This window comes from Mytilus trossulus, chromosome 8 (assembly GCF_036588685.1).
Source record: "Mytilus trossulus isolate FHL-02 chromosome 8, PNRI_Mtr1.1.1.hap1, whole genome shotgun sequence".
Classification (NCBI taxonomy): domain Eukaryota; kingdom Metazoa; phylum Mollusca; class Bivalvia; order Mytilida; family Mytilidae; genus Mytilus; species Mytilus trossulus.
In genome coordinates, this window is record NC_086380.1 from 51807917 (window position 1) to 51925887 (window position 117971).

At 32.7% G+C, this 117971-nt stretch overlaps 3 protein-coding genes across 7 annotated transcripts; all 3 read left to right on the plus strand.

The window, feature by feature from the left end:
• Positions 1 to 7833: 7833 nt before the first annotated feature.
• Positions 7834 to 20730, plus strand: LOC134681115 (arginine/serine-rich coiled-coil protein 2-like). Of its 2 annotated transcripts, none has more exons than XM_063540545.1 (8): positions 7834 to 7967; positions 11799 to 11952; positions 12512 to 12570; positions 15378 to 15698; positions 16206 to 16632; positions 17118 to 17245; positions 17873 to 17998; positions 19159 to 20730. In XM_063540545.1, exons 1-8 carry the CDS (start codon positions 7884 to 7886, stop codon positions 19435 to 19437), a joined length of 1578 nt encoding a protein of 525 aa, XP_063396615.1. In that variant the 5' UTR covers positions 7834 to 7883; the 3' UTR covers positions 19438 to 20730. The 2 variants fall into 2 exon arrangements, with proteins under 2 accessions (XP_063396615.1, XP_063396616.1); XM_063540546.1 differs by having other exon boundaries at positions 11799 to 11943.
• A 4767-nt stretch (positions 20731 to 25497) lies between these two features.
• LOC134681116 (dynein light chain Tctex-type protein 2B-like) lies at positions 25498 to 33862 on the plus strand. Of its 4 annotated transcripts, none has more exons than XM_063540550.1 (3): positions 25498 to 25561; positions 31322 to 31428; positions 32328 to 33862. In XM_063540550.1, the coding sequence occupies exons 2-3, from the start codon at positions 31324 to 31326 to the stop codon at positions 32883 to 32885; spliced, it is 663 nt and encodes a 220-aa protein (XP_063396620.1). In that variant the 5' UTR covers positions 25498 to 25561; positions 31322 to 31323; the 3' UTR covers positions 32886 to 33862. The 4 variants fall into 4 exon arrangements, with proteins under 4 accessions (XP_063396620.1, XP_063396619.1, XP_063396618.1 ...); XM_063540549.1 differs by lacking the exon at positions 25498 to 25561 and adding an exon at positions 25680 to 25753; XM_063540548.1 differs by lacking the exon at positions 25498 to 25561 and adding an exon at positions 25718 to 25944.
• Positions 33863 to 54949: 21087 nt separating this feature from the next.
• Positions 54950 to 116778, plus strand: LOC134727748 (uncharacterized). The gene is made up of 15 exons (XM_063592135.1): positions 54950 to 54977; positions 58282 to 58331; positions 63483 to 63615; positions 64645 to 64705; positions 65284 to 65387; positions 67264 to 67296; positions 69097 to 69354; positions 71921 to 72178; positions 72714 to 72944; positions 75656 to 76309; positions 80387 to 80529; positions 82977 to 83207; positions 83886 to 84158; positions 97833 to 97965; positions 114234 to 116778. The coding sequence occupies exons 1-15, from the start codon at positions 54950 to 54952 to the stop codon at positions 116441 to 116443; spliced, it is 4800 nt and encodes a 1599-aa protein (XP_063448205.1). The 3' UTR covers positions 116444 to 116778.
• The last annotated feature ends 1193 nt before the right edge of the window (positions 116779 to 117971 follow it).

A 117971-nucleotide genomic window follows, 5' to 3' on the forward strand; every position in this document is an offset into this window, starting at 1 on the left:
TTGACCGTGACAATGGGGTAAATCTCTAATTTGGCATTGGAATAAGAAAGATCACATCATAGGGAACATGTATACCAAGTTTCAAGTTGATTGGACTTCAACTTCATCAAAACCTACCTCGACCAAAATGTTTAACCTGAAGCGGGACGAACGGACAAACGGTAGAACGATATCGAACTAACAGACGGACGAACGGACGCACAGACCAGAAAACATAATGATCATTAATGGGCATAAAACGGGTAAAAAGTTGACTGAGATTCCCCCTTGTATATAAATGATGAAGTCAAATTTTCAACTTTGAACTAAAATTCACAAACTTGTATAAAAAGCCCGTCAAAATCGAAAACACGATTTTGAAAGACAATTGACAAATTATATGATATAGAAAAAAATAAATCCATTATTTTAAAAGGGCAAAAACTTGTCCGGAAGCATCTCTTGTATATAAATGAAGAAGTCAAAATTTTAACTTTGAACTTAAATTTTAAAAAAAATACAAAGCCCGGGCAAAATCTTGAAAATGATTATGAACAAGAATGTGTCCATTGTACACGGATGCCCCACTCGCACAATCATTTTCTGTGTTCAGTGGACCGTGAAAATTGGGGTCAGAACTTTAATTTGGAATTAAAATTAGAAATATCATGTCATAGGGAACATGTGTACTAAGTTTCAAGTTGATGTAACTTTAACTTCATCAAAAACTACCTTGACCAAAACTTTAACCTGAACTTTGCACTATCATGTTCTATATTCAGTGGACCATGTAATTGGGGTCAAAACTATAATTTGGCATTAAAATTAGAAAGATCATATCATGGGGAACATGTGTACTACTAGTAAGTTTCAAATTGATTGGACTTCAACTTCATCAAAAACTACCTCGACCAAAAACTTTAACCTGAAGCGGGACGAACGGACGCACAGACGGTGCGACGAACGAACGAACGGAGGCACAGACCAGAAAACATAATGCCCCTCTACTATCGTAGGTGGGGCATAAAAACAATTCAATGATAAATAATATGATATAAAGAAAAATATATAAATCATTACATCTAAATTGAAAAATCTTGCCCGGAATTAACTTTGAATCTTTTAAAAATCAGATCTGAGAGTTCTCGCAGTTACTGACAGCTTGTTCAAAGCCCATAAAAACTAATAAACAAATCATAAATCTAAGACTAAATCATCAGACAATCAGAACATATCCAACATCCAATGGGTTTTGTCACACAAATACGTCATGAACAGTCAGTGAAAAACATGTCCTTGTGCAATGCCAAGACTCTAGGTACCGACCGATTGTACTATTAGGGACGACATCAAAAGATCGATGTAGGATAAAAAACTTAAATCAAATAGTTTTTTTTTGGGGGGGGGGGGGGGGTAAACTTCTGCAAGTTTTGTATATCTAAAATCGATTTTTACATTTATCGATCCCTATTGGTCATTTTTTTCCCTCCCAAATTAAGTTAAAGGGGGGGGGGGGGTGTGCCAGTGACAAAACCATGTGAATTAAGGTTTTTATCCTACATTGAACTTTTGATGTCGTCCCCAAGGTCCATGAACCTGCATTTTATGTATATAAATTCACTGCTAGTTTTCTTTTAATAGACAACTTTCGAGTTCGATGCATTTCCGAGTGGTTGGAAAACTATAACGCTATATTCATGATATTGCACGAATTGTTCGGCAAATTGAATTCTCATAATTGTCTTTCATCACTGCTGTCGTTAGGGAATTGTGATTAAGTACCTACAGAACAAATATCAGTTCTAGTTTATCCTGCACAATGACGATCACTTAGACGCTTGATGAACGTTAAAGTGCAGCGATACAGAGTGAGACTATCCCCTCTACCTAGGTTTTTTTCAGTATAAGGATATCGATAGTAAACTGCACATTGCCAGAAAACAAAGAAATAGTGATGGCAACTTTAAATACGTAAATATAGTAATGCAAATAGACAGGAAATAATAATAAAAAAAAAAACAACATTGATTTACAAAATTTTAATCTGCTAACCGAGTCCCTGTGTACTGTAACACCAAAGCGCCGTGATTGGTTAAAACGTCCAAAACAATTGAAATTCAACCAATGACGTGACGTTATTTTCATTTTGGGGTACGAACAATAAAATTACCCATAGTCCTTTAGGTTCTGAAACGGCCAATTGTCTGTCATACTTTTAAAATTGTTTACGTTTACTGTTTTATCATAATTTATGCTGTTGGGTTTCTCGCCTAAATTATTTAACATTTGGTCATGTCGGGGCCTTTTATAGCGATTATATTGTACTATACGGTACGTCTTGTGTTCATTGACGAAGGTCGTGCAGTGATCTATAGTTGTTCACATCCGCGTACTTTGGTCTCAACTAAGTTTTCGGACCGTGATTTAATACATAAAAACTCTAAAGAATGCTCATAGGACAAGTCAAATGATGACTTATTTTATACTCATTACGCCAATTTTACTACGTCTTTTCTTAATACCATAAATTTAAGCTTTGTTGAGAGATGATACCTTTATTCGCATTAATATATTTTGCGAAAAATGTATGCATTGATTAATAAAAAGTCATCTGACTGAAATTTGAAAACGAGAAAAGGGAGAGATGGAACAGTGTCATCCCCGTCCGATGTCGTTATCTCTTTCTGAATTGATATTTCCGAAAAGCACCGCCCTTTATTGTCTGATGCCTTACAACTACCGATAAGTATCAGTTAACTAGCTAGTATTTTCATATGGACACGAATAGGGTTTTTAAAGTGAAGTTTTAAATAATTGAAAATCTATGCAGGATGTTATGTTCATCTTACTTAAATTAATGACGCCTAGTTTCAATTTTGAAAGGGCATCTTGTCAGTGGTGGATACTTATTTTTTGTTAAGAAGGGGGTATATTTTATATCGATATGTTTTGGCATAATTCTTCTCTCACATCATTATTCTTATGTCGCATATTTTATTTCAAGATCTCTATATATTAGCAACATTAATATTGTTGGGAGACTTCGTAACAAGTAACCTTCAAATATTGTTTTTGCTCAGTTCTTATGCCTGACACATTTTGTCACCGATGTATACGTATATATTTGTGGAAAATATATGAGGTATAGTTTATGAGCTGAGCTTGCAATTTAATCTATAAAAGAATACCAATTATAAAAATTATTGATTTTTTACTTTAAAAATATAATTTTGTCGAAAATATTTATTTTTATTAAAAGAAAATCAATTAGAAGAGGCAATATTTATGTTTGTCAAATATCAAGGGAAGTAACTGCGTAGTATAACAGAGTTTAAATGTTTTCATTAGGTAACCAGCTCCATTGGCACAAATCACTGCAATCGGAACTACTCGGCCTTTCTGGTTGCACGAAGAAATAAGTTATTGTACTGCATAGCGAGATGATTATCGTGGTTTATAAAGCATACATTTATACGATGTAAATTTATAAAAGAATCACTGACGCGGAAATTACTAATTACTACCGAGAAATGTGCATGAAACGGGAAATTCGATTTGAGAAAAATCGCTAATTTTAAGATGACCGTAAATCATTATCAAAATATTTTCAAAATTGTCAGTTCAATAGATCGGTTCGAGGTCTCACTTTAGTGTATGACTTCTATGTCTCTTTGGCTCTCGTCTTTTTTTGATTGGTGTGGATCTAATGGCCATCTTTAAAACATACCAGATGAGTTTTGGCCGAGAGTTTTGGGATAGCCTCCAAATATGCTATAGTAGCTTTTCGGATGACCGCCTTAGTTTAATCTTAATATCACCAAATTTGTATCTTTATTCGAGACATATCTGTCACCTCTTCTTGAAGATTATAAAAACTGGGGTTGTTCCGTTTCTGCAACATTTCAATACTGGGATATGTTTCTGCAAGCTATGGAAATCATGCTAAAAAATATTCGAGCGGTAAGAGATGGCTTGTGTTCACTTCATTAAAGTTCAGCTCGTTCAATGCTTCCTTTTCTTTTTGTGACCAACATGAACAACTACTCTCGATGGCTACCAGTATATATACTTGATCATGTTGATATACTTGATCATGTTGATATACTTGATCTCCCTCCCGAAATTGAAAATAGTTTTCGTGTTGGTCTGTTTATTTATTTATACGTAAAAAAAACTGGTACTTTTAATGGGGTGTGGAGTGACATGGCAACAGAAAATAACAACAGTAATAAACGACAGCAAGTGAAATGGAGGCATTGTTGGTATAAAAAGAAAAAAGTCTGCACTCATCAGGTGGAATCCAACAAGGCATATTGTAGGACATTTCACCGCAGAGATGAAAGCAAGACCCGGACTAATTCATGAAAATGATGGCACACACGACGAAATTATAAATCTTGTCAAAATGATTTAAATAAATTGCGTGTCAGACTGGCGACCAGCAAAGACTCTGCTCTTGTTCGCCTTCCACCAAGTGAAGCGTCTTTCAAGCAACATATCTTGATAGCGTGCATTCAGGCAAAAGTATGGATGACCTCACACGAAGCATAACCCCACAAAGGTTCTCCGTATGACTTTGGTTGACAAAAAGGCAGCAACGGTCCAATGTCAATTCTATTTACTGGTATGATGTCATCCGACTTTCCACAAGATTTGGTCTGTTCCTGAAAAGGTAAACCAATCTGTAGTAGATCTTGTGTCTGCTTTGAGCAAAACCTTGTCTGGACTGAGTTATGCCCTTGCCAAGGAAGTGATCCTTGTAAGAACATGTTGACAAATGAACCAAGTCTGGACGATGAGAATGATGAGATATACAAATTAAAATACAGCTCTGATATCCCGACACACCAATATTTCTACACCTTAATAGCCCAACACCTTAATAATCAGACATTCCATTGGTCTAACACCCAATGAGTCCCTCTCCTCAATAGTCCGAACTCTCTGTCATTTAACGGAATACTTTTAAATAGTATATAGTTTAACATAAGAAATCCAAAATTAGGATGACCTTGTTCTCGTTTGAACCGGCGATGCAAGTTATGAAAATAAGTTGGTATATTAGTGCCAAAGTAGCCGAACGTCAAGTGTTGTTTTAATAATCAATTCGATATTTCAAGATACACGGCGGCCGACTACAGCAAAATCGAACACAGTTTGACCTTAATGAGTGATCGTATTCTTGTGATGTTTAATATCAAAATAATCTTTTTTGTTGCAGATTTTATAAAATGTGAGTTAGTACTCTTATCATATCTGATTAAGTGATTTAAATTAGAGAGCCGTGGTGTAGTAGTTAGTGCATCGGACTACTAACACAAAGGTTCCTGGTTCGATTCCCGTTTGGGATGAAAATTTCAGGAACTCAATTTTCGGCTCTCCCTTGACACCATTTGCGAGTATGGTCTTGAGGAAACGATGATAGTCCGTCGGACGGGGACGATAAATGGCTGACCCTTGTTAAGAGAGAGCCATAGCAAGAGCCATATCTCTTGCACGTTAAAGACACCCTTGTAGATTTCGAAAAAGAGTAGGCTAATGCCGCTTCAAGGCAGCACTCGCACCCGCAAAGTGGAAAGGGATTAATATAAGTTGCAAAACTTGTTTCCCAATCCACTATAAATAAATATATATGCCCGTGTTTGTTGTGATGTTTTGATTTTAACGAACGTAATCCATGAACTCGTAAATAGGTTTTCGTTTCCACATTTATTAAAATCTTTACTAATAGGCGAGTGATATGAGAGCCAAATATACATTTTTGATGCATCTACCTAACACACGGCTAAATTATTATATATATCAATGGAAAGCTAAAAATGTGTACTTTCCAAATATCCCCGTCGTCAAAAGAAATAATGGTGCATTTTTTTTTTTAAATCGGGTTCAAAGGTCGTGGGTGCAATTTCAATTCTTTGGATACTTGCAGTAGAAAAATCGAGTTAAAACAACTGGTCTGCAAAAACGAAACAATACAATAAGAATACAGTCTTAATGCTGGGAAACGATTTCTATCATAGTATTAATTAACTTTGGTCGATTTTAACGGTAACGTATATATACATGTATATGTAACGTAACGTTTTCTCTTGGAGTTCTAAAAAAATCAACTATTAATTGCACAAATTTATTACCGGTAGTCGCCCTTGCATTATTTAAATCTTATAAGATCTCCATATCAACTGATTGCACGTATTTACAAACATATTTACTGCAAATTTGATATTATAAATAATCCGAGACAAAATATTTAAAGCAAGTGAGAAATATTACTATGCCGGACGTATTTTCATTTTCAATTTTTCATAGAAAAGTCCTAAGATGAACTGTATATTACAATGAATAGCAAACGAGTTGTGGAATATTAACACTGGTAAGATGGTACCAAAGGTACATCACAATCTTATTAAACTGCAGAGGTCCAGCCCTGAACAGCTGGTGCAAGAATGTACACAATATTAAAGCTTGATATAGGTCTGAATTTGGATTGTAATAAATATTTAACATATTATAAGTTTCTAATTAAATGTAGTCAATTGACTTGAAATTAGTTAAATGAATTGACGAACAGACCGTGACGGACGGACGAATAAACGAACAACAATATACCATAATACGTCCCGTGTAAAACCGTTTTAATATGTAAATCTATAGCAAAAGACAGTTATTATCGTTTACATAAGATTTATTTAAACTAATCATAAGGTCCTTGGTGTAAACTTATGCCCTTTTGAGCCATTTCGGCCATGAACCATAACGAGGTCAATACGTTATACATGGACCATGACGAGGTCAATACGTTATATATAGACCTGTTCAGATTATATTGACCGACAACTCTAACAGGTCCATATATTGACTGAGTGAAAAGTCCTAAATTTCTATATTACATATTATAATATTAATAATGTATTAGAACACTGAATTCCGTTCATTTTGTTTTTTCTGTGTAACTTTTAATTGCAAGATTTTGCAAGATTTTTATTGACGGTGTTTGAGAGCAGCCTTGAAGCTCCAAACTGTATCTGCGCATACAATAGTGAATACGGACTTCCAGTTGGTTCCAATGTAGTATGCTCTTTTGAAAGAAAGAGTCACTATATGGATCGGTGTTGTAAGGAATACTTTAAAGTGCCATCGTTTTGTTCTTCATTGAATTTGTCACTATATTGGCACTTACAAAATTTTCAAATGTTTTAGGCATGATTTTCCTCTAATGTTTACTTTTAACAAGGAAATCGTCGGGATGAATAGCTAGGACCAACCCCTCAACCACTTTGTATAGAAATATCAGCCGTTGACTTTTCTTCTCGATTGTAGGTTGTATAGTTATAACTCGCGTTTTATTCCGTTCCAATTGATTTATATCATGTAGTGTATATATATGGGTCCCATATATATGATGGCCCCACTACGGTCTCTGATATTCAGGCCATAGTTATAACAGAGACATATTATATGTCTCTGGTTATAATGATATGATATATATATATCCCGCGGTCCGAGTTTTTTGCAATCTTTTGGGCAGTAGCGTAGATTTCTTCTTAGAAAACCGAGCGTCGAATTGGCTTTCTTGGCTATATTTGAGATGTGCATAGTCCATTTTTGATAGGTCTCAGTCTGATATTTGTAAGCCTTGCCTATGTATGACTTTTGTTCGACTTGTTGTAGTCCGTTGTAGTGTGGGTTCGTCACGTCTACGGGCTGTACATGTTCTGACTTAAGACTTTTGCTCTAGATTAATCATTTAATGTTAATAATGTTTGATTACTTAAACATGATTAAAATTTTAGTCAACACAAAGGTGCGAACGGACCCGGGTCGCGGACGCAATTTTTGGCGAACGGACACGGATTCTGGTTTTAGGCAATCCAAAATTATCATCCGGGGACTTGAACGACAAAATGGAAATGTTGGCAAGTTATGACGAAGATTCTTCAGAACCTATGCACAGTTTGTCTGAAAATAACAATGGTGACGACGAACAGGTTCGAAATATTTCAACTTTCAAACTATTTTTTACAATAAAACACAGTTATCTTCAGTATTGAAAAACCGGAAATTAAATGTAGGCAAATTCCCCCATCTGACCTTTCTTCCTCAAGTTCGTGTTTCACTTTCATTTTCTATTCAATTAATTTGGAAGAATTTTTTTTTCCATTATCAATTTTAATTTGCTGTTGAAAGACTTAAATATCCTCGTTTAGTGTGAATGTCATGCCATCAGCTCTAGGTCTGAAAGTGAAAAAAATCATGTGTCTGTGCCTGTGACGGGTACAAGTCAAATCGGCACCTGGTCAGATCGGCACCCATAGAAAAATTTTAAAGTCAAATCGGCATCTGGTTAAAAAGGCATCTAGTCAAATATGCACCTATTTAAGGTCAATTCGGCATCCAATAATATATGGTACTGGAACTATTTACTAAGTTAATAGTAATTTAAGTATACTAGCATTTAATAATCCCAGATATGGACCATAATTTGCTATTGGGCTCCGTTTCCTATAACTATAGAAAAGTGATAAAATGTGAATTACTGTAAGAAAAGTTGCAACTACATCTAAAGATGCCATTATTTTTATCAACATACAAGTGTATGCTACTCTTCCCTAGAAATAAAATTAAAATATACGAATTTCAAAGATTCTACAACCGTATTTTTGTGTCGTTTCTCGCGTTATTTTTTGCTTCCGAAGAGCATAACGCTGACTGATTTATAGATAATCGTCAACGGGAAATTCGTAATTTTTGCTTTCAAATAACAAAGAACATCGACCAATAAGAATAGTGAGAAGAAAATGCCGAGAACTATTAAGTATTTATGTAGCAGATGTAAGAACAGTGGCGTGATTTTTGTGTCCGATTTCGTAATCAATTTTTAGATGATGTAATCTGCTTTGTTGTAATAGAATTCTTAAAAACAATATGCAAATATGAACTCTCGCGAGATGTTCAAACAGGTAAATCCGAGATGATTTACATTCTTGTTTTGATCTTCGTAATAATTAAGTAAGAAAATTACGTTATCGTTATGCGTTACATTTCACACAAAACAGCAGTCCAGTTATTTATTAAAATTGTTTTTGTCCTTAAGTTCTAATCATTTCCGGTCATACGTGAAACATGTGAATAACATGTGATAACGCCATTACGGCCGGATGTACGAAATACTAGGTCTAAACATTGTTTTTGTTTCCAACGGGATGTTAGCAAACATAATCTGTAGACTTGTTTCGTCTTTTTTAAAAGAGGAAAATACAATTGTCAAAGAGATTGCGCCGATGGTCTGTTATTTTTCCTATATGCATAATGTTACATACGATCCTGTGTGAAAATAAATGCCCAATGACTTGACAAAATCAATTTCATATTTGACAGACGTAAGAACACACTTCGTTTCCCGATAATGACGTGAAGAGTCCTTGGAAAAATCAATTGAAATTACGTCTCTTATCATTGTGCCAATGCTCTTTGGATTGATTTAACTTCAGCAGTAAATATTACTGGATATTTTAGGTGAATAAATATAATTTAATAAAAAATACATGTTAATATACCGTTACACTTGAAATGTACAAAGTTGGAATCTTTGTCACAGTTTTTAATTAATATTTTTTATTCATGTTCTGCAAACACTTATCAGAAACGCAATAAACTTGTCAAAGGAGAAGTAAACTTTTACCATGCATGACTTGAAAGGAAGTACTTTATTGATTTTAGCCCACTAAAGTAGGTTAAAATGTGGAAACCATGTAGATGGTGTACAGGTCACAAATATCACATTGTGCCTATTTTAAAGATTTTAATTCCAAGTTAAAAGTTTTTTTCTTTACTGGATTTAAAGAATGTTAAATTGCCAATGATTTGGAATAAATTGTATATAACTGGAATATCAAAACCAAATATAAATACATTTTTTTGGCTTAAACATCAAGATACAACGATTATGGTATCCTGTATCAATGAAGAAAATATGGAAAATTCTGAATAAATTGTACTAATTGTTTTCAAAACAAGCACATATTTAGGAGTTTTATAATACTGTTACATTTAAGATGGATTTTAAGAAAAAGTATACTGTTCAGATTATTTTAAGCAGATTTTGCAATAAAATAAAACTAAAAAAATGCTTTTGGTTTCTTATGGTTTCCTGTCCGGTTTAAAAAAAACTTTAATATATCATTGAAAATAGATTTTAAATATTAACATGAACAAGTAACACTAGTAATGGTGTTTATTTATGCCTTTTGAATTATATTGTGCAAAATAAAGAAAATAAAGATTGGTTTCCTGTTTGGTTTCATGTCACGTAAACGGTGAATCAAAATGTATTAATTTTTTCTCGAAAAACTCAATTGTTCCATTCATACTATTCTAACACCAACACAACCCACAAAATAAAAGTTAAAATTTTAGAACTTATAAAAAAGGATACAAAAAGAAACCAAAGGCTGAATACCAAATTATGGTCCATATATATAAATAGTGATCAATATATGCATATATAAATATCTGTGGTTTTAATTTTACTTTTGGGCTCATTTTCTTTATTCTATATTTTGTCATTTGCAAATCATTAAGAATTGATAATAATCATTGTAACAAATTGCTTGTAATTATACTGCTCTTTTAGGGCGTCCTTGATTGACAATAAATATATGTTTTGTATATATTGTATTGTATTGTATTGTATAAATAATTCTAAAAATGTATAAATTTGATCATGATCTATTTTGAGGGTTGCATTACATGTTAAAAAGCGTCAAGCAGAAGAAATACAAAAGTTAATCATTGAAAGTTTTTTCAACATTATCATGTGACTGATGTTTTGATGAATTTTCTTTTCAATTAATTAATAACTTTAATCGAGTACATACTCATAGTGAATAACTTTTTTTAACTCAACAGTATACTATACAGGTAGAGTTTATATTGATGTTTTATTCTTCAGGGACTCTTTCGAAATGATTCACACAGGCGTTGGTTCACCATACAGAGTTTAAGTTGTAATGTTGTACAAATTATAAATTGTACAGAGTTTTTGTGCATGTTATATGGAGAAAGTGTTTTATGAACTGCTGAACACAATGTAACATGTACACCAGCTTTTGTTTCACATATTTCTGTCATATTTTCACAACTATATGATATAATCTGATAGTGAGAATTAATACAAAAACATAATTAGACCACAATTTTTTTTTTATGGATATATATTGTTTATATTATTATAGTATCAGGAGAAAATTAAAAGTAGAATTTAAACCATTCAAGTATCCTCATTTCATTTTAATTGTGAGGACAAGGAGAATAGCACGAAATGTAAGGTTATAGTATATGAATTTGAATTTAAAACATTGAACTAGAACATTTTTAAAGATAAACTTGTATAACTTGGCGTAAGAAAATGTGTCAAAAAACTTATAACTTGTACAAAAACTTATAAGGATGAGGATACTTGAATGGTTCTCTGTTTTAGGCTGGTCCCCAGAAATCATTTTCTCAAACATACTGTACTCATCTTTTACATCTGGTACACAACATATATATTTAACATTTAACATGGGTGCCGAATTGACTACATCAAGTGCCAAATTCACCAGGTGCCAATTCGACTAGAAATCGCCTGTGACTGTGGGAAGCAGTCTAGACAAATCGCCTCACTTTTTCACAAACTAGCATGATCTAACATTCCTATTATTAATAATCAATATGGTAAGATAGTTACTTTTCAACAGGAATATTTCTCTTTCCAGATTTTTTTTTTTAAATACTTTGAAAGAAAAATCTTATTTTCTTTATTAATCTTCCATTTTTAGAACTCAAATTTGGAAGATGAGTACAGTATGTTTGAGAAAATGATTTCTGGGGACCAGCCTAAAACAGAGAACCAGTCAGCAACCATGGTAACAGAGACAGATCATGTGACCAATGAATCCGGCAGCAAAAACAAGGAAGATACAGGTCAGAAAGGTGAATTGTTTTACTTATTTATGCAATGGATTCCTTGGTTACAATGCTTCATTCCATGGATTCCTTGGTTACAATGCTTTATTCCGTGTAAAGAAATCATATTGTACATAATACAGGTAAAGAATTAAATACATAGCTTTTCATCCTAATGCAGTTATAACAGGATTGCTTCCCTTTATTAGAAGATACTAAGTCATGCTTAGAAGAATTCATTGGCATTCTCATATCTTCAAGATGTGATATGAGAATTTTGAGTGCCAATGAGACAACTCTCAGTCCCAATTTGTAAAAAAAAAATAAGAAAAAGTAAGCGGTTAAGCTAGGGAAGTACTTATCTCAAATGATAACAGTACTGCTTTGTAACACAGAGATCTTAGGTTTGTGTCCGTAAAACAGGAGATTTCATATACAGAATCAGGACCTTTTGGTTACACTTATACAGAATCAGGACCTTTTGGTTACACTTATACAGAATCAGGACCTTTTGGTTACACAGTAAAGCCATGCTAGAACATACGTAGAAAATTCCTGTATTATATTTTTGTTTGTCCTTTTGTAGGCACTGGTAGATGTTCATTAGCAGAAAGTGTGAAAAAAATCATGGAACAAAATTCTGAGGTAATATATATGAATGGTAATGATTTAAATTTATAAGTTGGGCGGGTCCTTTGTCAGCTGAAGCACTCCGTTATCAAGTGTAGGAGTGACCGGATCATTCTTCACAAACTATTACCTTTTACATACATGTATGACATCAATTGAGTTAAAACTTTATCCAGTCACATTAGTCAATAACCAAATTCAGAATTTAAGGTCATGAAGGTCACTTCTACATGTATTAAATATTAGTTTAAACTTATTGTGAAAACTTGACCTCACTACAGAAACTCTTGTTATTTTGAAAACACAAAGTTTGTAAGAGTGAGAAAGCTTTGACAATGAAATTAAACTGACTATCATTATTAACAAGGAAATAAGAATTTATGCAAGGGTATATTTACTGAGGCAGATTGAGCGGTAAACATTGACCAGAGTCAAAATGGTGTAGATTGTGAATTGAGTAAAATCTTGTTTTGAATGTAACAGATTTCTTGCTGACTTGTAATGGCTTCCACAGCCTTACAGATATACTAGATTGTTTAGAAAGTGTATACTGTGTTCTTACAATTATTAATGGGAAAGTCTGCACCATGTTTTCCAGTTGTAAGTAAGACGGTTGTAGATAATTGAAAGCCAAGCTAAAGCAAATTAGTGATACAGATGTCTTTGTTTAAAAAAAAAACAGGCATCATACATGTTATGAAACAAGATTTTACAGATGTATAAGTTATAATATTATAAGAAATTTGTAAGTTTGAAAATCAAATTTCTTCATTTATTTGTAACTGTAAAAGCAGCACTTGAAGCTCGACGAGTTCTAAAAAAGTTCTTGATTTTTAGACATGGTAGCTAGATGAAGAAATTCTGAAAGTTGAATACATCTAGCATATCTAGGGAAAACCTTTAAACATTGTTTCAATGAAAACGGTTTGAATTTTTGTAGTCAAAGCCAGGCTAAAAAGGATTTAACAAACAACATGTAAAGTACAATGACCTGTTGATGGCCTGAATTTTACACTAGAACAAATTAACAAAGTTGTATCCTACACTGATAAATAAAAAAAATATTTCAATTTGTAAAGTTCAATTTTAAGAAGTCCAATGTTTTTAGGCAGTGAATTTTTACCAAATGTAATTTCTAATAGTCATATTTAATGTACTGGAATGATTTTTTGTTGTTGTTGCCTGGAACAATGTGCTGCTTTAACAGATACATGTACATCAGGTTTAAAAGGGTGTCAAGATATATATATAGTGCTTAGCTGACAAACATACATTGTTCCCATAAACATATTGTCCCTGTCTTCATGTTTTCTTCATTAATCTGACCTGATACTTGCCTATACATTAGGTTTAACCAGTTCTGCCATCAAGTTTGAGTGAAGTTATCAGGCGACGTTATGTTGCCTGCAGTGTCGGATCAACGTAAGTACCCAGACAAACAGGTAAAGTTGCCCGGTATGGATTCTAGTGAAGAAACTGAAAAATACAAGCCAGCCATCACATGTTCACAGCGTACCAGTTATACCAGTTTTTCTTCAAATATCGGGCATTTTTCAGTCTAATATTGTTTGGTCTAAAAACAAAATTGACCAAATATATGTACATGTATCACATTTTATTCAGAATCAATGCATTTGTTTGAATTTTTATAAAGTTAGTGATGCCTTTTTTCATCAATAACTTAAATTTTAACGAAGAAGCAGAGTTATGACACTTTGTAAACCATATCTGTAATTTCATGCTGATAAGAAGTACACACACTCTTAACTATTTGCTAAATGTACATGTATTTCCCCAAAATCCTACTTTAAATCTTGGAAAAGATTTGGTAAAACCACTTACCTATTTCAAAATCAAACCCAGCTAGCTAAATTAAAAATCAACTGTTCTATGATAAATGTAAAATTTTGTTTAGCTTGTTGAAAAAAGAAAGTCACAACAGGCAAGTCTCAAATCTTATTGGTGGATTTACAAAATTGTATTTACAAACATTGCTACTTGATGTACAGAAAATGAAAACACTACATCAAAACTAACAGGGGGAAAATAAGTCAGGTGAGAGATACAGGCTCCTAGAAGAATTTTTTCTCATGATTATTATGGTGCATGGGATATATGAGAAAGATTTATTATTCAAAATATTAAATTAAAATATTTGCTGCAAATGATACATCTAAAAAATGATTTTTGGCAAGAATGATACATTTAAAAAGTACTATTTGGCACAAATGATACCTCTTAAAATAACAATTTGTGCTATAGGACTGCAGCCAATTTAATTTTGATTTTTACCTTGAACTATAATTTAGTGTGGCAATAACCTCTGTTAAAGTTCTTTTCGTGTGAATCTTTAGCTTTTCATAAAGTAAGGTACTTGGTACAAAGTACTTGCCATGCTAACTACATGTTATACCTTACAGCACATCTGATGAATAACCCCCTACACATGGGAAAACTTGTGAAAATCATTTGTATATGAATATTATCAGTGTTTAAATTTCGTTACTTCTAAGGGGATCTGTTTTCAATAAGTTTTATTTTCAAAATTGGCCTGTCCCTGGTTTTGATCCTCCATATTAAATGTATCTATGAGTATATTTTCCTGAGTTCATCTCAATTTCCAAATGGGAATGATAACATTACACAATGCTAAATACTACAGATCATTGTTGACTTTATATGGTCTATACTTCACGAATTTGGCCTATCTTACTTTAAAGAATATTGTTGTATGTTTTAAAACGAAATGAAATTATACTGCTGATAATGGTTGTTTACTGTGAATAGTTCGAAGACAAAAGCAAAATGTTTATTATTGACAGGTTGGTGAGGTGAATGAAGATCAAAGGTCAAAGTCAGGGTCATCTGATTCTGGGTCATCCAGGGAAAGTTCAAAATCCAGGTCACCATCATCTTCACCTGAGCGGAAATCAAAAGAAAGGAAAATATCAACAAACTCAACAGAAAATGAACCAGAGAAACCATCTGGAAAAGAGACAAGGGAAAGTCCTTCAAAAAGGAAAAGATCTCATTCAAGGTCGCCATCACATAAACACAGATCAAGATCCCCATCTCATAAACACAGGTCAGACCACCATCATAAGTCCAGCAGACGGCGATCTAAAAGTAGAGATAAAAGAAAGGTTTGTCTCCCTCAATGCACAAAAGTAGAGTGTTTCTATTTTGACTATAAAAAAAGAAATTATTCCTTGTATTCCTTTTGTATATATATATCATGTTAAATGGTACAAAGTTTTCAACCAAATATCTTTAGATTAGGAAAATAAACAAATTTCTCTTCAATCCAGAGTCACGAAAATATCACAACCATTTTACAGATGAAATCTAACAATTCTGAGAAATAAAACAGTTAGACTGCTACAATGACCTTAGTTTGAGATTTTACTGATTACATGTAGGTTCACACAAAATTTAGAGGTTAGAGAGATTTAAAATGGTTGTTCTGGAGGGAGTAAAAAGTTCTCTCTTGAAGCATTTTACTCCAATTTTTGCCATTGAGAATACAAGGCCTTGTGCATATAGGCAATTCTTTTTTCAATAACAGCTCTTTCTTAATAACAGCAATGTTTTCAATAACTTGTAAGATGTATTGCACCTGTTAGTCTTTATATTAGAATTAAATTTTGTAGGAGAAACGACCTTCAAGATCACATAGGCACAAAAGAAGCAGATCAAGAGACCATAAACACAGAAAGAGTCATTCTTCACACGACAAAAAAAGGAGTGGCAGTAAAGACCGTCACAGAAAACATAAGAAAAGTCGTAGTCGAAGTCGTGATAGACACTCAAGAAAAAACAAAAGTCCACACAGAAGGCATCATAGAAGTCCCGACCGCCATAGAAGTCCTGATCGCCATAGAAGTCCTGATCGACATAGAAGTCCTGATCGACATAGAAGTCCTGCACATCGTAGGAGTAGGAGCCCAGATAGGAAAGCCAGGAGAAGTCCTACAACTTGTAATAAACCTTTCACCTTCAAGGATCAAATGAGACAACAACTTCTCAAGGCCAGTAAAATATTACAGAACAATGAAGGCATTGATGGAAAAGAACTTGGTTAGTACACAACAATAAGATTACTGTGGATTCATTAATATTTGTTGGATACCATTTTTTGTGGATTTCGTCAGTACATCGAAACCACGAATTCAAATTTTCTAAAGGAATGTACGCAGACTTTGCCAAAACCATGAAATTAAATATCAATGAATATGAAAATTTTCCTCAAACCATGAAAATTGGTATCCACGAAAATAAATGAGTCTACAGTACTGGAAAAGGTATTGTTCTGAGTGTTCATTCAAAGCAATAGTCCAAGGGATATAATGGGAAAGTAACAATATGGTACATATTTATTAATGACAGAAAAATCACTTCATGCTCAGGAATAACACAGTATTTGTAATTTTGTCATTATCTCAAAAACTACTGAATAGAAAGATTCAATCATGTAGAATTAGAACAAACGAAACAAATCGCATTTAAGTTACTGGTAAATGACAATTGCCATGTATACATTGTCTTTTAATATTATTTTTCAGAGTTACCTAAAGAAAAACCAAGCAACCTTCCATTAAATTCCAAAGACGTTTTCTCACAAATATCAGCTGGTTCAGGGATTACACCACAGATGGCACTGCTTCAAACCATGGCAACCATGCACCAGAAGGTAAGATATGAGAGTTTTCTACACTGGAATTGCTGTTGGTCACAAGGGCAACTGAAAACGAGAAAACAAATGTTTAAAGGGTCTGCACTTATTTCAATTGATAGAGAAAGCAGAAATGATACATTTGTTATCTCCCTTCGATCATCCAAACATGCCAGCTATTTAAAAAAAGAAAAAACTCAACAAATATTTGCTGCATCCTCTTAAGCCAGTATTCTTTCAAGAGGTTTATTGAATAACCTTGCCATTTAAATCAAAGTTTTTTCAGTCTCTTTAATGATTTTTCATATATATGTATTTAAATCTTTAATGATTTATTTATATTTATGTAAACACATTTTTGCGCCTGTCCCATGTCAGGAGCCTCTGGCTTTGTTAGTCTTGTATTATTTTTAGTTTTAGTTTCTTGTGTACAATTTGGTTTTTAGTATGGCGTTCATTATTACTGTACTAGTATATATATTTGTTTAGGGGCCAGCTGAAGGAGGCCTCAGTGTGCGCGTGTTTCTCAGTGCATTGGTGACCTGTTGGTGACCTTCTACTGTTGTCTGTTCTATGATCGAGTTGTCTTTGACACACTCCCCATATCCATTCTCAATTTTATTTCTGAATTGATATTTTTTATAGGCACAAGAAATGACTGGCATAGCTGTTCCCAAATATTACAACCCAGCTGCAGTTAATCCATTAAAATATGCAGAACAAGTACAAAAACGAAAACTTCTCTGGTCAAAAGCTAAAGACCACAAGGAGGTAAGTCTATATCAGGTATAAACATATTATTGTCTAAAGCTAAAGACCACAAGGAGGTAAGTCTTTATCAGGTATAAACATATTATTGTCTAAAGCTAAAGACCACAAGGAGGTAAGTCTTTATCAGGTATAAACATATTATTGTCTAAAGCTAAAGACCACAAGGAGGTAAGTCTTTATCAGGTATAAACATATTATTGTCAAAAGCTAAAGACCACAAGGAGGTAAGTCTTTATCAGGTATAAACATATTATTGTCTAAAGCTAAAGACCACAAGGAGGTAAGTCTATATCAGGTATAAACATATTATTGTCTAAAGCTAAAGACCACAAGGAGGTAAGTCTATATCAGGTATAAACATATTATTGTCTAAAGCTAAAGACCACAAGGAGGTAAGTCTTTATCAGGTATAAACATATTATTGTCTAAAGCTAAAGACCACAAGGAGGTAAGTCTTTATCAGGTATAAACATATTATTGTCAAAAGCTAAAGACCACAAGGAGGTAAGTCTTTATCAGGTATAAACATATTATTGTCTAAAGCTAAACCCCCACTAGGAGGTAGGATGAAGTGTTTTCATAAAAACTTTTCCAAAGATCACAAGAAAATTAGTCTGAAATATAAGATTGTAATTTAAGTGTATATTATAAGAAGGAAAATACCAACTTCCAAGTTTATTATTGTAAAAGATAAACATGATAAAGCAGTAAATTTTGTAAGATCAAATTAAGCAATATGTGGTGTGTTCAAATTCATCGGCTGCTAAGAATTGGTTTAAATCAAAACAGATTGGGAGAACATATTGTTCAAATTTAATGACTGACAATTCAATCAACTATATATTTTCAATGATCTGTAGAAAAATGTATATGCATTTCATGTAAATTCATCAGGCATTTACTTATTTTGTGATGTCGCAATACAAATGTTGAAGAAAACTGAGAGCAAATGAAGAACACCTTGATTACATGGGAAGTATAAATCAACTAAAAAGTTCACACATTTTTCTGCCGGAAAATTGAACATATATTCAAAAGATAATAATAAGGCATCCATACACAGTTACTCTTATCACCATCTCATTGCACACAAATTATGAACACTAATCATCTAATCTTTCCTCTAGTGATTTCGATCAATTTTGATTCATATATTTCAGGACAAGGAAAAAGAATGGAAGACCTCAGCAGCTTTGGCATCTAATTCTGATGACAAAACGAAAGCTAAATTCTGTAAACTAATGGGAATGAAAGGTGGAGAGGAAGAAGATGGGGAAGACAACTCTGAGAATGTGGAGGAGAAAAAGAAACAACACGATGAACTCTTCTCAAGATTAGATAAAGACTATGAGTTCGCTCGAATGACGACTCACACACAGAGGGGAGTTGGCCTCGGGTTCTCATCACAACAACAACAATATCCTGTGCAGCATCCATGAGCATCCTTCTCATGTATACATTAGTGTGTTTGTCAATCAGATTCTGGGACACAGTTTGTAATACGATAATCCATACATAATCTGTGAAAAGATAATTATCATCCCTTACACAATTTGTTATGTGATATTCAGTGTTATCCATTCATAATCTGTGTTATGTTAATTATCTTTCCAAAACTGTGTGTTATATCCAATGTGATGAGTATGAATATTCTAATAAGAACGAGCATACTTCCTTTGATGACAACTTGTAGAATTTATAATGTTCTAAATGTATGTCCAGTATTCTAATTAGAATGGGCATAGAACCTCAAGATCATGTATATTATACAATGTATTTATTGAAAGTAGAGTGATTTACTGACAAAGTCAGTGCAAGTACAGATTAAATGATGCATGTTCTGTGTGTTTTCTTTACATTGGAATGTTTGTAAAACTTTTCTAGAATCAACTAAAAATCTGCTTTACTTTACATGAATTTATTTTTGAATAGTTCTTTTTTTCTAAATTTTGTAAATAAAAATAAACTTATCCTTTGGTAAAGGGGGATTCTGTCTAAACTAGTCCCTGATTATTTAAAGTGAGACCTTGTCTTCACTAGTCCCTTACTTCACAGGGCCCTGTCAAAACTATTCCCTGAAGAAATGGGACCATAATCTAAATATATCCCTTAGCAAATTGGGACCGTCTACACATATTCAATGGGTAAACTGAGTATCTCAACAATCCCTGAGCTAAATGGGGCCCTATCTTCACTCATGATTGACCTTCTCTAAACAATTCCTGTGCAAGACAGGAACCTAGCTGGAGTCTTGTCCAAATTAGTTCTGAATAAATCTAAACTGAACCCTGAATAATCTGGGAACCAGCTGTCTTAACGAATGCTTAAACAACTGATTGCTGAATAATCTGAGGACCTTTCTAAATGGAACCCTGATAAACTTAGGACCATGTCTCACATCTGCTCTTCTAGAACATTTAAAACTATAAGTGATCCTTCAAAGTTATTTAGAAGAGACAGTCAGGGGAGGTAAATCAGGTTTCAAGATTGCTGAACAAGGGAGGTGATAAAGTCACTGAAAGAATCACTTTAACATCATGACTTTAATAGAAGAAAGGATGCATATTGATTAATGAATTGTACATGCAGTAAGTTGTATGAGAGAGATAGAGAGATGTACAGATGTTGTTTGGTTGTATGTTATTGAATGAGCGAGAGTAATGGTTAATGAATTTTGTAATGTATGAATGAATTGTTTATACTAATAAAGAAAATTGAATTGAATAAATGTATTACATATTTTTTTATTCTTCATTAATATGGTCATTACTGAGTAAAATAGGAACCTTTTTGAAGTGGTCTTTTCAATTTCTACAGGTAAAAGGTAAAACATATCTGTTCTTTGAAATAATCTGGAGGTGTAGATACTTGCCTGACATGAATCACTTCATATAGACCTCATTTTAATGCTTCACTGATCTAAGTTTTGATGCTGTAAGGAGGTTAGTCCTGATACTTAGGATTAGATCAACTTAATTGTGATGTAAGTAAGTAAGTAAATTTTATTTAGAGTTGGCATATATATAGTATACATAATAACAGACAAAACATGAGCTCTGGTGAGCTCTTTACCGATGTATATATTGTGTACAATTGTTCAACTTGTGTGTTGTTTGAAGAAGTCTCCTTGACATATTCATTAATATATTCATATAACAGAATGGTACTAACTCTGCAAAGTGCACATCTTTATGAGTAAGAGCATAGACTGATTGGCTCAGGGTCAATGTAGGGTGACATGGTCTTCTTTGTGGACTGTCTATTGCATTGTAAAACATGACAAAAACTTATTGAAATTACCACACAACAGATAGATAGAAACTAAATACTAAACAACTAAAATGATGAGCAATACAAGATCTACAAGAATTCCTGTAGAATCTTTTTGCTGGTGAGTTAAAGACTAAATTTATGACCCTTCTGTCACTGGGAGTGGTATTAATTGTTACTCCTGTCTGTCTTCACAAACATCCTGAAATTGGTTTCCATTTTTATACAACCACAAAATAAATATGGGATCGTACAATGGTATGATGGTGTCGTCTGCATTGTCATCCGAAGACCCATTCCGGACATTAACTTTAGTTTAAGGGAATGGATCTCTATGAATTTTTCAGAAGGTTCAATACCACAAAAGGAAGGTTGGGGATGATGATCCCAGCTGTAGAGGAATTAAAGACCCAAAACAAGCATTTTTCTAGTGTCGGGATAATAACTTGAATAAGTATTTTGATTGCTCTGAAAAATTACCACAATATTTAATACCACTGGTAGAAGGTTGGGGTTATGATGCCAACAGTTAAGGAATTAAGGGCCAAAAAGGGGCCCAAAACAAGCATTGTTGTATTTTCCGGACAATAACTTGTGCATGAGTGTAAGGATATCTCTGACATTGTAACACAAGGTTCCATATCACAAAGGGAAGTCTGGGATTTGGCTTGGGAGTAATTGTGTAATTCATTTGTAAGATCTTTGACCACATTGTTGTGTGTGTCAGAAACCTATATTATGTTAAAAATTTAATCACAATCCAAATTCAGACAGTATCAAACTTGAATATTGTGTCCAAATTTGCTCCAACTGTTCAGGGTTTGACCTCTGTGGTCGTATCAGGCTGTGCTCAGCGAAGCAATATAGTTTGCATCCACCAAATTGTTTGAAACTTATACACAATGCTTTTTACCACAATGCATATATCCAGTTTGAACCTGGGTTGCGAATCTTTATATTCTTTTAAAGCATGTAATGATTGTAATGTGATCATTTCTGTCTGACCGGGTTCATCTTGCCATGGCCTAATTTTTATGGTTCATTGATCAATGTTAAGTTTTCCAGCTGGTTAACTTTTTCCTGTGCAAAAGGTCAATTATGTTTAACGCATATTTAGTGTATGGAACGACTGTCAAGTGTTTGGTTTATCTGACCTTGACCTCATTTTCTATGAACATTTTAAATGTATGTGATAGTTTTAGAAAAGCATTCTTGTAGGATTATTTTCCTTAAGGGATAAAAAAAAATGCAGCTTTTAACTATATATGAAATGTTAGATTGGATATTCCAAAATATTTATAAAAAAAATAAGAAACTTTGTTAGAACTTCCAACCATCAAGAGCACACACGACGATTTTTAACTGTGAACTTCAGTACAGTTTTAAATGGGTAATATAAAAAAGAAGATGTGGTATGATTGCCATTGAGACAACTATCCACAAAAGACCAAAATGACACAAACATTAACAACTATAGGTCACCGTACGGCCTTCAACAATGAACACATCATGATGTTTTGTTACTAAAACAGTTTGGACTAACTGATCATTGTTTTTTTTACGTCCAGTGACAAATATCACATGCATTTTGTGACTTAAATGTCATTCATAAATTCTGTGTACTAATTCTCCGACCTTGGATCTCACGACATCCTGCTCTACTGTTTTAAAATGAAGTTCAATTTTAATATCGCGCTGTACCTTTTCATATTTTTACAATCGGAGGGAAATTAATTCATAATCAATGTTTGACAAACATTATTGGATTATGTTTGTGATGGAAGTAGCAGTCTACAGTGGCAGATCAAGGATTGAAAGGGATTGAAAACTTCCTTTTTTGACGATCAATGCTTTTGAATGGAGACATATTGTAGAAACTTCCCCTTTGGAAAATGACTGGATCCGCCCCTGCAGTCATCCCTGTGCAGAGTACGCTGGGAAAGGGAGGACTAGTCCTGAAAGCATGATACACCAAATAACTAAATGCATTGTTAGTATTGTTTTATTTTAATTTTAGTTTCTTGTGTACAATTTGGAAATAAGTATGGTGTTCATTATCACTGAACTTGTATATATTTGTTGAGGGGCCAGCTGAAGGACGCCTCCGGGTGCGGGAATTTTTCGCTACATTGAAGACCTGTCGGTGACCTTCTGTTGTTGTTTTTCTATGGTTGGGTTGTTGTCTCTTTGACACATTCCCCATATCCATTCTCAATGTTATGTACATATTGCTGATGTGGTTCATAAGTGTTTCTCGTTTCTCGTTTTATTTTTATATATATGAGCCCGTAATTTTTATCTGTTAGAATGGTTTTACTCTAGTCAAATAACGAAATGTAAATATAGGTATATTTATAGACACTGTAGTACTGATTTGTTTGTGTGTTTTTTTTTCTATAAATTATTACTGCACTTTGACACCATAGAACATCTTTTTGTTCAAGTGTCAAAAATTCGCTTTGCTTCTATTCTTTCCATGATAAAGTAAACCATGCTTAGATTTAATTAATGTCATTTAATAATCTTTATTTACACAAGAATATTTACTTTTAAATTGAAAAGCCTTATAAGTTGACATTTTAATTGTCGAGTTTTGCAATCTTATGCAATTTAAGTTAAAATTCTTTACAATTCTTCCATTTCATAGGATATTCAATAAAGAACAAATTACTTAAATCGGTTAATGAAAATATCTATATATATATATATATATATATATTTATTCACAAGGATACCTGTAGAGTACTTTGTATATAAATGCACTTTTAAATATTAATTGTTAGAGACATCGTTTTTCTCTCTAACTGTTTTAACCGTACTTGATGTAACTAGATCATTTACTAAAGAGTAAGTGGTTATGGTTGGGGGGAAGAGATAGGAGTATCCAGGGGTGGATCCAGCCATTTAAAAAGGGGGGGGGTCCCAACCTAGGACAATAAAGGGGGAGGGTTCCAACTATATGTCCCCATTCAAATGCATTGAGCGGCCCAAAAAAAAGGGGGAGGGTTCCACCCCCCCCAAACCCCCCCCCCCCCCCCATGAATCCGCCACTGGTAAGCAGAGTATCGCAAAACTTCTGTAAGTAAAATCAAAGAAAATGAAACTTTTCCTCTCGTCTAATAATCTTAGAGAGATAGTCTATTTTGTTTTATATAAATATGGGGACACAAAACTGCATCCTTTGCCCCCTTGCTCATGCACCAGTATAAATGCACATAAAAGTTATGGAGAGTATATACAACATACTATAATCATAGATTTTATTAGACGGGATATACGACATAAACAATGTTATATGAATATACTTTACTTTATAGAACATATTGAGACTATTGCGCATGTATTGAAATTTTGTGTGTTGAGAGTGACTTATAAGGCAAACCTTGAAACCTTTTGTCCGAGGTCTCATGTCATAAGAGGCATTTTTCTCCTCCCCCCATCTGAATTATAGGATTATATAAGCCATATTTTCTATGATGTTTGTAACTTTATGACAAGATTATACTAAACTTGCCTGTAATAATAATAGAAAAGTCTTATGTACCTTGGCCTATAATGGTTTACTTTTATAAATTGTGACTTGGATGGATGGAGAGTTGTCTCATTGGCACTCATACCACATCTTCTTTTACCTTATATATATTTTTTATAACGAATGATTAGCATTAATTGCTGACCAAAAAAATGGAATTCTGTTAATGCCTAAGGTGCGGCATTTTGGAATGTTTGTCTCTAATAAAGTAAAGACTGTGCTGTTGACGTATGTGATTCTGTGAGTCCGTGAAATGCCTTTTACTAAAGCTTGGACTATGATGTCAGTCCGATACATTAAACCATACTGCTTACCCCAAATGGCCAATAACGAAGCTATATAAACTTTTAATAATTTTGACTTCAAAGTTATATATATATTTTCAAAAGAAATACTATTGGAAAATGAAATTTTTATTCTTAGCTACGTGTTAAGTCAGGTGGAATCCATTCTTGTTTTTCACTGGCATTAATTTATTGTTCAAGCTTTAAAGCTTAGTCGTAGAAGAGTTCTTTGGTAACTGCTGTGTTAAGTTTCTGTAACACTAGATAACGCTGTGATCTGAATATGGAATCAATAGAAAGGAGATATATTTGTTAAAATCATAAAAGATGTCAGAAGAAAGCGAAGTGTGAAAGGTTTACGTACGAATGTACGTTATAATTCGATATTTTTGAAAGACTAATTTGAAAAGATATAATTGTTATTCATCTGAATAGGTTCATTCCATCAAAACTAACATGAAAAGGACAACTATATAAGTAAGACTACATTAAATTTATTGATAAACCTACATTTATCTTACTTATCATACAAAATTAATTCGACCAAGTGAAAAAGGGAGAAAATTTTATCAGAAATTTATTCATTTTGGTTGAACGGTTGATTGGGTAGAATTTAAACTTTGACGGAACCTCACGTCGATATTTGATAATGTGATACATTTTAAAGTGGTAATTTAATGCTAGGTATTGCTAAGTAAAAGGGGTATAAAACTGTACTAATATTGCATTTTAAGTGTTTGACGGAAATTTACTACTTAATTGTATGGAGCAGTTTATTTTCGTTATATAGTTGTAAATTTGAGGTTAATTTTAAAAAGATTCAGATCGGAGTTTGTTAACTAAAGAAATTAAACGTTCAGGTAAGATCTTATATACATTTACTTTACTTTTTATTTGATTTTGTACAAATTAATCGTATTTGAATATAGAAGTCGTCAACATGTTGCTTACGATTTGCAATTTGAATTCTTCAAATAAGCGCTTATTTTGTTCATTTTGGAAAAACAACATGTACAATACAATTCAACGAATACAGAAAAAACACAGTGCAAACGATACGGTAGTAGATAAATGTGTGTTTTTGTTTGTTTTCCGGGATGTATAAATACCATGCCACGTCCGGTCTAACTGGTTGTTTTTTTTGCGGATGTTTTTCGGCTTTATATCGGTCTGATGAGTGATGTTCTTTTCAACTGATTTTTGTAGTTTGTTTTTATGTTGCATTGTTACATCACTTACCCAGGTTTATGTAGTTCTTGCTCCTTCAAACATGTTTAAGGCCACCACATTATCTATGCTCATCAGCGCCTGTCCCAAACGAGGAGCCTGTTATTCAGGGTTTGTCTTTGGTCCATGTTTAACATTTTTGTTTTTGTAAATTTTATAAATATTCCGTTAGTACTCTCAATTGAATGGTTTCATATTTTTCATGTCAAGGCTTTAGTAAGTGATATGTTTGTCATGTATACGATAGATTTGGATTGTTTTATGATATTTGTCAGCCCTAACATCTTATCATTCAGATGTCATATAAAAAAGATAATGTGGTATGATTGCCAATTAGACAACTCTCCACAAGAGACCAAAATGACAGAAATTAACAACTATACTAGGTCACCGTACGGCCTTCAACAATGAGCAAAAACCACACAACTACATTACTTACACACAAACACGCGCGCACACACACACAAACGAATGGGACTCTTGTCTTATTTTGCAGTCGCTGTGAAGTCGTTTCATTTTAAATATTAGTCTTTCAATCACTCAACTATTCAAAATCAAAGGACCTTACTACCTTTAGATAAACGAAAATGAACACCCGTCGCATGCTCAGAATAAATTATGCCAAACTGAAAAAATAATAATCTGGAGATAATAATTGAAGAAATTTGGTTGATTACAACAATTTTGCGTCGAACAAGCGATTGCCTATATCATGGCTAGACCATGTGTCATAGAATAATATCACTTTTAGTTCTCTAGGTCGAGTGCGAACGAGATGTCTCTACAATACGGCGAAAAGCTAATTTGCAGATATTGTACAGGTTTATGTCAAAACTATGCGTTTAATATTAAACGCTTTAGAATTCGTTTAAGCTGTAACTAATTTTGGTTTTTAAAAGTCCTCGAGTTATTGACAAGTTTTTCATTTATGAATCGAAAACCTTCAACCTTTTCCTGGTATAAGAATTTAAGTACAGATGATAGAAATAGATTGTTATTTGAAACTGTTATTCAAAACTAAATAGCAGGCTGAAATTAAACGAGTACTTTTAACCAAAAATATGGTTGTTTTTAATCAAAGTAATGGGTACTGTCCCGATCAAATTATAACACGAATTACCGGGGTGATACAGGTTAATTTCCCAGGCAAACATCAATATGCTACGATCGCTGAATTTTTCAGGTTTGGACTATCATTTTATAAAACAGGTGATCAATTTCCTATTTGAAAATTGAATATTTCAAAATAAATCTATAACAGAAAATGAAATACAACACAAAATGTTCTGGGATTAAACCAATTTTACGGTCGCAAAAACTTTTGCCTGTAGACGCCCATATGTCATAGAAAATATCACTTTAGAGTACTCTGGTACGAGGTCAAGTGATAATTAAGTCTCTATCATACGACGAACTGCAAATGTGCAGGTATTGTCAACAATGGACAAATACAGTTTTACAGGCTACTGTCAAATTCATACGTAATTAAATGCTTTAGAATTCGTTTTAACTGTAACTAATTTTGGTTTTAAAAGTCTTCGAGTTATTGACAAGTTTTACATTTATGGATCGAAAACATTCAACCTTTTCCTGGTATAAGACATTAAGTAAAGATGATAGAAATAGATTTTTATTTAAAACTGTAATTTGATATCAGTAAATATCAGCCAGAAATTATACGAATACGTACTTTCAACGATAAAGATGGTTGTTTTTAATCAAAGTAATGGCGTACTGTTCCGATATCTGACGGATAAAGACTGAGGATAAAGAATTGAAGTACGAATGGCCAGGTGATGCTACATAGGTTTATATTTTATTCTAAAGCAAACACCAGAAATTCTGTTCGGACTAATATTGAATAGAATATTTTACAGGTCTTAACTAACATAATTAGCAACTCCTCCGCTTAGTGTTGTTTGACGTTATATTATAAACAGATTTCACCACTTCTAACTCGTGTATTATGATATTTCTCCACTCTCGATAGTTAAATTTTAACTATTTAAAAAGCTAGGCAAAGCCTCGCGCTTTTAAAAATGTTAAAACTTAACTATATCGAGTGGAGAAATATCGTAACACACTTGTTGCAGTTGTGGAATCTATATTTCTTTTCCGTAGCGTTTACAATCAAATACGTTGTAAAAGACAAGTTTTAAACTGTGAAGAATGGGTAACAACAGTAATCAGGAAAGATACTTGTTATTTGCTCGAAGTTTAGTAATACTCGTCACACTGTAACGGGGCAAAGGAGTTTTGAATATTTTGTTGACTTGATAACATTTTTCAGATGCGGATACAGACTGGTCAGCCCCTAGTTACATTTTTAGCATGCCCGTTTACAAGTACTAACTTCCAAACGTTAGCTAACCATCATGGTTAGCTAAAATTTGGATTTATACTTGTAAAAAGCCTATACATGTATCATTCAATTATGTAGCGACCGGCCCTGTTCCCCTAAATCCGCTTCTATTTTTCATTCATAAAGAGTGTTTATAAAAGTGATAAAAACATAAGATTTAAAAATCGAAGTAGATATACCAAATCAATATTTAAACTTCCATTCCTTCACAGGAAATCACTGTTTGGTCTTATTTCAAATTTCAAACTCATTAAAAAGATGGCAAAAATTTCAACAGTGTAATATTATCATATTTTGTCGTGCTGCAATGAATTGAATTTAAATATTTAACATAATTTGTAATGGGGTGAGATTATTTACCGATCAATCACGGTGTAGGTAGGAAAGTACTGGTGTATGTAAACTCTTCAGAATGAAATTTAATAACTTTAATCGTTGTTTTATTTAAAATCATTTCGTGGTGATGGTTTAAACTTTACTCTGATTAGAAAACATGTTGAAACTGAGATTAAGATATTTAATAACTTATCTTATCATTATGTTGCTCACGAAAGTGTTAACTGTAGTTCAATAGACGTTTTGTGTAATCAAATATCATTTTATTTTGTAAACACTTATGAAAAATTGAAATATTATTCATATAAGTCGAGAGACATGTTATATATTTGTAACACATGAATTTATATTCCGTTTAAAGTATTCTCAAAGTTCTGAAAATTGATCGGATTTATATCTGATATTACATGTAAATATTTCTATACAAACACTTACCATTGATACAACTAGATCTGGAGTCAAACAACAACGATAAATTTAAGAATGGTCCCAAAATTATATTTCTACCCTACAAAAAGAAATTAAATGTAAATCTATCAGTCATTGTTTGATTCCATATATATATGTTGGGTTGATGTTTAGACGAGTTGTATATATATATATGTCGAAATCTAGATCTGGTGTACTAAAGAAATATTGACACCGAATGTTTGTGGCAATACATCGTAGCCACAAGTTAACATTTTTTTTTTCTTTCTGTGACGTATTAAATTTATATTCAGATCCAGTTTGTTATATCTTGTGATCAATTTTATTTGGCAATCGTCAATGGCAGTCAGCAGGGTTAAAGAACATCAGTTGTTCGACCTGTTAGTCAAATGCGTTTTGTTAAAATATACTTTTTCACTTTTTTGGACTTTTGGAAAATGTTGTTTGTGCTGTTTTTAGACCCTTCTACAACGAATTTGTTTGACATGCACAAGTATAAAAATTGCGGTTTTTATCCAACGCAATCATAGGTTTGAACGTAGTTTTCAATTTAGACTCGTTTATATATATATATATATATATATATATATATGTGGTCTAGCGGGACGGCGATTTGGTGTCACGATATATATAACTCGTCTAAACATCAACCCAATAATGTTAGATCTGTAATTTTGCTTTCGCAATTTTTTGTTCTTCCCTCGCCGGGATTCGAACCCATGCTACTGAGATATCGTGACACCAAATCGCCTGCACTGTAGCCATCCTGCTAGACCACACGACCACCTGGTATTCATAAAAATGAAGCCTTCGGTGACCGAGTGTTACATTTCCACGTCAATTTTAATCTAGCGTCGTACTACAGTACATGATATATAAGGCATGGAGATGTTATATTATAGGGTTATTGCATGAATATTGGGGAATATTGTCCCGAGTAGAATTTTATATTGCACGAGCTTGCGAGTGCAATATATGTTCTACGAGGGACAATATTTCCCAATATTCATGCAATAACCCTTTCATAGTATAGCAATATAATATTTGAAAGTAAAAATTGGTTTAAAATAAGATTTAAACGTTGATGACGTCATGAATTTGGAAGATTTATTGCACTAGTGCAATATTAGAATTTATTGCACGCTAACTTTTGGTTACGTTCTGTGGGAAATATTATATTGCTATACAATAAAAGTATTTATTCTCCTAATATGATCTTTTTTTTTTTACATATGACTAGTAATATTGTGTGACCTGCAACTTACAACCCGCAACATAATAGATAAAAAATGTTTCTTGTTCTCTGTGTCTTTTTAATAATTAGCATTGTTGGTTTATTGTCGAATTGAGGTATACCGCATATCTCTTTTATTTACAACATGTCACAGTTTTAATCTACCCTATTTGATAGACTTTGAATAAAGCATAAACAGTAAAAGAAATCTGTTTCGTCATATTTTAGTTTGTTTTCAAGAACACCTAATTCCGATTTTGTTGTTGTTTTTTTATTAATATTTTAGGGTTTATTTCTTCTATAAATTTGAAATTTAACAAGATCCAACTACCATTATTATACAGAGAACATGTCTCATGCACTGACTGTTATTTCCAAAGGTGAACGCATAACAATGTTGGTGGTATATCTGTGTTGCCTCAATTTTACCCAAAAGTTTCTAGTACGCGCATTTACCGCAAGGAACTTTTTTTTGTTAATTTGTTTACTCGCTACTTCTCGTACTGACACTGATCTGCAAAGACATACACATTGATAGGCTTTGTTCATTTTCGGGTTGTTATAATCCCATAGTAAAATGCTAAATATACGATATTATACAATATGTAAAACCTAAAATTTATTATCCATACTTGTATTTGAATTGTAGGTATGGCGAATGAGAAGTTAACGATGCAAGCTTTGATTGAACACGATCGAGTACAACCGAAATTAAAAGCGACAGGAACATCAAACTCTTCTACAGTCATTAAAGAGGTAACGACGGGGAAAAGATAAACAATGGGTGTAGATAATATGTTAAATTTATTACTGTTAACTCTTTATATTACTTGAACTGCAAATAAATTTAGTGTATTGAAATGTCTTTGTATGTGATGTTTAGACGGTTTACTATTGGGGTATGTATATCTTATTTGTTACCGTTACTTGACTTTCGACTGACGTTATAGATTTGAATTTGCTCTCAAGACAAGCTAGACAATACAAGACGAGACAAGAATATAATTTATTGGTTAAAATTTTAACATTAACTTGTATCTGAATCTATGTTTTTTACAGATTGAAACATATTTTTTTGCGCGTAAAATATATTCTGTCTTATGTTTCGTTTTTGCCATGCTGACTGAAATTTGATTATCTCTTTTTTTTTTCCCTTTTTTATAACAAATTACACAGAGATTTGATTTCTTGCAGGAACTTTACCATGTATTTTAGATTTCATATTTTAGCTTTTCCTAATATTGCAATCGACAATTTCTTGTTTAAAAACACAACTAAAGTTAATGTAAGATCGAAAATATGGTAGGAACACATTTAATATGCAAACATATGTTGAAATACGGAATATTATTCAATAAAAAACATAAAACACCAAAAAACACCAAAAAACGTAAGAAAGAAAAAAAATCATTGAATGATACAGTCACTTTAGTTTCTCCATTTACTCTGAAACTGTAACACAAATTACATGAAACTAGGATTTTTATAATATTTTTCTCCAGTCACATGGACGATCATTTTATTTTGGGGGGTGGGGGTGGGGGGGGGGGGAGAGGGTATAAATTTTAAAGTTTAGCCTGGTATTTGTACTTTTTAAGAGCTTATGATACCGTAATATATATTCAACAAGCATATTTTTTTTCTTTTTCTAAAAGAATGCCTCAATCAAAAGTGGCGATGCTGTTCCAAAGAGAAGAAGAAACCCATCATCAAGTGATACAAAATCTCAGAAATCAGTGTCCATGGCACCGCCAAAAACGGGTATAAATTTCTTTCGAATAGTGGCAGCAACCAAAGCATGGCAAAGACTAGCAAAACAGAGAGCAGCCAAAAGGTCTCCGAAACTAACACCGAAGTGCGAAAATACGTACAGACTAGAACCGGCGGAAGGCCAACATTTCTCTCCGCAGAAAGTAGAACTCGTCATGAAAAACGTTATTGAAAACCACCCCGGACTAGATCAATATAACCATATCCGTAGTAAACTCTTAGTACGAGATTTATCCGAGAAGATAAACGAGAAAGTGAAAGAACTAGATTTCCCGAGGTATAAGCTTGTGTGTAATGTTATTATCATGGAGAAAAAAGATCAGGGAGTAAATATCGCTAGCAGGTGTATATGGAACCAACAAACAGACAATTTCGCATCTTACACGTATAAGAATGGTGCAGCGATAGTTGTGGCCTATGTTCATGGTGTATATCTGGAATAAATGGAAGGATAACTGTAACCATGTTCTGTTTATGATGTTCGCTTCTGTTTCGTAAAAAACGTGCTTTTTGGAAGAAAAAAACAACAGTTTTTGATTGATTGGATATATATTGAAAAACGGAACTAATAAAGCAGTCCTTGTTTTCGATATATTAGCCATTTAAAATTTTGCGGGTAACAATTGTCCTTGGATTTGATACAAACCCATTGGCATCTTTTTTCATTCAAAAACTATGAAAAAAACAAGGATTTTATAAATGTTGGCGGCGTTGGCGAATTTGGCAAACAGTTATGATTTCAATAATTTAAAATGTTGGCGAAGTTGTCGAACAGGTAATGATTTCGACAATTTAAAATGTTGGCGACGAAGCCAAACATTACGAAGTTTTACACAATCCTGTACCTGAATAGAATATCTAGAGAAAAATCAAAAACATGGGGAGCAAAAATTCTCAAACCGTATAATTACACATAGATAATACAAAATGATTTGATATTTTTATGCATTTGGACGAATATGGTATGGTAGTGTATATTGTTTGCGGCTCTTTCTGTCTGATGTCTTTGTTCACATCAACTTTAGTCCTGTTGGTTGAAAAAGTTTAAAACACTTTTCTTGGTTTAAAAGGGATGGTGATATGAGGGATTCCGTGCTATACCAGTTTCAGTGGAAAAAGAAGAAGAAACACGAATTGGAGAAACAACTGTTGCATTTTTTTATTACAGTATGTTTATCCTTCATCATAAACTGACGTTTTTAGTGTGTTCTTTTCGATAATTCCTATTTGAAAAAAGTAATGCAGCAGACTTGGTTTGATAATTTTTCTAGATCGTACCGCGTATAGATATGGATCAAAAATGCACTACATCTGTTATTTTGAGTTTGAGTTTAATTTGTTATTTCTTTTTCTCCTTTAATTCCTTTAAAAAAATTCTTCGAATTCCTGCATTATTAATATTATAACACAAAGTTGTCAAAATGCCTTGATTTCATACCCAACTATATCAGTCCTATTCAGGACCGATAACTCTGTCAGTAGATACTATCGGGTATACAATATTGTTAAAACCAGACGAATCGTATTATACGTCTCTGTTGGAATGTATACAACAACTCTTTTTTTTAAACAATTTAAACTTTATATCGATTCAATGCCTGGATTTAGCTTTAAATATTGAATTAAAAAATAAAAAACAATAAAATCATATTCAATGGTCGAAATTCATTTAAATTAAAATTTTAATCGGAATATATCTTTGAAATAATTATAGAAACATATAAATATTTGAATGCCTTTTAAGCAAAAAATATTTTTAAAGATTTTTTTTTATAATATTCATATTTTCTTAAATTTATTATGAAACATACTTCTTCTGATTTGACACGGGAAGGAGAAGATATTTATTTGTACATTTATGAAAACTTTTGTATATCACAAAATTTAAACTCTGGTAATACATGTATACACACTGACAGGATGTGAAATGTCACCAGGTGGTTGCTTTTGGTTTGCACGTCTACCTGTATATTATGATGTAACATTATAACCCAAGTTAGATTTCACCTGTTCGGTCAAGGAATGAAATTTTAAAGGTATAGAATATTTTCCCTTTATAATTGGACATTTTTTTCTCTTAGCATGTTAGGATGAAAACATTTTTTTTTTGTTCTAAAAGGAATGTATAAATTTATTTCTAAAGAAAGATAAAATATACAGAAAACTTGAAAAACACATTTTAAAAAAGAAGAGATTTTTTTTTATTATAGATACAGTAAACTATGTTCTGGTAACAGTATACCTGGATGAATATCTGTCAAAATAAATGTTCCCGTGTCACACTTAAAATATTTCTTTTTTATAAAGAAATTTTGAAATCAATGATATCGAAATATTACATATAAAGAAAATAACAGAAACACCAGAAATTCTTTATGAAAAATTAGATATAATCTAGGAAAGTCTTACTATAGAAATCATTGAATTGATGCAACATTTCCATATGATACATCAGCCGCCATTTTGAAAAATCTCGGAAAATTCCCTTTTTTAAATCGATGTTTGACCGAATTTGCCCTGAAATTAAACTGTTTAAAGTAGTCTTCATCGCCAGCTATATGTTTGAATATACTTACTCGATTTGCAAAGTTAGTTTTTTATTTACAGAATTCTTTCAATTATTGTAAAAGCGGACATGGGTATCGGTAATTTAGCATTGAGTCAACGGAGAAATGACGAGAAAAAGTGCATGTTTTACGATTCCGATTTGACCGAATTAAATAAAAAATTAAACTGTTAGGACCAACATTGTTTAATAGAAATATGTCTGAAAATCAAGGATTGATTTGCAAAAGTAAGAAAACGGGTAAGGTTTAAGAGAAAATTAAACTTTATTGAAGCATATATGCATTTTATATGAGAAAATATAATACAAAATGGCGACTATTATACGTCACAAAAGTCACGTGATGTCCAACTTAGTTGGATATGTTTAAAATTAAACAGCTATTTGTTTTAAAATAACTGGTTTTTATTATAAATCAGTCTTGATATATTTTAGAGTAAACATTTATAGAAGTATTTGTTTAAAAGGAAGTAGAACCTACATGTCTGTGATTATAATGTATGTATTAATGTAATTATGTCTACTCTGTTGCACTAAGTTGTCCTTGAAGGACAAATATATACATGATATAATCTATGTTTTCAATAAACAATAAACGATAATGTCCTTCACTAGGTGTTGGCGGTCTATTACCTATGGCACTGTAACCACAGTATATGTTTGTTAATGCCTCTCTGTTTACATGCTGCGTATCACGGCGCAGGGTAGCAATTGGATAATTGATGATTCATGTTTACATTAAATATCTTGAACTTTCAGAACGAGATCAAATATAAACACTACTAGTACAAAATGTACTAGGTTCTGCAAGTTGATTCAACTATGATGAGATTCGACTGCCTCTGGATAACGAAATTATATCGTACAGAAAATAAACTCAGCATAGATACCAGAATTGAAACTTAGTATTTGGGCCAAAATCGCGTTTCGCCTTCTTAAGACTCATATATGACGCCCGCATCAAGACAGGTTAAAAAAAGCCAATTAAAATACGAAGTTGAAGAGCATTGAGGATAAAAAAAAAATCATATATATTCCTGAGGTAGAAAAGCCTTAGTATTTCAAAAACTGGTTCTTTGCAACCATTTTTGTAAGTTATGGATATACCTTCTCATTCAGACACACCAAGAACTGCTGACAGACTTAACTCTTAGCATTACTTAAATTGTTAGACAAGTGAGGAATTATCATATTTTAAGCCCAAGTCAACCCTTTGGTTGTTTTTCCCCTGCAATTTTAGCATAACTAACAATAAAAATTGACCCATAATATGCGAATGATCCAGATCAGTTATAATTTCATTTTTATTTGCAAGGATTTTGTCGGTCTGTCTTCAACTTTTGAGTTCAGTCTTCATTTTGTATACCCACCTCTTTTCTTGTCGGCAAGGTGATCACTGGTTCAAAGACACTGGTATACTGGGAAGGATTAGAAATTCGACATGTAATAAGACACAAAAGACACACCTACAAGGAGTTTTAAGTTCAAAGAGTTTGGTATTCTCCGAATAATAGTATATTATAATGTCCATGCATATCCCTATCCGACGTGAATAGGTACAAAAGCAGTTGAAAAATCCAAACTGCCGCGCTGGAACTTTTATCTACATTGATGAACTCTTATATTTCACAGCAACGCTGGATTTGAGCTAGAAACAAAAGAAAGAGAACCGAAATTAGATTTTAAGAAAGCTATACTATTTTTATATCCAGTAAAGTGACAAAGTTCCAATTACAAAACCGATACTTCTAAATCAAATGTGAGAAATGATATGAAATCTTTTAGTGGTAGTGTCAGCAATTTCAAACAGCAGACGAAGAGTCGTTTGCCGATAATCAAATCATATATCGTCTAATCACAGATCTAATATAATGTTATATTAAGGTATATAGGGAAAACACATTTTGAGACAAGTGCGTGTGTGTCTGATGAAAGTACCGTACACTATTGGGGTAGTATCAAGCTTAAGGAAAGTAATAGTTCGTCAACCTGAAAATGCAACTAGTTTTATCCGCAACAAAATGTCAAATTGCATCAACGTACAATTTTATGAACTTCCAAGATTACTATAATACCTGTATTACATAAGATGACACGAATATAAACAAAGCCTTTCAAAAATTAAATTTTTACGATGGATCTAAACTTGACCCTTTTTCAAAGAAATTCTCTCATGCCATACATGTACGATTTATATGTTCAAATCATACACTTTGAAAACAGTCTGCTACTGTCTGCAGAGCTTTGTGAACAGAAAGAACAGAAGTAATTAGTGATTTCCGAGTGATTCTTTTATAAATTTACATCGTTTCAATGTATAATTTGTAAAGAAAATGATATAGAAACACTTTAACAGACAATACAGAAACTGACCTAATTTTTCGTCCGACATCTTGGGATGACCGTGAATGCAGTTACGGTCATCAACTTTACCCCAGTGACCTTGCTCTTGCTCGAGTAAAAATATCGAGTCATTCTTTGTACCATTTAATAGTATAGTCCACGTAGATACAAATATCTTGTTTACGAAGTGATAAATAATAACATGAATAATGTGTAAAATGCCACATTGATTCAGACTGACATCAAGATGTGTGGTCTTTTAGTTTAAACATATTTATTTATAGTGGATTGGGAAACAATTGCAAGTTTTGCAACTTATATTAACCCCTTTCCACTTTGCGGATGCGAGTGCTGCCTTGTAGCGGCATTAGCCTACTCTTTTTCAAAATCTACAAGAGTGTCTTTAACGTGCAAGAGATATGGCTCTCTCTTAACACGGGTCAGCCATTCATCGTACCCTTCCCACGGACTATCATCGTTTAATCAAGACCATACTCGCAAATGGTGCCAAGGGAGAGCCGAAAATTGAGTTCCTGAAATTTTCATCCCATACGGGAGTCGAACCAGGAACCTTTGTGTTAGTAGGTCGATGCACTAACCACTACACCACGGCTCTCACTCTGTGATCTTTTTTTATTGACTGCATATATTTGTTACATTCTGAGGACCATTTTCACCAAATAATCGGCATTTCTATAGGAACCAGCTATTCTCATCTTTATTTACATGAGGCAGACTTTAAACAGGAGCTTCTTATGAAGATTAAAAAGAAGTCATCTTTATTCAGTACTCTTAGTTCCGCTATTAAGATCATGTCCTCTCACTAAATAATTCAAAGTTTGGTGAACACATCTATCCCATCGAACATGGAATAAAGGATACCAAAGATTAGATTAAATCTGAAATGGATCTTGACTTCCATCTAGAAATTGACGAAGGCATAGCTAATTGGTTGATATAACTAAACTTTCCCGACGAAAGCATTCAAATAGGGAACTTTTATTTCTATGTCTCAACATCACAGTAGCGCCTGCATATTAGGTAAATATGTCCTAGTCGATACAGTATTCTAGAGCTTTCATTTATTATCATTATTTCTCTGAAAGAGGGTTGCTGCTATGCATGAAGCTATCGAACCAAGGGTTACAAGTAGTAAATAGAAAAAAGAAGATGTGGTATGAGTGCCAATTAGACAACTCTCCATCCAAGTTACAATTTATGAAAGTAAATCATTATACGTCAAAGTACGGTCTTCATTTATCCTTTCGAAATTTTGACGGACGCCATCATGACCGTAATTGGATATCTGGGTCACAGATGATCACGGATATGTTTCAGAATTAAAATAACAATTCATTTATTTCATGAGCCAAAAGCGCTTCTTTGGATTTACCTTCATAAGAAACGCCAAACCCAAACATTTGAAAAACCAAGGTTGCATAAAGTAAAATAACACAAATCCCGAACTCCAAGGAACATTCAAAACATTATCGGAACTGTGAAACCACTACGTGCGAATCATCACCAAAGTTGTACTTATCATGATTGTCACGACGGATAACACTTTTGGCGCTGGCTCTGCGTACTCTTCCGTAGCATCTGAGATCACCTGCAGTTTTTGATAGCTTCGTTTTTCTCAGTCTTTAGTTAACATCTTTGTCATTTTTGGTCTTTCGTAATTTCTTTTCGACGACTCATGACCCCTTGGTACCTTTCGCTTATCAAATTTAGAAATACAATGATGCATTCATTACAGGAAGGTGCAAATCAGTTAAATATCACGTCAATCGAACAGAGTGTCAGTTTCTCTAAAACAAGTGTTTAAACAGGGAATAAATGAATTCGAAAGGCTAGAAGAGCTTACAAAAGTTAAGAACCGACTGCATGAATCTATATCGACTAAAATGACTTCAATGACACCCCCTCCCACCCAACAAACTTTTAAAAATTGTGACATATGAAAACGATACAAGCTATTCGAGATGATACACTGGTGATAATTATAGGACTTCATATAGAAGAAACCTCCGCATCAATGTCGTACCGTCCAACGCGAAGGAACTTAAATAAGAGACTTTACGCACGACAAAGAAGAAGCATACGAAATTTTAAATTACCAAATATATTCAAAACCTTTGTAATGAATTGAAATTTAGGTCACATAAGTCACAACTGTAAATAGTTTAGTTTAATTTGTTTATGTTTTCTTCTTTTCTCTTAAGTTTTTAGTTTTCAACCCAAGTTACCGCAGAAACATTAATTTGTTGGTAAGTGTTTACTAAAAGAAAATCTCAGTTTTTTCAAATGATTTTTAAGCAGGAACTCTTCAGTGGAATATTTGTTTTAAAACCATAAGGTGTACCGTAGAATCGGACTTGCTCTACAATTCAGTAAACTGTCCGACATCATCAGTTGACAGAAGTAATTGTCCTTCCTATAACAATCCATATCCTTATTTTTAGATTTGACATTAATATAATGGATAAAAAAATTTAAAAGCAAATATGATCAGCAAAATTATTCTACAAATTAAACAATCATCAATCTTGAATTTTAGAAAACAACCATTCTTACCACGAGAAGATGTGAAAAACCCATCAAATAATCGAATTCATCAATCGACTCCGGACAGAAGTCAATGGTCTTAAAAGAGGGACTAAAGATTCCAAAAGGACATTCAAACTCATAGATAGAAAACAAGACACAACATAGAAAACTTAAGACTAAGCCACGCGAACCCCACCAAAAACTGAGGGTGATCTCAGGTGCTTCGGAAGGGTATGCAGATCCTGATCCATACGTCGTATTGCTCATGATATTATAAATCCTGTAAATGTTCTAGTTCGGTATGTCACATTCGTGAAAAAGGAACGGGATTGTATTTACGACCTAAGGAGCATATCTGATATAGTCAATGAAACGGTTATTCCATAACGGTCAAACAACTCGTAATGGATTCTAAAAAGGGGGTATGTTCTTTTGTCTCAGTCAGATCTGACATGACATGCATAATAGAAAACGCTTATTCAATTCTAAAACGTCACTTTAAACACGATCATAGAGAACAGGTTGGTGTATATAAACATGTTAATTGTTGTAAATAACGTGAAAAGGGCACTCGTTACATGTTTTACCATAATACAGGTGCTAGAAATTGGAGGTGCTATATTTTTCATAGGTTGATTACTTGAGGTACATCTAAAATAAGTAGAGATATATAGTCCAGTGAAGATTGTATACTCAGACAAAGGGACCTAACTCAAGTTCATATATAGATATAGGAAGATGTGGTGTGAGTGCCAATGAGACAACTCTCCATCCAAATAACAATTTAAAAATTAAACCATTATAGGTTAAAGTACGGCCTTCAACACGGAGCCTTGGCTCACACCGAACAACAAGCTATAAAGGGCCCCAAAATTACTAGTGTAAAACCATTCAAACGGGAAAACCAACGGTCTAATCTATATAAACAAAACGAGAAACGAGAAACACGTATATATTACATAAACAAACGACAACTACTGTACATCAGATTCCTGACTTAGGACAGGTGCAAACATTTGCAGCGGGATTAAACGTTTTAATGGGCCCAAACCTTCTCCCTTTTTCTGAAACAATAGCATAACATCACAACATATAAAAACATACGATAAAATATCAATTAGCAGACTTAACTCAATCAAAAAACGTATGATTACACAAAGAACGAATAAATTTGATCTGCGATATCTGAATACAAATGCACAGTTAATTAAATATTAGAGACAAACAGTCATGACCAAAAGGCTATCAAATAAATTCAAACACATATGGTTGTATTTGTCTGTCAGATGACTTTCAGTATAATTCTGTTTCACATGCATGACGAAAAAACAATATTAAAGACCCAGATCTTCCCATTTAATCAGACTTGTAATGGATCACGGGTTCTCTCTGCTGTGGATTGGGACAATTTTCTGGTAAAGTATAGTCAATTTTTAAATGTAACAACTGACCTGGAAATCATGTAAAAAAAATTCTAAATTCATTTATAATTTTGGAATGTTACAAATTAAGTTCAAGCTTGAAATTTGAAAATGTTAAACTTTCGTAAACAGCATTTTAACATAAAAAAGAAATTGTTGGTAACATCTTTACGCTATTATTTTTTTCATCAATACATATAACATGTATAATAAACTATATATAAAAAGGAAAATCATAAAAAACTGAACTCCGAGGAAAATACTAAACAGAAGGTCATATATCAAATGGCAAAATTAAAACACAAAACACATCAAACGAATGGTTAACAACTGTCATATTCCTGACTTGGTACAGGCATTTTCTTATGCAGAAAATGGTGGATTTAATCTGGTTTTATAGCTAGCTAAACCTCTCACTTGTGTGACAGTCGTATGAAATCTCATTTATTGACAACGATGTGTATACAATAAAGGCAACAGTATTATACCGCTGTTCGAAATTCATAAATCCAAAGAGAAAAAACAAATCCGGGTTACAAACTAAAACTAAGGGAAACGTATCAAACACACAGACATAATATATAAAAATGTCAAAAATAGGGGTACAGTGGTCAACATTGTGTTATAATATGAAATACTCTTAAAACAAAGAAATATATTACAAAGAAGCACAAAAGAGAAGAATGACATTCCTTTGAACTGTATTTCAATAGACTAACAGTCTTTTGAATCGATTCCTTAACTGTCTTTCTTGAAAAGGTTCTTCAAACGCGCGTCTTGCGTATTAAATAATAATCATGGTACCTGTGGTAACTATTTACACCACTGGGTAGATGACACTGCTGGTGGACGTTTCGTTCCGGAGGGTATCACCATCCAAGTAGTCAGCACTTCGTTGTTAACATGCATATCAATTTAAATGGTCATTTGTATTAATTTCTTGTTTACAAAACTATTAATTTCTCGAAAAACTAAGGAATTTTTTGTCCCAGGCATGGATTACCTTAGCCGTATTAATTTTGGATCCTCAATGCTCTTTAACTTTGTACTTGTTTGACTTCATAACTATTTTGATCTAAGCGTCACTGATGAGTCTTGTGTAGATGAAACGCGCTTCTGGCGTATCAAATTATAATCCTGGTAGCTATTTACACATCCATTAAAAACCAGGGTTTCAGTACATACTTCATAATTTGAACTTTAAAAAAGACGTTATCAGATCAACTTTTGATATGCAAACTTTTTTTCAGACATTTAAGAAATGAATAAAATTTACGTTAAACTTTACACATTTATTTTTCATAAATTGCCTATTTAAAGAATGAGAATTAAAAATTATATTACAGTGTAACGTTTTTCAAAGTCCATCAGATATATATATAAATTTACGTTTAGTATTTTGATTCGATATTCAATCATTACTAAATTAATAATAGATTTTAGTTTTTATTATACGTTTATTAAAGACATTGACGTATATTTAGAATTGTATTTATTTATTCTGAAACGTTAAAAAATATTATTTTCCAATATATAGAACCGTTCATAATTTTATAAAAATTACAAATTACTAATTTCTCCGACCGTTCTCAAGAATCTCATGCGTAGCTAAGATAGCAAGATAACCCACTCGCCATGTTTTATACTGAGAGAGTGCAGATATTGCATTTAAATAAATCTTTGAAAGCTGCATTATGGTGATATATTAAATAAAAAGTTTTTACTTATAATTTGAAAATAGTTGTTTCCCGCCTCATCTAACATTACGTAAGAACACGAAGGGTGCAACATGTTCAGCAGGATCTGCATACCCTCCCGGAGCACCTGTGATCACCCCCAGTGTTTGGTGGGGTTCGTGTTGCTTAGTCTTTAGTTTTCTATGTTGTGTCCTCTGTACTATTATTTGTCTGTTTATCTTTTTATTTTTTTAGCCATGGCGTTTTCAGTTTATTTTCGATCTATGACTTTGACAGTCCCTTTGGTACCCTTAGCCCCGCTTCTACAGCAGCATTGAACCTACTAGTCAAAACATTTATTGTTTTAATATGGTGTATATAGTTATGTCAGAATTCCAATGAAGCAGACAAGTGGTCTCTTTTTTGTTCCATACCTTGATTCCCTAAAGACAAATACATGTACGTTTGGTACCCCTAACACAAACACACACAAATGCAATATGCACAAACACAAAAACAGAACATTATAACCACAACTTCATCCAGGACACTTTAAACTTATGTCAAATGCTTTGAGTGTAATCACATGAAGCATTTTAACTTTGTTTAAAAAAACCTTATATATGAAAACCGAAATATTTTATCCCCCACATAAAAATAAAATGTCAGAAAAATTTACTAGAGTTCATTTACATTAATCAACAAGATGGGCTAGCAAACAATTTTAAATTTAAGCTTAATCAATGTTGAAACAATTTTCCACTTAAAATTAATGTTACTTTGAACATTTATAAAGACTTAGTTACCCAAACCTACCAATTTATTTTATGTTTGAAATTTTTATGACTATAGATAAACATGCTAGTTAGTGAATCATAAAATGAAAGTTATGAAGCTTATAGACAAACTGTTTTATGACATGATAATATTAAGTTAACACATCTGAATGAATGGTACATTATATGACGATTTATTTCAATTCACCTTTTTTACGGGAACCTATACCTTAATCATCTTTCAGTTGCAAATTTAGAATTGCAGGCATTTTGGTTGCCCTTTTTAAGTTTGTATGAAAAGTCCGTATATTTATTTTTACATTGAATTCCAGTTCCGGTACGATTTTTCATTTTGTTTTCATATATTTTGTTTTGTACCTGTTGCTTACATTATGCCGTATTCAGGTAGTTATCTGTCGGTCGATCTTATTGAATTGAATCAAATTCTGATTAATTAATAAAACCTTTGTATATGTTGCTAAATTGCGTTTAATATAAAAATCAGTTGTGACTTCTACTTAGATAGATTATTGGAGAAAAAAGACCGATATCGAATTGAGAATGAAAAAAGGGAATGTGTCATAGAGACAGCAACCCGACCAAAGACCGGGAACAGCCGAAGGCCATCAATTGGGTTTCCGTACAGCGCGAAAATCCCACACCGAAGGCGTGCTTCAGCTTGACACTATAAGAAAAAAGTTCCCTAGTTCAGTGATTATAGACGTTATACTTTACTCCGAAATATATGAAAGTAACTAAATTAAAATCATTCAAGTCTTGCAAAAATGCGGCGGGGGGAAACATGAGTATTTAGACTTCAACCCTCCCCTTATACATATAGCCACGGTAGAAAAAAAACACACATCAAAACGCACAGTAAAACTCAGTTTAAATTAAGTTCGAGTCCGATGTCAAAAAAGTAACTAAAATAAATTAATCAAAAAGACAATGATACATAAATTAACAAATGACCACTATCACTGTGCTTAAACGGCTGTGGGTAACTTAAGTTACCCACAGCCCAAGTTGCGTCGGTTAGGAACTTTTCATCTCTAGAATAACAATACCATTGATGCATCAATTAAACCACTGAATTAAAAAGTTGTATTAATCGTTTAGGGAAACCCCTAAATAAAACAGGTGATAAAATTCTACGAAATAAAAGATCACAGCCCGATTTTAAATAACGCTTAGGCTGTCCGTAACTTCAAAACAACTTGTCCGTAACTTTTTTTATTATACCAATAGGGATGTCCGTAACTTTCCAAGAATCCACATACGTGGACTTAATGTTCAACTTATGATAGATATTCAATCGAATACATTATCATAAATGAAGTAGATTTCTATAGGATAATATAATTCATTGTATCAATGGAAGATAAAACTGGGAAAAATATGAAAAAAACCCCGATAAATCCGTTAAACTCGGGTCTGATTTTTTATAACATCAGGTTACCCAAATTGCCCAGTTGAAACATCATTGTTGATTTTTATTTTTTGAACCAGAAGACTTCGCAAGTATTTTTTTACACATTACACATGCATGTGGCGTGTATGCACTAACTGCTGTTCTGCCAGCAATGACAAGAGTAGATCATGAGAGAATTGGATTTATTTTTTGGGGGGGGGGGGGTGCAAAATTGCCCAATCACATGACAATTATCAGAGGTTCAGCCAAAAACGGTGATATTCAAAAGACATTTATTTCCATTGATTTAAAAAATCACTTAATTCTAAGTCATATGACATTCAATTAGAATTTAGTGGCCTGTTGCATTCGATGGTATTTTGCTCAAACTTTATAGATTTTGCAGTAAATGAGAAAACTTGCAGAAAGGACATTTTGTAAAAATGGATAAACATAGTTTACCAGCTAGCTGCATATTTCACTTGTATGCAAGTTGCATTAAATTTCATTAAATTAAACCAAACTAACTAAAAGTCACAATAGTTACAATATAGCGACAAAAAGGGAATAGAGTAAGCAAAATATTGAAACAATTAGAAATAGTACTAGTATATGAAATCTAAATAACGAAGACAACAGGGTTGTTTCATAGTTCAACAATCCCTGATAACAAACAAAAAGAAAGAAAAAGAAAACATACTAGAAAACGTATTAAAAACAACTTAATACTATTACTAACTGGTGGGATGTATAAATACCGAGCCACTTCAAAGAGTATTCATCAAAATACACATAAAAAGAAACCGATGTGAAAGTAAACCGCAAACAGATAATTAAACAAAAAAAAAATCAAAGAGTATGACAAAGCCATGGTCCGAAGCGAAAACGTTGATTAGACGCACATCAGTTAATAAAAGTTAAAACTATAACCAGGACCGAGTACGACAAACCCCACATAAAACTTCCGTTGTGTAAGTATGATGCGTTAATAAAATCACATTTGGTGGTGAATGCGCAGTATAAACGTCCGTGAAGGTTACAAACAAGGGGTTTTATGATGTTAATTGTCTTCTAATTGTTGAAATTATAATTCTTCAAATTCTAAATCGAAAGTTACCCACATTTGAAAATAAAGTTACGGACAGTCTGCTTAGTTGCGTTTAAAAAGTTACGGACGTCTTATGCTTTTTTTAAAGTTGGTCTTGCACTTTAATGAACTCTAAATTAACAAACTTGTGGTAATTGTTAACTATTTCTTTATTCAAACATCCTATAAATCATTACATTCTGCATGAAAAACGTCGCAAAAGGGTCATTTTGTATGAATTAGATATCAACGAGTTTAGAGTCTGCCATCTTGGGCTGTGGGTAACTTAAGTTACCCACAGCCGTTTAAGCACAGTGACTATCAGTAATTGACATGCCAGCCTCAGACTTTAATTAAACTGTATATGTCTTCATCATGTGGTCATAAAGCGCAATCCTAAGAGTCCATTAGGTGTTCAGTATCATACAACCATACAATATATAAGAAGAACATAACCTGCATTAAGGCAACAACTGGTTTTAGTATAATAAACGTGTTTATTTCCGATGCAAAGATATTTAGGTGTAAAACAGTAGACCTTGTAAAATTTCAACCTATAAAAAGTGTAGAAAGTCCGTTAGAAAGTCAGAAATACAAATATAAGTTATACATAGTTACCAATCATGTAACTAAATTGAGATATTATCTTTGATTATAAATATATTGTTTAAATTGTGATAAACCAAATGAAATATTTAGTACAAGTAAAAGTTAACATAGTTTTTAAGTTTCTTATTTTACGTCACGAAATATTTTATCAATCTACTTATCTAATTCGCATAATCATTCTCAACCCGGGATTAAATGATAAATGATATTGTATTTTATACGTAACATTTTGAATGACTTTACTACAATTTTTAAATGTAAAGAGACAAGTTTATATTTTCACATTCATATAAAATGAAGAAGTCCTGTCAATCAACAATCCACATTTTAGTAAATGAAAGCATTTCGTACATCCTCTTCACTTCAAATAAAATACTTCCAAACAATGAGTCTATTTATATTTGGATATTTATCAGATGCAAGACGTCAATTTTAGATCAAAGCAAACGTTACAGTTTAACAGGATATACAAATAACAGAAGGGTCCTTACAAAATATTTTATATCGGTTGACTAGATATATATGACAAATACAAATGACAAATTGATACAAATGATAAACATCTATTATCTCATGGTTATCAGCAATAATAACTAGAAAAACATTCAAAAGAACAGTTGGAAGATGGACATTGAAAGTCCCTCTCCTATTGCTTTGGTATTAAAAAAATAAACTTTCTGTCCTTCATACGGCACACAATGGATGCCACACGTATTTCAGAAATGTTTTACCCTTCGAGAATTTTATACCAGAGTACATACCTGGTTTTCTGTGGGATTTGTGTTACATATGTTTTGGTTACTGTGCAATATTTTGCAATTCTTGAATATGTTTTCGTCGTTTTTATTTTTAATCATGATGTTGTCTATTTATATTTGACTTATGATTCTCGGTATTTCTCTTTACACAAGAAGTAACAATCTTTGAAGATCTAGAACAAGACCTACATTGTTCGACAAATATAAAACAGAAGATGTGGTATGATTGCCAATAAGACAACCGTCCACAAGAGACCAACATGACACAGAAATTTTGTTTGGTTTACGTTGATAGAAATATATTGTTCATGGAAGGGACAATCATTTTGCAAAAAAACAAAAAATCTCACTCCGTATTAACCAAAAGTATTGAAACTCATTTTTTTTTTTTATTGAAAAATCACTTATTACTATTTGAGGTAATTTTAAATAAGAAGTTGACACGAGTTGTTCTTTCATAATTGCTCTAATGCAATATCATAAGAAGTCATAGTAAGCGCAATTAGGGAGTATTGTGTTTAAATATTCTGCAAAAATCATAGGAAACAAAAGGCTTTTTTTAAACGATACCAAAACAATAGGTAAAATCATTATCCAATTTCATTTGAAATATATAAAAAATCAATCATTCAATGTAAATACCTGACGCTACACTTAACAAACCAAGCGTAAATCACAACAAATCAATACCTACCTACTACACTGTTCAACGAATGATTATCACGATAATTTGATGCTTCAGGATTATAGATATTAATTTGCTGCTATTGGTGAGTAGTTGAAGTAAATAATATATGTAATCAAAGGTGCTGTTAGTCTTATAGGTAATTCATGGGATATCAGACCTATTGGCCACATATGGGTAAAATCATGACTCTTTGCTGTTCAAGTTATGATTATAATGTATATAAGACTGACTTAACAAAGCCAAGTTTTAGATGGTCTCCATAAGGGACTGGAAATACAACACCGCTGATTTGATGAAGTCTTTTCACCGTTTTCTACATTAGAAAATGCTTGTAACAAGCGAGGAATATGATAGTTGTTATCCATTCGTTTTGGGAAGGATTTTACTTTTTCCTATAAAAAATTAATACCAGAACATATTCAAGAAGAATATCAAATACATAACAGGGTAAATGATATCTTAATGTTTTCAGATTTTTCAGAATTAGTTGTTTACAATTCCCATAATTGTAATATAGACTACTCTCCAATGAAAAATTAGCAAAAATACTTCGAGATTTCTTTCAATTATTAACAATATGATCCCCAATTGACGTTTTGATGTAGTCTGTTAATTATAATGAAGAAGACTCTTGGTGATATTCGTTTAAGGTTTCGAAAATAAAAATAAAAATATGGAACAATTTTGGATTTTTAGACTTTTCAGATCTTCGAAGAATTTGTCCTTTTCGATCTTTAAAATCAAAATACATAGTATGTTATATACAAAGCAATTTACTTTCCTATGTTGGATAATATAACAGTTATTCTGAAAACCAAGCTATGAATTACCTGATATCATGAAATATGACTGAGATGAGAAATGTTATTCTATCCTTGCAAAATTTGTGCAAAAAGAATAAAAGTAATTCGGTAAGGGCTTTATGCAATTAAATAAAATACCATTTCGATGCCAAATATTTTGATCTATATTTCTTGAATTTATGTTAAGACACCTAGATCGTTCATAGTTAAATTTATTAACAGAGAAATAAAGAAAACGGATAATTCGGATTAGTAGACTTTTCTCATTTGAAAATAATATGTCGACTCGGTGAAGAACTATTAATCAAGTTCTCGTTTGTTTTACTAAGCGACAGTCAAGAACTCACTCGGAAAGTAATTACAAAATGGGATCACAATTTGCCTCGTGTAGTAATGGTTTCTAATGGATATTAAACCTTTACATAATGACTAGTCACAGAAAGTATACCGTAACATAACAATAACTTATATACTTCACGTACCTATGACTAGACACTGATCTGATCAATGAATAAACACATTTTGAATATGAAAGATTTTAAAGTCAAACAAGATAACAAAAACATTTTCATTTTGTTATAACAATGAAAAGGAATGTAGAAAGGCGTACTATGATTAAAGGTCACTGATATGATCTACTTTTATTGAGGACCTCGGTGATTGTTCTTCTTCATAAACCGGGTATTTTGAACTATTTAAACGGTAGTTGGTTTTGTTACTACCGGTCACTAAGATTACAATGTTTTTTTTCTGTTTCCATGTAACGGATATGGTAAATACACGCTTACCCAAATGTGCAGGCCAAGGAAAACAGATCAAATGTGTAGAGCATCACTTAAAATGATATACATCTTGAGACTTACGGAAAACTTTGAAGACATTAGAACGTTAAATCAGCACAAGTTTGGTTAAATTTATCACAGTTGTTTCAGGAAAAGACTTTTGTAAAAGATTTCAAAAACATACAAAAATCGTAAATTTGCCTTTAAATATGGTCTATTGGCCATGCTGACTTATTTGTGGATCTTACTTTGCTGAGCATTATTGCTGTTAACAGTTTACCTCTGTCTATAATAATATTCAAGATAATAACCAAAAAACTGCAAAATTTCCTTAAAATGAATGTTTTAGGGGCAGTAAACCAACAGCGGCTTGTATGATTCATCTGAAAAGGAGAGATAGAGTTTAACCTGTTGGACGTTTATACTCCGTGTCAAATTTGCTCTATATGCTTTGGTTTCAGAGATACAAGCCAAAAACTGCATTTACCCCTCTATTTTAAGCCATGTCGGTCATGTTGGTTGGCAAGTGGGGTCATCGGACACATTTTTAAAACTAGATACCAGAATGTTGATTTTGGCTTATTTTTGTTCCAGTAGTTTCAGAGGAGATGATTTTCGTAAAACTACAAAACATTACAAAAATTTGATATAAAATTAGTATGCAGGACAATAACTTCTAAAGGGGTCAGTTGACCATTTTGGTCATGTCGTCCTATTTGTAGATCTTACTTTGCTGTACATTATTGCTGCCTATAGTTTATTTCAAGAAAAAAGCTCACTTGGCTCTTTAAATTATAAAATACAATTACCAATCATACTACAATTCCATATTTTTGTATTCTAAAAATACCATAATGTCATATCCTTTTTAGACATCCTATAGATCAATTCTCTTACACAATCTAATGCTAAAGTAAATAATTCCTCTACCCTTTCAAATTTGGACAAATACAATCAGGTGACAAAACTAGGCTTTGATTCACACAAATAAACAAAACCAGTTTTTGAACAATTTGCATCTATAACTAATCCTTATACTGTCATAAAAATGCATTTTTAGTCAAAGGCTTGAGTTAATGGACATTTCAATATTTTTTTGTTTCAATTACCTATCATTTTGTGATTTCCTCATCTTTAAGGGGAATGCATACTTATAAACAAACACAAAGTAAATTGGCGGTCCTACAATCTATTGATACCCATAATTTTGCATAGCACAAGATCATATTTGTCTCCGACTATTGATGACGTCTTTACACTTAATCCATTGGATGATCGGTTTGTACTTATTGGTACTTTAGTATGTTGTTGTCTTTTAATTAGCTCTGAAATAATGAAATAATGAAAATTTATAAAGCGCCCTATATAAAAAATAAAAATTACTCTAAGGCGCTGTACATACACATGGTAATTAAAACATATTAATGATAATAACATAAAACATAAAAAATGCATCGTGTCAGATTCAAATACTGAAATTAAAAATGCCTACCATGAAATAAAAGGTCAATACGAAATACATGTTAAAACAAAGAATAAAAAATATAACAATATAGGATAAAAGCATGCAGAACAAGCATAAACTCTTAAACGAAATACAAGGAGTAAAAAGCCCGTAAAAGAGAAAAAGAATTCAATCTAGTTAAAAGCAATACGATAAAAATGAGTTTTTAACTGTATTTTAAAACACTCTAAGGACTTGCATTGTCTTAAACTGTTCGGGAGATTGTTCCATAGAGATGCCGCTACCCAATCAAATTGTCTTTCACCGTACGTCTTCGTTCTCACTTTTGGAACGGTGAGTAGTTTTGTGGAACTTGAACGCAAAGATCGGTTTGGCACGTATAGATTGACTAGTTCCCGGATGTAAGCAGGGCCAATGTCATTCAAAGCGCAGTACACATAAGTCAGTATTTTGTATTGTGGTCTATATTGGACGGGTAACCAATGTAAATCAGCAAGTATCGGTGTAATATGTTCATGTTTTCTTGTCCTGGTGATAAGACGAGCTGCTGTATTTTGTACTTTTTGTAATCTGTTCAATGTAGTCTTGTTGATACCGTTCAGCAGAATATTCCCATAATCAAGTCTGGATGTTACTAGACTGTTCACAAGTGTTTTGCAAGCAGTTGTTGTTATGAAGTTGCGAATGCGTCCAATATTACGGATGTGAAAATGACATGATGTTACTATGGCAGAAACTTGCCGTTCCATCATTAGGTGTTGATCAAAATATACACCTAGGGTTTTCACGCAGGATACACTACTTATCACAGTATTGCCGACTTTGAGTTGGAGATTTGGTACACTAGCCTTCAGATGTTTCGGTGTGAATATGATAAGTTCTGTTTTATCTTGATTCAGTTTTAATATATTTGTTGACATCCATGAACTAATGTCGGAAAGACAGTTGTCTAGTGGCTTGATAACCATGTAAACTTGTGTGTCGTCCGCATAGCAGTGATATGTCATGCCATGGCGACGGCATATTTCACCTATTGGCTTTGAGAAAAGACAGTACAATTTCGGGCCTAGCACGGAACCTTGTGGAACACCGAATGTTAGATGACATTTCTTCGATGTAGTTGTTCCAATCACCACACGCTGATGTCTATTCGTCAAATACGATTTAATCCATTCGAGAGCGCAACCAGTTATGCCATATGAAAATGACAGACGTTCTAGAAGAATTCTGTGATCTATAACATCGAATGCAGCGGAAAGGTCCAATAGCACCAATACTACTGATGACTGTTTATCTAAAGCTGCATTGATATCATGATGTACTCTCGCTAATGCAGTTTCAGTTGAATGGCGTGGTCTGTATGCTGACTGAAGTGGATCACACAATGAGTTCGAGTCCAAATGAACATCTAGTCTCTTATCGACTACCTTTTCTAGAGTTTTCGAAATAAAGGGTAAATTGGACACTGGTCTGTAATTTTTGTAAATTTCGGAATCAAGTCCAGGTTTTTTCAGAAGAGGTCTCACAAGAGCCTGTTTAAAGTCTGACGGCACGATGTTCTCATCAAATGATGCATTGACGATTTCTGAAATAAGTGGCACGACAACATCGGAACACTGTTTCAAGAGGTTCGACGGAATAGGATCAAGCTCGCAGGACTTATTCGGGGCTTTTTGAATGATAGTTCGTATTTCATCATTGATTGTGTGTTTGAATGACAACAAAGGTGTACCAAATGCAATGTTATCACCATTCACTACGTTTTGGTCTCTTAGTCCATCTCTTATTGTTACAACATTATTGACGAAAAAATCAGCAAATGAGTTTGACAGTTCTAAATCAGAGGATGAACTTGGCAACGGGTTTTGTTGTTGTTTACCCATGAGATGTTTTGTTAGTTTAAATAACTGCTTGTGGTCGTTTCCACAATTCTCAATTTTAGAGGAGTAATAGGTTTCCGTGGCGATATACAACAGTTTACCAAAAGTTCTACACTTTTCCTTAAAAATTTGATGATGGACTTCCAATTTCGAATCCCGCCATTTTCTCTCCGCTTTTCGCTTATCTCTTTTGGCATTATTAAGATCGTCTGAATACCATTCTGTATTAGGTCTTAAAACAACTGATTTGATCGTGACTGGTGCGTGTTTATCAAATATATTGGATAAATTACCGCGATAATGTTCCACTTGTTGCTCTACGGAACTATCTATTCCAGTACATGAAAAACAATCTACAATGTCCTTTTTAAATGCCGTCATGTCGACCTCTTTACACCTTCTCAAAGAAATATCCTTCCGCATCCTTTGGTTTCTGGCATGTAAGCGTTGCATGAACAGAAAAATGGTCACACGCTAGGTTACCTTGTGCATCACTGATGTTAGGACGCTGAACGTTTGGAACTCCGTTTAATATCTGACTGTCTTTGTTCGTAATAATAAGGTCGTTCGTGTGTGGCATCTTTGACATGTTGTGTAAGGTTACGATCCTTAAGGCTCTGATGGAAACGTAATGCGTCTGGATCGCTGAGATTATCTAGGTGGAAATTGAAATCTCCGATGAAAAGAACGTTATGCGCAGGTACAAGAATAGCATTTTGATCAAGGTATGATTCCCATTCCTCAAAGAAAACAGTATTGCGAAAACCATTAGATTTGGATGGTGGGGGTCTGTATATTACACACAGACGAATATTGAGATCTCCAGAATGTACAGAGAACTCCATATGCTCAAAGTGAGTAAAATGTTTTTCATGGACGTTCAATCGTTTTATGCCAATACCCCCTTTGAATAAAAGTGCTATTCCACCGCCTCGACGATTACTACGACTGTGATGAATTATGCTGTACCCAGATAGAACTAGGTCTTGAATAACACCTTCATCAACGTCAGATCCAAGCCACGATTCCGTGATAGACAGAATATCTAAATCATGAGAAGTCACAAAATCACAAATGGCAAGAGCCTTGTTTTTGACAGATCTGCAGTTTAGAGTTGCAAACAACATATTACTTTTAGGATTAGTTCTGTTATTGGGAATGATATTTACTGATGCAAGAGTTATTGGGCGATCAGAGGTTCTTCCTGTGTATGCCCCAACAGGTCTGTGACCTACACATGTCATGATATTACTTGTTGACTCTGTATCAGTCGGTGTGCTTACTTTTATACGATTAGAGTCACAGCTGTTTAGATTTACGATGTTATTCAAGTTTATGCCACTTTGACAATATTTATTTACCTTGAAATATCTATTGCCTGTCAGAGCTGTAATGTGTCGTATCATACGCGTTCCTGCCCGTGTACCTCGTCTGGTCCGACGTGACGATGTGGCGAGTAACGTTCGTCCTAAACAGCTTAATGGCTGAGTGATCACTGATGTTATTGTATTTAACAATGTCATGATTAATTATCAAGCTGAATCACAATAAATGTTTTTCAAAATCCACAATTAAGTTCATAGGTAGTAATAGATTGTAACACTGCAAAAAGTTTCATTAGTTTGCGTTGTTTATTCACACAAATTTCAATAATAAATTCACTGTAATGGGAGCAGCTACTAAGCGCTAACCACCATGCCACTAGCTCTCAGTATCTGTGAAGGTTAGCCCAAGCTTATAATTTTTTTTTATTAAGCTTCAAATGTCGACCCATTTCTTTCTTTCAATTTTCAAGTGAACGATTCGGTTGAAAGATGTTTATGCACCTTCTTCCTTCGTAATCCCGTCCTGTTTAGTAGGACTCGGATGAGACCGTTAATAAACTTTACCTATTTTTATGCTAGTCTATTTCATTTCCCTTATAATTATTCTAAAATACATTTCATCTGTTCAGACCACACCAACTTAAAACATACAGTTAAACTCGAATCGTATCTCTCTCTGTTCGCTTTAGTAAATACTTTTTTTCAGATATATTAAAATAGGAAACATTGTTTACTGTATACATATCATTCAAAATATACCTGTGTCCCCTGCGAACAAAGTTTGCTTTTTCGTTACGTATGTTCAGACATAAGACAAGTGTAAACTCTCGCACCTGGAATACGTTATTTCATCCCAGGTATAGATTACCTTAGCCGTATTTGGCACAACTTTTTGGAATTTTGGATGCTGAATGCTCTTCAACTTGGTACTAATTTGGCTTTATAAATATTTTGATATGAGCGTCACTGATGAGTCTTATGTAGACGAAACGCGCGTCTGGCATACTAGATTATAATCCTGGTACCTTTGATAACTATAGATTTGAACTAAACGGAAAAAGGATGATAAACACAATTTTACAACAACCAAGTTTAGGTGTATTACGTACATCAAAATATATGATGTTTGTTGAATTGACAAATTACATGGTCAACGGGAGATAACAATGAACATTTTTTTGAAATTTTAAGGTATGTTACGTAATTACGTACGTCAGAAACCTAAAATTCTCTAATATAACTTAAAAAAATTATATAGTTGACAATTCATAACATATGTATAGCTGGCTAACGGAAAAAGTTTATACTGTAAACAGGGAAATTTTCGCGGTAGTTTTATTCTCGCTATTTTCGCGGTCAGAAGTGAAACGCGAAAATAAAACAACCGCGAAAATATCAAATAAAACTCATTTAATTACGTTTACATTTACAAATTGTTACTTGGAAGGAGAGTTGCATCATTGGCACCCATACCACATCTTCGTATATCTATGTATATGAATAGAATATCTATAGGACTACTGTATAACACTGATTTCAAAGACGAAACATATATAATTTAAATTATAATTGTATCTCTAAACGAAAAGCAATGTCATGTCTTTAAACTCAAATCAGTTATTTCACTGAAGCGAACATTACGGATATAATTTGGTAAACAAGACTCATCACATGTATGTTAATGACACCTGTCAATCAGTAATAAAGGCATCACCTCTGTCGTTGAATGTACTACTAAGATTGATCAGATCAAAAGGTCAATTAATTAGCATTAAGCCTGACAGGTTTTTTTATTTTAATTCATTCCTAATAAGGGTTACTGTTTTATTATTGTGAATGTGTTTTTACGAGCATTGAAACATGCCAAACTTTTAATGTACTTTAACATTAATGAACCGAAAACAAAAGATTTTTGATTGATTTTATCATATGATTCAAGATATATGTAAAGCTGTTCACTTTCCAAATCATTTATGAAAATATTTATCTAGGCCACTGGGAAATCAGTAATTCAAAACGATGCGAATTTGGATCGTGCAAGTAAATCGCGAAATAAGACAGCGTGAAAATTTCCCGGTTTACAGTATATGAAAAATAAAAAAAAAGCTTTCACCTATAATTTACCTGCACAAGCGGCGCAAATTAAAGACAAAATGCGCAAGTGAAAGAAAAAGGAAATGCAGATCGGCGCAAGTGCAAAAAAAAACGGGTTTAAAATCTATATTTCATTATGTTATTAGTACGGAAGTCAAAGATAGTGTAGTATCTTTTGTGTACATTCGTGTTTATTTTCCAATAGATATCAGTGCGACGCTTAATTCCACTTTTCTTGAAAGACGTAGTTTTAAGCGTACACCATGTTGAAATCCGTGCAAAATAGGAAATTTTTCATGGCTGGAACCAACGTCATTGAGCTTTTATGTCGTTACCAAGTTGTGCGAGTTGATGCGCATAAACAATAGGCTGTATGGTCTTTCATATCACCTTTCAAATTAAAAAAACAACCAAAAAGAAGCTGCACAGGAATATTTAAAAGAAATACACGGTTAAGTGCCAAAATTTCTTATCAGCATTCGATTTTTCCTTGATGGTTGCACGTGCTTGATGAAGCAAGTTTTTCCGCGGGAATAACAACTACATGTTATTTTTAAAATATTTATAAGCGTGTTAAAGTTAAATTGTTTAGAATATATATTAAAAATTATCAAAGGTACCAGGATTACAATTTAATACGGTACAGTATCTTATTTGGTATGAACCCCTATTGTTCTTTGTCACTTTTCTCATGTAGTCAGCACTTGTATGTTGACATGAAATATTATCTATATGTTAACTGTTACAAACCAATATTTCGAATACTAAAGATTTTCTACCCAGAAATGGTTAACGATAGCTGCATTTGGAAAAATCTTTCGAAATTTGAGTCTCAATGCTCTTCAAATACTCACTTTATTTGGAATTTTAGCTTTATTCGAGCGTCAATATTGGTATTTAGTAGAAATATGGCTTACATAATTGAAATCCTAATATCGGTGATTAATTAATTTCTTCAGTTGAGATTTTTGACGTTATGTTCTGAATTATTAATAGCTTTATTTCACGTTTAAAAAAAAATGATAACATTCAATTTGTACATTTAAAAAAAAAATAATGTATACATTGATTTTGTATGCTTTATATACAGATCTTTGTACATATTGGCAAATCCCTGTGATAGCGTAACATCAAGTACCCAGACTTAGGGTTATTTGTTAAAATTCGGTGACATAAACAAAATAAATATTAAGAATTTATATTGAATATGCCTAATTTTGTAAATGACAGATGAGATTCACATTTATCCATTTCAGTACAAGTATTGTAAACTGCATGCGATTTTTAGTTTTGGATATAACTTCGTGACTTAAATTCAAAACATGTATATCTATAACTATTGTTTTGAAACAAAATTTCAACAAAAGTGTACAAAATAGGTAAGCTTTGGAGCGTGAAAAAGATATGATATAGTTATTGTCTTTATAAAGGGAGCATTCATGAATAAGCTTACTTTGACAATATCATACTAAGACTAGTAACAACGAAATGTAATCAATATTCCGTACTTTGTAAAGTTGAAACACAAAACCTAAAATAGGAAATGATTTTTCAATAGTATTGTTTTTTGAAAATCATGAAAAAAATGTATTGTCTTATCGCTTACAGGTATTAAATTAGAAAGAAGTTCAAGTCAGGGAGAAGACAATTCCTCAGAGGTAAGTCAATATTTATTTGCTATACAGGAGTTATAAACAATAAAAACACAATATAAGTAAGGGAACATTGATATTAAAAAAGGTTATAGGATATATGAATAAAGGCAACAGTAGTATTCCGTTGTTCAAATTTGTAAAACTTTTATAAAAGGCTGTAAATGCAACAAAGTATATATACACATGGAAAAAAGTATTGCAACATTATGATTTTTTCAAACGTCAACATTCAGCCTCTTATTTTGGATGGAATATGATAAAAGTTTTGTCAAATAATATTGAAACGTATTTAATGTAAACATTGACTTTAAAACGAACAAAAAATGTATATAAAAAAAAGGTTTTATCTAACCAAAATTTTTATAACAAAATAAAGTGTTTTTGTACAAAACAAAAATGCATTTTACAACTTTAACAGTAGTCGAACTTTACAATGTCAGACTTTTCAAAATTAATCTTTAGATGATTGTTCACATCATGGTTGATCGCTATACGCCAAAGAACTTTGTGCGCAACCTCCATTCAAACGGATAACCTCCTCTTGTCGTCTTCTGATTCCTGCCATAAGTCGACTAATTTGTTGCTGAGGTAGAAGCAACCATTCCTGACGAAGGGTATTTTTTATTTCATCACGTGTTTGATAGTTATCAAAAGTACCAGGATTATAATTTTATACGCCAGACGCGCGTTTCGTCTACATAAGACTCATCAGTGACGCTCAGATCAAAATAGTTAAAAAGCCGAATAAATACAAAGTTGAAGAGCATTGAGGATCCAAAATTCCAAAAAGTTGTGCCAAATACGGCTAAGGTTATCTACTCCTGGGGTAAGAAAATCCTTAGTTTTTCGAAAAATTCAAAGTTTTGTAAACAGAAAATTTACAAAAATGACCATATAATTGATATTCATGTCAACACCGAAGTGCTGACTACTGGGCTGGTGATACCCTCGGGGACGAAACGTCCACCAGCAGTGGCATCGACCCAGTGGTGTAAATAGTTATCAAAAGTACCAGGATTATAATTTTATACGCCAGACGCGCGTTTCGTCTACATAAGACTCATCAGTTTGAACTCGGGTGTATTTCATGCACTTTACGCCCAATAGTGTCCCATATATGCTTCCTCCATTGAAACTGGGAGATATTCCAAATTAGAAGTTCATCAAAGAATTTGTGATAAATGCGATTTAAATAAAGTGGAAGATGAACTTCATTTTCTTATAGAATGCCCTGTATACTCTAAGGATAGAGATATGTTATTTGATCTGATATTTAAAGAATGTAAAAAATTTTACTCCTTGGATAAGGTCAATAAATTTATTTGGCTTTTAAACTGTGAGTCTATTAATATTTTAAAACAACTTGGCTATTTCTTATCAAAACACCTGCCTTGAGTAAACATTTATAATATAACACTGGGATACTGTAAGTAATATTTAAAATGTCTAACTTTTTAAAGCATACTGTTTTGTTGTTTTGCTTTATTGTATTTGTAATTGTTTGTAACTATATATTGTCATGAATGTATATGCACTATGCCCCTTGTGGGTACCTCTTATGGAAATAAAAGATATTCTATTCTATTCTATGCTCTATATGGTTCAAATCCGGGCTACGATTGGCCCAAGGAAGATAAAGCGTATTCCATTGGAACAATGGATCTTCCTCCACGATGCTAATTTCAAACTTTTGCGAGCTCTGCAATACATTGGATACGGGCAACTGTGTGTCTGTTCGTAGGCAAAGGTCATCGAAATGGTCTTATCGCTAGATAACTAGTAGCGATGAGCCGATCTCGAACATTTCTTGTTTAAAGGCTCATGTTTGGTCATCACTCTCTTTTTATGATTGTATTGTTTGCAGTTTCCTTCAGACCAACCTGCATTACGCTTGATTTTCCCTAGCAGATGTTATAGGGGGTATTCTTGATCTCGGAAGGTCTTTAACATCCTTTGCTGCCTGATTTTTATTCTCAAAACGACTTATAGTGGAATGGTGATAACAAAAAATACGTGCAATTATCACAGCAACATACCTGCTTCTCTCATGCTGATAATCTGTCATCTTGCTGCAGTTACGAGTTGTTGAGGACCCATCATAAGGTGTCAATCACAAACTTTATAAACTTGGTTGTTTAAAGTGTTTAAAACAATGAGAATGAAAACATCTGTTTTGTTGTTCAAGGGTACAGTTTCTGCATGTGCACATTAGAACTTATCGAGTTGATAAAACTCATGTGACATTCAAATAATTGTTAACTAGTTCAATTTCAACTTATTAAATCACAAAAAAAAAAGCATGTTTTTTATAATTTGAATTTGAATTTTGTGTTGCAATACTTTTTTCCATGTGTATATATAAATACGAAGATGTGGTATGATCCCAAATGAGTAAAGTATCCATAAAATTTATTCAATCAAATGTTTTATTGCATGTATATTTTTCAGACATGGGACATTGGCTTTTGTTTCTGGTTATAGTTTACTGTCATATGATACAAGGTAATGGAATTTATTATCGTATGTCTATTATATAGCAACAAGAGTTCACATGCTCAAATGTCTCGCCTTCTTTACTTATTAGTTATGTCTTGACAATTCTAAATATAAAGCTTTACTACAATAACATTAACGGTACCAATTTTCCTGCACCAGATGCTCATTTCGACAATACACGTCTCTTCAGTGATGCTCGTGGCCAAAATATTAAAAATCCAAAGCTTATATAAAAGATGAAGAGCTATAATCCAAAAGGTCCAAAAAGTATTGTCAAATCCATGAAAGGAATGAGAGCTTTGCATCAGGAAGATACAGTTCTTAATTTATAATAGTTTCTAACATTTTGTTACAGCAAATTTTAATAACCCCAAAAAAATCCGTATTTTCATGCCAGTACCGAAGTACTGGCTACTGGGCTGTTGATACCCTCGGGGACTAACAGTCCACAGCAGAGGCGTCGACCCAGTGGTAGTAATAACATTAACGGTACCAATTATCCTGCACCAGATGCGCATTTCGACAATACATGTCTCTTCAGTGATGCTCGTGGCCAAAATATTTAAAATCCAAAGCTTATATAAAAGATAAAGAGCTATAATCCAAAAGGTCCAAAAAGTATTGCCAAATCCGTGAAAGGAATGGGAGCTATGCATGAGGGAGATACATTCCTTAATTTCTAATAATTTCTAATATTTTGTTACAGCAAGTTTTAATAACCCCAAACAATCCGTCTTTCATGCCAGTACCAAAGTACTGGCTACTGGGCTGTTGATACCCTTTGGGGAGTAACAGTCCACCAGCAGAGGCATCGACCCAGTGGTAGTGATAACATTAACGGTACCAATTTTCCTGCACCAGATGCGTATTTCGACAATACAAGTCTCGTCAGCGATGCTCGTGCACAACCATCACACACACTTAACATGATCCAAGGAAATATGGTCAAGGTCATATAAACCAAACAAAGAATACGTGTACACCTTACAATTATTTAATACACTAAAAAAAGTTGACCTTTTGCTTAAAGTTCAAGAAAAACAGACCAAAACACAAAAACTTAACACTGCACATTGAACCGTGAAAATGAGGTCAATGTCAAATAAAACCTGCAAGACTATCATCATAAAATATTTCAAACACCAAATATAGTTGATATAATGCATACAGTATTAGAAAAAGAGATCACAACTCAAAAACTTAACTTTGACCACTGAACCACGAAAATGAATCCAAGCTCACATAACACCTACCAGCTAGACATGTACACCTTACATGCATTCCATTCACCAAATATAGTTAACCTATTGCAAACAGTAAAAGAAAAACAGACCAAAACACAAAAAAATAACTATAACCACTGAACCCTGAAAATGAGGCCAGGGTCAGCTGACAGCTGTCAGTTGGACATGCACACCTAACAGTCCTTCCATACACCAAATATACAAGACCTATTGTTTATATATATCTAAAATATGGACTTGACCACCAAAACTTAACCTCACTGACACATAAAATGAGGTCGCGGTCAAGTGAAAGTGATCTTACGTGCATGAGAACCTTGCAAGGTACGCACATACCGAATATAGCTATCCTATTACTCATAATAAGAGAGAAATCAACATTACAAAACATCGTAACTTTTTTTGAAGAAGTCAATGAACCATGAAATTGAGGTCAGGGTCAAATGAAATGTGTCAAACGAACTTCGTAACATGAGGCATTCATATACAAAGAATGAAGCATCCAGGTCTTCCAAATTCTAAAATTAAAGCTTTTAAAAAGTTAACTAAAGCCGCCGCCGCCACCGCCGGACCACTATCTTTATGTCGAGCTTTCTGCTACAAAAGTCGCAGGCTCGACAAAAATCAAGCATCTTTATAAATGAAAGTCAAAAACGTTCACAAACAATTTGGAAATAATGCAAAAACAAGAGCAAACTCAATTGTCTTATGTCTAGATTTGTACACACACACACACACACACACACGCACACTAATTTTACTTAACTCTCTGCTGTCGCTAAAGAACACAAATCCAAAACGAATGAACCATTAACATAATTCTTTATGTTGGGGTGGTTTTTTTATTCTGGTTAATGTTCAATGTTTCTAATGGCTGTGGATATTGAATATCAATCTTCCTGTGTTTTATTGTGTCCGAAACCTTTTTTAATTGCTGGACCTAAATGTGTCACCATAGCTTAGTAATAATTATCATTTTCAATTTGAAGTGAGCTCTGGAAGATACCTCCACCAGCAGTGGAATCGACCTAGGGCTTAGGAATAAAATAATCATAGATACTAGAATTGAAATTTATTATTCGATAAATTTATCAGTTGTGAGATGTAAATGTCCTTTTGCCGTTTACAATATTGTCTAGACCTAACATCTCAGTGGTCATGGTAAATGGCATACTTAGCTTTGTTTCGGTGATATTTATCGATTTTGACTTGCAATGAGGAATATTTGTCTCAATCTGTTTTTGTCAATAGCGTAGCTCAAAATAAGAATTTGTGTATTAAAAAGTAAAATCACAAAAATACTTAAATCAGAGGAAAATCAATTCGGAAAGTCCTTAATCAAATGGCAAAATCAAATGAGAAAACACATCAAAAACGAATGGACAAGGATTATCATATTCCTGACTTGGTACAGGCATTTTCAAATGTAGAAAACGGTGTATTAAAGAATTGCAATAATCACCCATTAGCATTAAAATTTGAACCTTACACGAGTGGACTTCTGTTCAGAATTGACTGCCCATTTGCTAGATCCAGTATTGCAGGAGGTGAGCTATTTAAGCTTATCTAGTCCATTGAAAATAAATAACAAAAGATCCATTTTCAATCCTTTTTACGCTTAGCTGTAAATAAGAAAATTGTATGTCATCGTCACACTAAATTAATACCACATACATTTACATTTATTCTATATATATACCCACTGATAAATCATTAAGAAGGAAAACATTTTCAGGTATTTTGGAATGGACAATTACTAGAAAGGCTACAGATTACGGACAAAACGTCACACTATTTTGCAATGTTTCAAACTGCTGTTCACAGTATTCAGGGTGGGATAGGTGGACTCCTGAACAAAACACGCTATTCATAGATGTCAAAACAGCACGACCTAATAGAAAGTATGACGGAATGGTTGTGAGTGGTGGGTACACCTTAATCATACAAAATCTAACAAAACAAGACCTTAATATTTCGTATTCCTGCGTGTATGGCGGGACATTAGGAGATAAAAAGATTCTATTGGAGCAAGATGTTTTCACATGTAAGTATTATAAAAATGTGGTTAAATAAATTGTGTTAGATATGCTATAAATGGAAAATAAAGATACGGACAGATGTGAATACGATTGCTTAATACAACAAAAGTTTGTAGATTTTTATGCGCATTGAATTCGAAATTGAAGGGGGGAATTACATATTTAACTGCAACAATGCATATTTTGGCAAATTTTGTCCCGTCCATGATAAAAAGGCTAAAATATTTGAAAGACCATGACACAGTTTGAGATTTGAAGAACTGATAAAACAACAGGTTAAGCAAATATCAGGATAAGGAATCACTTTTCCATTATGGAGTTTTAAAGTCATTTCCAAATTAAGCATTAATAGAATAATTTTAGAAGACCTGACAACAGTATTAAAACGACACCCTTTAAGAATAAGTTCAGTCAAAGGAGAAACTAGCTTGTATGGATGTTTTAAAGATAAAATTCACATTATTCATAAACAACATTGCCGTAATGAAAGATGTATCTTAACATGCTTTATACGTTAAATAATTTATTTGCTTTCAGACATTAGTACTACCCAACCAAATGCTTCAAACGATGACGGCAGATTTTCCGGAGGTGAAATGTAAGCAAGAAAAATATATTTACATTTATCCGAATTGTAATGCATATCATATCTATATCACTGCTAGCAATATTTGATTGAAATAATTTGTTCGTCATTTAATTGTTCAATTAAAACTTTATCGACCTTGTTGCTCAATGAATTTTCCAACTTAGTAGTTTGAAAACTCATCCCTTCCTTCCCCAAACAATCCTGAGACTCTTTAACCTTCATGATACAAACTAAGTTCTAGATATCTAGTTTATACAGACAGGCATAATAGATAAATAAAATTGGAAATTTATATTTCCAAGCATTACATATGTCTTTGGACCACTCGTTCAACTAAATATATATCTTTTATATTTAATCTCGCCGTAATCTTATTAAGCCTGTTTTCTTGCCTCGATACAAACGGAACGTAAAGCACACCCCAAAATTGTTCATAATATATCCTGTAAAGTAAGTGTCGTTGAGTATTATATGCTTTCAGGGGAAGTAAAAATCTGCGTCGTTTTTTTTTGCAATCAAAGACTTAAGACATAGTATATCGTTAACGGAACAATTTTATGACAATGATTTTTTTAAATCAATTTCAGTACTGGTATTATTGTTGGAGTTACAGCTCTACTTGCAGTTGTGTTTTCTGTTTTCTTGTTTTGGAGACGGAGGAAAAAAAAGAAAAGAAACATCCAAATTCCAGGTTATTAGAAATACCTCACAGTAAATTAAAAATGAACTTACAATCAATATATTAGGATACAACTATTTGATTTCACTATAAGGGAAGGGGGGATTTTATTTGAATGTAGTATCAATTTACCAGTGCTAGTATGGTATATATACGTCGCAAGCATTTATTTACATCCAACTTGTTTACACAACAAATTCAAGCAGTCAAATTGCAAAAGAAAAGAATGCAATTGTGATCACCAATGTATTTGATAAATAAAAGCAAAGGTATAAAATTTCATGTAAAAAAATATGTTTGGCACCAATATGATGTATGAGAAAACTTGGATTTTTCAACCAAAAAATGCGGAAGAGACAACATTCCAACTAGAAAATAGCAAGAAATAAACAGAAAACGCCATGCCTGAAAAGAAACAGACCAACAGAGACATAATAGTCCACAAAATAACAACATTCAAAAGAATGAATATTTGTAGCAAAATACTAATACATCTTTAAAGTTTCTATCAGATTTAGGATTTTCTCATATATATGATTGATCTTCACTGAAGAAATATCAATTGCCGAAATATAATCGGTACTAATGATGATAGCACAATTATGGATGTTAATTTCATGGTAAAAATAAAAAAAATAGATTTCCCAATTCAATGCATATCAATTATAGTATTAGTTTTTGTATAAAGAAAAAAGCATGTGATATTATTGCCAACACGACAACTATCCATTTGAGGCCAAATGACGTAGTTGTACACGTATCTATTATATATATCAAGTATTAAGATTTATTGAATGGGGCGTATATCAAATTTGCCAAACCAATGACATACTTACAAGTTTCTTTCAAGGTAACAACAGGCTTGAAGACATTTAACACTACCTATACTTGCTTTTATAACAATGATCTGACAAAAAGATTTGCATACTTCCATATGCTGCCTGCTTGACATTAGTTTAAAAACAACCTGGTCAATTAGCTATTTTGATAAATAGAACTTTTGCACTAATTAATTTTTTATAATTAAAAAACAACTACTTAGCGGGTTTGTAATAACATGAGCAAAACGAAGGGCGCTACATTTGGAGCAGGATTTGCTTATACTTTCGGAGCACCTGAGATTAACCCCAGTTTTTGTTGGGTTCGTGTTCCTTAGTTTCTTTAATTTTCTATGTTGTGTCTTGCGTTCTATTGTTTGTCTGTTTGACTTTTTCTGTTTTAGCCATGGTGTTGTTAGTTTATTTACGACATATGAGTTTGAATGTCCCTCTGGTATCATTCGTCCTTCTTTAAAGGTTTTCCTGTGTTTTCTGGTGTATTCATGAGTACCAATACCAATAACCAAGTTTACTCTGAAACGGCACCTTAGAGCATGTGAAACGAAATATACTTTGCATGATGATAGTTGTTTATTGCAAACAGTGACTGTGAAAATAGCAAACGGGAAATTATAAATCATTTTTCGTGATCAAAACATACACAATGACGTCAAAAGAAAACAAAATAAAGATAAAAACAGCGCTAACAAAACGCTACACAGAAAGCACCGAAAATAAGCAGCACGAACTAAAACAATGACCGGGGTAACACAAGGATCTATGAAAGTGTATGCAGTACTGGATGTTACATTGGACTAAAAACATCGAACAAATAATAGAAAATTCAAATATAAATCACAACTAAAGCTTGACAGCCAAGATGGGAAATAAAATAAAGTTTTTCTAGACTCAAATATTATATTCAGAAAGAAGTGTTGACAGGAAACACTCACGCTCTGTAACACATTCTTGTAATATCTTTAAATTAGTTGATGATTTGAGTTTATAACTTTCTGGTATTACCTCAAATCATTTTTGTATTTAAAAAATAACTTTTTCAAACATTTCAGTTCCAATTGAAGAAGTGCCACTACTCAGTGAAGGTAAGCGATTCCTTTGTTTGAGTTAGAACTAGTCGAAGTTTTCTTTAATATATATATTCATTGAATTATTCATATATTCGAAAGTATATAGCAATCAATAAAATAATGATCAAGTACGAAAAACGAGTTGATGTTATCTTTCCAAAGAGTTTATAATAAAAAAAGTAATGAATTTTTTTGAAAGAAGTACATGAAAGAAAAACATAAATCCAATTGATATGAGGTTGATCTCTAAGAGTGAATGTATTAAAAACTAGATACAATTGAAGAAAAGTCTACAGAAATAAAAGCCCTCAAACAGAATAGAAGTCGGCTATGTTTAGGTCCATTTTATCATACTTACTAGTAGGTACCCCTGTATTTTACTTAATACCTAAACATCCCAGACTTTCAAATGTTCAGATTTGAGCGATAATGGTAAAGGTAAATCCAGACATTCCTCAGTAACTTGAAATTTATGACAATTGTAAAATTATTAAGTTAGTTCAAAACTGTAATTGTCATAGTATTTCTCAAAGATTATCACATGTCGCTGACTGTACCCCAATTTTCGACATTTTTATCAAAAATTTAAAAAAAAAATGTTTTTCTGTTTATTTCCATCTGATGATTTAAGCCTTTAACTGATTTTGTATAGTTTATTCTTATGTTGAACTGTTGCAACACTGTCCCATGTTAGGGGAGAGTTTGGTCACCCCGAAATATATTTTACCCTGCCACATTCCATATTGCCTGTACCAAGTCAGGAGCCTGTATTGCAGTTGTTATCCTCTGTTGCTGTTAGTTGGGTTTTGTTCATTACATTGTTCATAAATGATGTCGTTAGTTTTCTCGTTTGAGCTTTTTTTTACATATGTCATTTCGGGCTCTTTTATACCTGACTAGGCGGTATGGGATTTGATCCTTACAATGTCCTGTAGTATTTAATTTCTGTGTCATTTGGTTTCTTGTGTAGGGTTGTCTTATTGGTATTCACACCACATGTTCTTTTTTTTAAAAATAAAATCTAGTTTTATAGCTACATAATTTCCCTCTTGTATGGCAGTTGTTATAAAACCACTATTCACAGCAATTTCAAGCTTAGATGGGTACTTTTTCTTAAGTTCAAATAAAAGTGGCAGTTATTTCATTTTAAAACTGTACCTTGACTTGTTCTGAAAGGTTTAACATACCTTCAACTGCATATTAGAACGTACTGGTACTAGGAAGTTTAATGGTACAAAAACAGGTACTTCTAGATCTGATCTCAACGACAGGGCAAATGTGCCCTCCAATCAAAATGTCATATAGTTCTTTATTATTAAAAAGAAATTTTCAACAATGGTTCTACAGTAATTCCAAGTCCCAAGGATCATTTGTTTGTTTTTTCTCTATCGATTTCTGAAATTCGAACAGCGGTATGCTACTGTTGCCTTTATTCATCCCTTCGTAAATTTTACGGACGCCATCACGAGTTGGTTGACCTTTATGAAATAATCGTTTCACAGATGATATCGGATATGTTCTTTGTGTCGTAACTACAATCCCTTTTCTTTTTACTAATGTGACTTACCGAAATTAGACTATTTATCGGATTTGTACTAACATAAGCATCTTTATCATATATAATCATATACTATTATGTAGATATCCTGTTTGTCTTTTTATTTTTAGCCATGTCATTGTCATTTTTTTTTATCTATGAGTTTGACTATAAGTAAACAAAGCAATCGATACGTACAGGGGATTACATTTATTTCTTTATAGATTATCATGGCATGATACATGTTATATATCTTAATTATTTTTTTGTCTTTACAGCTTATTTTCTCAAAGACCCTTCTGATATTGAATGCAAAGAAGGAGAAGAAGCAATTTTTACGTTTCAAATTTGTTCTAACAGTCCTTCTTTAATCGTTTTGAAAGATGGCAAGGATATAACGAGAAATGATAATTACAAAATGTCAAGTGAAGGTACACACCATGTAATGAAACTCATGAACACAAAATATACTGACGCAGGAGAATATAGTGTGCACGTTGGACAATCTTACCGAAAAGTCCGGCTAAATATCAAAGGTATTTAATAAATAAGCTCATCATAGATTCCATGCATCAAACTTTTATTCTAGAAGCGCGAATCGTGTAAAAAAGACAAATCAGCGATGCTTGATCAAATAGATAACGGAGTGTTTGGACATTCAGATTCCAACCAAAATTAAGAAAGGTTTTGCCATAACACAATATAGATTAGTTTTCCTGGGGTAAAATATTCTTAGTATTTCGAACAACTTAAAATATTCAAATTGTCTACAATTAAAACAATATCTATATATAAAAAAAAACATTTTCTTGATTCAATCCTCGACGGAGGAGCAAACCGCAACCTGCAGTGGCATTGACTTAGTGGTTGTGAATAACTCATCATAGAAACCAGGCTAACATTCAGGTACGATTGACAAGAATTGCGTCTTAAAACGCTAATCAATAACTCTGTAAAAAATAAGTTTTTGTTAAAGGAGGATTAGCTGTAAAATTGAAGTTCTCCGATTCGACTTAAATTCGCATATTTGACTTATAACATATTAAAGCATATTTCAAAATTATAAAAGTCTAAAAAAACAATTTACAAAATTCGTTGTATACATGTATTCTTTCAATCTTTTAGTACAGCAAAAAAGTTCAAATAACATGCTTTTTGTTCTGTGTAAAACAAGCAACACATTTTCACAAAATTTTCTTAAATCAATAATAGACTATGTTTTTTTTAGTTAAATGTATTCAGATTGGTCCACTTCACCCGTATTGAAAAAATGAAAAAAAAATTATTTAAAAACGGTGATTTGTCTGGGTGGAATTCTACAATTTCAAGTTTAGATAGCTACATTTTCTTAAATTGAAATAAAGTGACAATTATTTCATTTCAACTTATACATTATATTGACTTGTGCTGAAGGGTTCAACATACCTTCAACTGCATATTAGAACGTACTGGTTCCCGGAAGTTTGATAGTACAAAAGAGGCATTTCTGATCTTAACAACAGGGCAAATGTGCCGTCCAATTAAAATGTCATATAATTCTTTATTATTCAAAAGAAATTTTCAACAATGGTTCTACTGTGATCCCAAGTCCCCAAGATCATTCCTTCGTAAATTTTACGGACACCATCACGAGTTGGGTGACCTTAATGGAATAACCATTTCAGAGATGATATCGGATATGTTCCTTATGTCGTAGCTATAATACTCTTCCCTTTTCACGAATGTAACTAACCGAATTTAGACTATTTACCAGATTTCTTTAATAACATAAGCAACACGACGGGTGCGACATGTAATACTACAAATGTTAGTCTACAATTAAAACAATATCTATATATAAAAAAAAACATTTGCTTGATTCAATCCTCGACGGAGGAGCAAACCGCAACCTGCAGTGGCATTGACTTAGTGGTTGTGAATAACTCATCATAGAAACCAGGCTAACATTCATGTACGATTGACAAGAATTGCGTCTTAAAACGCTAATCAATAACTCTGTAAAAAATAAGTTTTTGTTAAAGGAGGATTAGCTGTAAAATTGAAGTTCTCCGATTCGACTTAAATTCGCATATTTGACTTATAACATATTAAAGCATCTTTCAAAATTATAAAAGTATTAAAAAAACAATTTACAAAATTCGTTGTATACATGTATTCTTTCAATCATTTAGTACAGCAAAAAAGTTCAAATAACATGCTTTTTGTTCTGTGTATAACAAGCAACACATTTTCACAAAATTTTCTTAAATCAATAATAGACTATGTTTCTTTAGTTAAATGTATTCAGATTGGTCCACTTCATCCGCATTGATAAAATGAAAAAAGATAAATTTAAAAACGGTGATTTGTCTGGGTGGAATTCTACAATTTCAAGTTTAGATAGCTACATTTTCTTAAGTTGAAATAAAGTGACAGTTATTTCATTTCAACTTATACATTATCTTGACTTGTGCTGAAGGGTTCAACATACATTCAACTGCATATTAGAACGTACTGGTTCCCGGAAGTTTGATAGTACAAAAGAGGCATTTCTTATCTAAACAACAGGACAAATGTGCCGTCCAATTAAAATGTCATATAATTCTTTATTATTCAAAAGAAATTTTCAACAATGGTTCTACTGTGATTCTAAGTCCCCAAGATCATTCCTTCGTAAATTTTACGGACGCCATCACGAGTTGGGTGACCTTTATGGAATAACCGTTTCAGAGATGATATCAGATATGTTCATTATGTCGTAGCTATAATTCTCTTCCCTTTTCACGAATGTATTTAACCGAATTTAGACTATTTACCGGATTTTTTTAATAACATAAGCAACACGACGGGTGAGACATGTAGAACAGGATCTGGTTACCCTTTCGGAGCCCCCGCGATTACCCCCAGTTTTTGGTGGGGTCCGTGTTGCTTAGTCTTTAGTTTTCTATGTTGTGCCTTCTGTACTATTCTTTGTTTGTGTTTTTTTTCAGTCAGTTTATTTTCAATTTATGAGTTTGACTGAGTAAACAAAGCAATCGATACGTAAAGGGGTTAACATTTACCTCTTGACAGATTATCATGGTATGATACATGTTGTAAATAATTCAATTTTTGTCTTTACAGCTTATTTTCTCAAAGACCCTTCTGATATTGAATGCAAAGAAGGAGAGGAGGCAATTTTTACGTTTCAAATTTGTTTAAACAGTCCTTCTGTAATCCTTTTGAAAGATGGCATGGATATAACGGGAAATGATAATTACAAAATGTCAAGTGAAGGTACAAACCATGAACTGAAACTCAGGAACACAAAATATACTGACGCAGGAGAATATAGTGTGCAAGTTGGACAATCTTACCGAAAAGTCCTGCTGAATATAAAAGGTATTTGATAAATAAACTCATCATAGATTCTATGCTTGCTTCAAACTTTGTATTTCTTGAAAAGTGCGTGTTTTGTAAAAAAAAAAAAAGGTCAGTGATGCTTGATCAAATAAATAACAAAGTGTTTGGACATTCAGGATCCAAATTTAATAAAAGTTCTGCAATAACACAATTTATGTAAGAATTCCGTGGGTAAAATAAAAATAAAACAACACTATTTGCTTGATTCAATCCTCGATTTGAATTAAGTTCACTTATTTGATTGATAAAAAGTTGTTCTGTAAAAAAGAAATTATGCAATTTATAATGTATAAAAGGCTTCAATAAATTGAATTATTGTAAAACGTATGGTGGATGAAAACGAATGTTAAAATAAAATAAAACCGCCTACATAGTTTAACAATCGAAGCTGTAGTGTCATTGAAAGAAAACACAATCTATGTTTGTCTTTATTCAAAAAGACCGGAGGCTTCTATAAAAGCTGCAATTTTTGAGCTGATATCAACCATTCTTCATTTTTTTATTAATTTTTTAGAACTTCCAACTATTGAAGAAAAAAATACATATTTGAACGCTTTACAATTTGGAGAAGAAGAACGACGTTATGTTAGAATTCAAGTTATTGGGAAAGATCGTGTTGGAAAAACAAGTCTTGTACGTAGATTGCTAGGGAAAGGAATAGATGATGTAAGAAGCACTGATGGAATTGATATTGATAAAACATGTCAGATTAGAACAAGTGATGGTGAATGGATTGTTGGTGAAGGTGAGTAACATCATCTTATTCCAACCTGCATTTAGGTAGAATTCAAGGAGTAAGGGCAATTGTCTGCAAATCAGCATGTTCTTAATTTTTTTTATTATTCTTAGTAATTCTTGCATTTATTTGCCCAAAATAAAGTTATAATGAAACTTTACTTCTTATGATTTCCTTGATCTCTTAAAAAGGTTTCAGTTTCATCTAAGCATAGTAAATACATAATCTATTGTCCTATTCCCACTTCCATTATAGTATCCCTGCAGGTTTTCTAGTATATATATACTGGACTATACGGTTTTTTTTATGCCCCATTTATGGGCATTATGTTTTCTGGTCTGTGCGTCCGTTAATTCGTCCGTTCGTTCGTTTGTCCGTTCGTCTTTCTGTCAAGCTTCAGGATATAGTTTTTTGGTCGAGGTTGTTTTTGATAAAGTTGAAGTCCTCAAGTGTCCTATGATATGATTTTTCTAATTTTGATGAGATAAGAGATTTAACCCCATTTTCACGGTCCACTGAACATAGAAAATGATAGTGCGGATGGGACATCCGTGTACTATGGACACATTCTTGTTTCTATTGTTTCAAATCGTGAAATAACATAATTAGAAACCTTATCTTTATTTATATTCAATTTTAAAAAATTACCTGTGACGTTACTTTTTGTGGCGTTGATCCATTCGTGTTACAGACACACACTTCGTATTCTATTAAGCAGTTTGTGTTAACAGTCCAAATTAATTATATTTATTCATTGTTATTCTGTGATTAACATGTCGAATTGTACTTTCATATTATTTATTTATGTATTTATCTGCCTTTGGTGTTCTTGCATGTATTTGTTCTGTATTCCTGGCATGTAATGTTGTCATTTAAGCGGTATTAACATTACCATAAAGGTCAGAGGTTTGTCTAGACACGAAACTAGGTTCAACTCACCATTTACAGTGAAACCTGTCCAAACCGAACACCCACGGGACTTTGCATTTTGTTCGGTTTGCACAGGTGTTCGGATTGTAGAGGTTAACGGAAGTCGACACCAAAATAATTTTGGCATTTACTGTCATAGGTGACACAACAGTTTATTTTTGTGTTGATTTAGATGTAAATGTAAAAATAAAAGAAGATGAGGATAGACGTTTGCTACATTTTTGTTTATAAATCAAACGCCACTCCGTCAATCACGCTCGTCAATTGGAGATGTCCGACGTGGAGCGATCATTTTGCTTTTTATAATTATTTTCTCATCCGTAAATTCACTGACAAATTCAGATTCACTGTTAAATGACGATTCCGTTGTTGAATCGGGATCTTCATTGTGCACACGAGTTCTCTGACTAAACTGGTCACCCGCTGATTGAAACTTAGGCACATGATAACAGTGAAGCAACAACAAGGATCAAGTTTATCCTCGGACTTTACCGTTGCTTTTAAAATAGCTAACGGAAGTCTTCGGGAGTATTCGAATCAAATATATAGGGCCTCTAAAGGGAATCCAGCAATCGAAATCCGTTGACCTTGTTGTGTTGCACGACCTCTTAATCAAGTGAAAGGCTTTAAAACTATTATTTAATTAAACAATTTAGCTACAGAATGAAAGTTACGATTTTGTGGCCGTTATTATTTAAATAAGGTGCATTTAATTGATCTGAGGAAAATTTCCTTTCTTGTCATTATCGGCAATAGGTACCATTTTAACGCTTCTTTACAAAAAATTACTTTCTACATGGACACAGACATGCTAATTAGTTTGTAATAACAACTCACAAGTTCATTAAACCTCAAATACCCTCGGGAATACTCTGTCATCCTGTGTTTGTTTAATTAAATCATACAAATCATTAATAATATTTTATTGTTTTGATTGGTATTGATCGATTTTGACAGGTAATTTTTAGATACAAATTTACTAACGAGCCTTCAAAAAGCGTTCGGAATTCGGTGTTGACAGGGTTCGGTTTTTTCAGGTTATATTTACGTTAAATCATAGGGAAAATTTGTGGGACTTTGAAAATTGTTCGGTTTAATCTGAAATTCGGTTTTATCAGGGTTCGGTTTACCCAGGTTTCACTGTATTCTTAAAATATGTTGTTATCTAATAGTATGTTTTATATATGTTGCATCGTTGTTTGGTTTTTTTGTTGCACTTCTGTGTTCTGTTATTTCGTTGTTTTCCTCTTATAGTTGATGTGTTTCCCTCCGCTTCAGTTTGTAACCAGTATTTGTTTTCTTTCAATCTATTTATGACATTTGAAAAGCGGTATACGACTGTTGCCACTATTGTTCAGTCCAGATCAAAATTAGTTTGCTAGTAAAGTAAGCACTTTTGAAGAAATATATATTACAGCTTCCATAACATGATTACGGTTTAACTAATTTATAAAACCGTATAGGATTAGTACTCTTTTGAATTAATTTAATGGCTAAGATTTTACTTTAATCATTGCTTCTGCCTGTTAAGGTATGACCACTTCGATAAAAACTGTAAGTGCTTAGCATTTTTATGATTTGAGTATTTCTTGATCAAAGAAAACAAAAGTGATTTATACATTCCTGAAATTAGTTTCAATGCTATATAACGAATCACAAATAAATCACAATTGGTACATAATTCATTATTTTAATCACCATTATAAACGCCTTGAGGTTTCAAAGAATTAATTCCCTTAAGCATGTAAAGATTGTTACGTTGTCTGAGTTTTTAAATTTTTGTTTTGTAGTTGAGGAAGAAAAGGTACAAATTGAAAAGAGGATACAACAGGCTGTTAACATGAAACGGGAAGTCAAAGAATTAGTTTCAAATCGAGATCATCCATCTAAAGATCACCCTAATGACATTAAAGATAAGACAAATATGATAATTCCATCCAATGTTCAGTTATTGCTTGCAGACAAGGAAAAAAATCGAATTATTTCAGCTGATGAAAATAATGATAATGAACTAGCTACAGAATACACAAAGCACACTTCAGATGTTTCAAATAACAAAGTAAACGTTACAGACACTGTTTATGTTAGTGCAGACAAAACAAATTTTGAAAACCGTGAAGAAAGAGATATGAAAAAGGTGGAACAAATGCCAGATACACTTGAGAAACAAAATTCAGACAACTCAAATAAATCCGATCAGATAACTGCAGCTATTAGTGAACATATGGATGATATTCTCTTTTATGTCAAAAATAAAGAACACAAAATGACATCAGAGGGTTTGGTTGAATGCGGCATATGGGATTTTGCAGGCCAAAAAGACTATTATGCTACACACCAAACATTTTTCACTCCAGATGCTATTTATCTTCTGGTTGTAGATATAACGGACGACATAGAAGCTGTTCAATATAGTAAACAGTTTAATATTGATTCTAGTGGAGGTAAGATCTTTAATACAATAATGAATCTTAAAATTTGGATGTACTGTTACGTTTATGTTTATTAATTAAAAAAATAGTTTTTTTTTATTTCTTTCATATTTTCGATGTATCTTACCGAGGCCATCTATAGATCAAAAGACGAAAAGCGGTGTGTTCGTTTTTGAATAACGTAGGGTTACCAATTCTTCTATATATCTTATGAACGCAGGAACATGGTGGTCACATGACCAATTAAACAACATCATCTTTTTCCAAAAGAGTTTTCTCTTGAAGAAAAGATACAGCTTTAGTAATTCAATCACATTTTCAGTATATCTTTCGTATTTATCTTTTCCGTTGGAGTTAAATAAAAAAACAAAGATTTTCTGGAGTGAAGTTTTACAAAAATCAAAAATGGTCCTTAATAAAACAATTGCATTACAATGACAATAAAAAGTTGAGAACAACACGTTTTACACGTCCGAAGCGCTTTTCTTGATTTATCTTAATCAGGGACGCTAAAATCCAAACATTTGAAATCCAAAGATATATTAGTACCAAAAAACCGTTGAAGAGCTATATAACAAAAATACCTAAATTAAATAGCCAAATTCATCTAAAGTCAACTTTTCCTTAGGGAGTTGAAACCTTAGTTTCTTAATAATTTCAAAACTTATAAACGGACAATTTTAGAAAAGTTTGTTAAATCATGTCAGTACCGAAAAACTGACTACAGAGCTGATGATACCCTCGTGGACTGATAGTCTACCAGCAGTGGTATCGACCCAGTGATGTAAAAAAATTGAGAACAATACGGTTACATTGTTATATTATAGTTCGTTTCTGTGTGTGTTACATTTTAACGTTGTGTTTCCGTTGTGTCGTTTGTTTTCTCTTATTTTTGAGTGTGAATTCACATTTCTATAAGACGTGTCACGGTACTTATCTATCCCAATGTATTTGGTTTTGATGTTATATTTGTTATTCTCATAGGATTTTGTCTAATGCTTAGTCCGTTTCTGTGTGTGTGTGTTACATTTTAATGTGTGTCGTTGTTCTCCTTTTATATTTAATGCGTTTCCCTCAGTTTTAGTTTGTTACCCCGATTTTGTATTTTGTCCATGGATTTAAGAGTTTTGAACAGCGGTATACTACTGTTGCATTTATTTACAATTTCATGCGTCCGAAGCGCTTTTCTGAATTTACCATCATCAGGGATGATCAAAGCCAAACATTTGAAATCCAAAGATGTATAAGTACCGAAACCGTTGAAGAGCTATATATAACAAAAATACCTAAAATAAATAAACAAATTCATCTTAGGTCAACTTTAATTTCAAAAATCAAAAAAGGCAAGTGATTTATTTTAAACACTCCAAAAAATATTTATCCAATTAATTTTATTTGCTTCAAAAATAAGGCCCAAAAATGACTAGTGTAACAGGAAAACCAACGGTCTATATATCAACGTAATGTACACATATTTGTTAAGACTTGACAAATTCAACAATATAACCATTTTTAATTAAAAAAAAAAAAAAAAAAAAAAGTCCTAGACGCAAAAGATACCAAAGATGCATTCAACATCATTAGTATAAAACGAACTGACAACATCATAACAAAAAAAATGAAAAACGATCAAAATATAAACAACCGTAAATAAAACACAACATGAAAAACTATTGACTGCACACACATTCTTGTCAATATAATTGAATTATATGCAACTCTCATACAATTAAAAGATTTTTAACAAACCTAACTAGAATACACTTGTATCAATTCTGATTTTAATTATCAACCACCATTTTAAATTTTCTATTATTGATATATACAGCATTTTCATTAGGTTTTAGTTGTGGCGTTGATCATGTGACTCGCAATTTATGCTTTGTAGTGTCCTTTGCTGTCGTTAATTCATGTGGTCGTTGTTATTCTGCAGATTACATGTTGAAATGTACTGTAATATTATTTCTATATGTCTTTGCCTGTGCTTAGTGGTCCTACGTATGTTTTTACTGTATTCCTGTTACGCAGTGTTGTCATTGTAGCGGTTGTTTTTACACTGCCATATAAGAGGCAGTTTTTACTAGGATAGCCATAGACGAGGTTCAACCCACAATTTTTTTTATTAATATTTCCGGTACCAAGTCAGGAACATCAGGTTTAGATAGCGACTCTGATTTATTTTTGTTTTTAAAACGATTTATGAATATTTGACAGCGGTATACTACTGTTACCTTTATTTTTCCCTCGGTTTTGGTTTATAACCTTGATTTGTTTTCATTAATTCTGTTAATTATTATTGAACACCGGTATATTGCATTTCTTCATGAACTTCGATAAAGGCGAACTTAGATGTGTCGACAGTGTAAGCGTTGTATACTAATAAAATTGAAAATGGAAATGGGGAATATGCCAAAGAGACAACAACCCGACCATAGAAAAAAACAACAGCAGAAGGTCACCAACAGGTCTTCAATGTAACGAGAAATTCCCGTACCCGGAGGCGTCCTTCAGCTGGCCCCTAAACAAATATATGCTAGTGCAGTGATAATGAACGCCATACTAATTTCCAAATTGTACACAAGAAACTAAAATAAAATAATACAAGACTAACAAAGGCCAGAGGCTCCTGACTAAAATGCGGGCGGAGTTAAACATGTTTATGAGATCTCAACCCTCCCCCTATACCTCTAGCCAATGTAGAAAAGTAAACGCATAACAATATACTAAGCATGCATCAATCGTCATTCAAAACCACAGTTAGTCAAAATGCCATAAAAGTTTTGATATAACTGCAGCGTACTACAACATAATAGATGTACACAAATTATTAAAATAAATACGACGACAACATTATTTTTTCTGCCTGAATTATTGTATGGCTGACACTACGAAGTCCCCCTATTGTAAAATGACCGTTTTATTCGCTGAATTTTGTCTTTATTTTCCAAATGTTCTCATAACTATCAAATTTTCTTCAAATATTTTACTTTTAATTTACTTTGTGGCTTAACATGCTGCACTCGGTCTACATATGTTTTAACACATTTTTAAAGTTCTAAACACTGTTGAAATTTGTTTCAACAATTTGTTATATTTTTTTACTTTAAGGAGAGGAACATTCAAACTCATAAGTCAATATTAAAATGGCATTGCTGTGGCAAAAAAGAAAATGAACAAAAGACAAAAAACAGTTTACAAAACAAAACGTAGAAACTGAATATCGAACAACCAAACCCAAATAAAAACCGGGGGTTATCTTAAGTACTGTGGAAGGGTGTGCAGATTTTTTCCACATGTGGCAACCATCGTGTTGCTCATGAATGAACACATTCTGTAGTAAGTATAATTCGGTAGGTCATGGACGGGGAACATTGGAGAACATTAGGGTTACGACAATTGGAACAGATTCCTTGTCAGCTCAAAGAAAGATATTCCTTAACGGTCAACTAACTCGTGATGTGGTTAGTAATTTTTAAACGGTTGATTTTAACATCACAACTTGAAATTCTTATGAGGAGCAATCATCTATCAAAGAATCATGAAAAGATATGCAAGCCCTGAAATATCTTAAAAAATGGGCGATATATTTTCCATTTTCAGGTGTTGCTGGGATGTTGCTACATAGAAATAAAAGGTTTAGAGTTAGGAAGCTGAAATCATCTATTTTGTCATAAAGTTTTTTTCTTTATCTACTCGCATTGCCACTTTCTAGATATATATATCATAATAAGAAGATTTGTTATGTATTCCAATGAGACAACTCTCCATAAGTGACCAAATGACAGAGAATGTAACATCTATAGGTTGTTGAAAGCATTTAAGAATTTTAAAAATATGTTGAGCTTAATTCAAAAATGTTTATTCAAAATATGTTGTATTTTTCTTAGGCGTACAAACGGAAAATATTACCTTTTCTTGGCTTAAAAATAATAACATAAAGAATCGTGAAGGGGAAAAAATAAGGGTAGCAACAAACATACATGTAATCGTTGTTATGAGCCTGCAGATAAATAATTGCTATTATAATTTATAGACATAAACGAACATGTAGATATAAAATCCCTATTATGCTTATTAATATCATTACAGAATACATTGACTTTTGGCTTGATAGTATTCACTGTTTTCGTACAGACCGTGTAGATCCTGTAGATGTTCAAAATATAACAGCTCATTTATGTCCACCGGTGATCGTAGTTTGTACTGGAATTGACAAGGTAACAGATATAGAGGTATGTAAGGACTCGTATTTGTAATTTTGAAATCATCTGTATTCAATATTTTTTTTTATTATTTGTTATCAATATTACTTTGTTGTTATCAATATTACTATGTTGTTATCAATATTACTATGTTGTTATCAATATTACTATTTAATTTACGGATAAAAAATTCACTTTTAATACAAAAAAAAATAAATTCGAAGATCTAATTACAATGTTGAATTGGTAGTCTTTTAGAATAAGTTTAATTAAAAGATCGATAAGTTTACACGGATTGTTTCTAAATAACACGGCTCGGCAAACAACATCTCCGTAAAATTTCGGATTTGCGATCTCGTTTGAAATAAGTTTACTGCAGGTACAATCAAACTTTAAAACCATATCTTCTTAATCTAGGGATAACTTTAGTAAAATTCTTTAGTTAAAAATTTGCAACACCACGTAAAATTATTTCATGAGTCCGAAGCGCTTTTCATGATTTACCTTCATCAGGAACGCTCAAAGCCAAACATTTGAAATCTGAGGATGTATAAGTACCGAAACCGTTAAGTAATTTGGTAACGAAATTCCTGAATAAATAATCTACTAGTAATTTGAAATAAGAAGATGTAGTATGGGTGCCAATGAAACGACTCTTTAAAACGTAAACAATTATAAGTCAAAGTACGGCCTTCGACATGGAGCCTTGGCTAACACAGAACAGCAAGATGTAAAGAGCCCAAAATATTTGGTGTAAAACAATTCAAACAGAAAAACTTACGGTCGAATATAACAAAAACAAGAAACGATAAATGAGAAACACTTATGAACCACATCAACATAGATAATGTTCTTTGAAATCCAAAACGTCACAACATATACGGACATAGCGAGCGAGCTGTGAAATATAAACACCGTAAAATGTTGCCAAAGGAACATTACCATTCAAAAAGGAAAATTAATAATAGGGAACTAAAAATCGTCCCTTTTGTCGTATATTTAAGTGTAAAGTTTTTCGTGTAAAATTAAAAAAGCTCAATATAGGAAATGACAGGTATTACCGTTTATATTTGATTTATTTTAAATAAGTTCCTTTGGGTAAATTTCGGCAGTTTATGTAAAATATCCTTGATTATTCAACGAAAAAAATTGCATGATAACGGTAAGTGTCAATTAAATACCATTTAGAATGGTCTTCAATGAGTGTGGTCATAAAAACATTAACGGTACCAATTTTCCGGCACCAGATGCGCATTTCGACAATACATGTCTCTTCAGTGATGCTCGTGGTCTAAATATTTGAAATCAAAAGCTTATATAAAAGACGAAGAGCTATAATCCAAAGGTATAAACTATGATTCATAACAGTACAACAATAAGTCTGCTATCAAAGAGGTGCAATTGGTGCCTATATGAATATCTACAACATGTCGGTAAACTTTTTTTCCGAAACGTACATGACTATTATCTCATCATAGCTCCATGAAGTATATGTACCATGTTTACCTTGTTTTCTTTATACAAGACAACTTCAAGTGGGTTTCAGTGAATATATTGGAATTTTTTAATTTGAATAAGTTTGCCACTTACCGTTCATGAGTACAAACAAATTATACTAGTCTTCCTTTTTGCATTCATTTGATGCAAGTGATTAACCTGATGGATACCAGTATAAAAAGTAAAATCACAAAAATACTGAACTTAGAGGAAAATCTAATCGGAAAGTCCATAATCACATGGCAAAATCAAATAACAAAACACATCAAAAAGGAATGGACAAGAACTGTCTTATCCTGACTTGGTACAGGCATTTTAAAATGTAGAAAATGGTGGATTGAACCTGGTTTTATAGACCTAAACCTCTAACTTTAAGACAGTCGCATCAAATTTAATATAATGATAATGATGCGTGAACAAAACAAACAGACACAATAGGTAAAAATGTCACAAATAAAGGTAAAAAGTCTTAATTCGGTAGGTCACATTCATGAAAAGGGAAGGGCATTGTAGTTACGACATAAGGAACATATAGTCAGATATTATCTTTATAACAGATATTCCGTAACGGCCAACCAAAACGTGATGGCGTCCGTAAAATTAACGAAGTGATGATTTCAGCTTCAAAAAACGCTTTACTATTGGGAAGCTGAAATCATCTCTTTTGTCGTAAAATTTTGTTTTCAACCGACCCTCATAGTTAATTTCTAGATATAAATCCTAATCCAGTGGCAAAATCGAGAGCTCAAATACATCAAACGAAGGGATAACAACTGCTATATTCCTGACTTGGTCCAGGCATTTTCAAATGTAGAATCGGGCTATTGTAAAATGATTTCGTTATAATTTCAGAACCGGATTGGAAAAAAAGGGACGTTAAGGGAAAATGTTACAGATCAACAATGCTGAGGTAAATTAAGGACGACGTGTATCTTGTGTACATATATATATAACACTCCATTTTTTTACGTTTTTTTCAGGCTAAAAAAAAAGAATATGAAAGTAAATTTCTTGAGACGTTTGGAAATCAGAAGAAGAGCAGTCACAAAAGAGGCATCATTCACTTTATTTCAAACAAAGAGTTTCATAAAGAAGGTTATGAAAATTTGAAAAAAGATATTTCAGAAATTGCAAAGGAGATGAAGTATTTTGCTAATAAACTTCCTACAAAATGGATCCTACTCGAAAATGCAATAGCAGTGTTAAAAGATGTAAAGAAACAAAACAAGATGGGATCTTGTGAAAAAATGGAAAATATTTTAAAATTAGCTAAGACAATTTCAATAACAAAAGATGAACTAACTTGTTTCTTGAACTACCAGCACAAAATTGGGAATATCATATTTTTTGAGGATAAACCTGGTTATATCGTTCTGCAGCCAAAATGGTTAATTGACTGTTTCAGATGCATTATGTGTGATGATAACAAGAAACAGTGCATCCAGGAAGATCTGTACGAGCTAAAATATAGGGGTATATTATCTTTACATTTGATGAATAAACTATTCAGTAAGGTACCAGACTTACGATTTGGCGAATATGAAACTCATATCCTGGATGTAATGGAGAAATTTGATATCATAGTTGAACGTGAATCTACAAAGTCGTACTATTTGCCGTGCATGATTGACCGTTCAAATACTGTTAAAGACATAACAAAGGAATTCAATGTTGAAAATTCTCATTGCTCACCTTGGTTGGTGTTTGAGTTCATATTTCTTCCCATTGCCTACTATAATCACATTCTGTTCAGTTACATTAGAAAATATACAGTGTGTGAAGTAAATGGACATCCAGCTTTATATACAGGAAAAGCAGTTGTCTATTTAGATAAAACAAAATTCACACGGTTAATTGTTTGCTTCTCAAGGAATGCTTTATCCTTACAGATATGGAAATGGAAATCTGTAGATGGCAATATATACCGAAATATCATAGAAGAATTTTGCAATGAAATTGAAGAGTTAAAAGGGGAATTTCATAAATTAGATTACAAAATAAAAGCCAAATGCAATAATGGCGATCCTTCTATTAGTGCCGGTCGAATCGGCTATGAAGATCTTACTAGCTTATGTAAAGATGGAGAATATGTCTGTGAAGAACATCAGCAAATTCACAGCAAAGAAAACATAGAGAATACATGGTTAAGACACGCTCCAATTGTGAGTATCTATTTTTTGTTTCTAATTTTGGTGTATAATAAATCATGAAATATTAGACTTTACCGTCTAATTTATCTCGTTTGTATCAAATATTTTAAGCAAATGTTACTTTAATCGTTTTGCTATCAATGTGATTTTTCGTCTCGTTGCACAAATAACATATCCTGGCATGACCCTTTATTAACTAATTAGTGTGTTTGTGTGTGTCTGTAAAGCTCTAAATCTCACTATCCTGGTGTTGATAATTGTGTATTCGTAGGTATGTCTATCATACGATGACCATTCGAAAAAGAGCGCTACAGGCATGCGCAGAGTTGGTTGTAAGTATTACCTGAAAAAAGACCAACATATTTCGGTTCCTTTGAACCTCATCCTGACTGGTAGAATCCCCTTAATTAATGTGAAGATCCACCCACCACCACCATTTTCAAAGTGAATGTTCCTTTTTATACCCTTATCAAAACGTTTAAACATTCCATAACCGACACGACACAGTTTTCTAACCCAACAAAATTAAGTAAAACTGTGTAAATACAATGTATAAAATGGATCTCTCTGTTCCATGGCTGAGAGATCTGAAACATTACACCTTAAACATGACATGTGCAAAAAATAACTCGGCCCCGGACAACTATCTGAAAACAAAGTTGGAACACCTGATGCACCCAGTCCAAACAATAAAAAGTCACACTCTCGAACAACTTTTCTTATTCCTAGAATAACCAGTCTTTCATAATATTCGGCCATTAAGATGAGCACCAACCGTAGGTGTGAGCAAACCCTAACGACCTAGTTCTTGACGCATGTTACAATAAGACGAAAGCTTACTGTTCTTCTTAAGAACTGATTCCCATAACTTATTATATATAAATTGAGTTGTCAAAGCCCAAATCGTGCAAAAAAGTTGATTGCATATAACCATTTTTCACTCTTTAAGCAAAGCTCATTCATGTTACCAATGTATATTGATGGCAAGATAATGTTCAGTTTATTAGTTTCCTCTTGAATTTCCAAATTATAACAAAACATCTACAACTAATACTGGAAGATGAGAAAACACATAAACAGCTGTTTTTTTAACATAGATGTACTATTTCAAGCTTTAACCCAAAGGAAATCATGAGCTAATAGTAATTACCATAGAAACACCAATACTGTTCTTCAATATGTTGTAAATACTTAATGTGAAATTCTTCGGAACTATATTATGTAATCTACAAGGCATATACCGGTCTGGTTACCAAATCATTGTAAAACAGCTTCCAGCCATAAAATGAAGACTTCTAAAAATTGGTCCTCTAATCCCAACTAGTACAGAAGCGTTACCACAGTGAAAGAGCTGTCATGATCACCATATGTATTTTTTTTGTGCACTGGTACACTAGGACCAGAATTTATTCCTTGGTGGTGGTTTTTTTACTGTCATTAGCTCCTCAGCTGATGGAAGATCTTTTGATGTTGCCTGTAGTTCCTCCATCACTGGTTCTTTCTGGACAACGTTGTCCCTGTTACTGGTACCTTGACCACTACTACTGGTGCATTGACCGCTGGTGTATATGCCTCGTTGGCTGGTTTAGATGTTTTAGACTGATCCATGACGCTGAAAATACAGTCCTAAGCGGAGGAGTATAAACTCTCATGGTTATACATCCTATTGGAATACATTATCGCTCCTGGACCCAGTATACGATTACGTCTCTTCTAGTCTAGGCGGATCCACATTTGTCCTTTGAAGTACAAGTAGGCTGGTATTAGAGTAAATATCTAACAACCTACTCCAGAACATCCCTGACAGATGGTCAACCAGAGCATGCTACCGTAAATGTCTGGTGATGACCGGACAATCAGGAATAGAGCTGGTAATGTTCATGTCAGTGACCCGCCAATATTTCTTTTTAAAGCTACTTTTGGGACCGGTCTAGAACTAAGTCTGTTTGCATCTCTATGCTTGATCACTTTTTGAATTATAATAATTATAACGTTTACTGGACTGTTTTTTCAAAGATGATTTTTTCCGGAACTAATTCCGGTCTTTTTTTAATTTTATTTTATCTAAAATTTGATTTATTGCACTAATGCTGTTTTAATGAATACCATGTCTACAGTATTTGACAGGGCTCCCCTGTAGAGTTAGTTTTACTGAACAAACAGGGAGATTGTTCAGTAAATTAATAATAATAACAAATGGTTAGATTTACATTCTATGTATCAATATTATGTATACAGATTACTACAGAAATTAATTTCCTGAAAAAAATTACATTCGTGAACCGCTTTGACTCTGTATATATGCTAGTTGACCTGGTCATGAGTTGATCAAGGATCACACGATAGTGGCAATTTAACAGGCGTAGCAGTTTGTATATATATATTAATTATGTAGATGTACATACTTGGTTGCGAATTAAGTTTATCATAGGAGTTTATTTATTTATCAATATGTGATATATTGAATGGAGGATGCTTCAAGGATAGTAGGGGTTTAATATTTTACACACGTGGTTTTAAGATTAAATAATGGTGAGCCACATCTGGGAACAGTATATCTAACTGTTAATATATATGATCCTGGACACACGTATTGCTGAATAAATATATCATATAACATATATGCAAGAATAATAATTATATGTACAAACTTACTTCTTTCAAAATTTTACCATTTTTACCACCTGAAAGTATCGAAATATTTAAGTAGTTCAAAACATCTTTTTTGAACAGGACATATACATCAAAATTTGTAGTTTTATAATTTTAACTGTGGGTGCACTTGTGGATAGAAAATGTAATGAGAGTCACCAAAAAAAGGTTTATATCATAATAATTGATATCACAGATTTTATATTCTATTATAAGATTTCTGTAGTTTAGGATATGATGACCAATTTTAACTTTATTTAATAGTATTTTGATCTTTTCCCAAAAAGTTTTCAAGTATTTGACATTCTAGAAAAAAAAAATGTTTATAATCTTCTGTTACATTACATAAGTCACATTTGCTGTCTTCTTTTCTCTTCCGTCTAAAAAGTAAATACAAAGTTTAGCATTGATTTAATTGGGATTAAAGAATCTAAATTTTAAACACGTTTCCATTTAAAGAAACCTAGAGGCGTGTCTTCATTTCCACTATTAATGTGTGTGTATATCTGTTTTGTTTTTATTACATGTATTACTTGTAAACTTATTATCTTATTTTTTACTTTTGATTTTATTGATTTTTTTTATTTAAGTACCTTGAGCCATTCATTTGGTATAGCATATTTAAGTTTTGAAATTTCAAACATTAAATTGTATTTTGAGGGTATTTTATTAGATATTATTTCTTGAGATATGTTACTATTTTGGTCAATTATATCATTAACATATAAAATACCTTCTTCTATTCATTTTATAAAAACTAAACACATTCCTTGAAATTTTATCAGTTTGTTTCCACAAAAGATTTGTTGTCTTATGTTTTTAAAATTCATATTGAGTTTGGTATTATTTAAATTTTGTAATTGGAACCAAGACTTAACAATTTCTAAGTAGTATTTTGGTAAAGTTTTATGTAGGTTTTGTATAGAGTAAATGTTGTCTGGATTCATGTAATGTAGCATGAAATAAGCACCAAATTTATCAAAGTAAAATTTCGTAATTACTTTCCAGTTAGCAAAATCATCTGCAGTTAGTCTTTTGATCCATGCTATTTGTAGTGCAGTTATATAATTGTCTATATCTGTCATCTTAAGACTTCCATCAGTAGTGTTTTTGCTTAGTGTGGTTCGTTTTACTTTTGCTTGTTTACCATCCCATATAAAATTGTAGATAAGAGTTTTAAACTGTTGAATGAATTCATGTGGTAGCTTTGTGACTGAAGCTAAATATGTAAGATTTGATATAAGAAGAGATTTTAAAACTGTTATTTTATCTATCATTGTAAGATTTCTTTTTTTCCAATTTCTTATTAATTTGTCACATTTCTGTATTATTTTTTCAGTATTCAACTTATCACATTCAGCTCGATCTGTACTAAGATCAACTCCTAGACTTTTTATTGGTCCTTTATTCCATGTTATATTTTCAAACGTATCTTTACAATGTTTTAATTGTCCTAACCAAATGTCCTCTGTTTTTTATCTGTTTTATTTTAAACCTGATAGCGTTCCAAAGATTTCAATAATAGAGTGTGACGTACTTCATGTTTTGATTTTAGAAAAAGTGTTGTGTCGTCAGCTAATTGAGAAATCTTTAAACTATGTGATTTAGGTCTTAAATGTGTGAACTGCGCTTACTTTCTCTTCTTCGCATTTAACATGTTTAAATAGCAAATGGATGACACGAAAAATTTGGTTCTGAGGAAAATGTGCCAAATCACCGTCAAGTACGTTCCAAATCGAATATAATTTGTTAAATATATTATTTCAATCCTGGAAACATAATTACTACGTGTATTCAACAAAAACGAACTACAATTGTTTATTTCTTTGAATTACTATTGTCGTTTTTGACTCGATTTTTTATATTGCATTTAACGTTCAAATATTTCATTCGAACATATTATGGAAGAGGGAAGAAAGAGACCAGAGGGACAGTCAAACTCATATATAGAAAAAAAAACTGACAACGCCATGGCTAAAAAAAAGACAAACAGACAAATAATAGTACATATGACACTCTGTAATAACTGCTGTATCCCTTCTGGTGGAATAATAACCTACAATCTTAAAACACCAATTGTTATATTTTTTTATTTTCCGAGATTACGATAAGCCCTTGGTTAAACTAGCTGAGTCAGGCTCGATATACTCTCCATCATCATGTTATAATCTTCTCAAATAGTCTTCCCAAGTCATGGGCCTCTGGCCTTTGTTAGTCTGGTATGGTTTTTAATTTTAGTTTCTTGTGTATAATTCGGAGTTAAGTATGACGTCCATTATCACTGAATTAGTATGCATATTTGTTTTAGGGGCCCACTGAAGGACGACTCCAGATGCGGGAGTTTTTCGCTACATTGAAGACCTATTGGTGGACTTCGGCTTTGTTGTCTGCTCTATGGTCGAGTTGTTGTCGATTTGACACATTCCCCATTTTCATTTTCAATCTTATTCCCTGGCTGCCTCTGGAGTCGAAATTGAATGCACCTACGTCTTTACTACATGCTCCTTCACTGTATATTTCTGAACGGCAGAATCCTTCGCTCCTAGACTTTCCTCTGCAGGTGTTCGTCTACTGGCTCTGAAGGTTCCACCATTCTGAACAACTGTTTTATTACCACCCCTCTTCTACTGCTTCTCAAATAAAACAAGAGACATCAAACGGCTGTATGACCACTGCAGACTGGAATTAATTTTTTAGTATGATTCGAAGGATTCAGCCAATCTAAAAAATGAAAATAAAAATGATCTGGTTAAAATATTTTTTTTCTTCTTTTTTTCTTTTGAGGGTAGAATAGTGCAAACAAGTTAACAGTTAGGACAATTTTATCGATCTTTTAGGCATTGTTATATACTAATGTCCTACACTAGGTAGTTAATGGATGACTTGTATTACTATCTCCTTCAGAGAAGTTGGAACTACCAGCCTGGTGTGTTCTCCTTCCCTCTGAGATTGACTCTTTTATACACCATTATTGTTAATGAAGAAAAGTAGTTTACTAATCCAATTTTCTCTTAGCTGCAGCCGATGCCAAAACAAGTCCGTTTCACTATTACTTTTGATCCCTACCAGTATCAACCTCAGGTCTACTTCCTTCACCTGTTGTGTTTTAATTTCTTCTCCGTTTAAACCATACATGGTTATACCATCATCCTGTGTAATCGCAATCACTGTGAGTGCATGATCGCATACATCTGATTGACCTGTTAACCGTCTGTGAGTCCTAAAATGATCGGTACACATCAAGTATCGAGTTCATTATCATTTCTCAGTCTGAAAACACTTACTGATCCAAACTAGATCTAGGATGAATGTCCTCACTCTTCCAAGGTTTAATAGGTGAACCTTATAGATCTATCTCTGTATCATTTTCAAATGCTGCAAGAAATACCCAGTAGGATTGGTCCAGGAATATAATGTGTTGATTTGGCGTCGTCGTTGTTGTCGTTGTCGCCGCCAGAAATATTCATTCTGTAGTAAAAGTTTTTGAAATTTTGAAATAATTTTCTTAAACTTACCAGGATTTCTATCAAATTTTGACAGAAGTTTGTTTATGTTTATGATAGTATCCAGTATTCAATTCTAAAAAAAATTCTGGTTTTCCGTATTTTACTTAAGAATGGACTTTGTTTTCCTGCCTCGTGGTTAACGTTTTGGAAATTTTAATAACTTTCTTAAACTATCCTGGATTTTTACCAAACTTGGACAGAAGCTTGTTTATAACAATGAAACAGTATCCATAAGTTAATTTTGTAAAACTAAATTCTGGTTTTCCGAATTTTACTTATATATGAACTTAGTTTTTCTACCAGGAAACATTATATTCACTCTGTGGTTAAAGTTTTTAAAATTTTAATAACTTTCTTAAACATCCTGGATTTATACCAAACTTGAAGCTTGTTTATGATCAAAAGCTAGTATCATGGAGGAAATTTTGTTAAGATTTTGTACCTGCTTTTTTTCATATTTTACTGATAAATGGACTAAAATGTTTCTACCAGTTAACATTACATACAGCCTGCAGTTAAAGTTTTTCAAACATTTATGAGATTCACTATCCTGGATTTTTACCAAACTTAGACAGAAGCTTCTTACAATCAAACGATAGTATCGAGAGGAATATATCCCCCCCTCCTCAATTTTGTTGAGCCTGTGATTGACAGCAAAAGAAGGCGAGACACCGGGTTTCGCGGAACCCTAACGGATTTTCTATCTGTACCTTCTTTCTGTGTTTTCGTCATAGTTCCTTCCCGTTCGAAAGTAAAACATCGAGAACATAATAAGCTTTTTCTATCGAAATACCCATCCTTAAATTTTTGTTAGCAAGAATTTACAATTACTCAAACTATTTGATATTTCTATTATTTCATATTGAAGATTAAAACAATCTGGATTTTGTATTTGTTTGACGTGATACAGATCTTACTTAAGATAGAGAGGCCCTCTCATCGTGAGCGCCAGGTTGCAATCCAGTTTCTAAGAAATACAGTTATTTAATCTCGAGGTCAAAGATCAAGCTCATACGAAGGTCAGAGTGATGTCTCACATGGCATTAAGATAATTCACGTTCTTAATGTATCATGCATATTCATTTGCTTTTTCGGTGACATGGATTGGCTTACCAGGCCAATATATATGTATTTAATGATGACGTTTTATAGGAAAGGATAAATGGTATCCTACATATAGATCTAGATATAGAGAAAATAAAATTGACTACTTTAACAATAAATGTTTTTTTTTATGTAATTCATTGATATATTACCTCAGACCTTCATTCACTAATAAAATTGAGATTGGAAAAGGGGAATGTGTCAAAGAGACAACAACACAAATGATCATAGAGCACACAACAGCCAAAGGCAAACAATGGGTCTTCAATGCAGCGAGAAACTCCCGCACACGGAGGCGTCCTCCCGCTGGCCCCTTAACAAATATGTATACTAGAACAGTGAAAATGGACGTAATACTAAACTCTGAATTATACAAAAGAAATGAAAATTAAAAATGATCCAAAACTAGCTTCTGACTTGGGACAGGCGCAAACATGTGTCGGGGTTAAGCATATTTTTTTAGACCCTCCCCCTTTACATCTAGCTAATGAAGAAAAACAAACACCCAACAATACGCAAAGTTTAACTCAGTTTAAGAGAATTCCGAGTCCGATGTCAGAAAAGGTAACAAAAGAAACTAAACAAAATGACAATAATACATAAATTAACAAAGGACTACTAGCAGTTACTGACATGCCAGCTCCAGACCTCAATTATACTGATTGAAAGATTATGTTTTCATCATATGAATATCAAGCACAATCCATCCCGTTGGGGTTTTAGTATTATACCATCATAAAATATATGAAAAGAACATAACCCGTGTCATGCCAACAACTGGTTTTTAAATAAATGTGTTTAATTCCGTTGCAAAGACCCTATAAGTGAATCATTATTAAAGGCAAAATATGCAATCTTTAATGCTCTGACAACAGTATCGTAACTATATCCCTTCTTAATAAGTATGTTTAAATGATTTGTTAGCTTTTGGGATGAATACTGACATTTTTGTGCTTTGTCAAGAATATTACCATCAAAGGATGTGAAATACCTGAACGTATGAGATGTCTGCATGTTGAGTTATATTTACGAACGATGTCCTTGTACCAATTATGAAATTAAATAAATGTTTTGACTAGTTGTTTTAAATTATAATCCTGGTACCTCTGATAAATATTAACACCACTGGGTCGATGCCACTGCTGGTCGACGTTTCGCCCCCGAGGGTATCACCAGCCCAGTAGTCAGCACTTCGGTGTTGACATGCATACCAATTATATGGTCATTTTTATAACTTTTTCCTGTATTACAAAACTTTGAATTTTTCGAAAAACTAACGATTTTCTTACCCCAGGACTAGATTACCTTAGCCGTATTTGGCACAACTTTTTGGAATTTTGAGTCCTCAATGCTCTTCAACTTTGTATTTGTTTGGCTTTTTAACTGTTTTGATCTGAGCGTCACTGATGAGTCTTATGTAGACGAAACGCGCGTCTGGCGTTTTAAATTATAATCATGGTACCTTTAATAACGAATGTGATATCGAAAACCCTGGTGTAATAATTTTTCAGTAATACATAATTTCTCTCGCCAAAAACTTATACGTTGTTACATACACGAGCGAATCGTACGAATTGAGATATATAAACACCATAAGATGGTAAAAAGGGAATGTTACCATCTAAAAATGGATAAATACGATAGGAAATGAAAAATCTTCTCTTTTATCATACATTTTTGTATTAAGCTTCCTCTTAATGATATAGATATCAAGATCGAGAAAAGGGCAGTGGTCATTGTTAGTATTAGCTTTATTTAAAGTAAGTGCAACAGGATAAATTTCTTTAGTGAACATTCTGACGTCGTCATTATTGAGAGCCAATATATCATCCAAATATCTAAAAGTATTGTAAAAATTTTGTATTAGATGATGTTTCGGTGGGTCTTTGCTGATTTTAGTCATAACTTGTAACTCATAACATCACAAAAACTGGTCCGCAATAAGTGGTGCGCAGTTAGTTCACATTGGAATTCCGATAACTTGACGAGATATGGAATTTCCAAAGTGCACAAAAATGTTATCTAGTAAACATTCAAGGGCAGATATAGTATTAACGCATGTTCAATTGACATAGTTCTTTTGTTTGTTGCTACTAAAATATGACCTACAAGAGTTTGAACATATGTATTCGCATTCTGACTTTTTAAACGCCAATTTAATTAGGTGAGTGATTTTTTTCTTAATAAGAAAATTAAGCAAAGTAGTATATAGGGTAGAAAATTCAAAACAGATTCAAAATCTTCAATATATGCATGCAATTTATCAAATACTTCCAACGAGTTTTTGACTCTCCAAAAGTAATTAATTCCTGTATTTTCAAAAGCTTGTTTTAAACAATTTATTATCAGGTATTTATTGTACCAAGTGTACTAGAAAGTAAAATAGACAATTTAGTAACAATGGCTTGAAGACGAAATAACTTTATATTTGTAAGGTGTTTTGTGTAGCTTCGGAAGACACTATATCCAAAATGGAGTAAATTATATCATTTATGAAATTGTTGATGACAACTTAAATGATATTGAATATTTGTATATTTACAACGATGAGTCTGGGCTATATACTATTCAAAGTGTATCCTCGGGTGAGGAATGTACTGATAAAACATAGGTTAATGTCTTTCCTTGACAAACAGCTGCGGCGGCATCTACATTGAATTAGTTTGTGATTAGGTCAGTTTATACAACTAGATGCAGGTCAATGATTACTGGTACACAGGTGTGTAACTATCAAATAGCAATTCCATAGAGATTATACTGCCCGTCTCCTCAGTTATGTCTACTTTTGCTTCGTAAGCATGTATTAGAACCAGGTTTAATCCACCATTTTCTACATTTGAAAATGCCTGTACCAAGTCAGGAATATGACAGTTCTTGTCCATTCGTTTTTGATGCGTTTTGTTTTTTGATTTTGCCATGTGATTATGGACTTTCCAAATTGATTTTCCTCTGAGTTCAGTATTTTTGTGATTTTACTTTTTAGTTTGTGATTCGGTCAGTTTTAGGGAAACAACTATTAGAAGCTCTGTCTTCCTTCGTCAGGAACGCTCAATCCCAAATATTTTAAAGCCAAAGACGTAAGAGACTCAAAGCACTGACTACTGTGTAAAGTATAGTAACAGCCTACCAACAGGTATATCGAAATCAAAATAACGGATATTTCATAACAAACGCATTTAATGTTGAATATCTTTCAAGTTTATCTATAACTGACTAACGAGTAGATGAAACTAACTTTTCACTAAGATAAATATCGTAATAAAAAGAATGGTGGTAGCATTACATGCATTACAAATCAATCAATCATATATATACAAGATAGTTTTGCAAATAAATGACAAACATCCCTAAAGAGAAGCCGAAGGGAACTTAAAGTGTCACTTCGTCCTTCTGTCCGTCGTGCAATCTTGTGTAACAGGGACATATCTTTTGGGGTTGGTTGAAACTTGCAGTAATCTAAAATAGATAGAGAATGCCGAAACTCTTCATTCATCTCTTTCTATCTCAACAAGAAAAATGTATATTGTAATTGTAATAATAATCGAAAAATTAAAAAAAACAGCTTCCACTAAATTCACGTTTAAGTAGGAAAATATCCCTTTTGGTTTAAAATGATATTATCGTGTCAGATAATATTAAATTGACGCTGTCAATTACTTCCAAAAAAAAAAGGATTTTTATTAAATTTTGCTAAGCATATTAATCAGTTACCTCCTATTAACAAGATTATAATTCCGGTTTCATTTGACCGGACTTCACTCTAATTTCCAAAAATTAAAGTTATAAACAGTGCTGTTTACGTACATGATTATATTTAAATGCGTAATTTAAACTTACACTGTGTTCAAGAAGTTTCCGTGACAACCAATTACAGACATCATATTTGTTTTTCGTTTATTGTTTGGCAAATTTTGTTCTTATATTGTGCCGTTACACCACTGTCCCAGGTAAAAGAGAGGATTGGGCGCCAACAAACAAGTATACCCCAGTCACATTCTGTATGTGCCTGTTCAAGTCAGGAGCCTGTAATTCAGTGGTTGTCGTGTGTTTCTGTTTTTCATATTTGTTTTTCATTAATCAATTTATACACAAATTAGGCCATTAGGTTTTATTAAATATTTTTCATTTGTCCTTTTAGGCCTGTTATGTATGAGCTTTGTGCATTGTTGAAGACCGTACGGTGACCTATAGTTGTTAATTTCTGTGTCATTTGTTTTTTAGAAGAGTTGTCACATTGGCAATCATGTCTCATGTTCTTTTAATATCGAAAAAAATTAATAAGGAAATATAGAACGAATCTGTGAAGATCTCTGGAGTTGTTAATTGAAAAATTCTACATCAATGTAGTTTGTGAAATTTATGGGCATATTTATATTCCGTGTGGTATCCACAATAGTTAAGAGTAGATTCCTATTTAAGAAAAAAAATAGGATAGGACATTCAGATATGTTTACACTTGGGTTGACATTTCTATTGCATAGTAATTGTATATAAACTCATCAGAGATACCAGTATTGCAATTCGGTATAGTAAATGCAACAGTAGTATACCGGTGTTCAAAACTCGTAAATCCATGTTAAAAAAACTAAATCGGGGTCACAAACTTAAACTGAGGGAAACGCATTAAATGCTTGTCAGTTTGCTATTAGCTACTAGTAAGTTTGAATTATTTAGCTAAATGTATTAAAATGAAGAAGTGGGAGGTTCAGCTAGCCACAAACCAGGTTTAATCCAACATTGTCTACATATGAAAATACCAGTATCAAGTCAGAAATATGACAGTTTTTGTCTATTCGTTTGATATGTTTGAGATTTTGAATTGCCATTTGGTAATGGACTTCCATTTTGAATTTACCGCAGAGTTCGGAGCTTTTGTTATTTTACATTTTGGAATTTAATAACATAACTTACATATCTTTGTCAAGAATATGCGTATAATATTGACTACTTAACGATAATTAACAATCATTATTATCTTAAGCCCCAGTCACACTGTCACGTTTTATTCCGTTTTAAAATGCTACGTTTCAACTACGTTTTTAATAAAAATTTCCAGTTATTTTGAAAGCTAGGTTTTACTGGGTTTGTGCTACGATCTTATCACGTTTTACTACGTATTAGTACGTGTAGACCAATGTTTCTTCTACGCATTGATATGTTTCGCCACTAGGCTTTGATACGTGTTTACAAGGTTTCTACTTCGTTTCCATTTTCGCTACGTTTGTTGTTGAATTTTCAAAACATACGGGGCAGGTCCCGTTTTGAATAAAGGATCACTACGTTTCGATGCACTTTGTTACGTATATTCCCGTTTCGCTACGCTTTCAAAACGTAGTAAAACGAAGCTCTTGAAACGCGACAGTGTGACTGGGGCTTTAATTTCTTCCCTTTTGCATATTTATAGAGCCAACATCCTTAATTTTTAATTAAAGATATGAATAATTCCTGAAATATTTTGTGGAATACAATTGCCGCATATGGTATGAGTTTTGCTCGTTGTTGAAGATTGTACGGTCACCTATTGTTGCTTATACCAACGTTGTTTATCCAGTTGAGTTGTCTCATAAGCAATCATTCCACATCTTATTTCTAATCAAAGATTTAAATAATTCAAGAAATTATATGCAAAATAATATTGCCGCAGGGAAAAAAAAGTAAAAGATGTCTGGCAAGACGATACAATACAATAGACGATAAATTGTTCATATGTTCACACTAGACGTTGTTTGTGATGGTGCAGCCCATATACTCAGTTGATCTTTTATGTTTCAGGGTATGTCGGGGGCATGTATTCCAATTTGAATTGTTGGTTTTATTTTTTGACCGTTAGAGCACTGTATTTGTCAGGATGCAGCTTCATTTTCTAAAGGTTTTCCCATTTTGCCAGTTTGCCTAGTTCTTCTAAAAAGTAAAATCACAAAAATACTACACTCCGAGGAAAATTCAAAAGGGAAAATTTAAATCCCTTATCAAATGGCAAAATCAAACGACAGAGCACATCAAACGAATGGACAACAACTGTCATATTCCTGACTTGGTAGAGAGTTTAAAGCAATCGTTGTCCTTGACATATAGTGGACAATATCAGTTGCAAATAGCTTCCATTGTGACTTTAAAGTGTATCATTTATGCAAAAGAAATTAGATTGGGACCTAAAACGAATCCTAGTGGCACAAGGGATTATACTTTTACTCTGGCAAGTGTTTTGCTTTCGACCGCTTCTACTTGTGTTCTATCTTTTAAGAATAATTTTTTAACCAACTATTTGTTTTACTTCTGATGCCTTTATTCTGTTGGACAATTTTAGGAATGCTTTGATCTTCCCTTATGATATCTACATTTACTTATCTGTGTTAAATAACGATTCGTGCTGTATTTTATTAGAAAAGAAAGTCTTTTATAATCGTATTTTTCATTTTTATAGATACAGGAAAACATAAAAAGGAAACAATCATTGAAAAAGAAGGAGAAGAACAAACTTGCAAAAACAGTAGACGGTAAAGAGACAGACTACATGATAGAGATATTAAAAGGTCCAATACCATGGAGCATAAGAGGTATAATCATACTCAGTTAGACAGGGGAAGTAGAATAATTAATAAAGCTTGTATTACAGAGAAACATCTTTCCAGATTGAATTATATTGTTTATTCTTTTTATTTTATTTTATCAATATCTATCAAAGATCATTTATTCATCTGGGGGTTGTTGGTATAAAAATGAATGATATGATTCCTTAACTGCTGGTGATTTTGGAAAATTCTTCATCTGGTTGACTTGAGATCAAATGTTTTTGAAATCCCAAAACATAAACCAACAGTACATTAACATTTTATTTCACGAGGGTGACGCAACCTCAGTATGTGCCTCACTTTCAAATGATGCAGAAGACGAGATATAAAAATACACTTGTAATGGGAATGAGGTTAATAGACTCATAAAATTTTAACCATTGAATCTGGGCTAATACGATATTTTTGACACTTGCATTTTCATATTTAAAATGTGATTCGTCTAGAGCTTGTGTAGTATTTAAAATTTGACGATAAGTGTATAAATGTGTTATTGTTTAGATTAGGTGGTAATGTTTTTTTATAATGATTTATGAAAATATATTCACTCAAAATTAAACTTTTATTTTTCAATAATCTGCGAAAAATGTACTCTTTATAATGTGGTATCATTAGTAAACGTAAAATATTTTCATGACGTTATAATTCATGGAAAAGCAAGAACATTTGACGAGTTAACATGAACCACACATTAATTGTGAAAAGTTAACCAAATTCTTGAAAATATAATTTGAGTTTTAAAAAATTGAATATTAATTGCCTCATCTATTCTGTATAAAAGGACAAGTGAAATGTTTCAATCAATTAGCGTCTGCTTTTATCCAACGATCGGTCATTGTTTATTTTTATTTCAAATCTTGTTCTCTAAAACTACAGGACCAATTTCAATTAAACTTGGTTTAAATTACCTGGAGGGCATCGAGTAAAATGATGGTCAACAAACATCGCAACCATGACTATCAATAAAATATGGGGTATAACGCTGTGTCTATCAAGTCGAAAAACTGGAATTGCTAGCAAAAATCTGACAGGTGAAGAAATGCTCCAAGTGTCATGAATTACCAACCTTTGATTTCCACCAAAATAAGCAGATGACTCCTGAAGAGTTATTTATCTGAAAAGATCATGTTTGGCTTAATTTTCTGTTTTTATCTCAAAACCTGAAATAGGTTAGTAGACACTAAAAATGGCAAAAATGATCAGCAATACAATCTAAAATGTCGATTTGACTGAAACCATTGGATGGCACACTTTAGAAGCTTATGTGCTTAAATAACTATTTGAATATCAGTAAACTCCTGTCGCCTGCATTTTGTCCTATTTTAGTAATTCTTGACACTTAAATAGATATGTAGATACTGTAAACATCAAACATTATCAAAATTACAGGATCTGCCAAATGACATAAACCATAGGAAGTGTGTCTTAAAAAGACACAAATTGTTCGAAAGAGTTTTATACTACTGAACAAATTTCAACCTCATTTTGTGTGATTGAACATTATGGTGTAAAAAAATTATTGATGAATTTCATCCCTGCTGACCAATAAAGGCAACAGTAGTATACCGATGTTCAAAACTCGATAAATCGATAAATCGTTAGAAAAAAAACAAATCCGTGTCACATTAAACAAAACCGAGAGAAACGCAATAAATGTAAGAAGACACTGACGACACAACATTAAAATGTAACACACACAGAAACGAACTAAACCTTAGGCAAAATCCGATGAGAATAACAAATATAACATCAGAACTAAATACATGAATTTGGGATAGAAAACGATTATGGCACGTCTTACAATAATGTGAATTCACACTCAAATACAAGAGGAAACAAACGACACAAAAGAAACACAACGTTAAAATGTAACACACACAGCAAACGAACTATACACAATAAAACAATGACCATATTCCTGACTGGGTACAGGACATTTTTTTAAAGAAAAAAATGGTGGGTTGAACCTGGTTTTTAGGCATGCCAAACCTCCCGCTTTAATGGCAATGTTAAATATAACATTAAAATGACAATATTGCATGACAGGATTAGAATACAAATACATGGGATAAAATATAGGACAGAGAAAAACACGAATAATAGCTAACAAAAGTTATCAGGTTTAAATATGTAATATGCCAGTCGTACTTTTCGCCCACACAAAACTAACCAGTTACGCTCAGATGAACAGGTTCGAAAGCCAAGACAAGTTCAGAGTTGAAGAGCACTGATAACCAAAAGTTCCAAAAAGTTGTGACCAATACAGCTTCGGTTTCAGCCTGGGACAAGATCATCCTTATTATTTAGAATAATTCATACTTTTGCAAACAGTAAATTTTAAAAAATGACTATACAATAGATATATATATGATAAAACCGAAATGTTGACTAACTACAGAATAAGAACGGATGATCGATCGGCTATAAATAATCGATAATGGCAAACAACTGAAAGCATATAATAGAATATGAGCGTGAAACGCAAGTTTTGTATATTATCAACTTTGCAAATAACACATTGAATATCAACAATACATACATTTATTTTATCATTCCACAAGAGATTTCATCATTTCAAGCAGATGGTGGTACAAAACCCACAAAATATGAGTAATGTAGGCAGAAATGGAAAATACAAATTCAAATTAAAAAAAAAACTATAAATAAAGAGGAAAAAACAACAAAACTTTTAAATTTACAAACAAATAAATAAATAAATAAATAAAACAAAATATTAAAAAATAGATAAACAAATAAATAATAAATAAAATAAAATAAAATATTTATTCCTTGTTCATCCAAATGTTAATTGTGTATAGTTGTGAATTAAAAAGAAATAACAAAAAAAAATCATAGAAAGCAAACATAATTCCATAACACATCACCGCATTGTGATTTTTTATATTATTTTTGACAGTCCAATGCATTACTTGTAAGTTATTTTGGAACGGAAATTTTAAGTAAAATGTCGTCGTGCAATTGATTCTGAATGATACATGTCAAATGTCATAAAGTTGGTATATTGCGGAAAACTGGACATAACTTTTGACATTTTATCAACTTGACATAACTTAATATCGAAACTGTTCTAAGATCGGTTCTAACAATTTCTAAGGACAGAAATTGGAACAAAGTTAGGAACGACTAACGGCATGTCTTAGCATGCTCACCGAATCTATCGTATGATAATATTAGCTAGGATGTCCTTACCGCTGTACTTAGTACTTGCACAAAATGGCTTAAAAGAACATGGTAAATTAAAACAAACAAAAATGAAAATATTGTATCAAACCAATAGTCATAATTCTATATTAGAAAACAATATCAGTTGTAAACTAAAGGTTTTAAATAATTGTTATATAATAGTTGTACATTCTAACTCTATGAAACAAAAAATAATACAAAAACAAGTTATATGACAACACTCACAGCAAATATGAAAGCATTATGTCCGAGATTTGAATAATAGTTAGATCAGGTATAAAACCCCCCTTTTGCTAACAATCGTAACATTTTGCAGTAAACGTTTGAGTTGTCCACACCAACTTTGTTATACAAAAAGAGACAACATAAGCTCTAATGCAGGGGCGGATCGAGAGATTTCAAAAAGGGGGGGGGGGCATTCCAGCACAAAAAAAGGAGGGAGTTCCAACCATATTTCCCCATTCAAATGCATTGATCGTCAAAAAAGGGGGTTCCAACACCCGGAACCCTCCCCCTGGATCCCCTACTGTAATGAGCTTTTAACCGACATATAAGACATTTATAACAATACAACATTTATAAAAAGACAACACATAATACACATGCAAAATTTAATAGCACAAAATGAAGTATTAAAAACATGATGGTAATAAGCAGAATATAAGCATAAGCTAAGTATTAAAGCTAAAAGCATACAAGTGTAAACTAGGCATAAAAGCTGGCAAAGTGCATAGCATAAAATATTTAAAAAAAGGGAGTATGATCTAAATTGTAGATTAAGCATAATATATTAACTAAAAATCTGTACAAACTGTGCACTTACAGTCATTTCCATTCCATGACTTTAATAGTTATCAAAAGTACCAGGAGTATAATTTAGTACGCCAGACGCGCGTTTCGTCTACATAAGACTCATCAGTGACGCTCATATCAAAATAGTTATAAAGCTAAACAATACAAAGTTGAAGAGCATAGAGGATCTAAAATTCCAAAAAGTTGTGCCAAATTCGGCTAAGGTAATCTATTCCTAGGACAAGAAAATCCTTAGTTTTTCGAAAAATTCAAAGTTTTGTAGCAGGAAATTTATAAAAATGATCACATTATTGATATTCATGTCAACACCGAAGTGCTGACTACTGGGCTGGTGATACCCTCGGGAACGAAACGTCCATATCGATATAATATTTTTGAACTGACTAAAATTAGCAATTTTTTCTACAATCATCAGGTAGATCATTCCATAAAACAGCAGCTGTGTATTCAAAAGAGTTCCTACCATAGGTTGATGTTCGGAACCTAGGTATATCTACAATTTTAGAATATCTAAAATTATATTTACAATCATTCAAAACAACTTAATCATGTAAGCATGTGTCTTATTTTCAATGATGGAACCTTTGCTCGTAATAGTAGTTCATAATATGAACTAGCATAGTCTTCATATATAAATCGTCAAGCTCTTTCTTGATTTTTTCTAATTTTGTGGCGTTATTTTTGTTGCAAAAAGGCCATGTCGAAGCACACACATTAAAATTAGATAAAATGAATGTGTGGAAAATAGTCAATTTATTCAATTTAGTAAGGTAGCAGCCAATACGCTTTAAAACATTCAGTTGTTGAGATGCTTCAGGACAAATATTTTTAATATGGTGATTAAAATTAAGTTGATAGTCAATATCAATACCTAAAAGTTAAACAATCTCCTCACGAGACATTTTTGCTGACTGTATATATAAAACATGCTTTTTTGCAAATGTTTTATTTCCAACTGCAATGGCTTGGAATTTATCAGGATTTGCCTGCATATAATTAAATCTAAACCATTTAATTAAAACAGGACTTTCTCTTTCAAGTGTACATAATAAATTTTCTAAATTGTTGTCAGCATATGACAGAGTATTATCATCAGCCTAATTATACAGGGTACCATGTCGAATAAAGTAGAATATGTCATTTATAGAAATATTAAGTAATAGAGGCCATATGATTTTGCCTTTGTGTACCCCTTTCTGGATGTCGGCCCAACTGCTGAGTACTCCCTGAAGTTTGATTTGTAGCCAGCGATCTGTAAGATAACTTTGAAGTTATTTTACGAATTTAGAAGAAAGACCGTAGCAGATAATTTACTTAAAAGAATATCATGTGGTAAACAGTCAAAAACTTTCGAATGATCCATAAGTATAGCTGCCACATATATATTTTTAACCAGAGCTGTTTTCCAATCGTCAAGGATTCTCAGCAAAGTTGTTTGACATCCATGACAAGAATCTACCTTTAGTAAGATAATTGCCCTTGTTCATAGATACAGAAGGTGTCATTCGATTCTCCCGGCGCATACACAATTCAAAGTTAGACGACTGGGCGAAGTTTCCAGTGTTGTGACCGAAGAAAAATAAATTTACGGACTTAATTATATTGAATGCGCACCTATAGATCTTGAATTCAGCATGTTCAGGAGCTGAACAGACAATTACGCAAATCTTCCAATCTTATTGGATACCTTCCATTAGACAGTGCGTAATAACATTAACAGTACCAAATTTCCTGCACCAGATGCACATTTCGACATTTCTCTTCAGTGATGCTCGTGGCCAATTATTTGAATCCAAAGCTTATATTAAAGATGAAGAGCTATACTCCAAAAGGTCCAAAAAGTATAGCCAAATCTGTGAAAGGAATCATAGCTTTGCAAGAGGAAGATACATTCCTTCATTTATAATAATTTCTTACATTTTGTAACAGCAAATTTAATAACACAAAACCTCCGTATTTTCATGCCAGTACTGAAGCCAGTACCAAAGTACTGGCTACTGGGATGGTGATACCCTCGGGGACTACCAGTCCACCAGCAGAGGCATCAACCCAGTCGTGGTAATAACATTAGCGTAAACCACGTCGTACAAAAATGTGTAATGTGCCGAAAAGTTAGCGGAAAAGTGTTTCCACAGAAAATTTCGCCGCCGCAACCAAAGGATAGAGTCACCGATATGATTCATTTTACAACAACTGGTGTTGATTTCGCTGGATCACTATTCGTTAAAGATAATGGACTTGTTACAAAATCGTATATTTGCCTATTCACATGTGCGTGTATTCGTGTCGTACACCTAGAAATAGTTACATATATTACAATTGAGTCTTTCAAATTAGCGTTTAGACGATTTGTTAGTAGGAGAGGCATTGCCAGTATTGTGTAGTCTGACAATTCACCAACCTTAGTTTTCGCTTCACATGATATTCCGAAGGAAATGGGCAAACAAATGAATTGGAAATTAATTCTGAAAGCAGCATCATGGTACGGTGGATGGTTGGAGAGACTTGTTGGAATTACGAAAACGACATTGATAAAAATGCTCGGGAAATCATTAGTAAATGCTGACGTATTACGAACAACTTTAATACAAATTGAACGTGTAATCAACGATCGTCCGATTACGTATGTAACGTCCGACATCTGAGATCCAGAGCCATAAACGCCGTCACATCTACTAAAGGAAAGAAGATTATAACAAGAGAGCAATCCTGAATCAGAGGTTTATAATTCAAATTTTGATTTTACAGAAGTAAACAAACATTACAACCATAAAATAACTTAAATTGAAATTGCAAAACGATGAGAATGAAATACCTCACCGGATTAAGAAAATTTCATCACGTCGGCAGAGACTTAAGCGCATATGTGAAAATCGGTTCCGTCGAGCAGTTATAGAAGATTTGATCACCGGGAATGATGGAGTAGTGAAAGCAGTCAAACTTCGTACATCAAATGAACTTATTACAACTAGATTAATTGTTTAACTGGTGCCATGCTCATCCTTTATCATGGTGATATTTTTTACTTATATTTTGGCATTGTACAATATCATACAATTCTGCGATTAGTTTTGACGGCCTTAAACTAAATCCTTTGGATGTGTCTTGATTGAAACTTAAATATCAGAAATCATTACTTATTTTGTATTCTTATTTGCTTTGAACTAGCATTCGGAAATGCTAGTACTCCTATCTTTATGCTTCATGTTTGTTTTATGTGAGCTAGTTTATATTTCCTTCCTACCTTGAGTTGTTTGAGTGAGCTTTTGTAACTGATTTTATACAGGTTGTTCGTATCAAAACACTACTGTTGTGCTGTTGTGTTGTTATACTACTTTCACATTTTGGAATCGTTGAGCTCTCACTCAACATGTTTAACCCCGCACGCCACATTCTTTATTTCAGTGTAAATGACTGAATTTGTTGGTTTATATTTGTCATTTTCGTTTTTCGTAAATTATATTGTAAAATATAAGCTGTTACTTTCCTCGTTTGAATTGTTTCACATTTTCTATCAGGCCCTTTTATAGCTCACTACAAGGTGCGAGTTGTCTCATACGGTTAACTATCTTAGCATTTCAACTCTGGTGGATAGTTTTCTCATTATCAATAATACAGCATCGCCTTTTTTTGGCACGTAAACTAATCAATACATTTAAATTGACCGTTTGCTTTTAGGTTGAAAATAGTAGGGTTATGTTCTTCTCATATATGTTTTAATAGTATGATACTAAACGGGAAGGATTGGGCCTGATATTCATAAGATGAAATCATAATCTTTCAATCAGTTTAATTGAAGTCTGGAGCTGGCATGTCAGTTAACTGCTAGTAGTCTGTTGCTATTTATGTATAATTGTCAATTTGTTTGTTTTCTTTGGTTACATCTTCTGACATCAGACTCGGACTTCTCTTGAATTGAATTTTAAATTTACGAATTGTTATGCGTTTACTTTTCTACATTGACTAGATGTATAGGGGGTTGAGATCTCATAAACATGTTTAACCCCGCCGCATTTTTGCGCTTGTCCCAAATCAGGAGCCTCTGGTCTTTGTTAGTGTTGTATTATTTTAATTTTAGTTTCTTGTGTACAATTTGGAAAATAGTATTGCGTTCATTATCACTGAACTAGTATATATTTGTTTAGGGGCCAGCTGAAGAACACCTCCGGGTGCGGGAATATCTCGTTACATTAAAGACCTGTTGGTAACCTTCCGCTGTTGTTTTTTCTTTGATCGGGTTGTTGTCTCTTTGATACATTCTCCATTTCCATTCTCAATTTTATCGTTTTCGCTTATTTTCATTTAATGTTTGCTTGCTAATTTGTCTGGTCATAAAATGTAAAACAACAGTATTTACCTATGGAAATGCTAAGTTATTAAGTTGGGGTATCATAGTCGGAAAGCAACTTTACACTGTTTCCGCATGAAAATTTAAGAGCCATTCAATTATTCATTTTCATATTTAATGTCGTTTCACAAAGCGAAAGTCAAATTTTGTTTCTGCCATTTTATAAGGAACTCTCCGTTTTGAATTTGCGATGGAGCTCGGTATTTTTGTTACAATGTATTTTATTTTCTATCACAAGATTAATAGGGTGATTATGTCATGTAGGCCTACATCTTATTCATAAACTATTATTGCCCAGTATACAATCCTGTTACACAGAATTTACCTGATATTCAGTCTCATTTGCAAAGTTTGTTACCTGGTATCTTTGGAAACTATTAGTAGTTATTGTTTTTTTGTTGTGGTTTTCTGTGTTCAATGAACTATCAGTAGGTCAGATTATTGTTGGTGTATTGATGACATCAAAGTATGTATGTCTGTCAGGCTATGTTAACCTTACCTTTACCTCATTTTATGGTTCATTAGTCAACGTTTAGTTTGTTTGGTTCAGTATGATTCGCACATTCTGTACGCAATAGTTCAACTCTATTTGGTGGATTGAAATTTTTGTAAGAATTGAATCGAGTTCGTATGATTTTCCAGGCATTTTCCTTTTCCATTGGTCAATGTTAAGATTCCATGCTTACATCCCTTTCTCGGATACTTGAATCAGTTGATCAACACAAATATAAGGGTATATTATAACTACGTTTTGTGTAGCCTGTTTGCTCTAGTTCTTCTAAATTCAATGTATTCCACGTATGTGTAAAAATATTTAAGTTAGGTTTGGAAATATATGAAAATTTGAACAATTTCTATTCACTATATGTCGGTTTGTATGAACGTTACGGGTTTCAAAATTGGCAAATTAGAAAACTAAATGTTTTTTGAAAAAAATTCAATTCATAAGAAACTGTAAATACAGAAATCCCCAACAACAAATGTGTATGACACTGATGATATATTCCACAACTATTGTGAACCATGATTAAATCTTATATACTTATATGGAGTTATTTTCTTTAAGATGATAAGTCATTCCTTCGATGAATCAACCCGGACGATACCATGTTTCAATGAAATATGCTCCAAGGCATAAAATAATGACCTATGTAAGGTCATTATTTTCCTTGATAAAAATGCAAACTTTAATTTACTTCAACATTATTTTTGTCTAGTAGTTTTTTTGTTGCCGATAAAGTTAAATCTATGAAAGATGTAAAAAGATTCGTCATTGCTCGCATTTTAATTTTAGAAACAAATACTGTTCTTATCGAGGCCTTTTATAGCTGACTATGCGGTATGGGCTTTGCTTATTGTTGAAGGCCATACGGTGACCTATAGTTGTTAATGTTTGTGTCATTTTGGTCTTTTGTTGATAGTTGTCTCATTGGCAATCGTACCATATATTATTTTTTATATTTTGTTAATTTATCGCTACAATATCGATACATAATCATATATATGAGATGAATTTAATGAAAACTTCCACAACACTTTTAAATAAAGTCAGAAAGAAAATATTCTTGTGTAAGCTTTTGAAAATCTTGAAAATCTTATTGCTCCACACTGAAAATGTGGATTGATTTATGGTTGGTAAACGTCCAGTGGCAAATATTTCATGCATGTTCAGGACGATACACGCTGAACTTACATGTATTGATATTCGTTTTCGTGTAACATGTATCACGATTTCGTGCTTTCTTCGTTTCAGTGCTTCACTTTTTTACCTGTTAACCTTTTAATCTATCAAATGATCACTATTTATATATTCTATTAACGTATCCCACAATGGGGTGGGGGAGGGTATATAATTATATCCTGATTATCTGTGAAAAAAAGGTATTGTGATTGAAAAGAAAATCAATCTGAATATCCCATTCGATTCAATAGAAAAGTAAACACATTTCTGCGATAAAAATGGCATTACAAATAGAAAAAAATCACAACATAGCAACCCCCCCCCTCCTTACCATAAACTAAGTTGGTACAATAAATTACTTACAAAGTGTCTTGTATTTTACATACACCGTTATCGGATGGTAACAATTTATTTACTAAGAAAAGAATATCCCACTTTAGTATGGTCGGTAAAATAGGATGCTACATTTGCAAATCTTTTTAAAAGCAATATTTTTTGACGGTATATATCATCGTGTAATGGGTTTTCGTACTAATAACAATTTTCACTGCACTAAAAATTACTAGTAAATCGTTTTAGGTTGGTGTTTCATGTGATGATTTTTTTAGATTTTGATTAATTTCAGATTGGTACCTGGTTTGTACAAAATACATTATTTTTTTCTAAAATAAAGTGCAGTTTTTAAAAATTAAGGATTAGATATAAAAAGTTAAGACTGTTTTCATCTTCATGTATCAAGGATGTATAAAAAAAAATTGTCAATGAAATAATGAATAATTAGATTTTGAACAACCATTTTATATAAGAACCCTGCTAACTCGCTGGTTGTAATCAAAACGGCAAAAACACATGACAGTTATATGTCTTTAAGATCCTGTGTCTGACTTTATTTTAACCCTTCAGAATGTACAACTATTCTAGTGATGCATATTTTTGACATTAAATAAAAATGACAAAAGAGGTCAGTTTATTCAATTTCTTCTAATATCTTTAAAAAGCGACGTTGAATATGTTTTAAATATGTCAAGTTGTAGTGGTGTTGTTGTTCTAAATATAGAAACCAAAAATACGCCACAATGTACTTGTATACAGTCGAAATGATACGAAAACATATGACATACGAAAACATATGACACGACGATAAGTCTGTTTCGGGGTGTCTGGATTACCCAAAGAAAGACTCCCCTACGGCCAGTCTTTCATTAAATCAATCCTGACAACCCTCGGTGTGTTCTACGACTAGAAAAACATTAAGAAATAAGTAAAATAAAGTTAAGTAATCTTTAATTAAAGTCGGATTGCATATTACTCAATAACAATGAACATGACCTCTTAAGAGCTCTTTAACCGACTGATATTTATAAACAAAACATGCATGTTATAACATCACATACAACACACACATACAGACAGACAGCCCCCATATGTATTTATACATAGATAGCACATGCACTATAAAAGCTAAACAAGATATATATTAAAACAAATGTCAATATCAGCACATAGTAGCACATAGTATCAACATCGAAGTAGCACATAGTATTCATATCAAAGTAGCACATGCAAAATTTAAACACTATAAGCACAGACTAAAGACTGCATGCAACTATAGCGAATGTAATACACAAGCAAAAGAAATAAATGGCTAAATAAAAAATAAAAATAACTGCAAAAAATTAAAACATAAAAAAAACCACAAAACAAACAGCAGGCTTAGAGATCAAGTTTTTGGGCAGCAAATAAGTTCATTATTTACAATAACTGCATGTACATTTTTCCGAAAAACACAAGGTGGAGATAACAATTTTGAAGTGGCCAAAAGTTAATTTAGCTTCTTGCCTCATTTGGCAAGGAGTTCCAGAGTTTTTCTGCCTCCTAACTTAAGCTTTTCTTATCATACTTTGTTGTTTTTGGCCGTGGTATATCTATTATGGCTTTGTACCTGGCGTTATATAAATTTTCTTTAATATTTACTAAATTATGTAGGAATTCTGGACTTGATTATTAATTAGTTTATATGTCTCTAATGTCGTTGTTCTCAATCTTCTAATTTGTAGTGTTGGAAGCTTAAACTGTCCAAGAAGTGTATCGTAAGAATTTGTGTAGTCGTCATTAATAAATCTGCTGGCTCTTTCTTGTATTTTTTCTATTTTCTTTGTGTTGTGTTCACTGCAGAAGTGCCAGGTTAGAGGACAATAGCTGAGGTTTGACATGATAAATGAGTAGTATATTGTTAGTTTAGAAAGTCTGGTGAGATAAGTGCAAATTTTTTTTTAAACGTTTAGTTGTCGTGCAGCTTTTTTGCAAATATTTGAAATGTGAGCGTTGAAGTCCAGTGTAAAGTCTATTGTTACACCGAGAAGTTTCACTTTGTCGACACATTTTATATTGGATCCATTTAGGTTGAAAACAATATTTTGAGCATGTGTTTTTTACCTATGACAATTGCTTGGAATTTTTCTGGGGTTCCCTGCATTTTGTTGAAAGAGAACCATGAGATTAAGGAATGCTATCTTCCTCTAAGGGTATAATTACTGATTTCAAAAGAGAGACGAAAGATACCAGAGGGACAGTCAAACTCATAAATCCAAAATAAACTGACAACGCCATGGGTAAACATGAAAAGGACAAACGGACAACCAATAGTCAAATGACACAACATAGAAAACTGAAGAAAAAACAACACGAACCCAATCAAAAACTAGGGGTGATCCTGAAGGGTAAGCAGATCCTGCTTCATATGTGCATCCGTCGTGTTCTTTATGAGATGATAACAAATCCGGTAAATAGTCTAATTCGGTAGGTCACATTTATGAAAGGGAAAGGGATTGTAGTTACGACGTAAGGAACATATCCAAAATAGTACCTGTTTTGAGGGGTTGTTATCATCAGCATAGTTGCATGATTCACAGTGCTTGATAAAAAGAAAAATATTATTGATGAATACATTAAATAACACAGAGCTTAGCATAGATACCTGGGAACACCTTTATATATATATATATATATATATCTTGCATTTGACTGATACTCTGGCCTATTTTTACCTACTGTTTTCTTACCGTCAGATAGCTTTTGGATAATTCCAGAGCAGATGGACTAAGGCCATTGTTTCCAATCTAAAAAGAAGTAAAGCATGTGGGAGAAAGTCAAAGGCTTTACTGAGGTCCATTAATATAGACGCTAAATATTTATTGTTATCCAGTGCCTTTTTTTTTAATCTTCCAAAATTTTACGTTTTTGTTGACCAGCAGAGATAACCAACAAGAAAATGATATACCATCTATACATGCTATATCAGAAGCCTTTTTAACATGTATTTTACCAATTGTTTTAGAAACAAATTCGTCCTTTATTTGATGTTGACCCGTTTAAGTATTTATTACTTATAGCTTCTATACTTTGGTGTTTCTCATTCACCTGTATGTTGTTGTCACTCATGTTTTTTGCAACATTCACAAAAGAGTCATAAAATGTCAGATATTTCTTGTTGGTTTGTGATGATTTTGTTGTTTTCCTGCAGTATGGTTTCTTTTTGGCTGGTGTATCCTTTGTTTGTTAGGAAAGGCTTTACTGTTGGCCCGAAATATGCATTATCTATAACACAAATGACCGATTAGTTTTAGAAAAAAGTGTTTGTTATGAAATCACAAAATCTTAGAAATATCAATTGAAAATGCCAGATAAAATTCCGAAGGCATGAGTAAACACTAATGAAATCTTGCACAGTTGTGTAATTAATATGCATTTTGTTTATCAATAAAAACTGTGCCCATTCGTTTTGCCTCAGAACTTATAAAGAGATATCATATGCAACTGACATTACTTGTGCCAAAAAGTAATTTTACTGAATATTAGAAATAAAATTGTGGTAAAGTGTTTGTAATAAAATAATCAAGAATCCTATGATTTGTTTTTGTACAAGGATAAAATGCAACACAACTTGACTATAATATACCATTTCAAACTGATTTCTGGTGTGTCAAGTTAACGGTACGAACCTAGTTTTCACTAAACAAAAGTCATGAATATTTTTGAGAGCCATTCTTATATATCAATAAATAATATATGAAGGTAATGGTTGCATATTTATGAAATGTGACAAAAAAGTATCGTGAAATATGGGGTTGTGTGGGGGATGGGGGTGGTAAAGACTTAGGTTTTATTTAAGATCATAAGATTGCGAGAAGCTATATTTTGCTAGGATTGCATTGATACGAAGGGAATGTATATGTACAATATGCTCTTCGAAATTTCCATTTGACGTATACAATTTCAATCCTGGTATCTATAATGACTTCATTTCCAAATCAATTGTGGTGTAAAATGTTCAGTTCAAACTATTTTTTGTTAAATAATCACACATTTTTACTAACACAATTTTGGGCTATAATTGCATTGAAAATTTATCTATTGGTAAAATGTACTATTCCAGATTAAGATCGTGTATCAAATAATATGTTTTAGTCGCCTTTTTAAATAGGCTGCCTACAAACATAAAAAAAAGATAGTCAGCTTGGATATTATCAACTTGAAATTCTGGGTTTTTTTTCTGTCAAAACCCATGCAAATTCAAAACTCGCTTCGAGTGATTCGTTTCGTTTCATTTCAATAAACGTTATTTATTTCTTTTACTAACACAAAACATTCAAGTTTCATGGATTGTTTTTCACCTACTTTGATTTTGGATTTTGTGCTTTAAATCCTCTTGACTGGTTATGCTTTTCTTTACTTTCAAATATTGTTGGTCTTGAAATGCCGGATTAGGTTAATTCCATAAACAAAGTTATTCAGCATAAATATTTTATCATCTGTTATGAAATAGATATAAAACGTTTTTCAGGAAAACTTTTTAGTGTAAGGTATGTTACAAAACTGGTTTAGGGTAGTATTTTAGCACATCAACTGCAAACTTTGTTCCACATATTATAAATGTAGTGAACTGTTATTTTTATATGCCAAATAAGTGTTTAACCCTGTTTTCACTGTTCATTAAACGTAGAAATGTGATAGTTAAATATGATATCAGTATTCACTGGGACTTTTACGAAAATTGAAACATTTCCGTCGTTATCTTTGAAACAGATATTACATAACGGTCAACCAACTCGTGATGCCGTCCATTAATTGGTTAAGAAAAGATTTTAACTTCATCAGGCGAATTTCTATTAAAAATTTTGATTGAGGGTAGTTTGGCGAAGACATACTCTTGTTCATTGAGTCTTTAACGTTAACTGCATATATCCATCATTTTCTTGTGAACATTCTAATGAAGTGAATTCAATAAAATAAAACCTACGGCATGCAAATTATATCAACCGTGTTTGTATAGAATAACACCCTTCCGGTAAAACTAGCTGTCAGTAACTGCGAGTATTCTCCGATCGGTTCTTAGTTCATTTTGGTTTTATGTATAAGCCACGTCTACTTTGTGTTTTATAAGATGCATTTCTAATTGTACCCATCTATTGAGTTAAGTCATTTTCAACTGATTTTTATAGTTTGTTCTTCTAATGGAATATTACGTCATTTTCCCAAGTTAGAAGAGGGTTAGGCGTTCACAAATACGTTTAACCCTATCAAATTCTGTATGTGGCTATTCCAAGTCAGGAGCCTGTAGTTCAGAAGTTGTCGTTGGTTCCTGTGATCCTACTTGTTTTGTTCTTTTTCTAAACTGTCTTGTTATACATAAGACAATTAAACAGACATGTTTAATATTTTAATGTCGGGTCCTTTTATAGCCGACCATACGGTATATGTCAATCTCACTGGTGAAGACCTTACGGTTGACTATTATTGCTTACAACCACTTCAATTGAATTTTGGTGGATAGTTTTTTAATCGGAAATCAAATCAAATCTCCTTATTTTTATAAAGACCAAAAGTTTGAAACTGCATGTCAATCTGCTAATTATGCTAAGTTCTACTACCAAATAAAAAAAGACTGTATTCAAAGAATTATAAAAATCGTTTTAAGGACAAATTACAGATGAATTAGAAACTTGGACAGAAAATGACAAAATGTTAATCATAGTGAATACGTCAAAAGTGCAGAGGATATTATTCTACAGACTAACAATTTTGTTTTTTTTCTTTGTCATTTGGTAGATGTCTCATTGTTGTTTCTCCACGTATTCTTTTATTCATATAATTAGCAAGTCTTTTAATGACTATGTTATAAAAAAAATATTTTTCTCCTTTTTTTAGTACAAATTGAAGCGGAGTTGGAAGCTTGGAAAGAAGAAGACAAACTGTTTATAGAAACAAACGGAGCAAAAAGTGTATTAAAAAATATCGAAGAAAACGGTTGCGTTGTTGTTACCGGAAATTCCGGGACGGGAAAATCAGCATTAGTGCGTCACGTAGCTTTACAGATGCAAAAAAAAGGCTATGATATAATTCCAATTTCAAACCCTGAAGAAATTATCAAGTGGAAGAATCCATATAAGAATACCCTGTTTGTTGTGGATGATTTCTGTGGTACATATACTATAAATCAAATAGAGTTTGAAAAATGGAAAAATCTAATGCTAAATATCAAGGTATTGGTAGAAAGTAACCTAGTCAAATTGATCATGGTTTGTAGAATTCAGGTTTATGAGCATGAACAGTTAAAATCTTTATCATTTTATCAATCCTGTGAATGTAATCTTATGACTAAAGATATAAGTTTATCGAAATCAGAAAAACAATCCATAGCTGAACTTTACCTGCAAACAAAGGCTTCTAAGATAATAGATTGTTGCGACATGTTTGACTGTTTTCCTCTTTTATGTCAATTATGCAGCAAAAACAAAAAACTGAACATTGTAAATTTCTTTACGAATCCATTTACAGTTTACAAAGAAGAGATAGATAGATTACATATAGAGGGAGCACATGTCAAATACTGTGCACTTGCTTTATGTGTCATGTTTAACAACCGGTTGAAAGAAGAATGGCTTACAGAAGATGTGGATAAGGATATTAAAACAATTATAAAGAACACATATGAAGCTTGTAAAGTTATGAAAGGAATGTCGAGATTGGTTGTCCGTGATGAGCTTGATTCACTTACTGATACATTTATCAGAAAGGAAGGTACAGTGTACAGAACTATTCATGACAAACTGTTTGACTTTCTTGCGTTTTACTTTGGCAGTGTAATGATTAATTGCTTAATTAATAATGCTACAAGTCACTTTATAAGTGAAAGGTTATTATTTGAAAGAAAAGAAAAAACAGATGCATTTACAATTATTGTAACAGAAAGATATACGCAAATGTATATAAACAGAATGGTAGATGACTGGTCAAGAAAAAATGTAGTGGATGTCTTCTGTAACATCAATATGAACAATCAAATCTTCAGACAAAGATTCCTAATGCATATAAAAGGTTTAAAAGTATCACAACAGACAAAATTGGCTAATCTACATGACACAAACAATAATAGCACCCCATTGATACAATGTTGTTCTACAGGAGATATTGCTCTAGTAACATGGTGTTTACATATTTGTATTAGTAATATAAATCATTGTCGTAATAGTAATAACGAATCACCTCTGTATATTGCTTGCGAGGAAGGATATACTGAAGTAGTTCAGATGTTAATACACAATAAGGCAGACATTAATAAGTGTAGAAATACTGGAGAATCACCTCTGTATATTGCTTGTCAGAAAGGACATAATGAAGTAGTTCAGATGTTAATAAACAATAAGGCAGACATTAATGAGTGTAGAAATACTGGAGAATCACCTCTGTATATTGCTTGTCAGAAAGGACATAATGAAGTAGTTCAGATGTTAATCAACAACAAGGCAGACATTAATAAGTGTGATGTTGATGAAAAATCACCTCTGTTTATTGCTTGTCAGGAAGGACATACTGAAGTAGTACAGATGTTAATAAACAATAAGGCATACATTAATAAGTGTGATGATGACGAAATATCACCTTTGAGCATTGCTTGTCAGAAAGGATATACTGAAGTAGTTCAGATGTTAATAAACAATAAGGCAGACATTAATAAGTGTGACGATGACGAAATATCACCTTTGTACATTGCTTGTCAGAAAGGACATTCTGAAGTAGTACAGATGTTAATAAACAATAAGGCAGACATTAATAAGTGTGATGATGACGAAATATCACCTTTGTACATTGCTTGTCAGAAAGGACATTCTGAAGTAGTACAGATGTTAATAAACAATAAAGCAGACATTAATAAGTGTGATGATGACGAAATATCACCTTTGTACATTGCTTGTCAGGAAGGACATTCTGAAGTAGTACAGATGTTAATAAACAATAAGGCAGACATTAATAAATGTAGTGATATTGGAGATTCACCTCTGGACATTGCTTTGCAAAACGGACATCATGCAATAACTGATATATTAAAACAAACACTAGGACAGGCGACTTCTTAAAAGTATAAAGATAATGAAGATTTATCTCAGATCATTGTTTTGTCAGGAAGGACATACTGAAGTAGTTCAGATATTTATAAACAATTCAAGCAGACATTCATAAGTATTAAACTACTGGCGAATCACCTATACCTGAGACAACTATAACACAGAGATTGATCACTCTCAATTTCCATATAAAACCGTATACACTCAATAAAGCTAGCTACGTTAGTTTAACGTAGTTTCGTATTTTACCGTTAGCAGACGACATGTAATTGTTCAATTAAAATTGAATAAAACAAAGCGAATTATTATTTTCAATGCTGACTTTACTATTCATATTATATGAATATTATTATGATTAACCTACTTTAATAATTATTATATTATAATATTTTTTAATAATAAATATATATTTAAATAGTTTTTCATAATAAACATATTTTAATAGTTTTTAAAATTAGCTATGCGACGAGAATGGATTGTGTTTAGATAATTCTCATAAATCCGACAACCGAAATTGTTAAGGTGAAACAGGTCCCGTTTATTGTATCTAATCAAGGAATCATTTACACAATTCCTTGATCAAATATACAAATGTTTTACCTGTTTTACCTACCTGTAAAAACAGGTGCATTTGTGAATTGGCTGGGGTATGGTTATGATACACGTATACACATGATAATTAAAAATGGAATTCAGATATATTAATTTCATCATCGATACTATTTGATATTTTTTTTAATTTACATGAATGATTGGTTCCACTAAAAGCTTTTTCAAAAACAAAACGGAAAAAGGCTTCAGTTTTAACCCGTTTTTCTTTCAAATGAAGGTTAATTACGGCCACTGCGACCAAAAGTATAAAGGAAGGTATGGATGGGTTTCGACGGTTATTCATTGAATAGAGAATAATGGATGAAAAAAAATCAAGGTTATAGTAGTTATCAAAGGTACCAGGATTATAATTTAATACGCCAGACGCGCGTTTCGTCTACATAAGACTCATCAGTGACGCTCAGATCAAAACAATTAAAAAGCCAAACAAATACAAAGTTGAAGAGCATTGAGGACCCAAAATTCCAAAAAGTTGTGCCAAATACGGCTAAGGTAATCTACTCCTGGGCGTAAGAAAATCCTTAGATTTTCGAAAAATTCAAAGTTTTGTAAACAGAAAATTTATAAAAATGACAATATAATTGATATTCATGTCAACACCGAAGTGCTGACCACTGGGCTGGTGATACCCTCGGGGACGAAACGTCCACCAGCAGTGGCATCGACCCAGTGGTGTAAATAGTTATCAAAGGTACCAGGATTATAATTTAATACGCCAGACGCGCGTTTCGTCTACATAAGACTCATCAGTGACGCTCAGATCAAAACAATTAAAAAGCCAAACAAATACAAAGTTGAAGAGCATTGAGGACCCAAAATTCCAAAAAGTTGTGCTAAATACGGCTCAGGTAATCTACTCCTGGGCGTAAGAAAATCCCTAGATTTTCGAAAAATTCAAAGTTTTGTAAACAGAAAATTTATAAAAATG

Coding starts and splice junctions, on each gene's coding strand:
- LOC134681115 (XM_063540545.1), top strand. CDS start 7,884: ATGGAAATGTTGGCAAGTTATGACGAAGATTCTTCAGAACCTATGCAC. Junction 12,571..15,377: donor TCATGGAACAAAATTCTGAG/GTAATATATATG, acceptor TATTATTGACAG/GTTGGTGAGGTGAATGAAGA. Junction 17,246..17,872: donor TGGCAACCATGCACCAGAAG/GTAAGATATGAG, acceptor TATTTTTTATAG/GCACAAGAAATGACTGGCAT.
- LOC134727748 (XM_063592135.1), top strand. CDS start 54,950: ATGCCACTAGCTCTCAGTATCTGTGAAG. Junction 83,208..83,885: donor CAATAGCAGTGTTAAAAGAT/GTAAAGAAACAA, acceptor TTATCCTTACAG/ATATGGAAATGGAAATCTGT. Junction 84,159..97,832: donor GGTTAAGACACGCTCCAATT/GTGAGTATCTAT, acceptor TCATTTTTATAG/ATACAGGAAAACATAAAAAG.
- LOC134681116 (XM_063540550.1), top strand. CDS start 31,324: ATGGCGAATGAGAAGTTAACGATGCAAGCTTTGATTGAACACGATCGA. Junction 31,429..32,327: donor CTTCTACAGTCATTAAAGAG/GTAACGACGGGG, acceptor TTTTTCTAAAAG/AATGCCTCAATCAAAAGTGG.